General features: G+C 45.2%; 1 protein-coding gene across 1 annotated transcript; it reads left to right on the top strand.

The window, feature by feature from the left end:
* The first annotated feature begins 40141 nt into the window (after positions 1 to 40141).
* LOC138246435 (zonadhesin-like) lies at positions 40142 to 121062 on the top strand. Its single transcript, XM_069201046.1, has 3 exons — positions 40142 to 40196; positions 95967 to 96002; positions 117093 to 121062. Exons 1-3 carry the CDS (start codon positions 40157 to 40159, stop codon positions 118943 to 118945), a joined length of 1929 nt encoding a protein of 642 aa, XP_069057147.1. The 5' UTR covers positions 40142 to 40156; the 3' UTR covers positions 118946 to 121062.
* The last annotated feature ends 23117 nt before the right edge of the window (positions 121063 to 144179 follow it).

Raw genomic sequence — 144179 nt, 5'->3', positions numbered from 1 at the left:
ATGTCACACATCACAAGCCTTTCAAGGGTGCAAGCTGTTGACACGAAGGTTACCACATTACTGAAACTGAAATGGAAGGGGACAACTCAGTTACCAAATAGGGAGTGAAATGTAGGTACAGGATAGAGGTAGACGTGTGAAATGTAATATTATGTGAAACATGAAATTGTACTCACCTGTGTCTCACTGAAAATATTGCTGTATGACTGACTCCCTGTTGTCGTTTTCATCTTCATCAGCTTCCTCCTCATCACTGTCCACAGGCTCCACAGGCTCACCCGCTGCAACAACACCGTCATCTGGATCATCCTCCTGCAGAAAGGGCACCTGGCGTCGCAATGCCAAGTTATGGAGCAGGCGATGATGATGTTGCACACCTTCTTCAGTGAGTAGAATAGGGACCCACCTGTCGTATGGAGGCACCTGAACCTGGCCTTAAGGAGGCCAAAGGAGCGTTCGATCACCCACCTAGTCCGCCCATGGGCCTCATTGTAGCATTCCTCTGCCCTGGTCCTGGGATTCCTCACTGGGGTCAGTAGCCAGGACAGGTTGGGGTAACCAGAGTCCCCCAATAGCCATACATGGTGCCTCTGGAGTTCACCCATCATATCAGGGATGCTGCTATTCCACAGGATGTAGGCGTCATGCACTGAGCCAGGGAACATTGCATTTACCTGCGAGATGTACTGGTCTGCCAAACAGACCATCTGGACATTCATCGAATGATAACTCTTCCTGTTCCTGTACACATGTTCATTCCTGCGGGGGGGACCAGAGCTACATGGGTCCCATCAATGGCACCTATGACTTTGGGGATATGTACAAGGGCATAGAAGTCACCTTTCACTGTAGGCAAATCCGCCACCTCAGGGAAAATGATGTATCTCCTTACGTGTTTCAGCAGGGCAGACAACACTCTGGACAAGACGTTGGAAAACATAGGCTGGGACATCCCTGATGCCATGGCCACTGTTGTCTGAAATGACCCACTTGCAAGGAAATGGAGCACTGACAGCACCTGCACGTCAGGGGGGATTCCAGTTGGGTGGCGGATTGGTGACATCAGGTCTGGCTCCAACTGGGTACACAGTTCCTGGATTGTGGCACGGTCAAACCGGTAGGTCACGATGACATGTAGCTCTTCCATTGTCAACAGGTCCACCAGCGGTCGGTACACCGGCAGATTCCGCCATCTTCCACTATGTCCCAGCTGACGGTGCCTAAGAAGGACAACAGCGAAGAAACTGTCAGCATTCCTCCAGGTATGTACCCACAGTCACACACAAGACTACAACAGACAATTAACCCATCCGGAAAAGGTTTTGAGTGTAGGCCTCGGTATGTGTTACGCAGTAGTAATTGAAGCCATGTGGGCCCCTGAAATGGCGGCTGCCTGACCTCTAAAGTGGGACAATGGGATTGTGGGGTAACAGCCCTGGCGTTGGACACCGTCGCGGTAGGCGGTCGTAGAGTGCGGCGCAATGCTGCATTGGTTAACATTGGACCCTATGGGTCCCAGGAGCCAATGAACAGGTGCGCTGGCGGTGATGATGCGCACCGCCGCAGACGTCACCGCCGCGGACGTCACCACCATTTTCTATCTCTTCAATCACTAGATACCTGACCTTCGACAGGAGAGGACCTACACTGCTAGTGCTGCTGTGACCTCGGTCTGGAAGCGACAATGGCTGCTGCGTCTGGGGAAAGGGCCCCTGCCTTCAGTGCACAGGAGTTGGAGAAACTTGTGGATGGGGTCGTCCCCCAGTATACGCTACTCTACGGTCCTCCAGACCAACAGGTTAGTACACAGGGAGCACGTTGTATGGGCTAGGCCTGGGTGGAGAGGGCTGGGTGGATGAGGGAAGGGGGCAGAGTACATAGAACAGTCATGCATGGGGAGGAATGGGCCACAGGGATAGAGTTGGGAGGTGGCCAATTACAACGACGGTGCTGTAGGTAATGACTGTCCCTCTTTCCTTGTGCATGTCATGTAGGTCAGCGCCCACCAGAAGAGGGACATTTGGTGTGCCATCGCCAAGGAAGTCCGGACCCTGGGGGCCCACCAGAGACGGGGCACCCACTGCCAGAAGAGATGGGAGGACATTCGCCGCTGCAGCAAGAAGACGGCGGAGGCTCAGCTGGGGATGGCCTCCCAACGTGGGAGGGGTGCCCGTCGCACCATGACCCCCCTGATGTTCCAGATCCTGGCGGTGGCCTACCCGGAGTTGGATGGGCGCTTAAGGACATCACAGCAGACACAAGGGGGTGAGTACAACCTCATCCTATGGACTTTGCGTGCAATGGAGCTGTCTGGGTGGGGGTGGTGGGCTGTGGGTGTCCCTAGGCCAGGGCGAGTCAGGTAGACAAGGCCCCTCCGTTATGTAGGCCATGTGGCACTCCACCCCAGTTCAAAAAAATGCCAAATTGATGTATAGTTGCCCCTTTGCCATCCATGTGGTCAGATTTCTACCATTGCCATCTAAGCCATATCCCAGAAATTGCATGTCCAGAGGGCAGGAGCACGGCGTAATGCAGGGGGCTGCTGCGTTTGTCTTGTCCGCCAACGGTAGCGGTATGCCATGCACTAAAACTCTCTTTCTTCTGTCTCCCCCCTTTTTCTGCTCTCCCTGTCCTTCTGTACATCAGCATCAACAGGCGGAGGTACAGTGGCACCGGAGCACGAGGGAGCTGCATCCCACATGGCCATGGAGGGCCACACCACAGACTCTGAATTCACCAGTGGGACAGAGGGCGAGGGGAGCTTCACGTTGACCACAGGATCACCAAACAGTGACACGGACTCGTCCGCCGATGGGAGCTCCCCTGTGGTGGCGGCACCATCTGTGCGCCCCACTTCTACAGGTACAGCCGCCACCTCCCCTACCAGCACCGCCCTCCCAGTAGCCCCTCAGCATTCGCCCCGTGCCCGCTCACCCAGGAGGGTGGGCATCGCCTTCGCCCCAGGCACCTCAGGCCCTGCCCCAGTCACCCCTGCTGCCCTCAGTGAGGAGGCCATTGACCTCCTCAGGTCACTCACTGTTGGGCAGTCTACCATTGTGAATGCCATCCAGGGTGTAGAACGAGAGTTGAAACACGGTAATGCATTCCTGGAAGACATTCATTCTGGTCAGGCTGTCCTTCAGCGAACCCTGCAATCTCTGGCCTCAGCACTGATGGCAGCCATTGTCCCTGTGTCCAGCCTCCCCCCTCCAACTTCCTCCACCCAGACCCAATCCCCTGTACCCCAGTCCATCCCAAGCACACCTACAGACCAGCATGCACACAAGTCAACACACACAAGTAGCTCAAGCAAACATAGGCACCACACACACCACAGGCACTCACACAAGCATCCGACCCATACAGATACAGCAACATCCACTGTCTCCACTGTGTCCCCCTCCTCCTCTTCTCCCTCCTCCCTCACAGTCTCGTCTACACACACACCTGCATGCACCACATCTACAGGCACTAGGACTCGCACCAGGACACCCAGCACCCCAAGCCGCTCACCTGCACTCACCACCTCCACTGCCATATACACGTCCCCTGTGTCCTCTCCCAGTGTGTCTGTGACGCCCCCTCCCAAAGTACACAAACGCCGGCAATCACTCACCCAACATCCATCCACCTCACGACAGCCTCCAGTACCTGCACCTGCACCCAAAACAGCTACAGTGACACCTCCTACAACCACCTCCTCTTCCTCCACTCCCAGAGCCCCTCCAGCTACCCATCCCAGTGTCCGTCAGAAACTGTCCCTATATCAAATTGGCCTTTTTGCCCCCACCCCCCCTCCTATTCATCAGTCCCGTCGTAGCGCCTCAGCCAAAAAGCCTCCAGTACCAGTGGTGCTTGTTCCAGGTTTTTGGAGTGCCCCGTCCACCAGGGCAGGCAGTAGGACCCGGAGCCAAGGCACTGTCAGCCCACCCCCTGTAAAGGCTCCGAAATTGGAGAGTGGACGACGGGATTTTGTCAAGACTCCTGGTGGGACAAAAAGTGAAATGGGATCCAAGGCGATTGGTGAGACATCTGTAACTCCAAAGAAGGTGGGGAAGGTCCCGAGGAAGTCTCCCCAAGCTGTTGTGAGTGTCACGGCGGAGAAGTGTGCCATCATTTCCGGCGGTCCAGACACAACCGCCAGTACCGTCGTTACTGGTCCAGAAACCACCGCCAGAGTCATAGCCCAGGAGGGCCCAAGTATCGTCACTGGTCCAAAGACCACCGCCAGAGTCATAGCCCAGGAGGGCCCAAGTTTCGTCACTGGTCCAGAGACCACCGCCAGAGTCATATCCCAGGAGGGCCCAAGTTTCGTCACTGGTCCAGAGACCACCGCCAGAGTCATAGCCCAGGAGGGCCCAAGTTTCGTCACTGGTCCAGAGACCACCGCCAGAGTCATAGCCCAGGAGGGCCCAAGTTTCGTCACTGGTCCAGGGACCACCGCCAGAGTCATAGCCCAGGAGGGCTCAAGTATCGTTACTGGTCAGGAGACCACCGCCACCACCGGAGTCACAGTCCAGGAGGGCTCAAGTATCGTTACTGGTCAGGAGACCACCGCCACCACCGGAGTCACAGCCCAGGAGGGCTCAAGTATTGTTACTGGTCAGGAGACCACCGTCACCGCCGGAGTCACAGCCCAGGAGGGTCCAGAATCCCACAGCCCCGCTGGGCAATGATGGAACGTCAAGCCACACACCAACGTCCAGTGTGGACTTCGTCATGCCACACACCAATGTCCTTTGTGGAGATCATCATGCCACACACCAATGTCCAGTGTGGAGATCATCATGCCACACACCAATGTCCAGTGTGGAGATCTTCATGCCACACACCAATGTCCAGTGTGGAGTTCGTCATGCCACACACCATTGCCCATTGTGGAGATCGTCATGCCACACACCAATGTCCAGTGTGGAGTTCGTCATGCCACACACCAATGTCCATTGTGGAGATCGTCATGCCACACACCAATGTCCAGTGTGGAGTTCGTCATGCCACACACCAATGTCCATTGTGGAGATCGTCATGCCACACACCAATGTCCAGTGTGGAGATCGTCATGCCACACACCAATGTCCAGTGTGGAGTTCGTTATGCCACACACCAATGTCCATTGTGGAGATCGTCATGCCACACACCAATGTCAGTATCAGAACCGCCATGGCAAAGCACCGCTGAACAGGCCAAAGACTGCCATGGCAAAGCACCGCTGAACAGGGCAAAGACCGCCATGGTGAAGACCGCTGAACAGGGCAAAGACCGCCATGGTGAAGAACGCTGAACAGGGCAAAGACCGCCATGGTGAAGCCCGCTGAACGGGGCAAAGACCGCCATGGTGAAGATCGCTGAACAGGGCAAAGACCGCCATGACAAAGCACCGCTGAACAGGCCAAAGACTGCCATGGCAAAGCACAGCTGAACAGGGCAAAGACCGCCATGGCAAAGCACCGCTGAACAGGCCAAAGACTGCCATGGCAAAGCACCGCTGAACAGGGCAAAGACCGCCATGGTGAAGATCGCTGAACAGGGCAAAGACCGACATGGCAAAGCACCGCTGAACAGGCCAAAGACTGCCATGGCAAAGCACCGCTGAACAGGCCAAAGACTGCCATTGCAAAGCACCGCTGAACAGGCCAAAGACCGCCATGGTGAAGACCGCTGAACAGGGCAAAGATCGCCATGGTGAAGCCCGCTGAACAGGGCAAAGACCGCCATGGTGAAGATCGCTGAACAGGGCAAAGACCGCCATGGCAAAGCACCGCTGAACAGGCCAAAGACTGCCATGGCAAAGCACCGCTGAACAGGGCAAAGACCGCCATGGCAAAGCACCGCTGAACAGGCCAAAGACTGCCATGGCAAAGCACCGCTGAACAGGGCAAAGACCGCCATGGTGAAGATCGCTGAACAGGGCAAAGACCGCCATGGCAAAGCACCGCTGAACAGGCCAAAGACTGCCATGGCAAAGCACCGCTGAACAGGCCAAAGACCGCCATGGTGAAGACCGCTGAACAGGGCAAATACCGCCATGGTGAAGACCGCTGAACAGGGCAAAGACCGCCATGGTGAAGCCCGCTGAACAGGGCAAAGACCGCGATGGTGAAGATCGCTGAACAGGGCAAAGGCCGCCATGGCAAAGCACTGCTGAACAGGCCAAAGACTGCCATGGCAAAGCACCGCTGAACAGGCCAAAGACTGCCATGGCAAAGCACCACTGAACAGGCCAAAGACCGCCAATGGTGAAGACCGCTGAACAGGGCAAAGACTGTGTGGGTATGAATAGTCCGGCACATCAGGCATCGTTCTCCCATGTGCATCTGGGACTGTGACAGGACATGTACTTTCACTGGGAGACTCATCCAGTCTGGGCACCAGTCCCACCCAGTACCAGTAGAGAACTGCATCTACTTGCGAAGATGTGTGTTTGCACTCCCCAGGATGGCACAGTGGGCAACCCACCCACTGTAGAGACTTGAGAGACTGTGGCTTTGCACTCCCCAGGATGGCACAGTGGGCAAACCAACCACTTGTGAGACTTGAGAGATTGTGGCTTTGCACTCCCCAGGATGGCACAGTGGGCGACCCACCCACTGTAGAGACTTGAGAGACTGTGGCTTTGAACTCCCCAGGATAAAGCAGTGGGCAACCCACCCATTGTAGAGACTTGAGAGACTGTGGCTTTGCACTCCCCAGGACGTCACAGTGGGCAAACCACCCACTGTAGAGACTTGAGAGACTGTGGCTTTGCACTCCCCAGGATAAATCAAAGGGCATGGAGCCCCGTCGTGGATCTGGCTTCGCATTCATCTGGCTGAGGTGCCCTCTTTTCCCTTCCCCCTGAGGTGCCTGTATGGTTTCTATCTGATGCCCCGGCAGTGTTCTCTCGGATTTTGGTCAGGTATCTATTGTGGGCCTCGCCCATGCATTTTTGGACTGTTGGTGTACGGACATTGTTGTGTACATATCTGCACTACTTCTTGTATTGTACATTTATTTTTGACAGATTTCGTGATATGAATCAGTATATTTTTTTATGGGTAGTATATTGTCACAATACAAAGTTTGACCGCAATTCGCTTTGTCTTTGCATTCTTCCGGGGGGATTGTGGGTTGTTACTGTGATTTTTGTGACTGCATTGGTGTGTATGTTGTGATATGCGAGGGTGGGGGTGGGGGTGTTTGGTGGGTGTCCCCGTAACTTTTGCCTCCCCCGTGTCGTAGGTGCACTACTCACCGGTATCTTCTGCGCCTACGTCGCTGTTGGTCGTAGATGAGCAGGAATGCAAGGGCTGGGAGTATTTGTAGTTCCGGCTCCATGGTGTCCTCGTTCCTCGTGGGATGTGTTGAGGTGAGCGTTTTCCCATAGCAAAAGCTGTTTCCGCCGTGTTTTTATCCACGGGGAATCCGCCCTGGAAAAGGTGGCGGATTGGTGTGTTGTGATAGTGTGGGCGGTACATTGCCTTCCGCCTGTCTGTTGGCGGTGTCCGCCGCGCTGTTTGTCTGTACCGCCGTGGCGGACGGAGTGTTAAAGTGGCTGTCTTAGTTGGCGGTTTCCGCCAGGGTCGTAATTCCCTTTTTTTGTCCGCCGGCCTGTTTGCGGTGTTATCGCAGCTTTAACACCGTCCGCCAGGGTTGTAATGACCACCTAAGTGTCCGTGGTGCCCACTGGCATATACTACCAGAAAAATGATTTGCTGCAGATGACATTACCTGTGTAGTGAAAGGGTGTTGCAGCCTCCTAATATTTGTTCAGGAAGCACAGGAGTGAGTGGGGGTATGTATGTCCAGTATGTCCAAAGGCAGCTCAGTGTTAAAGTCATTGCTAGTGGGGGAAATCAACAGGAGGTGTTGGGATTCATGTGAGGCTGGACCCGGTGCTTGTTATTTGTTTATTCAAAGGCTTATCCGAGCTGCCGCCATGTGATTAATCTAGTGTCAAATGTGATAATGTGTCTTCCAGAGAGACAGGCAGCCTGATGTAAAGTGCCATGGTCGCACACATTATGGGCTGTGCATGGGCTGGTTCGATGATGGCAGACAGCCTCATAGATCTCCACAGTGTGGAAGAGCTCTTGCGTGACCAATATATTTTAGTGTGGTGATGCGGACATCAGTATTGAAATGCGTTAGTCTAACCCATGATGCTTGGTACTTGTCAGGGCTGACTGTGGGATAGTTTGAAGTGAGAGAAATAGGATGCGCTGAAAAGGGGGGAAGGTTTGTGTGACGCACTCGGTGTATAGTGAATACTCAGGAGTCGGTTGTCTGTGAGTTATGTGGTTTTATTTTCAGATAGCTTTTTAAGGTACAGTCTCTCTCTCTCTGTTCTCTTCTCCTGAGCTCTGATTCTGCTCCTGTCTTCTTTCTTCTAGTCTTTACGGAGTTATTCTTGGGTCTGCTCTTCTCAGTCTTCTCTTTGGCTTCCTTCGTTTCAAAGGTTCCCCGGGAAAACGCATGCAGAGAGACAGAAAGATACCACGGTAAGTGCTTTGAGGTACGTTCCTTTCATCTACCTCTTTCCCTGTCTTCTCTTGTCTTCCTGTCCTTTAGTTTTCCGCCCTCTGTTTTCTCACCATCGTTTCTCCTGAACTGTCTCCCCTTATCTTTTCTTCCTTTGCCTGTTATTTGGTTGGCTCTGCTCTATCTGTCTCTGTCTCCAGCTCTTCTTGTTTCTTTCTTTCTAGGACGCCTCTTCTTCCTATATTATTTATTTTATTTCTGTGCCGCAGTACCCACAAATCTCCTGTCTTGTCCCTTGTAGCTTTTTATAAAAAAAACGTTTCTCTCTGCTCTTTTTTTTTTTTTTTTGTGTGTGCTATCTCGTTTGTACGTGCTAAATAGTTGTTTATGCAGAGGTGCCCAGTCCAACCCCGCCCCCCTTCCCTTTCCCCACCCACTTTTCTTCCCCTCCCGCTTCCTCTATTCCACAGGTCCCACGCACCTGGTAGAGCCACGCTTCTCCTGAAGCGTGGCGGAACCGAGCGCTTCGCCTCCCCGGGGTTTCTCGCTGTTGAGGCTTCCAGTGTTGTTGTTGGGCACCCGTCTGGATGTTCGGTTCCTTCCTTTTTGACCTCTTGGCTTCATACAATACATTGATTTGTTATTGTAAGAATAATAAAGTATGATTTTAAATTATACCTGATGGGACAGTGCTGCATTTAATATCTCGAATCCAGGTCCTTTTTCAAATTATGGGTTGCTCCTTTGGCCTATGAAGTATCCAAGACAAACTACAGAACTCTTTTTGCAAAAAAAGGTGATGTTATGATAAATAGCAGACTGTTTTCCATTGGTAAATTCTGGCAGGTTTGAAAGTTGAGGTATGTAAAAACCTGGTAACAAATGAGTGTAATAAATACTACACATCTCAGAATTCTGAGCCCTGCACAACAGAGTCTTGATGGGGGTGGGAGTATGAAAACACAAAGCAATTGATCATCTGAGCCTTTGTGTATTACAATCTGTAGTTTAAATATTTCCCATTATAATAGTAAGCTAAAATGTGCCAAAAACCTAAGGGCAGGAGGTGGATCTGACATCGAGGTATCCAAAATGTATTTGTTATTTTGATCAAACTTATCTTCGTTGAAAATAAAATTTGGGTTTGTTGCCTAGAGCACCAAAATCTGCATGTACTGATACATATTGTTAGAAATAGGGTTTTTGGTTGGCAGTCAGGTTACCCCCTGTCCAAGCAAAAGCCCTCACTCTAGTCAGGGTAAGTCACACACAATCCAAGATTATCCTGTGCCCACCCTCTGGTAGCTTGGCACGAGCAGTCAGGCTTAACTTAGAAGGCAATGTGTAAAGTATTTGTGCAATAAATCATACAATACCACCATATAGCACCACAAAAATACACCACACAGTGTTTAGAAAAATATATAATATTTATCAGGATAATTGTAGGTCAAAAAGAATAAAGTTGCAATGGGAAATTGTAGAGATATCACTGAGAAGTGATATAAAGTGTCTTAAGTCTTTAGAATATAAACAAAGTCTCTTTCAAGCACAAGTACCTGGTTTAGAGTGGAAAAATCTCCTCAGAGGGCCACAAAGGAAGAGGTGCGTGGAAAAAGGATGTGTGCGTCGATTTCTCCCCAGCACACACGGACTTGCGTCGTTATTTTCCACGCGGGGAAGTCGTGCATCGTTTTCCGGCGCGCGGACAGTCTCTTTCTGTGGATCGCGGGGATTACCAGATGTCCCGGGTCTGTGCGTGGATTTTCCTGCTTGTTCTCCGGCTGCGCGTCGGTCTGCGGGGCTGCGAGTCGAAATTACGATCTCACGGCAGGCGTCGCGTCGATTTCTCCTCTCGAGGTCTGTCTGCGGGGCTGCGTGTCGAAATTACGATCTCACGGCAGGCGTCGCGTCGATTTCTCCTCTAGAGGTCGGGCGGCGTAGTCCTTGCGAAGCCGTGCGTCGGATTTTCGATCGTCCCAAGAGCGTCGCGTCGATCAGCGTCGGTGTGCGGCGTTTTTCTCGCCGCGGAACAAGCTGTGCGTCAAAATTTTCAGCGCACGGAGCGTCCAAGTGAAAAAGAGAAGTCTTTTTGGTCCTGAGACTTCAGGGAACAGGAGGCAAGCTCTATCCAAGCCCTTGGAGAGCACTTTCACAGCCAGACAAGAGTTCAGCAAGGCAGCAGGGCAACAGCAAGGCAGCAGTCCTTTGTAGAAAGCAGACAGGTGAGTCCTTTGAGCAGCCAGGCAGTTCTTCTTGGCAGGATGTAGTTTCTGGTTCAGGTTTCTTCTCCAGCAAGTGTCTGATGAGGTAGGGCAGAGGCCCTGTTTTATACCCAAATGTGCCTTTGAAGTGGGGGAGACTTCAAAGAGTGGCTTAGAAGTGCACCAGATCCCCTTTCAGTTCAATCCTGTCTGCCGGGGTCCCAGTAGGGGGTGTGGCAGTCCTTTGTATGAGAGCAGGCCCTCCACCCTCCCAGCCCAGGAAGACCCATTCAATATGCAGATGTATGCAAGTGAGGCTGAGTACCCTGTGTTTGGGGTGTGTCTGAGTGAATGCACAAGGAGCTGTCAACTAAGCCCAGCCAGACGTGGATTGTAAGGCACAGAAAGATGTAAGTGCAAAGAAATGCTCACTTTCTAAAAGTGGCATTTCTAGAATAGTAATATTAAATCCGACTTCACCAGTCAGCAGGATTTTGTATTACCATTCTGGCCATACTAAATATGACCTTCCTGCTCCTTTCAGATCAGCAGCTGTCACTTCAACAGTGTATGAGGGCAGCACCAATGTTAGCCTATGAAGGGAGCAGGCTTCACAGTAGTGTAAAAACGAATTTAGGAGTTTTACACTACCAGGACATATAACTATACAGGTACATGTCCTGCCTTTTACCTACACAGCACCCTGCTCTAGGGGTTACCTAGGGCACACATTAGAGGTGACTTATATATAGAAAAAGGGGAGTTCTTGGCTTGGCAAGTACTTTTAAATGCCAAGTCGAAGTGGCAGTGAAACTGCACACACAGGCCTTGCAATGGCAAGCCTGAGACAAGGTTAAGGTAGCTACTTAAGTGGGTGGCATAACCAGTGCTGCAGGTCCACTAGTAGCATTTAATCTACAGGCCCTAGGCACAGGTAGTGCACATTATCAGGGACTTTTAAGTAAATTAAATAGTCCAATCAGGTATGATCCAAAGTTACCATGTTTTAAGGGAGAGAGCATATGCACTTTAGCACTGGTTAACAGTGGTAAAGTACGCAGAATCTAAAAACCAGCAAAAATGAGGTCAGAAAAAGAGAAGGAGGAAGGCAAAAAGTTTGGAGATGACCCTGTCAAAAAGCCAGGTCCAACACATATCATACTATTTTCACCTGTTATATTCCGGCAAGTACCACTCACCTCAGAATTCCAGCCATTGTGTGTGCAAATAGTGCGTGCAAATAGTCGTTTTCAGAAAAATCTGACCAACTCAGAATCAGGGGTTTAGTGTTGTGGGGCTTAAATCTGGCACATCTGATATGGTGCCTCTCAGCTTGCAGTTTATTTGGTGTATGTATGAGCAGTCAAACAATTTCTAAACATTTTTGGATATTAGTTAAACAAGTAGTATAATGGTCATCCATTCAGATATTGCACAGACTTTAAATTGTCTGACACTTCAACTTCTAAGATCTGTGTCCCTAAGACTTTAACTCTCCTGTTTGATATTAATTCACATACAATCTGTATAAGTAATAACTGCTACATGATGTCTTTGATCATAAGTTCTATTTCTTTTTATGGTTAACTACTAACAAACCTCCAAGTCTTCAAAATATGAGTAATCGGAATTAAACCGTGGCTATCCAAAGAGTCAGCAGAAGACCGCTCTTTAACTCTGGAGTGTCCAAAGAGCTCTATCATACTTTTACAATAATCACAAAATATGTAAATTATTAACATTCACATTTCAATTTAACGCTTTCCTGGCAGAGTAAGTACCCATCCTCCATACTCTAAATCAAGTCCATAGTCTGTAGGCTCTCTAGACGTAGAACCCTGGAGTCGTCTCCAGGCAAAGTTTCTTCGGCAGAAGAAACCTCTGTAGTTCCATCTTCACCCTTTTCTCTTACAATTATAGTCCATCTTTGGATTTCATGCCTCTGCCTAGTCTTAAACTACCTCCTCATCCCTCTACCCTTGACAGGCATATCCTAGAAGCAGCCCACGGGTTTAAAAGGCAACCTAGTACAAATAAAAAAACAAGTTTGTCCCAACAAAATGAATAAGAATATTACAATAAATGTACACACACACACAAACACGTATATAAATACGCATTATAATATGATTGGATAAAATATGTAAAAAGATAAGAACTGTAACAAAGCAATTCTAGTGTATTCATTAGATACATTAAAAGTACTAATATATATAGAAATATAAATGAATATGATGATGCCAATGCTGAGAAAACAAATTTCACATTTCACTGTACAAATGCATATAGAAAGAAACAAATGTTTACGATGAAAAAAGAAACTATGTGAAACAATTGTATGAATAATGTGCAGAACAAAATGGCAAATGACCAAGAAATATATATATACATGTATACTGTCAGAGATTGGGCTACTGGTTGCTGGGATGTGAGCCCTGGTCAAGCAGCAACTTCAGTCCTAGTCAGGTAAGGTACAAGCAAACCCCAAATTACCATGTGCTCACCCCCTTGGTAGCTTGTCACACAGCAATCAGGCCTAACTTAGTGGCAATGTATAAAGTATTTGTGCAACACCCCAATCAAACAAACAGTGAAAACACTACTCAAAAAAGGTTAGAAAAGTAGAGCTTGAATTAAAAACTAAATAAAGCCCAAAATGCGAAAAATGTGATTAGTAGAACCAGAGATATTGAATTTTCAGATTTTAGACAAAATAGCACCAACATGCATAAAGTGCCAATTGTGGATACCTGGTCACGCCAGACAGGGACATAGGAGCAAGTTCAGGCTGACCATGAGGGAGTGCTGGAGGGCAACAGGGACTCAGTTAGGCCAGCTGAACAGAGTGTCTTAAATCCTGGTTTGCGGAGCGTTGCGTGGCTCTGCATCGAGCATGTTTTGCACAGCCGGGAGATGCATTGGTTCAGATATGCGGCACAGCTATAGTGTAAGGTCCTGTTGAATCGACTACGCATCGCAAGCCCTGTCAACAATAATGTGGCACGCAGTCAGTCAATGCATCGGTTACGAAGTGCTGTGAAGCTGAGATGCAGAGTCCAGCGTTGTCATTGAGGCTTCCATCTACAAGTCATGCAAGGGCATGTGCAAAGGATATGTTGGACCGGGTCAGTTCTGAAGGCGATGTGGCCTGCAGGGGTGATTTGAGTCTTTGCAATAGGTCCCATCCACACAGCACCAGATATATATCTGTTCTGCTCGGGTTTGCACCAAGCAGCAGAGGAGATCTATCAATTCCACTTGATCAACAGAGGCTGGCAAAGTACCTTAGGCCAACTTCCAAGGGTCCAGGTCTAGGGTGGGCACCACTTGGCAGCGTAGAGTCCAGGTGCAGATACAGGGCTGTGAAAGCATGTTGTGTCCCTGAGGCTTCAGATCAGGGGCCAACCAACTGTGTGTAGCCCTCAAAGTCACTCTGGGTTCTGTGTACATGAGATACAGGTCCAGTCCTTCTCACCCAGGCAAGAGGTGCAGCAGGCAGCTGATTAGCACAGAGAAGCAGTCCAGCACAGTGGCAGTCCTTGAAGTAGCACAGCATTCCTTCTTCCTGACAGAAAATCCAGACGTGTATTGAAGTGGTGGTGTCAGGGGTCCTTCTTTTATACACATTTGTGCCTTTCTAATAAGGAGAAGGTTCTTGAGACATTCCTTTGAAGTGCACAATTGCCAGGCTTTTCCTACCATAGCGCCAGACTAACTACAAGGGGTCCCTTTGTGTGTAGCCCTTTGTGTGGAGACAGAACACAGCTATTCAGGTGTGTGTGAGGCTGGGTCCAGCTCCTCCATCCCATCCTGCCAGTGATGGCCCGTCCAGTCACACCTAAGCTCTCATTAGGTGTGGCTGTCTAGAAGGGATACACAAACCCAACTGCCAACTCCACCCAGTCATTTGACCAGCGATAGGATGCAGGCATCAAATGGCTAAGGCAAGAAAATACCAGCCTTCTAAATTTGGATTTTTCAGAATTGCAATTTAAAATCTCACTTCAACATGTGTTAGGATTCTAAAAACACCATACCTAAACCAGTTATTTCTTACCATTTGAAAATTACAAAAGGCAAGTCTAGTGTTATCCTGTGGGAAAGACAGGTTACATGGGCCCTCATTACAACCCTGGTGGTCGGTGTAATACCGCCAACATGCCGGCGGAAAAAATGGAAACACGACCAGCCACTTTATCACTCCGACTGCCATGGTGGAAGAAACAAACACCGTGGCGGTAACCGCCAGCAGATAGGCGGAACACAATGTACCGCCCACTGTATTACAAGGCACCAAACCGCAACCTTTTCCGGGGCGGTACCACCGCCATCAAAAGCATGGCAGAAACAGTCTTTGGAACGGAAACCACTCACCTCTCGACACCCTCCGAGGAAACAGGACACCATGGAGCTCGAACGTCAGGTGCTACCAATGTTGGTTTACCTCCTCTTCTACCAGGAGCAGTAAAGACGGCGGTGACGACCACGGTGAGTACTGCACCTAGCACACAGGGAGGGGGGGAGGAAAAAGAGAGTGATACACACACGCAAAACGCAACACCCCCACCCTCACCCACAACACCAGACACACAAATACAGGCAGCAACATCACATGTACACCCCGTAACCCTCTGGAAGAACGCAAGGACAAAAGGAAATGATTGTAACGAGTGTTATCATCAAAAATTGAGATATGGAAACAGGTCTGTAACAGATCATTATATACAAATATGTACTGCATCTACACAAGTCCAGATAGTGTTCCAATCACTGTCCGTGGACCAGTGGTCCCAAAATGCATGGGTGAAGCCCACACATGATACCTGCCTCGAAATGGAGAGGGCACTGCTGGGGCATCAGTTTGAAAATAAAGAGGCACCTCAGGGGGAAGGGGAGTCGGGGCACCTCAGCCGGATGAAGGGACGACGCCACTGCTCCACGAGGGGGCTCCATGCCCACAGAATGGTCCTGGGGAGTGCAAAGCCACAGTCTCACAAGTCTCTCAAGTGGGTGGTTTGCCCACTGATTGCTCCTGGGGAGTGCAAAGCCACAGTCTCTCAAGTCTCTCAAGTGGGTGGTTTGCCCACTGATTGGTCCTGGGGAGTGCAAAGCCACAGTCTCACAAGTCTCTCAAGTGGGTGGGTTGCCCATTGATTGCTCCTGGGGAGTGCATAGCCACAGTCTCTCTAGTGGATGCTGTTCTCCACTGGTACTGGAGGGGACTTAGTGCCCAGAGTGCGTCATCCTGCCAAGGATAGGGTGAGTGGATGCTGTTCTCCACAGGTTCTGGAGGGGGCTTAGTGTCCAGAGTGCTTCATCCTGCCAAGGACTGGTGTAGTGGATGGTGTTCTCCACTGGTTCCTGGAGGGGGCTTAGTGCCCAGAGTGCTTCATCCTGCCAAGGAATGGGGTAGTGGATGCTGTTTGCCACTGGTTCTGGAGGGGGCTTAGTGCCCAGAGTGCTTCATCCTGCCAAGGAATGGGGTAGTGGATGCTGTTCTCCACTGGCTCTGGAGGGTCATGGTGCCCAGAGTGCTGCACATGCTGTGTGGCAGTTCCCATTCCCTCACCTGGGTGTGTGTGCCACAAGATTTTCTGGGAACAGGTAGCATGATATTCCATGGAGTCCGAGACACACTCCACCCTGCTGCGACTTTGCCTGCCAACTGCTGGTACTAACAGTGCTGGTTGTGGTGCCTTATGTAGTCTGTGCAGGGTCCAGGATGTCTCCTACAGCCTCAGACAGCTGCCCACTGGGAATGTTGTCCATGTCGGCTGTGGTGGCACTGTCTGTGCATGTCGCGGGGCAGGTGGCGGTGGTTGCGGCAGTGTCTGTGACGGAGATACTGCCGGTGGTGCATGTGTAAGCACCTGTGGAGGGAGACAGCAGGACGTCTTCTGCAGTTTCGGACGGCTGCTAACTGGGGATGATGCTGGGGACTGTTTCTGAGGCAGCAGACGTGCAGGTGGCAGTGCAGGTGGCAGTGGTTGCAGCGGTGTCCACCGCCGTACAGGTTGCTGTTCTGTTTGGCAGAAAGGGTGACACCAGTCCCTCAGCGGGAGGCTCCGTGCCCTGAGCTGACTTCCCTTTGCCTACCTTGGAAGTCGCTGCTGGGACCTTGGCACTGTCCCCTTTTGTCTTGGAGGAGGCCTTGCTGGGTGGGTGGTGCAGCTTTTCCCTACGGCATGTAGGTCCCTTCTTCACCTTGGCAGGTGGCGGAATAGGGTGATCCTTGGCCTCACTAGGTGGCACACTGGCAGCCCTGATGAGTGCCGCCCACAATGTTACTGGACTTGCAGAGACCACAGTGCTGGAGGTTTTGGTTGTTGAGGTGCTGGGCTGGGATCTGGACATCCTGGACCTAGGGGAAGGACGGAGGGGGAGGTGTAGGGAAGAGGTCAATGTTGGCCAGGAAAGATTTTTAGACACACTGGGACGGGAAGATGGAGGGGGTTTGGGAGTGGAGGAAGAGGTAGTGGTTGTAGGAGGTGTACGTCTGCTGAGTTTGGGTGAAGGTGCATGGGCTGGAGGCTGTTGTGAGGTGGATGGCTGTTGAGTGTGTGTGCCTGCCTTTGTGTAGTTTGGGAGGAGGGCTCACAGACACACTGGGAGAGGACACAGGGGACGTGTAAATGGTAGTGGGGGTGGTGATTGCACGTCAACGGTGTGTGGTGATGGGCATGCTGGTGATGGAGGTAGTGGCTGAGGATGTAGTGCATGCAGGTGTGAGTGGAGACAGGACAGGGAGGGAGGAGGAGGACATGGAGGAGGGGACACAGTGGAGGCAGTGGATGTTTGTGTGTGTGCATGGGGATGGTGCTTGTATGAGTGCCTGTGGGATGTGTGGTGCTTATGTTTGCCATGTCCACTCTTGTGTGTTGATGAGTGTGCATGCTGGTCTGATGGCGTGCTTGGGATAGGCTGAGGTACAGGGGATTAGGTCTAGGTAGTGGAAGTTGGAGGGGGAAGGCTGGACACAGGGACAATGGCTGCCATAAGTTCTGTGGCCAGAGCCTGAAATGCTCTCTGTTGGGCTGCCATGCCAGAATGAATGCCCTCCAGGTATGCATTTGTTTGCTGCAAATGCCTCTCGACACCCTGGATGGCATTCAAAATGGTTGAATGCCGAACAGTGAGGGAACTCAGGAAGTCAATAGGCACCTCACTGAGGGCAGCAGGACTGACTGGCGCAGGGCCTGAGGTGCCTGGGGCGAAGGAGATGCCCACCCTCCTGGGTGAGAGGGCACGGGAACCACGCTGAGGGGCTGCTGGAGAGGGCGGTGCTGGTGGGGGGGTGGCAGCTGTACCTGTTGATGTGGTGGACACCGAGATGCCCGCCCCCGCAAGGGAGCTCCCATCAGAGGAGGAGTCGATGTCACTGGTGTCTCCTCCTGTCCCCGTCGTAGAGCTCCCCACGCCCTCCGCCCCACTGGTGCCTTCAGACTCCATAAATTCACCCTCCAGGGTCATGTGGGTTGCAGCTCCCTCCTGCTTCGGTGCCAATGCTCCTCTGCCAGATGATGATAAGATGATAATGCACACAAGGACAGGGTGACGAAACAAAAAGGGAAGGAAAGACAGAAGAGACACATGGTCAATGCCTGCAACACCCCAACCGCTGGCGGACACAACACACAGGAAGCAGCCCTATGCACTAGCCCATGCATTAACAGTTCAGAGGAAAAGCACATGCCCATGGGGGACTCTGCCTAGACCCATCTGATGCACAGCTGGAACCCACAGGAGCCTGACTAGGTGTAGAGGGCCACTACCACTTTTGGGTTTGGAGTGCCACTGAGCCTGCCAAAAAATGGATCTACCTTGGCGCATTTGCCCTGGCCTAGGGGACCCACAGCCCACTTCCCCCAGCCAGAAACCTCATAAAGTGCGCAGAGTCAGCTGAATGAGACTGTACTCACCCCCATGTGGCTGCTGCAATGCCCTCAAGCGCCCATCCAACTCAGGATATGCCACCGCTAGGATCTGGTACATCAGGGGGATCATGGTGTGACAGGCACCCCTTCCACATTGGGAGGCCATCCCCAGCTGGGCCTCCACCATCTTCTTGCTCCAGCGGCGCAGGTCCTCCCATCTTTGCGGTAGTGGGTGCTCCATCTATGGTAGACCCCCAGGGTCCGCACTTCCTTAGCGATGGCACGCTAAATACCCTTCTTCTGGTGGGCGCTGACCTAGAGGAAAAGTGAAGTAAGAATGGATGTTACTCCCCCGTCCGGTTCTTCTTACTCACTGGCCACAAGCCTCCCACCCTGGCCCAGAAAAACATACACTCACCATCGTCACATGCTGGCCTCTGCCCCCCCTGTATCTTCCATCCACACCACTTCATACATTCATGTGCCATGCATCATGCTCACAGTGTACTCATCTGTTTGTTTGGAGGACTGTAGAGTAGTGTGTACTGGGGGAGGACCCCAGCCACCAGCTTGTCCAACTCCTCCGCAGTGAAGGCAGGGGCCCTTTCCCCAGACACTGTAGTGATTGTCGCTTCCAGACTCAGGTCACAGCAGCACTCGCAGTGTAGGTCCTCTCCTGTTGAAGGTCAGGTATCAAGTGAGTGAAGAGATAGAAAATGGCGGTCACATCCGCGCCAGTGTGTACCATCACCACCGGCGTACATCGTCATTGGCTCCTGGAACCCATAGGGCTCAATGATAACCAATACTGATTAGCGCTGCGGTTTTCGACCTCCTACCGCAACGCTGCACAACGCCAGTGCAGTTACCTCATTTCCCCTTGTCCCTCCTTACAGGCCAGGCAGCTGCCATTTCAGAGGGGCATATGGCAGGGCAACTAACTGCGTCACAACACTTATGTCCAGGAATACCGACAGACAGCGCCACACACCGATTACATCACGATTGTTCTAAACACCCTTGTGAAACCTATGTGGTGTCTGAACCTCTGCTCACCCTTCTCCTCCATAGGGCACTTCCGCTGGGGCAGGTGATGAGATGGCATCATCCTTCGGTATACAGACCAATGGTGGACCTGTTGACAATGGAAGACACATCATTATCACCTACAGACTTGATTGTGCCACAATTCCCACAGGAATCCCCCTTCTAGTGCAGGTCCTGTCAGTAGTCCATTTCCTGGACAGTGGGTCCTTTCAAACAACAGTGGGCGTGGCATCAGGGATGTCACAGCCAATGTTCTCTACTGTGTCGTCCAGAGTGTTGTCTGCCCTGCTGAAACACATGTGCAGCTACATTGTTTTCCCTCAGGTGGAGGATTTGCCCACAGTGAAAGGTGACTTCTATGCCCTGGGACATACCCTCAACATCATTGGTGCCATTGATGGTACACATGTGGCATTTGTCCCCCGCAGGAATGAACAGGTGTACAGAAACCGCAAAAGCTACCATCATTTGAATGTGCAGATGGTGTGTTTGGCAGACCAATACATCTCCCATGTGAATGCCAAGTATCCTGGCTCAGTGCATGACGCTTACATTTTGAGGAATAGCAGCATCCCTTATGTAATGGGGCAACTCCAGAGGCACCGTGTGTGGTTAATAGGTGAGCCCAAGGTCCCAACACAGTTGACATAGGTGTCTGGGTATGGGAGAGTCCTAAGGGTTGTAGTATGTCTAACAGTTGTCCCTCAATATTTGCAGGTGACTTTGGTTACCCCAACCTGTCATTGCTACTGACCCCTGGAAGGAAACCCAGGACAAGGGCAGAGGAATGCTACAATGAGGCACATGGGCGAACTAGGAGAATAATGGAGCGCACCTTCGGACTCCTGAAGGCCAAATTCCGGTACCTACATCTGACAGGTAGCTCCCTATACTACTCACCCAAGAAGGTGTGCCAGCTAATCATGGCATGCTGTATGTTGCACAACCTGGCCTTGCGACGCCAGGTGCCTTTTCTGCAAGAGGATGGGCCTGATGTTGGTCTTGTGGCAGCTGTGGAGCCTGTGGACAGTGAAGAAGAGGAGGCAGAAGAAGAAGAAGAAGATATAGACAACCGAAACAACATCATCATGCAATACTTCCAGTGAGACACAGGTAAGAGACTGGCACTGCTCCTCTCATATCATACTACTATTGGACATTGCCTGAATCTGCCTTTTTTCCTCTGTGTATGGACCATGACATGTCACTTTGGCTTTCCATTTCACAGATCTGGGTCACACTTTCTGCCTTCTGCTATGTTTACTGATGCCCAACAACTGTTGAACATTGGTATGTGAACATGAACATTGATATTGCTATATTTCTGAGAGGTTGCAATTACACATTTGTGAACGTACAGATTGACTCCAGATTGATTTTTGATTCAAGGTTGTTTATTTCTATGCTATTAAGTGGAGGGGGCTGTGCAATGGGCTGGGGTGATGGTGGAGGAATGTCCATGGTAGAGTCTAGTCTCTTGGTATCACAGGTGCATTGTCCAAGAGTGCATTGGAAGTGAAGTAATGACAGTTCAAAATTGTCAGGGTGACAAAGTGGGACAAAAGGGTGATAAACAGGAGAGTGTTATTTCCTGGTGGCGGTCTTGGCAATGTTCTCTGTCTTGTTCCTGGATCTCAGGGACAGTTTGTGGGCTGGTTCTCCTTCTGCAGGGGGTGGGGTGCTGGTGGCCTGTTGATCCTGTGGCGGGACCTCCTGTCCACTAGCGCTGGCAGAGGTGGAGGGCTGTTCATCGTTCAGGCTAGTGTCAGGGTCCCGTTTGTGTGCCACTGTGTCCCTCATGGTGTTGGCCATGTCTGCCAGCACCCCTCCAATCGTGACCAGGGTGGTGTTGAAGGACTTCAAGTCCTCCCTGATCCCCAGGTAGTGTTCCTCCTGCAGCCGCTGCGTCTCCTGAAACTTGGCCAGTACTGTGCCCATGGTCTCCTGGGAATGATGGTATGCTCCCATGATGTTGAAGAGTGCCTCGTGGAGAGTGGGTTCCCTGGGCCTGTCCTCCCCCTGTCGCACATCAGTCCTCCCAGTTTCCCTGTTATCCTGGGCCTCTGTCCCCTGAACCGTGTGCCCACTGCCACTGACCCCAGATACCTGATTGTCTTGGGTTGGTAGGTTTGCCTGGGGTCCCTGTAGTGGTGGACACACTGCTGATTGACATGTACTGGGGACATAGGGATGGGCCCGCTGGGTGGGTGCTGTGGTGGTGTTTCCTGAGGGGGGAGGTTCAGTGGTGGTTTGTGACTGTGGCAGGGAAACCGACGGTCCAGAGGTCCCTGATGGGCCAGGCTGGTCATCTTGATCCAGGCGTGCAGAGCTGCTGTCATCACTGTGGGCCTCATCTGTGGGGGGACTGGATATGTCTGGCACCTCCTGTCTAGTGACGTTGGGTCCTGTTGGGGTGTAAATGCATAGTTATTGTATCTGTGTGTGCCTTCTAGTGCAATGGGTGAGTTACCCTCTACTCCTGTGCTTGCATTATTGTGTTTGCCCTTGTGTGATTAGTAATTTTGGGGTCTGGGTGGGTATCTGTACTGGACATGCTTTGGTGATGGGGGTCCATGCATAGGTGTTGCATGCAGGGCTTGGTATTGGGATGGGTGGATTGTGATGGTGGGGCATATGTGAGGTGTTGGAGTGATGGGGTGAGGTTGAAGGTGGGGGTATGTGATTGCATGCAGCTGTGGTGGGGGATGTTGTATTAAAGATTTGATTTACCAGAGTCCAGTCCTCCTGCTACTCCTGCGAGGCTCTCAGGATGGATGATTGCCAAGACTTGCTCCTCCCATGTTGTTAGTTGTGGGGGAGAAGGTGGGGGACAACCGCCAGTCCTCTGTACTGCTACCTGGTGTCTGGATACCACGGAACGCACCTTCCCCCGTAGGTCGTTCCACCTCTTCCTGATGTAATCGCATGTTCTGGGGTGCTGTCCCACTGCGGTGACCCTGTCGACGATTCTCCGCCATAGCTCCATCTTCCTAGCAATGGAGGTCTGCTGCCCCTGTGATCTGAAAAGCTGGGGCTTGACCCGGATGATTTCCTCCACCATGACCCTGAGCTCCTCCTCAGAAAACCTGGGGTGTCTTTGAGGTGCCATAATGTGGTGTGGGTGATGTGTGAGTTGTTGCTTGTGGTGCTGTGTGATATGTTGTGTTGGTGTGTGTTCTTTGAGGTGCGTGGATGTTGTATGAGTGATTGTGTTGTGTGCCTGTGGATGCTGGTGCTGTGTTTGCTATTCTCTCTCTCTCTGCTTTTTTAAACAAATTTCATTGTAAGGAGTTGTGGGTAATGTGGGTGTGTGTTTTATAGTGGTGTGGGTGTGGTGTGTGCATGTGTATCAGGTGTGTGTATTTGGAATTGTCCAATGTGGTTGTGTTTTCTAAATGTGTGTGTATTTTAGTGTGGCGGTGTGTACCGCCAATGGATTACCGCCGTTGAAAGACTGCCACGTTGATGCGTGGGTCATGATAGTGTGGGCATATTCCCGTTGGTGTGACAGTGTAGATTTTGGTATTGCCAGTTTATCACTGACCTTTGGTGTGGCGGACTTGTGTGGGTGTCTGTATTGTGGCAGATTACGAGATGTGGGTCGTAATACCTGTAGTGGATTTCCGCCGCGGCCACGGTATGTTGGCGGCCTTCAGCATGGCGGTAAGTAAGGTTTTACCACCAGGGTTGTAATGAGGGCCATAGTAGGGAAAAAAATAATTTAAGAGTTTTTCACTACTAGGACATGTAAAACTTAAATGTACACATCCAACATTTTAAATACTCTGCACCCTGCCCTTGGGGCTGTCCATGGTCTACCTTGGGGGTGACATATATATTTTTTAAAAAGGTACCTTCGTTTTGCTACATATAACTTGCCCTAGGGTAGGCCCTAAAGGTTCATAGGGCAAGTTGCCTTGTATTTAAATGTAGGGCATGTAGGTTTAAGTTTTACATATCCAGGTAGCTGAAACCCCCAAAAGTTGTTTTTATTACTGTAAGGCCTATCTGTGCCATTGTATTATTTTTACTTTATTACATTTAGTAAGTGCTAACTTTGGGTTGGGAGCACATAGAGGTGTTAAGTTTAGACTCAAATGAATTGTAGTTAAAAATCCTCTTTAATACTAAACAGAGACTTTAAGTAACAAATCTGAAGGTTTTCTTCACTTTTATAAAGTTGGCATTTTCTTCTCCTAATCTTTTGTGCCTTTTGCCAATATCCTGGGTTACATGCCTCTAAATGGCTCTGCTGTTGGGTTTTGTGTATTCTTCCCAGGCAGTGACAAAAAGGGGACTCGTGAGAAGGAGAGGCCATCCTGTCAGGATGCCTGGGGGTGGAACTCTTTTGTGCCTCTGGCACACACATGACTCTGAAACCAACCTTTTGTTACCACAGACGTCTTGGCACTTTAACACAGGAAGGAAAGAACTTTTCAGAACCAGATGTGGAGTTTCTTTAGGGACTCCTCATACCTCAAAGTCTGGCACCAGGTATAAATATTAAACCTCCAGAGCTACTCTTCAGTACAATCCTGGACCTCTGAACATTTCAGAAGGCAGACTGCCCTCCTACCTGGTGATGGTCCTGCTACATTAGGACTGCTTTGCTGTCTGAGAAGGAAGACTAGACCTGCTTACCGTCATCCCAAAATAACCTGAGTGATTCTCAGGTTCAGTTATCTGACCTACTGTTTGAGCTACAGGGACAGAACAGGATTAAGAGGTCTCCCTGCAACTGCTTAGCAGACCTGCTTCACCTTGACCTGCCTGAGCCAAGCTTCTTGCCTCTGCCTTGATTGAATCTTGATCCCAAGAGGTGCCTAAAAGGTACTGGTCTCTAGGCTGGCATGGGAGTGTACTCCTTCCTGTCTGTGAGTTCCACCTGAGCCGATACTGTGTGACGCAACATGATGCAGTACTTCACACTGCAGCTCTTGCAGCTTCTCATGGGAATCTAAGCAGGGTGATGTAACTCCTTGTATTAAAGAGATAAAGAACAATTCTCTGCATGACTAACCTGGTCCCTGTATCTGACCTGTGAACCATTGTGGTCAGCTTAAACTTGTGATTCTGTCCAGTGTGACTAGATAACCGAAGATGGCACTTTGCTCTTCTAAGAACTATTTTTAACCAAAACCTGGAAATTACATATCTCTGGTTCTACTGATTATTGATGTTCCAGTACCTTTGTATTTATTAAAATGTTTTCTATTCTTCTAAATTGATTTAAGATTTTGCTGTGTTTTCACTTTAATCGTGTTTGAGTGCTGCACAAGTGCTTTATGTATTGCCTCTAAGTTGAGTCTGACTGTTTTGTGCCACACTACTGGATGGCTAATCATAGGTTAATTTAGTGATTTCTATGGTTCACCCTGACAGGAATTGCAGTTTTTGACTGAGGGTGGCTTCTTTCCCCTCAACCAATACCCCGTTTTCTTACAGTAAGTTTCACTAGTCCCACTTTAATCGAAACCATATGGTAGAAGGTGTTGGACACTACAGGCAGCGGCCGTGGCACTTTGAATCGGCTTGCTTATGTTAATTGTTTTACTTTTTATTTTCAATTTATGTGGCAAGAAAAGACCATTTAGAAATTTACAACGCTAATAGCTCGAACTCGAGCCCCATTGCATTGCAGATGCTTGTTTAGATTAGAAAGGGCACATCACTTCTCCCACAATGAACCAAAAAAGACAACCTTTGCGGCGCCGACGGGCCGACGGGCCGCCGACGCTTATTTACGCAGGAATGAGACGCAGGTGTTCCTAACACGCCACGTCTGTTGGGACCCTCCAACCAGGCTGCCTGAGGATGAATCTTTTACTTTCCAGGTGTGATTGATTGCTTGCAGACAGGCAGCTGCAGGACGCTCTGCTAATATAAACCTGCTTCGGTGCCAGGAAAGCTTGTTCCCTACAGACCTGCTGAAGGACGGGATCATCCTATTACATTAGACGCAGGTACGGTCACTTCTATAATGTATAATAACGTTTTTAAAGCATGGCATAGCAGTAGTGCATTGGTTACTTACTATCCGGCATTGGCTATGCTCATTTCATTGTTATAGTTCGATGGCTGAGCTTCACGTCAGCGTCTAGTGATTCTTCCTTCAGCAGTCTGCAGGACTTTATCTGACTGTTCAACTCTTTTCAGGCAGGCTTCTGTTTCCATCCGAATATTTATCGCTTTTTTCCCCTTCGTACCCTGTCTGTGCCTGTGTCTCGTGTTATAATATTGATTTCTTCTCTGTCTGAGGGTTGGTGACCTCTGCTCCCCGCTAATGGTATCTGTTCTGTTGTGTGGTATGTCTTGCGCTCTGGAGGCTTTTATCGCCTTGGCTTGACCCGAAAGTATTTTTAACTCTTTCTTCTGCCTCTCCTTGATCCTTCCTTTCAATGGCACATATTTGCTGTAGTTATCCCATGCCTCAAGCTTTAATGTTTCTCATCTCTCCTTGCATGTTTCATGCCCACGCTTTTCCTTTCTTTCCTCGCTTAATTTGTTCTCTTCCTACTTCTTGGATGCATTTCTACCTTTATATTTATAAATCTAAATTTATTTCCTTCAGCAATTGTGCCCTTGCCTCTTTCACTTACTCTGGCAGATTTGTTTAATCTAATTAGTACCACAGCGGTACTGGAATGTGGTAATAACCATCTAGGCCCTCCTTACAAGGGACCCTGGTCTCACCATGTGGTAATACCTGACTTGGAAAATCTGATACCATTGGGTGCGGTATTACCATGGGCGTCATTTAGGAGTCATAGCAGCAGTCCCTGGATTGCCGTTTGCTACCACGGGCTGCCTTTGCGACCCTTGCCCTTAGAGGTGACAAATTCAGCGCCAGGGACACAAGGGCAGCTCCTCCTAATGGACGTCAGTTGAGACTCCACACTCTGTTTTCTGTCAAATTTGTATTACACAAATAGCGAATAATAAAATATTATTTACTGTCAGTGTATTACAATGGAGTCAGCTGGAACATGCCCTTCCATGGCAGCTGAGGTAAGTAAAAACACGCTGTGTGCATGCTTGCAGGTGAGTGTTTATGTGAGGCAGTGTATGTAGTTGTGAATTTGTGTGTATGTATAATTATAGGTGAGTTAAAGTGGAGGTTAAAGGGCATGTGATGTCACTTCTGCTACCCTTAGCATTTCGGTGAATCGACGTCCATGGGTATTACCATGCCTTTTCTGACATCACCCATATGGACTGAAGAACAACTGCAGACGCTGGTATTCCCACTCTATTATCTGCATGCTTTTCCTGTTTTGGGGCATGTTTTTCTTGCACAGTTTCTGCAGGTTTTTCTTTCAGATGTTTTCGGTGGGAAAAATAGTGCGTTGTTCTCGCATTGTGTGTAATCCTGGAGTTACCGGGCAATTTCAGATTGACTTCTGACCCTGATTATTGTGGCAGTTTAAACGAGGAGCACATTGTCGTCTTCCGATCTTTCCCTACTTTTGCAATTGGTACTTTCTCATTATCACTGGAAAAATAATGTCATAAATCCTCCGGCCTCTTTGTCCCGCCAAGGTGGTGAAAGCGTGATGTGATCTACAAGCCTAGGTTTTTTTCTTTTGAATTATGGGACCTGCATTCCTGTTTTTTTTTTTTTTTTTTAAACAATAAACAAAACTACACATTTAACAGAATTAAAAGTACCAGGACTGGAGCAATTTATACGGCATGGACCGTGGCAGGACTGCCTTCAGCCCCACAAGGGTGACTCTTGCTAACGTTAGAATAGTTATGGGCTGTGATCATCTGCATCTCTGAGGGTGTTTCCTCCCTGCTAACCCAGGTAGCATTTCACCAGTTCCCTTTGTGCCTTCTGCCATCTGTGTGTTTTGTCTTTTTTCTGCTAGACAAATCTCTTTCTAAAATTGGACATACCCACTTCTTCCAGTGTACCTTTCTTACCCCACGCCCTTCCTGGCAGGATCTTAGTATTATGTTTTTTTTTTACTCAAGGCGGTGGTAAATGATTCCTTGCCGCTAACACCACCCTCCAGTCATGAACTTTTCTCTGCACATTCTCTCATTCTGTACATATGTTCTTTTAGCTTAAATTTAGTAAAAAAAAAAAATCCGAAATGGGGAATACTTTTGGGGTGACAAGGAGCCGTGAGGAAACCCTGCTCAAACATGCGCCTGAATAGCTCAGTAGACAGCAAAGAACACTCCGTGCAGAAACTGTGATGATGGAAACATTTTGTTGTCCGCTAGTTCATACATGGGCATGCTAGGGAAGGAATGGCCTGAGGTCTTAGTGATGCCAGAGAATTAGGAGTATGAGAAGTAGGTACTTGTTAGCTCGTTTTCTATGTCTTAAATACATATGCTAATTCAGGTGTGTGGTGATGATAATTATGGCATACATATGTTCTTATATATTTTCTGGAAGAAGGCAACAAAATATTCTTATTTAATAGGTCTCTTGCATGTTAAAACCAGTGATGCCCAATACAATCCTACCAACGCTACATTTAGTGCTGTGGGACAAGATATACAGCACTTTTCTTTGGCTACTGCATTTTCAGTGTGGCACTGCAATTGGCAGTAGTAATTGTTATGGGCGTTCATGCTGATTAACTTGTTGAACAGCTATCCAAGTCCACCTACGCCAAGCTGCTATCTATAACGACAGGCGTGGAATCACCAGGGATGATCTGTTCTCATGGCAAAATCAGCCTTATTTTTAGCCATTTAACATTTTTGATTCTAGTAGTACCAGATATCCAAAGACTATAATGGGAAAATACTCTCCCAACAACATTGTCATAATTACTGACAGCCCCAGTTGGGTAATGCCTAATGCTGAATATATTTGCAACGACGGTGGACAATTCTCGAGTACCCAAATCGAAATGCTAAAAATTCAAGGCAAGCTACCTTTCCAAACCTGTAAGAAATAGTATATCTCTTAAGTTGTATATTTGTTGGAATCTGGGATGGATTGTTGATTATGAACCTGTTGTTATTAACCTAACAGACTACAAAAATGCAGCCACTTTCCACATTCAAGCTGAAAAGTAACATTACATGGGTGGGTGTCTTCTGTCCTAATATCTTTACATGCCGCCCGCTATGTCCTGTAAAATTGTCTGTTACGGTGTCTGTTAGACTTTTCATCCTTGGCATAGTCTCCCTTAACATTTTGCCTCTGTTCCCCAGGTTGTTGTGTGCTGGACTCTGATTTTGTGTTTTTGTTACTCTGGGCACTTTACCAGTGCTAAAGTGCAAGAGTTCCTTTACAAAATATGTATGTAATTGGCTTATCCATGATTGGCATATTTGGTTCACTAGTAAGTCCCTAGTAAAGTGCACTAGAGGTTCCAGGGCCTGTAAATCAAATGCTACTAGTGGGCCTGCAGCACTGGTTGTGCCGCCCACATAAGCAGCTCTGTAATCATGTCTCAGACATCCACTGTAGTGTCTGTGTATGCACCTTTTTAACTGTAAATTCGACTTGACAAGTGTACCCACTTGCCAGGCCTAAACCTTCCCTTTTCTTGCATGTAAGGCACCCCTAAGGTAGGCACTAGGTAGCCCCAAGGGCAAGGTGCAGTTAATGGTTAAGGTAGGACATACAGTAATGTGTTCTATATGTCCTGACAGTGAAATACTGTTAAATTCGGTTTTCACTGTTGCAAGGCCTGTCCCTCTCAGAGGTAAACATGGGGGCTACCTTTAAATCTGATTAAAGTGTAGATTCCCTTTGGGAGGGGATGGACATGTGGAGTTTGGGGTCTCTGAGCTCACAATTTAAAAATACATCTTTTAGTAAAGTTGGTTTTAAGATTGTGTGTTTGAAAATGCCACTTTTAGAAAGTGAGCACTTTCTTGCTTATACCCTTTCTGTGACTCTGCCTGTTTGTGGATTCACTGTCGGGGTCAGTTTGACAGTTGGGCTGGTTGCACCTCACACTAGACAGTGACACAAAGGGTGCTAGGGTGTAGCCTGTATATCCTGATGAGCCATCTGTGCTAGGAGGGAGGGAAGGAGTGGTCACTCACAACTGAAAGGGCTGTGCTTGCCCTCACACAATGCAGTCTCCAACCCCCTGTTGAGTGTCTGGGGCCTGGCCTGAGCAAGGCAGGATTTCACATTCACAAGAGACTTTGCTTTGAAGTAGGCCTACTTCAAAGGACAAATTGGGTATAAGGACACCCAAACCCACAGACTTTAGAACACTTCTGGAAACAAGAAGAACCTCTGCCTGGAAAAGAGCTGAAGAGCTGAGGAAGAAGAGCTGCCCTGCCTGTGACTGTGCTTTGTGGAGCTATCCTGCATTTGCTGCTTCTGCCAGAGTAAGAGGGCAAAGACTGGACTTTGTGTGCCTTCCATCTTGTGAAGAAATCTCCAAGGACTTGATTTAGAGCTTGCCTCCTGTTTGAAGTCTCAGGGACAGCAATGACTTCTCTCTGCCAGCACCTGGAGTCTCTGGAGAGACTCCTGCTGTTACAAGTGGTGCCCTATCCAGTCCCTGGGGCCTTGGAAGGAAAGCTGGTGGAAATTCAAGAAAATCGACTTCGGACGACTTCGGACCGACGCAGCTGCTGAATCCAGTGACGCCGCCTGCACCCAACTCCGTGATCTTTGCTGGAACGCGACGACCTTTGCAGGCCCGACATCACTGCAGCCCCGACGAAGTCCGCAACTCCGTGGAAGTCGCCGCACCACGTTTTGACCAACGCTGCTCAAAGTGCGCGGATTCAACGTTTCGCACAGACGCAGCGATCCCCGACTTTGCGCATCGGCTCGATTTCATTTCTTCACCAAGGTACTGTACCTGGGGGTCTATGCGACTCTGTGTCCTGCGCCGCTGGTGTCGGATTGTTGGGAACGACTCCGTCATGACGCTGTGTTAACACCTCATCGAAGCATTTTGTGTTTCTAAGAGCTATTTTTGAATTTAATCTTTAAAAATTCATAACTTGACTTGTGTATGTTGGATGTTTATCATTTTGGTCTTGTTCTGTTTAAATAAATAATTTCTATTTTTCTAAACTGGTGTTGCATAATTTTGTAGTGTTTTCATTAAGGTACTGTGTGTGTTGGTACAAATACTTTACACCTAGCACTCTGAAGTTAAGCCTACTGCTCTGCCAAGCTACCAAGGGGGTAAGCAGGGGTTAGCTGAGGGTGATTCTCTTTCACCCTGACTAGAGTGAGGGTCCTTGCTTGAACAGGGGGTAACCTGACTGTCAACCAAAGACCCCATTTCTAACAGTGTCCAATGTATTGTTTTGGAGGATAGGGTAAAAGGCTTCTAGTTAATCTTGACAATGTTGAGGTTCTGCTTGACATGAGTTGGTAATTTAGGACTTTTACTGGCATCTGTCTAGATTGAGAAGACTCTCTGGAATTAGTATCATTTCTCAGTCCGCTTTTACAGACCATTTCTGGGTGGATGCTGGGCTCATCCTATATGGAGGTTTGTGGATTTTCTAGAGTGACAGACCCATGCCAAAAGTGCTTGGACTTTCTAGAACATTGTTTCTGCAGGTGAGCTTCAGAATTGTCTTTATTTCCCTTTCACATGAAAGGTCTTTGTTTGGGTGACCACCTCTATCCTGTACAGGTCTCTACGACCACTGTTTCTCATTCAGATATTTGCTTTTGACAGCCAAATGCTTTATGGGTGTTGGTGTCATGTTTTGGTTCCATTCAACTGCTTAAACTAACACATCTGAAATCATTGACTTGTAGGTGAAAGGGTCATGTTAGGCAGAGTGATTAACGGCCTGGAGCTAGTCTTTATTTCGAATTGGTAGTGAGTAGAAAATTGAATGTTAACCATGAGTCCTGAACTGAGAATTATATGCCGAATTTTGTAATTTGTATTTGATTATTATGTAACCCCTTCTGCTTGCTACCTTCCAGGATCAAATTTACATGTAAGAAAAACAATCTTCCACAGAGTTTAAATATGTCTGTTAGAAATGTGGTCTCTAGTTGGTAGAGGTGTGCATCCTTTTCAAGTAGGACCACCACCCTAGTCAGGATAAGTCCGTTACACAGCCTAAATTAACCTGTCCTCACCCTCTGGTAGCTTGGTACAGATCAGTCAGACTTAATTTAAGAGGCAATGTGTAAAGTGTTTGTGCAACACTTGTAACAGTGTCACAAAATGATTTCAGACCTCTTTAGAAAAATAGAGAATATTTATCTGGGGAAAACCAGAACAAAACTATAAAAATCCAGTAAATCAGATTAAGGTTGCATGGTAGATTCATCATCGTCGAGTTTCATTATCAGGTCTCACATCGGCGTCAAGCTGCGTTGTAATGTTTGCAATTTGTTCTTGTGTCATACAGAGGTATCTTCGGATCAGCGTGCTGGCATAGTTGAACCTTTCAGTCAGGTACCGTGTCATCGTTGAATCAGCAATGCATTGGATCCGATAGGCGCAACCACCTCAATGCGCCACTTTCCGGTGAAAACAGCTGCAAAAACCCACTTTTAAGGTCCAGGACTGAATTGGCAATTGAGGCAAGGGTAGGACTCGCAGATGACAAAGCCCATGAGCAGAATTGGAGGAAAAGCTTTGATGGCCCTGAGACTTCAAGAACAAGGGGCAAGCCTGCAAGCCCTCCGAGAAACTTTGGTGCAAAGAAATAGAGAGCAGGTCCAGTCCTTTCCACACCAAGGCAAGAAGCAGCAGGCCAGCACAGCAATGCAGGTAGCAAAGTGGCAGTCCCTTCTACAGCACAGCAATCAGCTGGCAACAGGCCATCACAGCAGAGCAGTTAGCAAAGAGGCAGTCCCTCCTGCAGCACCACAGTCGTCTTCCAGGCAGAATGTCCTTGGTTCCAGCAAAGTTCTGATTTGGTGGGATTTTGGGGTCCAGTACTTATAACTAGCTGAGCCTATGAAGTGCAAGACTTCAAGTGGGAGACTTCAAAGAGAGGCCATTGAAGTGCAAAAGGTTCCTGCCCTTCCATCCCTGGCTCCAGGCACTCTACAGGGGGTTTTGCAGCTCTTTGTGTGAGCAGAGACAGGTGTAATTGTCAGTTCCTCTCTCCCATCTAGCTCAGGAAGACCCATCAATGTTGTGATGACCATCAAAATGCTATGTCTGCTGATGTGTGACTGTCACACACCCAGATGCGTATTCAGACAGGCAGAGGCACAGAGTGATTAAAGTAAGAAAATGCCAACTTTCTAAAAGTGGCATTTTCAGACCTAAAATTCTAAATCCGACTTCTCCATGAGTTGTGCTTTTAAATTGCGAGTACAGAAACACATTTCCACCTTTAATCAACAAGAAGATACACTTAAAGGCTTCTTCAAGGTAACCCCCCAGTAGTGAAAAATGAATTTAATAGCTTGCCACTACCAGGACATGTTAAACTTAAAAGTATATGTGCACTTTTTTAAAACCACTCTGCCCTTGGGGCTAACCAGGGCCTAACTTTGGGGTTACTTAACTGTAGTTAAAAGGAAGGCTTTGGCCTGGGAAGTGGGATCACTTGCCAGGTTGAAACGGCAGTTTAGAACTGCACACACAGGCCAAGCAGTGGCAGGCCTGAGACCTGTTTGAAGGGCTACTTAGGTGGGTGGCACAATCGGTGTGACACGCCCACTAGTAGCATTTAATTTACAGGCCCTGGGCACATAGAGTGCACTTTACTAGGGACTTCTAAGTACATTAAATATGCTAGTTCTGGATAAGCCAATGTTATCATGTTTAGAGTACAGAGCACCTGCACTTTAGCACTGGTCAGGAGTGGTAGATTGCACAGAATCCTAAAGCCAGTAAAAATAAAGTAAGAAAACAGGAGGTTAGAAGTCAAACGTCAGGGGATACCATGTTAAGGATGCCAGGTCTGACAATGCCCTCTAGACAGCAATGGGTAAAGGGACAAGGACAGCTTAAACCTGTTGGACGAATTCTTCCTATGTTTGAATGAGGTAACACCATTACACCCCATCCAACACATGAAGGGGCAGCGGACAAATGTGCTTTTAGTTTTAAGTGGATCTAGTAGCATAAAGGAACATTTGACAAACTCATGGTTATGATCATAGAATGATTTTTAAAAACTGCCAACATCTGAAAAATGTAAGTGATTTATCAGTTTATTAGAAAGATTAAAATAAATATACACATAATCGGTTCTAAATAGATCTCATGACTGTTACAAAACTCTAAGTTCTTTTACCCACTCACAGCCACAGAACTAGTTATTTCTCCGGGCGAGCAGAGCCATTTAATTAATTTTTTAATGTAGGCCACCAACATCCAGGAGCTTCGACTTGCTCGCCCCTTGATGAATACTCGGCCTCCATTAGATCTGAGTAAGGAGTTGTGAAGTCCAATTTCCGCTCACCCAATTATTTAAATATATATTTTTATGAGCGACATAGAAAAGACTTTGCTGCAATCTATTTTACCGACTGAAAGAGCCACGTTAAAGCTACACAAGGAAAAGTCTCCTTAGAATACTACTGTAGTTTATTGAACAACAGCAGCCTCTAGTAAGATCAAACAAACGCAGTCTGCACATAGGCAATTGTGCTATAGTCAAAGCACACAATCGATGGCACACATATTAGTGACTGAAGTCTGATTGAATCCTTCGCTTGGCCATTTCTACTTTGCTATGAACCCACGCTGGGAAAACCACCCCTAAATATGGTGGTAAAATAGACAGCAACATTTACCGAGCCACATATCACACTCTGCGCAGACAACCTTGCTCCCCTCAAACGCACGCATCGACAGACCAACACCAAAAAACCTCTCTGGTTCTCTGACACAATCAAAGAAAACTTGTCGCGACCTTGACAAAGCCTGGCGCAAGGACCACACCGCTGTCAACATGAGCGCCCTCAAGAACGCTACCCGCGAACACCACCACCTGATCCGCGCTGCCAAAAGGAACTTTTTCACCGACAGACTGGACAAAAACAGCCACAACAGCAGAGAACTCTTCAGCATTGTCAAGGAGTTCTCCAACCCCAGCGCCAACGCCGTCACGCCCTCACAGGATCTGTGCGAATCCCTCGCCACTTTCTTCCATCGCAAGATCAGCGACCTCCACGACGGCTTCGGACACCAGACCCAACCAAACACCACCGAACCCGCATCCCCGGCCATCACCCTCAACAACTGGACCCACATCAACACGGAAGAAACCAAATCCATCATGAACTCTATCCACTCCGGTGCCCCTTCGGACCCTTGCCAGCACTTCATCTTTAACAAAGCCGACGACATCATCGGCCCGCACCTCCAGACCGTCATCAACTCTTCTTTTTCTTCTGCTACCTTCCCCGAATGCTGGAAACACGCCGAAGTAAACGCCCTACTAAAGAAACCTACGGCTGACCCGAGCGACCTGAAAAACTTCCGCCCCATCTCTCTTCTGCCTTTCCCAGCCAAAGTAATAGAGAAGACTGTCAACAAACAGCTGACCACCTTCCTGGAAGACAACAACCTGCTCGACCCCTCACAAACTGGATTCCGAACCAACCACAGCACTGAAACCGCCCTCATCTCAGTCACAGACGACATAAGAACCCTGATGGACAACGGTGAAACAGTCGCCCTCATTCTCCTCGACCTCTCGGCTGCCTTTGACACCGTCTGTCACCGCACCCTAATCACACGCCTCCGCTCCACCGGGATCCAAGGCCAGGCCCTGGACTGGATCGCCTCCTTCCTCGCAAACCATTCACAAAGAGTTTACCTCCCTCCGTTTCGCTCAGAACCCACCGAGATCATCTGCGGCGTACCTCAAGGCTCATCACTCAGCCCGACACTCTTCAATGTCTACATGAGCCCCCTCGCCAACATCGTACGCAAGCACGACAACATCACCTCCTACGCCGACGACACCCAACTTATACTCTCCCTCACCAAGGACCCCGCCAGCGCCAAGACCAACCTACAAGAGGGTATGAAGGACGTCGCAGATTGGATGAGGCTCAGCCGCCTCAAGCTGAACTCTGGAAAAAACTGAAGTCCTCATCCTCGGCAACACCCCGTCCGCCTGGGACGACTCCTGGTGGCCCACGGCCCTCAGCACCGCACCGACCCCCACAGACCACGCCCGCAACCTCTGCTTCATCTTGGACCCTCTTCTCACCATGACTAAGCAAGTCAACGCCGTACCCTCCGCATGCTCCGTAAGATCTTCCGCTGGATCCCCGCCGACACCAGAAAAACCGTGACCCACGCCCTCGTCACGAGCCGCCTGGACTACGGCAACACCCTCTACGCCGGGACCACAGCCAAACTCCAAAATCACCTGCAACACATTCAAAACGCCTCGGCCCGCCTCATCCTAGACTTACCCCGCAGCAGCCACATCTCCGCACACCTGAGACACCTGCATTGGCTCCCAGTCAGCAAAAGGATCACCTTCCGACTTCTCACCCACGCACACAAAGCCCTCCACGACAAGGGACCGGAATACCTCAATAGACGCCTCAGCTTCTACGTCCCCATCCGCCACCTGCGCTCCTCTGGCCTCGCACTTGCTGCTGTCCCTCGCATCCGCCGCTCCACGGCGGGTGGGAGATCTTTCTCCTTCCTGGCGGCCAAGACCTGGAACTCCCTCCCCACCAGCCTCAGGACCACTCTGCTTTCCGGAGACTCCTAAAGACCTGGCTGTTCGAGCAGCGATAAACCACCCCCCCCCTTCTTTCCCCTAGCACCTTGAGACCCGCACGGGTGAGTATCGCGCTTTATAAATGTTAATGATTTGATTTTAATACAAAAAGAAACAAGTGAAGCTCATCCTCCATAGCTGGTAACGAAACAGCTATCCATCAACAAACAAACATTGGCAATGCCAATGCGTCTCATTTTAAAGAAATGCTGTACGGCGATGTGAGGCATTATAAGAAAATAGCAAGGGAATCAATAAGTATTTGTGTTGAAGCACTATAGAAAAAATATTGATGTTGGTTAAAAGGTCAGATGAAAGCTGTGCTGTCAAACCAGACCTTAAAATCCAAATATTCAAAGCTGTGTATAGACCAATCACTTTTCTGTGGCAGCACACAACTTCTGCCCAATAAAAGCCTTTACTCCTGTGTTCCAACATGTGGAGATTTTCTAGTGACACTTACATAATTGTCTGGTGGCAGTGTCACTTTCAAGCACACTATTATATTGTTTTATGAGGTGACTCAAAGTAACCACCACCATGATGGGTTCAGACTGTTCCTGTTGCATCAGAAGGCTCTCTTTCTCACCAAAGCTGTTGGGCTCAAATCTGAGGATAACTGAACACAATGTCCTCAAAAACCCAACTTCTGACTTACATGATCACGGTCTCATGCCTGTTGCAATTAGTCCAGAACTGGTAGCGGAAATATTCAGGTTTGAATTAGTGTGGGCAACTATGCCTGGGTCGTGATTAAATGCTGAGGACCTGATTTAGGGGCATATTTATACTCCATTTGTGTCATTTTTTTTTTTTAACACAAATTTGGTTCAAAACAAACTCCATATTTATATTTTGACGCTAGACACGTCTAACGTCAAAATATTGGAGTTTGCACCATTTTTTTTAGATGTGCGAACCTACCTTGCGTCAATGAGATGCAAGTCAGGCATTTCCATCTAAAAAAATGGTGCTAACCCCATAGCCCCATATTTATCCCCCCTGCTAAAATGATGCACGGGTGGGAGGAGGGGCTAAATAATGGTGCAAAGCTTGCTTTGCACCATTATTTAATGCCTGGGTCAGACCAGGCGTTAGAGGACCTGTGGACCCATTTCCATGGTTAAATACAATTGAATAGGTCCACAGGTGCCCTCCCCAACCTCCAAGAACACCCCCACCCACACCAGAGGGAAGCAGGAGGATGAGGTACCCCATCCCAGGTAAGTGGGGTAATTATAGGTAATATATATTTTTTTTAATTAAAATGCCGTCGGGGGGCCAACTTGGGGCCCCCTGCATGGCACAGGGTGCAGTGGCAATGCCCGGGGACACTGGTCCCCTGTTCTCACCACTGGGGTGGTGGGCATGACTCCTGTCTTTTCTAAGATGGGAGTCATGTAGTATGGATGGTTTTGCGGGAGAAAATGACGCTTGGCTGGTTAGAGTCATTTATTTTTTACTCTAACCAGCCTAATGTCATTTTTGGGTGCAAAACCCCCTTCTCCCATACCACCACCCCCACCCGGCTAAAATAATTGTTTATGACGCTATTCAACCCTTTGCGCCGGCTAGCACCATTCCATAAATACGGCGCCCAGCTGGAGTTCAGGAATGGTGCAAGCTGGTGCTAAACTTTTTGATGCAAAACTGCGTTAGTGCAGTTTTGCACCAAAAAGTATAAATATGTCCCTTAGTGTTTTCCTGTAGTTCATGCACAGCAGCCACTGGTGAGGTGAATTTTACATTGTCCATGGGCCTGTCCTACTTGTGTCCTCTCAAGACTTGGGCCATGGCATTTGAGAGAAATTATTCCTGCATTCATGTTTTCCTCCTGTTGGCCATTGTTCACATTCACACCAGACAAACATTGCTGTCAATTCACATAGTGTTGGAAAAGGAGTCATTGGTGAGGGCAGGTAAGTATTTACACTTAGCAATAGGCCACTAACCCCCACTAGGTCCAGACAAGTCTCAATAAATTAATCCCAACTCAACCCTTGGTAGCTTGGCAATGAGCAACCAGGCTTAACATAGGAGACAAGTGTATAAAGCATTTAAAAATCACAAAACTGCAAATAAGAAAAACACAAAACAGAATAAAAATCCAACACCAATTTATAAAAAATAGATTATAGTTTTATCTTTAAAATGACACCAAAACAATTAAAATCGGATAAGGGGAACCATAGATATGAATGAAAAAATAATGCATCTTATCTAGGACATAAAAACTAAAAGCGCCAATCTGGTCATCTGTTCGCACTCGACCAGGGCAAAGTCATAATTTGAGGCCGAGGGTGATGGAGCCCTGCTTGGCTACAGCAAGTGGGAGGCCTCAGTCAAAAGTTTACCTTCGTACTTAGTCTTTTTCCTGAAGATTTTTCTCACCGGGACTAAGTCAAGAATCTGATCCGACCTCCCTGGAGGCCTCTTCGGATGTGCGTCAAAGGAGACCTCGGTGAAGAATTCAACCTTCGGACTTAGACGTTTTTCAGGACAGAAATCTTGGTCCAGGCTGAAGTTGAATTTGGAGCCAACGTCCCTGAAGCCCTCCTCAGATACGCTGTGTGGGAAGTCATGGTCAACTTTTTACTTCTGGACTTTGTCACTTTTCTGGAGCTTTATTCCTCTGACGTAGGACAACCTTCCTCAGCAAGTCGGTTTTTGAGTCCATGTCGTCGGATTGCCTTTATAGGAGCTCACGGTGAAATCCTGGAAGTCTGGGGTGCCGGAGCTTTTCAGCGGGATGAACCTGCAAGTCTTGCCGGGTCGCAGTTGAGGTAAGCCGGCTTTACTCACGACGTTGGGTCGGTCCCTTTATGGAGCTGTTTTTCCAAAAGTACTCCAAACATCTGAATCTTCTTCCAGAAGGTCTTTGAAGGTCCTTTAGTAGTCCATAACTCACCCCAAGGTTCCAGAACCTCCGAGTTGCTCCTTGAGGGTTAGGACTCCAACTCCCAGAATGCACCTGGTTCAAATCCAAAAATGACCACTAGCCACTGGTCAGCTGCAAAAAGTGAAACATGGGGGCAAAAAGTTAGGAGGCGTCTGCAATGAACCCAGTTTTCTCACACATAGCCTTAATGCAGTAAGGCAGATTGGGTTTCATGCAGTCCGAATGGGTCTCTTAACAAGGCTTCTGCTCCCTCCCACTGCCACAAATCATGTGGTGTGAGACCACCAATGACAAGTGATCACAATAATGCCCGTGTCACTATTCAGCTATAGCCCCCTGGATGCCGAAAATGGATCCTTCTGCCCCATGGCAGCAGTTACAGCACAAGATAGTCTTTCAATACCACAACATTAGGTATCATGTTTTTTTAGTGTCCCCTCACAAAATATATTCATGTTTTTTTTTCTTCTTTTTTTCCTTCATTATAATCTTGTCTTCACAATGATCTGTTTCACGACTGTCTGTGTTGGTTTTCTGTACATAATAATAACCTTAATGAGAAACAATTTCCTCAGGTCAAATGCTTAATAAATGAAACGGCTCTTAGGATAAAAGTAGGTTACATTAGAAAGAAGCTGGCTGGTTTAAATGAGAGCGCAGTGGGACAGCTGTGTGTATGATTCTTGAACCCATTGATAACCATTACTGCCTTGTAGTCTCTCTTACACTCAGTCATGTTAAGGGTCCATTTACTCACTGGTAGCGTGTCATGTGAATAATGGGCACAGTTATTGTTGATATATGCAGGACTGCCACAGAGTGCTAACCTTTAGACCAAATCAAAGCGATTTCAGTATTCAACAAGATTGAAGAACAATTTCCAGTGCTTTAAAACAGTGGTTCCTATTTTCACAAGCTGGGTATGTGAGTGACTAATAATGATAATTATAAGGTTATCATGTAGCAGGTGGTGTGTTATTTTAAGATTTCCTGATTCAAAATAAAAGTAATTGTCATTGTAATTATTTAATTGCAGGGGTTTCAACATGGACAGGAGAGGATTCGTCATCCTTGGACTGACTGCAGGTGAGTGAATGCCATTGAATCGTGGAAACATTCAAACCAATTTGAAATATAAACAGGGAGATAATCCTTACAAGACAGTTTTGCTCAAAAACTAAGGCACTCATTTGCTCAGCTATGACGTGCCAATCCCTAGAATTCTCTATATGTTCAAAAGCCCTCCAGACAACCTCATCACAACTTTTCTCTGAGAGAAACAGGATGAACCTCTTCTGCCTTCATTGTTGACCATCAGTGTCACAGGGATATGTAATTGTCAAATATTTTTCAACATCCACTTCAATCAATTAACTTAAGGATTTGAATCCTGCATGCTATAGTAGTACAGACAATGTCATGTTACTGCTGAAACATGAACCTTATGCAGCTATCACTTGCTCTGCATTCTGTTCCTGCTTCTCTGCCATCTTTAGATGGATGTCCATAAACCAGCTGAACCTGTAAAACAAACATTTATTCCCATGCAGATCAATGATGATTATGCAACTTGTGGCCCATGGCTCTTCGTACTCAAGTACCATCAGCATACACTGTGATATGTTTTGTAATAACCTAGAATTTTAACTTTTAGCCTTGAGGTTAACAGATTTGTAAAAACATGCTTCCACTGACCATGAATCAAGAGTTTTTTTTTTTTTTTTTTTTTTTTTTTAAATCCCCAACCCTTCTGTGTTTTCATCACTTGATCCAAGTGATCATCAAACTCACAATCTCAGTATTTTAAATTGTTGCACTCAAATATAGGACTGCTCCTGCGTCTGCAAATAATGGACTAAAGCAGCCACAGTGCAGCTCTACGTAACACTGCATTAACACCTCATTTAAAGAAAAGCATCTACAATGCATAACTGGATTATGCTTAATGTGGAATAGAACTTTCCTACATCAGGGATAAAACAATTGCAGATTTCGCTTTAGACAATACACTCAAAAATGCACCTGTAATCAAAATCACAAATTGCATGTTAGACTTGACACTCTTGGGTGGTAGTCCCCAAAACATTTTGTCTTACTCCTCCTGTTTTGCTGAAATCATTTTGTTGGCTATAGGACTCTTTTCACTTCATCACTGTCAACCAGTACTAAAGTGCTTGTTGTCTCCCCTAAGACATGATCAAATTGGCTTACACCTTATTGCCATATTTATTTACATATTAGTCCCTAAGTAAAGTGGTATCATATACCCAGAACTGGAAAATCAAATGTTACTAGTAGGCTATCCACTTAAGTAGCCTTCTAAACATGTTTCAGGTGTTCCATTGTAGCCTGTTTTCTAGTTTTAAACTGCAATTTGGACCTGGAAAAATACACATTTGCCAGGCATAAGCCTTCCTTTTTAATACTTATACGGGATGTCAAGGCAGAGCTGCGGGATACCAGGAACATGGGTTCTTCGTTCCGGGCATGTTCTGTCAGTGTCTCAGGCTACCAAGCCCAATTTCGCAGGCCTGGGGGGTCTTGCTCCTTGGGTGGGGCATACATCTCTAATTTGGTACTTAGTCAGAGCTCTGGCAGGCCCACATCGTGGGCCCTTTGGCTTGATTCACCAGCTTGCGGTGTTATATGGTGCAAAGGATGGCCTTCTCTAGGCCTGAGGAGTCTTGTCAGTGGGATAAACTTGACTGGCTCCCCAATCAGAATACTCAGTAGTCCGTGTGCATTTTTAGGCCTCTGCCTAGTCCTAGGCTCCAGTCATTGATCTGAGATGCCCTTCTCCACCTACCCGATTCTACGCCCCCCCCCCCCCCAACCCACTGCAGGCAAGTAGAAAATCCCCATGGAAGGCAGTGTATGACATGATTGCTGTTTTCAGAACCAATCATCTGGTATTTCTATGCTATAGAAATACATGGGGGCATCAAAATGACCAATGTGCCCTGGATGTCTTGACAAAGGCTCTTTTGAAGCTTCTGGTCCTAGCTGTACTCCAAGAGATTAGATTAATTTGCTCAAAATCCATCTCTTTTAATGCAAATGCATGGATTACAAGCTCAAAAGAAAAGCCTTCCTTGATACATTCAATGTAGTACATCATGTCACATAACCCACACATTGAAAATATCACAATCTTGGTCTTGTCTTTAAAACATCTCCAAAAATCCAAGGTTAGTCACCTATACACCTAGAACTGACTGCTCACTTTGCTATCTCTAGTTTAGTTTTCTACCAACAAACCAAGTTCAACATGAAAGAGAAAATCAAACCTTCAAATCATTCAAAAACATCTCGATAGACAACCTAATGACTGAACTCCACTCTTACCCTATAAGCTCCACATCTGATGCCAACACCCTACTAAATGACTAACACTTTTATTAATAAGTATGTGAAGATCTACTTCCAAACTAAAAAAAACAAGTCCAAGCCAAATCCTTCAGCACCCTCATCTTGTTGACATTAAATTATCCATCAGCAGAGACAGAAGAAAATAGAAGACAAATACAATCAAACTCCTGATGACCTTGTCATACTGAAGTCTTTTTGTGTACATAGACAGCTCATCATATCAGCCAAAGGAAAGGACTACTAACACAGTGAAGTGACACCAGCAACAAAATTGGCATGCTTTTCAAGTCATTGAAGCATTGCCTTACCCTCCTAATGGACAGGTCTACTCCTTACTCCACATATTCTTGCAATTCCATCAACTTTTTCAGTGGACCGAAACGGAAAATCTGACAACCCTGACCCTGCTTCATCTTCTACTCCCACCTTTTTCAGTAGAATGGTCTTCTTTCAACACTCACTTTTGCAGATCTCATCATTTTCAGCTGCCTCAGGGTCACTTCTTACTGTTGTCCTTCCCCAAAACTCTGAGGGTACTTCCTCAACCAAGCATATCTCACGCAAGCATCTTACCACAAGCTTCTAAGATCCTACTACACCTAAAAAAACACTTTATCCTGACGAATTTGCCAACTACGGTCCATCACTAACCTACTATTCATTGCCAACATAATTTAAAAAGCAGTATATTATCAAATTCAAGATTACATTGATGCTAACCAACTTCTGGATGTGTATCATTCTGCTACACTGATACTTGAAAACTTACACATTATAGTCTATGCCCTCTTGATTACAGAAGCTGACCTCTCTTGATCTTCCTGGACCTCTAAGCTGCCTTATACATAGCCGAACATCCGACCCTCATATGCACCTAATAGCCTTGAATCTGATTCACCCGCAATGTCTTTTGCTGGCACCTTTCTTAGCTTCCCAAATGCTACCAGTTTGTTCACATGGGCACCTCTAGGGTCCCAAAAGATTCCTTTCACTTCTGGAGTGCGTTGGGGTTCCATAGTCCCCACATCACCCTGTAATCTTCCGCCTCTATCTGGAACTGCTTGGTGGCCCACTTACAGGTAACAGTATCACGATTCACTATTATGCAGATGATGCACAACTGTACTTAAAAGGCTCCTTAGCTTCAGATGTCCAGTGCCTCAAACACTGCTTGCAGAACGTCCAGACCAAAAGGTCCAGTACTCAACCAACACAGAATTTCAGATATTTGTTAGGACAGTTATTTGATAGGGAACAAGAAACAATAACATCTTGTTCAGGGACTTTAACTTTGGCTTCAAACCCCAACTTTCACTTCATGGCAAGCCTCCTACCTGAGACACATACCTCACCCTCTAGGAAGAACCTGCCAAAAAATATCAAAGAAATACACCATTGGAATGCAGATTAAGAAATATAACAAAGCAAGGCAGCAGGCCTTTTCCATGTATGCATCAGAATCTAGAACACCCCCTATCCAACAGAACTGGCCTAATCCTGCTCCTTTTTACGAAATAGTTAAATACGCACCTCTTTAAAGAATACTACATCAAAATGCATGAACCTCCCACAAACCAGCTACCTCCTCTATCACTCATTGGTTGTATACTTTTCTTTGGCACTGTACATCACTCTGCTGTCTTTTGGCTAGGTTCAGTTTATATAAATAGCACATAAATAGTCATTTAAAAAAATGAACTATGGGACTCTTTCAAGGCATTGTATTTGAAGTGAGTATACATCAAAACCTTAACAGCGATTAATTAGGGAGCAGGAATGGAGCCAGCACCCACAGTAATTCAAGTTCCAATAGCCTATGTTAAGTTTTCTGTAGCTAAAGCTTGCTGGTCCATCTTGTGATTGAGCCAGAGGCCTGATATGTGGCAGGCAACTGCCTCTCCCAGCCCATGCCTCTTGGTTACCCTTTGATGCTTTTGAGTGAGCGTTCTGAGTTAGTGTCATGTGGGTCCAAAGAGTTTACACTAAAACATGAAATGAATACTTCAGTTAGGAATAAGTTAACACATCTCCAATTCTGTTTTGTTGGTTTCTTGAAATAAAGCTTGATTATGGATGACGGTGGGGGCATTCAAACTGTGCCACTAGAGGAGAAATGCTTTAACCAGGGCAAGAAGAACTGGAAGAACTAGAGCGAAAGCATTGTCACAGAATGTTTTCATTAAACAGTAATAAATGTTGGAGATTCAAAGATGATCAGATACCATGATAGTTCTGATCATAAATGATACCGACTAGTAATCTGGTGGTGTTATTCCAATGACATGCCTAGCATCTTCTGTTAGCTAAAAGTCTTTAAGTTCCAGGGACAGTCTGGTTGCAACCAAAAAGAAATTGATAAATAAAGCACCAGCAGGAGTGGAGACTGTGCCATAATAATATCCACAGCGGAACCCTAACCGTCCTGGACACGGAAAGGACTGACAGGCTGACTATTTCTCGACTGTCTGGTGCATGGTAGTTCTTTGTTGAAGTCACTTTGCTAGCTAAATTCGAGAAGGAACAATACTCCTTCATGATGTGTTGGTATGGCCTTCCCAGTACTCTGCGTTCAGCTTCTTAGAGTGGCGAATGGGAGTGAGCAATAACTGTTCTGTGGTGTCGAATGGTGCACACCCCTTCACTGAACAGGCCAATCTGTTGACACCTCACCTGTAGGACCGGACTGACACCCATTGGCCTTGGCACGTGCATTTGTCCTCGGAGCACTACAAGGGTGAGGTTGGCAGAGGAGCTACAGTCACTATCCTTTGATGTCAGGTATCCATTTTAATCAGTCCTGAATGCTGGGCTCGGGTCTGAAGATTGAATTGTTTCGGCTTTTCTTATTATGCGAGTATTATTGGTCCAGTGAAATAATGGCAGATCGTTTCTTCTAACTTGTTGTGGACGTTTTATATTTCTTCTGAATAATCTTTTAAAATACGAATTTACGTATCCAATGCCATGTTACTTTGCAACTTTTTCTATTCATAGAAAAACATCTTGCTGTGACGTCTAACAGCATGTCTACCCGAGTGATTAAGCCACAGTGGAGACAGCTGCTTCATTCCTTTTATCTTAAATGTTTTTCCAGTGAAAGGCATAGCACAAGAGGGTACGAGTCTCAACAGGCAGACATAGTTAGATGACACTTATATCACTCTTCAATGCCTCCGGCCTCATAACGCTGAGTTCGACTTTGTGTAACAGTATATGTCCACGTGGACCACATTTTGAAAACCGTGGGTATGGGGGCGATTTGAAGGACAGACTTCTGTGCCCATCCTCTGCACCCTCTATTAACCCCACAATTTCTCTCCCAGATGCAAAACTATCTGCACCTGCATCGTCTCGAGACCAGATGCAATGAACTGGGGCGCAGCCTCGGATGTGTGTATGTTGTATTACACCCCCCCTAACAAATGTATCTTTTGATAAATATTTGTGTACAGGAGCTTTTAGTCGGGCGCGGTGCGATTCCTGTAGGATTTCACCAGGTCTTTTACACACAAACAAAAATGTACACACACTCTCTCCCTCACTCTGTTTGGGAATACATAAAAATGCTGGTTATTTCTCAAAATAATGTGCTTTCTCTCACTGATGGGCATATTTATGAAAAGTGGCGCTGCACCTAGTGCAGCACCACTTTTTTTGCACCCCTTAGCACACCCTTAACGCCACCATGGTAGCTCCCTAGTTATAATACTGTGCACCACGGCGGTAGTTGGGTGATCTTTTATTCTAGTCTGGTGCTTTGCAGGACTAGCGTCAACAATTATGACGATCATTCTGTAAAGCATCAAGAGGCCCATTGTATTCAATGGGAGCCTCTATTTAACGCCTGCACTTAGCAGGCGTTAAAAAATGGCAATAAAAACAGCACAAAGGAATCTCAGAGGTTCCTTTGCACCATTTCTACACCCCCCCCCCCCAGTGCAGAATGCCCCCCTTGCATACATTATGCCTGGTGCAAGCATAAATTGGTGCAAGGGGTTACAAAGTGGCGCAATGCACCACTTTGTAAACATGGCAAGTGAGAAATGCCACCTTAACGCCACATTTACATCAAAATAATTGCCGCAAATGTGGAGCAAGGTGAGCTGGGGGCTCATAAATTTGCCCCTTAGTGCTCCTACCAATAACAGCATTCCTCTCCATTTATGCTGCCCCTAAGCCCTTCTTGTGCACCCTGCTTGTTGTATAATGTATTTCAACATTATATGCCAGGATCATTGTTGGGAAATCTGAAGTTCACACTCCCCAGTCTTACTGACCAAGATACGCCCTGACAATGAAATAAATTCAGAAAGCTTTGGTCCGCTCATTCTATTCTCCTTTCACTGCAACAGACCCTCCTATGTTCTGTCCCTGGACAGTGTCCTAACTTGATGCAACCTCCATTCCATCCTGCCAAGTTGCATATTCATGGCTATGCATATCTGCATATTTATGTCTAAAGGGAAATTACTCTAGGAAAGTATTTTTGTGAGGAATAGGCGCATCTTCATGACACAAATCATGTCTGCACATGACACAAATCATGTCTGCATAAGAGATTTCCAGAATTATCACCTGGAACCAAATTGGATGTATGTGAAGAATTATCTACGGCTGGGGTTTCTGGCAGGTACTCTTTGAAAGACTGGTTCAAACCCACAACAGCATTTCCAAATGGGGTCGCTTTACCTATAAGGTGATATTTGAAGGACTTCGGTAAGGTCCTACTCCTGAGAGCCACACAGCATGAACTAATTTAATTTGAAGATCTAGCTTGCTTAAGTGGCATCAAAAAACGAAATGGCTTGCAGCACAAGGCTGGACATGGTGCTTATGGAATGTCCATCTAGATTTAGAGTTAATGCCGCCTCTTTTAATGAATCCTTTACATCTTCACCTGCATTCACTAAGTGATGAGGTTTGGGGCTACAGTACTGTGGAAGTCTGAACATTTTGGCAGTGTCGGAACAAGGCTCACTTTGAGCCTTCAGGTACCTCCTTTGCATAATGGTACAACAAGGGAGTCCCCTTTGTCTCAGATATTTCACTGACCTCACAGGGCTTCAACCACTGTGCAATGTTGAATTTATGCAACATGTATAAGTGAAACATGGGACCTCTTCACGCTAATGAAGCAAATCAAAGAAGAAAACACAATAATTAAAAATAAGTGTTTGTGGAACAGATTATGCTTTGAGAAGGTGAATGATGTGGAAAGAAGATTCAGTGGAACTTCACTCAATTCAGGGAATTATTTCCCCCCGTCCCCAACCAAATCATCCAAAATGTGGAACTCCTGAAATAACTAGGGATGATAGTCAAAGGGAACATGTCCGGGTTTACCTCAAGATGCAGCCCTTTATCGTAGAAGTGCACGAAACATGCAACTACCGATTAAGCAAGCACAATTATTTAAACCACAATCCTTGTTCCACTGGTAGCTACTGTAATCTACATCAGGCTCCCTGCCAGCTTGGATATAACTCTCAGCTGGCATCCAAGTTTCCTGCATGGCTGTCCTCTTTGGTTTTAAAAAACAACCAATTTCTAGTAAGTAATTGGTGATTTTAATATGCACTTTGAAGTTCCAGAGAATGTGTAAAATGTTGGAGGATGAGATGCAGAGTCTACATTTAAAGCAGGGCAGGCTTTAACTCTGCTATTTTCCAATATTGGCACTATTAGGATTGTTGATATTGACCTGTTACATTGGTCGGAACGTGTTTTGCTTAATTTTTCATTTAAGCTGCCAAAGGGTATGCGAAAACCTCTGGTCCTACCCCAATCCCGACGAGAGCTTGGAGGGAAGTGAAGCTCGAGGTTTCTAAAAGCTATTTCGATCCTCCTGATTTGGAGATGGTATGTCTGTAAAAGCATATTTAGAAGATTTGTATCTAGCCTTCACCAGGGCTCTTGATGGCTGTGCCCCTTGGAAGCTAAACAAGTCACCTAGACCCTCCTCATTGGAGAGTCATTTTACCAATGGACTTAGGGTAAAAAGGAGGAACTGTTAAGCACTAGAGAATATTTGGAAACGTCGAAGCTTGCTGAATTTCACCTGGTATAAAAGTGCACTGAAAAGCTGTCACAAACTGCTCAGGAAAGTAGAAACCCATGACTTTGTGAACAGACTGGAAGAAAACAGTGGTTCCTCCAAAGAATTATTTAAAATTCTCAAAAGAACTAGCACAACCCACAAGTGCAAATTTGACAGTGACGGTTTAGGCTGAGCAGTGCTTAATTTGTAAATAAAAAGGTACCAGTGGCCAAAGCTCTCCTCTGAAACACGTGGCTGCTGCAATTAAATGTGTGAGCACTGAATACTGAGGCAGCCTAATCCTACAGCCATTTAATCCATTTACTGCTACTCCCTGACCCATCAGCTCACTCTTGCAGCTTTCGTTTTTCTCTTCCTCTATCTTTCCCATGTGTGTCTTTTGCTCACAGTAAATGCTTAAAAATAAGTACCAGCCCTCAAAAATAAGTCCCAGAGTCCCGCAAACCACCGTCTCAAATTAAGCACTGCGGCTGAGCAATGTGAAGAGTTGGCATGGTTGTTTGATGATAAAATACAAAAAATTTATTTGACCTTTGAGACTCTAACCTTTTTAGAACAAATCTCATGGGAGCATTTCGGTCCTCGTGAAATAGAGGAACATAGGTTATTTTAGGACCTTCACCTCCGAACAAGTGGAAAAGGTCATGTAGAGCTAAAATCTGGCTCTCCATTTAATTTGTCTCTTCATTTTATTTATTCCCCCTTGACCTCTAAGTCATATGTATATTTGACTAAGATTTTCAAATTATCTTTAGACAAAATGGAATATCCAGCTAAATGGAAGCAGGCCTTGATTATCCCTTTGGTGGGATATATTTTTATAACTATCAGCCAATATCTCTGCTGCTATATATATCTAAGGTATTTGAAAGGTTAGTCAATGGTCAGCTGACATTTTTCTTGGAAAGAAACAATCTGCTGGACATGTCACACACACGGGCTTCAGGGATGGAAATGGTGGATTCCATACTGTTGCTGGCAAAACTGCAGTCCATCCAGATTTTGCAGCCATATTTGTTTGCAACAGTGCTCGAAACAGCTCCGCTTTCTTTTGTTCAAATTCACTGACTGCCAGTCCATAAGAGAGCTAAATTTGAGATGGTGTGCCATTTCTACAAAGCATTATATGACATTGGACCGGCCATTTTACATTGAGTGGATTTTTTTAAAACTAGCATGAGCTTTGCGCTCAGCTAATATTAGGTTGGTTAACACCAAACACATTAAAAAAACCCAGAAAGGTTGGTGGTTCTTCTGTGCACCTGGAAGCCATCCACTGGAGCATTTTACCTTCTGATCGTTGGCTGACTTCAGACCATTGCAGGCTTTGAAAGAAACTGAAGACCTGGCTATTCCCCCTATAATATGGTGTGAAACTGGCTGTAATGTAGCAGGCGTTGCAATGCTGCTCTGAAGGGGTGAGTGTTGTACTCTATAATTAAATAAAATAAATAGGCTCCCTGATAAATACAACAATCATAAGGGCAATGCAGATGCAAAGTTTCTGTTTTTTTGTTTGCTAAGCACATCCAACAAATCACAGTATTTGTTAGACCTGGCATCCTTGGCGTAGTCTCCCCTGTCTTTTTTGCCTCTGCTTCCTATGTTTTGACTGTGTGCTGGAATTTGTTTTGCTGGTTTTTGGTACTCTGGGCACTTTACCACTGCTGTTCAGTGCTAAAGTGCAAGTGCTCCCTGTGTACATTTTATGTGTAATTGGCTTTTCCATTATTGACATATTTGATTTAATAGTAAGTCCCTAGTAAAGTGCACTAGAGGTTCCCAGGGCCTGTAAATAAATGTTGCTAGTGGGCAGCACTGATTGCGTCACTCACATGGGTACTCATGTAAACATGTCTCAGACCTGCCAATGAAGTGTCTGTGTTTGCAGTTTTAAACTGACAGTTTGACCTGACAAGTGTGTCCACTGGCCAGGCCCAAACCTTCCCTTTTTATACATGTAGGGTACCCCTAAGGTAGGCCCCGGTAGCCGTATGGGGAGGGTGAAGTGTATAATAAAGGTAGGACATGTACTGATGTGTTTTACATGTCCTGAAAGTGAATTACTGCCAAATTTGTTTTTCACTGTTGCAAGGCCTATCTCTCTCATAGGTTAACATGGGGACTGCCTCTAAATATTTTTTAAGTTCAGTTTGGGGGCAGACAAAGCTGTGGGGTTTGGGGTCCCTGAACTCACAATATAAAATTACATCTTTTTGAAAAGTTGGTTTTTGGATTGGCAGTTTGAGAATGCCACTTTTAGAAAGTGGGACATTTGTTGCTTAAACCATTCTGTGACTCTGCCTGTTTGTGTATTCCTTGTCTGGGTCAGACTGACAGTTGGGCTGGTTTTGAATCTGCACTAGACAGTGACCTAAAGGGTGCTGGGCCCCAACCTGCATATCCTGATATGCTAAGCTGGAGGGAGGAATCGTCACTTACACCTGAAAGGGCAGTGCCTGCCCTCACACAATACAGTCTCCAACCCCCTTAAATGAGTCTGGAGCCAGGCCTGGGCAAGGCAGAATCTTGTCAACCACAGAGACATTACTTTGAAGTTTGCCAACTTCAAAGGCAGAAAGGGGTATATGTACTGGAACCAAAACTCCAGACTTTTTGATTGCTTCAAGATTCAAGAGGATCCTCTGTGAAGGAGAAGAGCTGGAGGAGGGGTACTGCCCCTTTGCCTGTGACTGTGCTTTGCTCGGATGACCTGCAGTTGCTGCTTCTGCTTGAAAAAGGACGAAGACTGGACTTTGTGGTATATTCCTGCTTGAGAGGTGTCTCCAAGGGTTTTAACCGAGCTTGCCTCATGTTTGAAGTCTCAGGGATAGCAAAGACTTCACCAACCAGTCTCTGAGTTCACTTGCTGTGGACTGTAGCTTGCCTGGTGGTGCCATTCCAGTTCCTGGACCCCTGGGAGTGAAATCTGATTAAATTTGTCGTGAAATGACTTCAGATGACTCCGTGCGACTTCACAAGGACACTGCTGCACAATATCTGCAACGCCACCTGCACCGGAAGTCGTGGACTTCGCTGAAGTGTGATGACCCCAGCGACATTGCAGGCCCAACACCACCGGTGACGTCCCGAAAACCTGTGAGGTCGAAGTGTCGTAGCACTGCTGTTCTTGACACCCATGTCCATTGCAATGCTTTTGACCCTGTGGCATGATCACAACCCCATAAGGTTGCCCCACAGTGTCTTGACTCTGCCGGACATCGACCCTGCTGTAGGTGTAAGGGATCGACACCTCGCACCAATGCCACCTCACTTCAACTGCTCCACAGCAAGGACCCGACGTCTCTTACCAACGGCTCCTTGGCCCTGCAGCACCTGAATCAATGCTGCATCGGATCCAAAGACCTGACTCTGTGCACCAGCTTGTTTCTTCACTTTTTCCAAGGTACTGTACCTTGGGGCAAAATATAGCAACATTTGGAGTTTGTTGAGAAAAATAGTGAAAAAGGGCTCCAGATAAGTGTCTAGATGTTTTTTTTCTATGGTATACACAGACGGTTTTCTCTACTAAAGTCACCATCTTCCCAGCTTTCTGGAACATGCAGAGCTGAGTCAAAAAGCCTAATTTTGTACCACAGTATGGGCTTTTTTGTAAGAGGTATGCTATTTTCCCTATTTCATTGTGCTCTCAAAGTACTTCCAGTTTGTGGTGGATAGTGTGAAACCTATGAGTAATCAAGATAAGCTATAGATATCCAAAAGGTAGACAATCTTCAGAACTCAGGAAGGGATCATATGTGTAGATACTTAAAAGTTTTCTCAAGGAAAATAACAATTGAAATAAAGAAATGTTGAAAAGGAGTAGGAAAAAATGGGCATTTGTGACATTTTTATCTGTAACTTTTTATCATGATAGCCGATTTACAAAATACCATTACATACGCTAGGCCCTTCTGAATGCGGGGGATATGTAGAGGTTGCAGGCTGTCTAGGAACCTAAGGTACCCAGAGCCAACAACTGAGTTGCACAGTGCAGTGGTTTTTCACTGAGTACAGAGCATAGACCAATTCAAATATAGCAAAATAGGGAGAGTGAAAAATGTTGTCAAGGAAATCTATGCCTTTCTGAAATGAGCACATGATATGAGGTTTAGACGCAGTGGTTATTTATACATCAGTAAATTATTGATTACCTTTACAAGCACATTATTTAGAAGGTAGTTTTCAAAATGTCATCTTTCTTATACACTGGCTTAAATTTGAAAGGCACAAATGCAGCGAAATCCAACTGATGATGATAAACCTTCTATTTGTCTGTACTCCCACAAGTCTTCTGATAACAATGGTACCTCGTTTGTTTGGGTAGGCTTGGTGCCTGCAACAGGAAACGGCCCAAAAAGCAGCATGGATGCATCACATTTTCCCATCAAAACTGACCGTTGTTTTCTAACGTGGGTAGATCTAGGTTTATTACCCTAGCTGAGCCAGCAGGTAAGGAAACCTAAACAACCCATACATTTTTTTTTTTTTAAACTAGACACATTGGGGCATCCAGGGTGGGCTGACTTACTTTCGTTTCACCACATTTTTTCCCAGAATCCATTGCAAACCTCAAACTTTGACTATGAAACACATTTTCCTCACATTTCTGTGATGGAAATTTTTTGAATCTGCCAGGAGCCACAAACATCCTTCACCCGGCATTCCACCAAATTTCTCAATAAAAAAGGTACCTCGCTTGTGTGGGTCGGCCTAGTCCCCATGACTGAAACAGATCAAACTAAGGTCCATGGGCATCCCCTTGCGAAGGCTCCCATTGACCTTAGTTTGAGCCGTTCCTGTATAGCTGGACCTAGTGCCAGCAAGTGTTTTATTGGCACAAGTGGGGTAGTGCAGAGTGAGTAGGAACTGTGATTTTCTTTGGATTCCAGAACTTTTCATCACAGAAATTGAAGGCAAATGTGTAATTTCAGTCAGAGTATGAGGTTTGTAGATCATTGGGGGGGTAAGAAAACTCATGGGACCCATATAAGGCACAAGTCCTCGGACTCCCTTTGTTGTTTAGTTTGCATAGGTGGCCCTACAGCACAGCCCCAAATAACGCACCTACCCCTATTTCTTATCTGTCAACATAGCAATATAGGGCCTTTGGTGTCCTTTTCTCCTGGGCCATCCGCACAAGTGGGGTACTGTTTTTATCGGGAGACATGTGAGACCTCAAGGTGGAAGGGAACCTGTGGCCCCACGCAGATTCCATGTCTTCCCATCACAGAAATGTGAAGAAAATGTATGTTTCTTACCAAAGTTTTACATTTGTGACACTTCTGAGTAAAGTTACCTGGTGAGAGCATGCAAGTCATGCACCTCTGGACTCCCCTGTATGTCTAGTTTCAAACATTTATGCAGGTTTACCTGTGTGCTGGCAGAGCTAGGGCCAAAAATCCACAGCTAGCCATAATGAGGAAAGAAAAGTAGCTAGTACGAGTCATCTTACCGCCACACATGTTGATCCACCGAATATGTGACAGAACAACTAGGTCCTAAACAACTATAGCCTAAACCACTACTGCTAAACAACTAAAAAGTCTCTACAACTAAGTACTGAACAACTACTGTCTAAACAACAATTGTGCCTGAACAACAATTGCCTGAACAACTAATTTTAATATATATTCTAAACAATTAATAAACCATAAAAACCAAAAAGAAAACCTTACCTTAACATTAGTTGTTCAGACAATTGTTATTCAGGCACAATTGTTGTTTAGACAGTAGTTGTTCAGTACTTAGTTGTAGAGACTTTTTAGTTGTTTAGCAGTAGTGGTTCAGGCAAGTAGTGGTTTAGACCTAGTTGTTCAGGATGTTTCCCGATCCACCACTTACCCTGGTTGGTTTTAGCATCTCCAGAAATGATGGCTTTAAAGCACAAATACTTATCAAAGTATATGAATATTGAAATCCGGACTTCTGAAGGTGAGCCATAAAGCCACGTCAAGGCACCAACTGCTTTATGGTCCATTCACCCACCATTCTGACACCACACACGACTTTCATATCACATGCCCTAGCAAAACGAAAAGTCTTTATTAATGGATGCCATGAAAGCCACATGAGGCTCAGCAAGACATGTCTTACATGCCTCTGTAGCACACTCCTTCTAGTATGTGGATGCAAATTGGGGGTGTCAGAGTATGCAACTGAGGTGTCACTACTTGAAATGATTGAGCATATCTACCCTTGAAACTAAGACAAGCATGCTGGGGAATACTGCCAAAGTTCCCTAGAGAGCATCATAAACTGTGAAGAATGGTAGTTTTTGACACACAGGGTAGTCCATGAGAATGTAGCATATTTCCCATCCACAGTTATGTGCAGTGCTGTGACTGTAATGCACTTAGCATACAGCAAATGGAACCTCTACTAAGTTTGGACAGAGGATGAACATGGCAAGCAGGTCAAGCATTTACCCATATGTGGCATAGTAGTTCAGTATCTGGGTGAGTATGGCGCCAATAGGATTGAATCCGTGAAGATGAAGCCGTGGCATGTGTACCTGTATTACCTTTACTATCTGCCTTCTACCTATACAATATCCATGTGAAACCATGCCTACAGTAAGCTTCTTTTTACACGTTTATGTCCATCTTCATCAGAGTTGTGACTAATCCTGTATAATTGCCAAGCGAACTTGTACAAATGCCTTCCATCCCTAGCTACTTGAAGTTCAAGAAAATCTTTCATGCCCCATCAAAGTGCTTACTTTTCTAAATCCAAGTCCTTCCAGTTTGTGGATGCAATTTGGGGGTGTCCGAGTATGCTTTCTGAGGCGTCATTACTCAAACTGAGTGAGCACATCCACAGTTGACTCTATAAAGGCAAACATGTTGGAGAATGCTGCCTAAGATCCCTAAAGAAATAAGCCAAACAAATGTCCTGTGGGACTCATTCACCGACACTTCCACTTTTGCTTTGAAAGTGTGGAAACTCCGTTATTAACTTGTATCTTACCCATTGCTATTGAAAAATTGTACAGGACACTATGGTGTATGACGATTATTTTCAAATCTTTTACTAAATGTGTGAAAACAATCATCAAAGATATATTACGTTCTGCACCCCTCTTCAATAACATTGGTTACTAATTGATTTTGCACATATTTCAAAGCAAGTAGAAATGTTTGTGAATAGTCTCACTGAACATTTGTTTGACTTACTGCACTTACACTAGTTCTCATGGGCAATCACAGTGGTCATTGTGTACTATACAAATGTTCCCTAACAAGCAGTACACAATCTAGTCCAGACAGAGTACTCTGACAATGTGCCATATGTTCTGTCCTCCATTATGTGCAGTGTGGGTACTATAATGTGCTTGTCAATCGGCGAATAGAAAGCCTGCCACCTTCTGATGTTGGATAAAGGTGTAGAGGAGGCCATAAGGAAGTCCACGATTTCCTCAAGTAGACGAACTAAAATTCTGCATGTGCTTGCTTAGCAAAGTAGTGGATTATGGAGGGTAGGTATCCATGCACAACCATTGAAAGTTTACTTAAAGGCAGCTCCACCTCAGTCTATTTCCCAGGACTTCAATTGTGTATGATAAAACATAAAGCAAGTAGGAAAACACAGGGCGGACTCAGGTGGGCACTGGGGACAGTAAACATTACTTTTGTCTCTTTCCCTGTTTAAATTAGACTTTACAATGATGACATGGTCAAGCCTTTTTAGGTGTTCCAGGAATGCGATCAGCAACCTGTGGCTCCTGCAGCTTTGCCAAATCCTCTGGAACATGGATGAAATAGAGGCTGTTGCTTCTGTAGCAGTAATCATTTTGATGATGAACAACTGAAAATCAAGGAAAGACATGAGTCCTCCTGTGGTTGTCCGACGATAAACAACATAAGCATTGTGTGTTACCATCTGGATCAAGTTGGTAAACGCTTTCTAGTTCCAAGTGTGAGTTTTACGCACTGTATGGCTGAAGAACCTGGTCACTCTTATCCACTTCGTCCATGTACTTATTGTAATCAAGTAAACAGGTGGGCTTGTGAACTTATGCCATTTGACTCCAAACCATGACGGAAGAAGTGCTATCAACATGAATTGTAGTGAGCACATACACATCACCCCTATCCGAGAACTTGACTGCGAGCAGTTCTTTTGAGCACAACACGGTGCTCTGGGATTTTTGAAGCTTCTTGCAAACAAGCTCCTGCGGAAATCCGTTGCGGCAACATTGAACTGTACTGCAGTCCACAGTGTCGGCTTTGTACAGCTCACTATACATCTCAATCAGTCAATCAATCATGGATTTGGAAAGCGGAGCTAATCACCCATAGGGTCTCAAGGCACTGTTTGTGGGTGTGCTACTCAGTCGAAGAGCCAGGTCTTGAGGTCCTCCCTGGACTGCATCAGTGATGCGGTCTGCCTGAGCTTGACGGGTAGCGTGTTCCATGTCCAGGCTGCTAGTTAGGAGATGGATCTTCCTCCTGCTGTGCTTTTCTGGATCTTGGGGACAGCTGTAAGGGTGAGCTGGGAGGAACAGAGACGCCTGTTGGGTACATAGAAGAGAGGCGGTGGTTGAGGTATGCTGGTCCTACGTTGTGCAGTGCCTTGTAGGTGTGGATCAGGAGTTTGCATGAGATGCACTTGTTGACTGGGAGTCAGTGTAGGTCTCTGAGGTGGGAGATGTGCCTGTGTCAGGGGATATCCAGGATGAGTCGGACTGCTCTACTCCTGTATAGAAATTGTCTACTTAAAGGTTATAACCTTTGTGAAGGAGTGGCTAGACAAGCTCTTATAAATCTTTCCAGTGACTTCTAGCATGGGAGGGCAACCTACAGAGTTTAGAGTGGAGTCCTTCTCTGTATACACTCTCAACATGTACACACAGTATATACAGCTTGATGCTATAGCGAGCTCTTTTGCTCACAATATACTGCTGAAACAACAGCCGCCCATTGTACAGGATCAACGATTCATCAATGGCTATATTCTTTCCGGAAGTATAAGTCTCTGGAAACATGGCAAACATATGTTTCACAACAGGTCGAATTTTTAACAACCTTTCATGGTCTGGATGGTCCCAAGGCAATGCAGCAGAACTTTCCTGGAAAGGCAACTTGCGCTGCAATAGCAAAAAACGATCTCTGACCATGTACGGTGCGAAGATAGGGGTTACCCAAACTGTGTGAGTAAGACTGCAAGGTTGGTTCCTGCACTAACCCCATTTTGAGCTAAGTCACAAAAATATCTTCAAGTCAATTGGTGTGCCCTAGAATGAGGCTTTAGGGTGCCTTTATGCTTCCTCAAATTGTTTGGCATGTAAATGTTTGCTGCACAATTTGCTCAAGGAAGTCCACATCCAACAAGAGATGGACGCAGTCAATTGGCAAAAAGGTGGCTGTATCAACTTTACATTCAGTGTCGCCGGTGAAAGGCAGAATTCAGGCATGAATTAAATTGGGGGACTGTCAGGAGAACACTCAGTCTGTGCTTGACACCACATGTGCCTGTTCTCTGAGTTGGCCTAACCTTCTACAATGCTCTGCTGCACAGACAGTGCTTGCGAAGGGACAACATGACCAACATCATGTCCCTCAAGCACTGGAAGATGTGTCATTGGATGGAACTACGCCAACTGAAAAGTCACTTCCAGCTATGCTCCATTTTCCCCTCCCTCAGATCCTGTGTCAGTATGTGATGTCTCAGTCTCTGATCCTGCCTCAGAGCTGTCCTCCATAACCAGAATTAAGGCTTGGGCAGCAGTCATCCACTGAGACGCTCTTTGCTACTGGCTAAAACCATCCTTCTAAAGCACTATCCTACGTAAAAGGCAAATTTGTTGTTATAAAACAGTAGGTGTGTATGTAAATGAGATGCATGCAACATTAAATAAAGATGAAGTCACCTTAATCTTCTTTCCTAAATCTGCAGGGTCTCTAAAGACACTAACTTCACCTTGCCAAATACCCATCATCCCAGCCTTTAGCCCTGGTGATGCCCAGGGCGACAATCATTAAAGAGCTCCTCTGACTCCCTCAGTACTACCCATCAAAAGTGCTCCCATTCTCTATAGAGTCTCACTCACACACATTCCATTTGTTTTAAAGCACTGGTAAAGGCTGGCTTAACTAAGCCACTCAGCTATCTACATAAGATACAGATTTGTTATTTGCAACAGGCCTATTAATCCTCTATGCTACTTTAGGGCGAATCAAAACTGCCACTAGATGTACATATATTGAACTCTGCAGCAGTTGTTTTTTAGTCATAGATTGTGTCATACATTATTGTGCTAAACACAGTTGCCCACCCCTGAGGTCAGCACCCCCCTCCCTAGGTCAGTACCCTGTGTGACCACTCCAGTTGCATTGCTTCAAAGCCAGACGTGTGTGTGTGTATATATTACCTACTGGCGGTCACCAGCAGGTAGAATTAGGACAGTGTCTCCATAGAAAAAGTGTTTCTGAGTTGCCTATATCTTTGGTGTTGTTTGATGGCTCTTCAAGAACTTTTCCCCAAAAGGTGTGCCGGTAATTCTTATTGCACCTAGAAAGTTTTGAGGTGATCCATCAATGGGTGGCTGAGAAAAATGAGGGGGGTCAAAAAAGGTGTTCCTCATGTTAATTCCAGAAGGAGTTTTGAACACGACTACAGCCCGAACCGCTGGATGGAATTACACCAAATTTGACAAAATAGTAGATTTTGTGCCGCAGACTGTGCTTTTTGTTATCCGGTATAAATCTGTTCAGTAGTTGTTAAATAATTTAAGGGAATCCTTGATCTAGAGGAACCCGGGCAAAAACATTTTTTTTTTAAATTTAATTTTCCTGTGCTTGTTTTAATCAAGCCCCCAAATTGGGCAGGTCCCAGGGGAATGCAGTGCTTTAAAAAAAAAAAGACAGGGGCACACAGGACACCCTCCAAGGGATTATTTATGCCCAGAGGCCGCCACCTCCCCAGGGCTTGAAGTAAATATTATGTGGTAGAGTACAGAGCCCCCCATTCCTCTGGGACCACCACCTTCCCGGGACAGAAAATGTTAATTGTAACAGGGGAGTCCTGTGACCCCCCTCTATGCCCAGGGGACCACCACCTCCCTGGGGGGGGGGGGGGATACTATAATTATAAAAGGGGGTCCTGTGGATCCCTCCCCACCCCAATGTTCACCACTTCCCTGGGCCTAGTAAAAAAAATAATGAAGGGGTTCTGTCACAGAACTCTGGCCCCAGCGGCCAACACCTTCCCGGAGCTGAGGTAAACATTGGTGGGGTAACATGCAACCCTCCTCATGGAGCCAATAATGCCCCTGGGGACCACCCCCTCCCCCATGGCAGGCTCCTGTGATGTCCCATGGTGCGGGGAAATGGCTGTTTGCTCTGACTTGGTTGGACCTTTGACAGCTCTGCCAAGCCACAGAAAACCCTCCGGTTCCAGTGGGTGGGAGCTGGAAGCAGAGGTTTCATCTTTCCCTGCCACCAGAGAGGTGGGCAGGGAAAGAGAAGAAACTATTGCCCATGCACACGGGGGGCTGCAAGTTTAGCAGCTCCTTGTGTGCGAGATCAATGCCAGCTCCCTCAGGAGGTGGGGAGTTGGCTGGGGCTGCAGGGGCCTTGAGGCTCACCTCCGGTCTCATTGCACACTGGGTGCCCTACGGGGCACCCAGGAGACCTGGGCAGGCCCCAGGGGATTGGGTCCCAGGGCTGAAATTGGCCAGGAGGGGGGGGGGGGATGCACGCCTTCCCTCCCCCATTGAATTGCAGTAGGCCACAGGGAATAGGGTCCCCGGGACCAAAAATGGCCAAGAGAGTGGGGCCATGCACCCCACTCCTCCATTAAATTGGCCCCGCCCCATCCATCTTAGTAGTATGCAGAGACTTTCCTACCTTTTGCCAGGATGATGGACAGCTCACCAAAGGGCCCGCAGTGCATTTTCCACTGATTTTGGTGGCACATTCTTGATGCTGAGGAATGAGGACATCCCCCACCAGAAAAAAAACCACTTACATTACATAGCTAAGAGGAAGGACCCTGGTTTGGTGGAGATTCACGTCTTTGTAGTCTTGCTGGCCCCTCTATAGGAGGATTCATGTTCTCATGGAATTCTAGAGAAAGATGCACAAAGAACACTCAGATTGCCAAATGCACACAATGTCGCTAGAGACATTTCCTTGTGGCCTATAAAGCAGCTATAGTGTAGAATGCAGACTGGATAATTACCCAGTGAGATCGCACTTACTAAGTAACCGGTAGAAAAGTGCCCCAGTTGGATAGACATTTTGTGCAAAACTGTGGACTCTTGTTTGAGCAGGCGAGCTACCCTTCTGGCAATGATGCTCATTTCACCTCAATAGGAAGCACTTACAGATACAAACATACCAGGTGCCCCAGTTGAAGCTCCACTTCCAGAAAGGAAAAATTATCCTAACTCCTGGGCTAGGCAAAGCAAATGTGTTTACTTGGCAATTCCATATCGAAAAATGATCTTAAATCGTTTGGGGAGCTGAATGTATCTTTGATATATTGGAGCACAATCTGTATGTGACTGTGAGGACTGCGTTCTTTCTTGTCCTCTTAAGGTGAGAGCAGAGTCCATGGTTCTCCCTTTAAATTGCTACGAGTATGCAAATGTGCAAATCACCTGGAAGCGCCACCCACTTGGTCCTACCCCATCTACATTAGTATTATGCAAAGGTCTTCCTGCCTTTTGACAGGATGAAAGAGTCCCCCAGTGTTTTTGGCATCATATTTTGTGGTGCGTTCTTAATGCAGAGGAATATGAGGACATTTCCACCTAATAAAGAAGCACTCATGTCATATAGCTAAGAGGACTGTCCCTGGTTCAGTGGTGATTTAGATCTTTGTAGTCGTGTTGGATCCCTATAGGAGGATTCATGTTATCACAGTACTCTTGAGAATGACGCATGAGGAGCAATCACATTGCCAACACGCGCACAAGGTCACTGGTGACCTTTCCATGTGCTCCATTATGTAGTGGTTATGTAGAATAAACACTAGACATTTACCCAAGGAGGCTGAAAGAACTTCAGTTGTGTAGATATTTTGTTCAGAGCTATGGACCCTTGATGGCTAAAAGGGCAGGTGAGGTTCCTTTGTGGCTGTCACTCATGCAGCTACTAACACACCCACACAGATACACACAGTCACTCAGATGCATGCGGAGACTCATGCACCCACTCATAGATCCACTTCAACATTCTTGCACCCACTCACAGACGCATTCAGAGGCTGATGCACTCACAGAACTTAGACTCATGCACACACTCACAGACCTACTCAGACACTCATCCACTCAGACTCGCGCACCCTCACAAACCTACTCAGACACTCGCACACCAACTGACAGACCTACTGCGACACTTATGCATTCACTCACACACACTGTCAAAAGTTAGTGGTTACAGATAGGAAATAAAATTGAAAAAAACCTTAGAATCCACTTACAAAAACAAAGGTTACAGGGACACTATAGGTAGAAAATAGAATGAAAAAAACATTAGAAATTCACAGAAAAAATCCAAAGTTACAGGGACGTTATAGTTAGGCTCACATTTCAGTCATGCAAAAATCAGTGAAATTCAGCAGTTATTGTTACCTCCGCTAACTATAATTTACACCCTCGCAATGAACTGCTTATGATCGCACATATTGCAACACTCATGACATGCTCAGTGACACCACTGATGACATCATTCAGTGAGTATGAGCGTTTTCTAAAAGTATTTGAGTATTAAGCATGTATACCAAAGTACTAGAAAAGTAAAAATAGTATTGTTTCTGTACTACTGAGTGATACTATTTCTAACATATATTATTATGTGAGTGGTTAATTGCCTCATCTATCCCCCCTGGCAGGTAGAAAGACTCTAACCTTTTGGGGGGGGGGGGGGGAGGGCATGACAATCCCCATGGTGGACAGCCCCCACCCCATGCAGGTTTTTTTTTTTTTTTTTTTTTACAAACCTTTCCTGGTGTCTGGTAGGCTTCCTGTACTCCCAGGTAGGGGGGGTCAGATTTGGTGCCATTCACCCCATCTACCCCTGAGGAGTAGACAGACTGGCTGTGCCCTTTTGGGGTGGGGTCTTGAACATGCCAATGGTGGGCAGTGGCCACTATGTTTTTTTTTTTTTTTTTTTTATTTTTTACGTTTCCATTGTCTAGTGGGAATTTCTTCCCCGGGGCTGGGAGGGAGTTACTTACCCAAGTTGCTCTCCAGGGGGACAAATATACTGATGCCTATTTTTCGATGGTGTAGGCAATGCCATGGCCATGTTGGGCTGTCCCCACCTATATAAATTTGTTTCTACAAAATCTTCCTGGTGTCTAGTGGGCTTTCTGGCCCCCATAGGGGGCACAATGGGGCTATCCAATCTATCCCCTCAGAAAGACTCCTGATGCATTACTTAGTGGTAGGGGCATTGCAACGCCATGGTGGTTAGCCCCAACCTCTGACTCCTATTTTTCCTTGGGTCTAGTGGACTTTCCTCCAGGAGGGAGGAGATTGGGGCTAATCACCACCATCTGCCCTCTGGGGGGAAGAAATACAATGTTTCATTGTGGTGCAGGTCATAAGCCCTTGTCTAAGGGTCCATTCGCCCAAGTCCCTGGGGTCTGGTGGGTGGATCCCTGCTTGGGGATCACTCTTCTGTGGCGATCTCGAAGCAGTGATACACTGAGTAGAGGTACCATCGGAAAGGGGAGATTTTACCCCTTTTTCACAATACCTCTCACAAAGCAATCCAGCTCAGAGAGGGTGGCTGAGATATTCCCACGAGCACTTATAAAGTGAAGGTAAAACCAGTTCATCGGTTCAATTTACTTTCACTTTACTGTAAAGACATCAGCGTGCATTGATCGTCATAATAATGAAAAAAGTAAAGACTTTGGGCCTCATTTAGTGTTCGGCAGATGGGTTACTCTATAACAAATGTGACGGATATCCTGTCCAAATATTAAGATCCCCATAGGCTATAAACATGTTTTAATATGGCAGTGTTATCCGTCACGTTTGTGACAAAGTAACCCCCTCCACCAAATTCTAAATCCGGACCTTAGGCTCCTCAGGAAGCTCTTCATGAGTAGCCTGAGTTTAAAAAATAATATAGCAACCCCTATGGTGCTCTGCACCAGAGGGACCTTTATTTACCTCCCCAGTGTCAGCCAATATGGACAGATGCACAGGGTAGATAGTGCAGGTGTGTAGGAAAGTACTCTCTTTTTGCCATGGTTACCCCCATTTTCTGCCTGATGTCAGTGTGTTTGACTGCGTTCACTGGGATCCTGCTAACCAGGACCCCAGTGATTATGCCCTCTCTCCTCTAAATGTTCTCACTGCATACTGGTAACCCAGTATTTCAACCAAATTTGGCATACTGCTGCCCCCTTATAAGTCCCTAGTATATGGTACCCAGGGTATTGGGATTCCAGGGGATCCCTATGGGCTGCAGCATTTCTTTTGCCACCCAAAGGGAGCCCATGCAAAGGCTTCTGCAGGACTGCCATTGTAGCATGCGTGAAAAGGTGCATGCACCCTTTCACTGCCATTTACACTGCACCAGGTCACTTATAAGTCACCCCTATAGCATGCCCTTCATCCCTGAGGGCAAGGTGCAGAGTACCTGTGTGTGAGGGCACCCGTGCACTAGCAGAGGTGACCCCACGACCTCCAGGTCCATTTTCCCTGACTTCGTAAGTGCGGGGACCCCATTTTACGTGTGTACTGAACATAGGTCACTACCTATGTCCAGCTCCATAATGGTAACTCTGAATATGGCCATGTTTGGTATCAAATATGCTGTAATCATACCCCAAGGCTTTTGCAAGCATTGGTTGTATGATCCCAGGCACTCTGGGGGCTCCCTAGAGGATCCCCAGTACTGCCAATGTAGCCTTCTGGGGGGGGTCTCCAGGCAGCCCCTGCTGCTGCCACCTCTCAGACTGGTTTCTGCCCTCCGTTGCTCAAGCAGTTCAAGCACAGGAAGGCAGAACAAAGCATCTCCTGTCTTCAGTCTGCACCAGAAGAATGAAGCAGTCTCCCTTGGAGTGAAGGAGTCACTCCCCTGCTTCAGCAGGCACCCCTCTGCAGCGACGACCTGTGGCGTGGGTTCCCTCTCCTCATGAAGTGCATGGATCCAGCATCACGGGTAGTGGACTGAAGTGGTCCAACTTTGGTAGAGGTAAGAGCTTGCCTCCCCACACAGTACCCCGTGCACTGCCTTTTTTGCAGTTGTCAAGGCTTGCACAATTCTTCCACAAAGTTCTTCATGAACCGTGCAGCTCCAGACCCCAGCACACCTTCCTGCAATGGCTCATGGGCAGCGTGGGATCCCATTGTGTAGCGCTCTGTGGGCCTCCTTTTGAGCCTTCTTTGTCCCCGTGCTGTGGGACTCCTGTGCACACTGCCTGGTCTTCTGAGGGCTCTCTGAGTTGCTGAGCCCCCCCTTCTGATTCCTTCTCCTGGGTAGACTGTCAGGTCCCTCCTGGTCCCGGGCAATGCCATTTTCTCCTAACCACGAGCTTTGCATGTGCCAAGGCTTGTTGGCGTAATCCAGTGACACAAACCAGACTGAAATCATCAATCCAGCATTGGAAATCATCTGTACCAATCAGGATCCTGCGTCCGTCTTCCTGGGTAGAGTACTGACTGCTGTTCTTCACCGGTGGTTCTTCTTTTGCACCTTCATCGGGGTTAGCAGGGGCTCCTGTTCTCCTTGAATTCTCCTGTGCTTCTTGGACTTGGTCCCCTTCTTCCACAGGTCTTCAGGTCCAGGAATCCATTGCTGGTGTTTTGCAGTCTCTTCTGGTTCTTGAAATATCTTCTTTCTCATAATCTTGTGTGTTCTAGGAAAGTTACTGTGATTTACTCCTGCTTTCCTGGGCTCTGAGGTGGGTTCTATTACTTATCTTTGGTGTTTTCTAATCCTCCCAGCACCCCTCTACACACTACACTTGCCTAGGTAGAAAACCGACTTTGGCATTCCACTTTCTTAGTATATGTTTTGTGTTCCCCCACGCCCATTTCTAACCATTCTGATTTTCACTATCTGCACTAGTTTCTAACTGTTCTTACAGCTATCTCTGCATACTAGTGTATATAATTGGTGTATTACTTACCTCCCAAGGGAGTATAGTCTCTATGGTATTTTTGGCATTTGTGTCACCAAAATAAAGTACCTTTATTTTTGTAACAGTGTGTATTTTCTTTCATGTCTGTGAGTACCGTGTAACTACAGTTGTATTGCATAGGCTTTGAATTTCTCCTAGTTAGGCCTTGTCTGCTCATCCACACTAACCCTAGAGAGCCTGGCTTCTAGACACTGACTACATTTCACTAATAATGGATAACTGGACCTGGTGTAAGGTGTAAGTACCTTAGGTACCCATTACAAACCAGTGCAGCCTCCTACAAGGTGCCGGGTTAATGTTCCTGCTGGAGTGAGATCATAGTTTTGTCTATTGGTAGTTTAGACTCCGCATAAAGTAGCACAAAGGGTTATTTTCCTGATGCAAAGGCTGTGTACCATGCAGATCACATAACTGAGAGTGAGTGACCTATGAGTAGCCATAAAAATTATGAAATGTATGTCAGAGAGGGGCTACGAAGTGATGAGGGCACTGTTGGAGGGTGGTATTGAGTGAACACGAGGAAGAAGTAATTGGGGGGGGGGGGCAAATAAGATTGTCGCATCTGGCACCACCAGAGCTAAAGCCGGCACATGTGTACATGAAGACATACCACTTCTCATACTCCTAAATTATTTTTTGCCTTGGACTCAAAGACTTAGCTTGTTTACCATTGGCTGCCTTGCATAATGGTCCTGAATTTGTAATCTTGTGGTAATAGCAATGCTACTCATTATGAACAATGAATGGCAGATCATCTCCGACTACCATTGAGCTACTAAAGGAATCCGATTATTCATCCTACTCATAGGAAGCTTCATGTTTGACACTTGCCTTTTGACCACTTTATCAAGACGCACTTCATTCTCCTTCACTGAACCTTTTGTGCAACTAATTTTTGATTCTCCAAATGCAGTGTTAGATTTAACTGTCAGTGTTCAAAGTTAACCTCCACTGGAATTAGCCAATAAATGACATAAAGACTTCGTCTATGCAACATTTACCTCTTCAGGCATCGGCCAATATTCTTCTTTTCCTACTCCTACTACTTGCAACCTGATTTACATGCACGAAGGTAAAGATGATTTAATAAATCCTATTTTTGTTAAACTGGAGTGCTCCACAAGTAATTTCATTTAAACATTCTGCATCTCAGCAACAACAACCTGATAAAACAGAACTCTCAAGGTTTTCTCTTTGCAGTCTGGGGTTTGTAGCCCTGATTTAATGGTGTGGAAAACATAAATACATATCTCAAATGCTAACAAAAAAAACAACTTCATGCCCTTGCTATCATGCTACTCTGGAACCCAAAGAGGATTATTGGTGGATTAGTATAGGGAAATCTATGTTGTAGACATGTGAGTCTGTTAGTTGGATTGAATAGGGTAAAGAAGGGATAGAGAAAGGAAAAGTCTCTAAGGAGGGTTCCAGTCCACTAGAGCCAGAACTGATATTTGTGGCCAGGAGAGGTAACTTGGAAAAGGGTCAAACTTCCTCCTTTACCCAAGTGCAATACAGTTGTTCTGCCTAACCCCCCTTAGGGGTCATATTGGTTTTTGCCCCGAAAAAGCCCACTAGACGCCAGGGAACTAGTCCTGGTAAGAAAATAAAAAGATAGGACCTAGGCCACACTCCCATACCAGCAAAGGGCCATGATTCTGCACTGTCATAAGACCTTGCTTCCACCCCAAAAGGGTCAAAAGAGTCTTTCTTCCACTCTTTTCCCCTGGGAAGCAGGTTTGCATGTTTGCCCACCATAGATTTATAGGTAATATTTTTGGAAGTGGTAGGGTTGGTCCACCTTGGCAGAAGATAAAAGGGTGCCCCAAAATGGACAATAGTCTTTCTTCCCCAAATGTTCCTCCAAAGAGGCAAAGCCCACCAGTGATTTTTGAAATGGTGCCAGAAAGGGGGTGACTGAGTTATTCCTCCAACCCAGAAGGCTTTTAGTAATCTTTCTGCTCAGTGGAGACATATAGGATATTTGCCTCAATTGAGGGTTAAACCATAATATTCCCTTGCAGGGGTGTAGAAACCTATCTAAAGGCATACAGTGAGGCACATGAGGGGTGGGGTGTCCAAACCTTAAATTGGGCCATACTATCACACTAAGAGGGGCTTCTGTATTTCTGCCCTCCTGGAGCTTTGCCTGAATTTGATCCCATCAAGCATGAAGGACACTAGACACCAGGGAATACTTAATTGTGCGAAAAACAGGAGCAGCCCACCCTGGCTTTGGGCCATGTATCAACCTCAGAAGAGACTATAGCTTTTCTGCTCTCCCAGAGGATAGATGGTAGGTTATCCTTGATTGAATATGCCCCTAATCTGCCCTCATGGTTACATAGCCCACTAGACATTGGGGAGAAACTGATCCGAAATAGAAGGGAGCATCAGGATGTACTTCCAGGCATAGAGCTGTACTCCCACCCAATACCAACACTCTTTCTGCACTCTCTCCACCCCAATGTTAATAAGTGGTTTACCATAATTCTGCCATAGTGGGAGTGGGGGTCAAAAAGCCCACTGTACACCAGAGATAGTTGTTGAATTTTCAAGAAAAAAAGGGCTGCAGGTTAGGTTCCCTGGCTTTGGGCCATTCGCCTACACCTAAAGCTGCTCTGCACCACAGTCTTTCTGTGCAATTGTGGTGCAGAGCATCTGCATACCAATGTCGACAAGAGGAAATTTGGATTCTTTTAGGTGCAGTTTTGACCTATGGATTGACTGAGTGGGAATTACATTTATATTTCCTCTTACTTTCAATGCTGAATTGCTGCACTATTTGGGCCTGGGCATGGCTGTCATCCAAGGAAACCTACGAATTTTAAAAGAAGCATCTTCTGCTCTAGTAATTCATTTTGAGATAGAGTCAACATATAGGTGGTCTATCACAGAGGTTCTAGAAGGATAAAAGCTACATTGTGTATTTTAAATTGACACAATTACTATTGTTTTTACTTGTGTGCCATGCTATTTTATTTTTTATTATAGCATTTTAAATCAATGCCATAATAACACAGGAGTATGGATCAACATAACTCTTGTACAATGAACGGTAAGGTTCATTGGCATTGTACAAAGATGCCTAATTTACTCACTATAAACATTTGTTGCAGTTATTTAAGTATCTCTGATAATTCCTTTGAGTTTTCTTCACTTTGAAGAGTCTATGGAGTTAAGATCCTTGCTTCACGAAAATAAAACCACAGGAATGTGAAGTGCTAGATTATACTGACTTAGAATATTTACAGGCACAACTACAAACTTGACTTTTACGGTATTTAAATGCTTTCGTACTTTTTTAGCCCCTGGAGTTGCAAAAAAAAAAAATCAAAACCTCTGAGTAGAAAATATCTGAGCCGTTAATGAATTGCTGGCTTGCCAGCTCTGGGGTTTTCCAGCAAAGTTTGAGGTTACCATTAAAACGCTGAACTCTATCTGAACATGTGGAAATCTTGAAGACTCAAACATCCTGCCTTCTTATGCTGGACTGAATGTATTATTTGTCAACTAAAGCCGTCTCCAAGCTACAAATCCCCACTTTGTCCCAGTAGGAGCTTTTGTTTTCAAAACTGAATTCTTCAGCATTTAAGAACCAAAATTTCACACATACACTTTGATGGACACTTGGAAGATACAGAATTCTCACTTTCCGTATTGGAAAAGTTTGACTTTAAAAACAAAGTCCTTATTTATGAAGTATTTGCGCCGCTTCTGCACCCCGCAATGAGGTCAAGCAGGATGCAACTACTCGTTGCAACACATCAATCCATGCAAGGCCACCTTTAATGGCTGTGAGTGGCTTGATAGATCCAGAGTAACATCACTGAGTGCAAATCGCTACATTACGTTCTTCTGCCATACGGAGTGTTCCCATGTGGAACTCATGGCTTTTTATGCAATCCCAAATTTACATAAGTGATAGACCAGAAAATGTAGCAATACTGCACAACTGAGGCATAATGAGAAGAAATATGTCTGTCTTCTCATGTTTTGCCTAATTTTTTCTTCTTTCTTTGTTTGCTGAATTCTGAAGCAGACAGAGAAAGACGAAAATGCCTTAGGGGATTATTTTGTGCAGGAAGGCTTACAGTGCAGGCACCCTTGTGCCACGGTGAAAGGGTGCCTGTGTTCAGCGCTAGGCAGCACATTGTGTTGCCCCACTTTAATCCCATCCCCCAGAAGTGCCCAGAGATGGAAAAAAAAAATGGTAAGGAAGGCAATTCATTACCTATTTTATTTTTCATCAACCCGTCCTGAACCGTGTCAGGACAAGGTGGGGCCTGGTGAGTGATGGCAGTGGATAGCTGCCTGCCTGAGCACTAAATAGTGCGCATGTCCCTTTGGCCGGCCGTCTTGTGACGGCCAGCCTGACATGCGCACTATAAACCTCTCAACCCAGCTGTGATAGACAGCTGGGTTGAGGGCCTGCACAGGCTTCCAGGGTCCTTGGCAGCGCCAAAAGTAACTGATCCCTCCTATTCTGGCGCTGCTCTCATGATGGTTAACACCATGAGAACAGCACCAGGATTGGTTAAGTAAATTATCTAGGGCCCTGGATGTCCCGTCAGGAGAAGAGGATCGCAGTGAAGAGGACGTGTTGGCAGAAAGCATGGTGATTACCCTTTTATTTATTTTGTTTATGTAATTAATTTAATGTATGCATTTTGTTTTATATATTCACCAATTTGCCCACCCATCCCATATCCGTACTTGCCAGCTTCTACTATTAACCCCTCATTCCACTCCACTGCAGTAAGTGTAAAAATGCTTCGAAGTCTTTTCTACTTTGAACATTGACTTAGGTGCTTTGGTAGCTTGGCACATCTTTTATGTTTAAAAAAAAAAAAAAAAACATATGCAGTTTCCTTAATACTATTTATTGTATTATTTCCTTAACTCATTGTTTGGTAGTGCTTGTAACTGATTTCTTTGGAGGTTGTGCAGTCATGCTGTAGCTACCAGAAGTTGAGGAAGTTCATTAATTCTACTAAAATACTGTCTTTAACATGGGGATTCCATGTCCCACACCCAATGTGTGTTTACTATTGGTCCGTGCATGTGCAGTGAGCAATCACTAAACACTGAATTCTTAACAGATATGAACATTCATTTATGTTTTGTAAGATAGTACTTTCTCCAGGGAACCATTAGATGGCACTGTGGTGCTTTCGGGCTAGCTGAGGGTTTTGTTGGCTGGTTCCTGCATGCATGCAGTGGTAGGCATGACAAACAGATTTTGCTATAAGTCATGCTAACAAGGAACTTATGGGAAAGTGACGATATGGAAAAGTCTGACAACCTCACATCAGATCTCGGTTCCTACCTTATGAAATTCCCAGAAATTAGCATGGGTTACACTTTTCAGAATATGTTTAAACCCACTCCACACAGAATTTGGAAAGTTAACTTCTCCAAGTGGTTTGGGAAGATCTGACAAGCTCGAATACCAGTTCACCATTATTTCTCCTTGGGTTCATAAACCCACACCTTTAACCCTTTCGCTGTCAGGCCTTTTCCCCTTAAGGTTCGAGGCCTTTTTTTTGGCTATTTGGGGCAGTTCTCGCTTAGGCCGTCATAACATTTTGTCCACATAAGCTACCCACACTAAATTTGCGTCCTTTTTTTCCAACATCCTAGGAATTCTAGCGGTACCCAGAGTTTGTCAGTTCCCCCAAAGGAGAACAAGAAATTAGCCAAAATACAGCGAAAATTTCATTTTAAAAAACAAAAATGGGAAAATAGGGCTGCAGAAGAAGACTTGTGGTTGTTTTCCTTGAAAACAGCATCAACAAAGGGTTTGTGGTGCTAAAATCACCATTTTCGCAGCTTTCAGGAACAGGCAGACTAGAATCATAAAACCACATTTTTCAACACAATTTTTGGCGTTTTACTAGGACATACTCCATTTTTACTATTTGTTTGTGCTTTTAGCCTCCTTCCACTTAGTGACAGAAATCGGTGTGAAACCAGTGCTGGATCCCGGAAAGCTACACATTTCTGAAAAGTAGACAAAATTCTGAATTCACCAAGGGGTCATTTGTGTAGATCCTACAAGGTTTTCATACAGAAAATAACAGCTAAAATAAACATATTAAAATTGAGGTGAAAAAACAGCAATTTCTCTCCACTTTTTACTCTGCAACTTTTTTCTGCCATGTCAGATTTGTGAAAGCAATATACCATTACATCTGCTGGTCTCTTCTGGTTGCAGGGATATATAGGGCTTGTGGGTTCATCAAGAACCCTAAGTTTCCAGTGCCAATAAATGAGCTGCACCTTGCAATGGGTTTTGATTCTATACCGGGTTCACAACAATTCATTTACTGAAATACAAAGAGTGAAAAATCAAGGAAACATTTGTATTTCCAAAATGGACATAAGATAAGGTGTTGAGAAGCAGTGGTTGTTTGCTGAATACAGGTGTCCCCATTTTAGCATGTGAATTACAGTGCATTTCTCAAATAGATGTCTTTTTTTTTTACACACTGTCTTACGTTTGGAAGGAAAAAATGTAGAGCAAGACAAGGGGCAATAACACTTGTTCTTATGTTCTGTGTTCCCCCAAGTCTCTTGATTAAAATGGTACCTCACTTGTGTGGGTAGGCCTAGTACCCGTGACAGGAAATGCCCCAAACACATCACATTTTCCTAAAGAAAACAGAGCTGTTTTTTGCAAAGTGCCTAGCTGTGGATTTTGGCATCTAACCTACCAAACCTGTACACTTTTTTTAAACTAGACACCTAGGGGAATCCAGGATAGGGTGACTTGTGGGGCTCTCACCAGGTTCTGTTACCCATAATCCTTGGCAAACCTCAAACTTTGGCCCAAAAAACACTTTTTCCTCACATTTTGGTGATAGAAAATTCTGGAATCTGAGAGGAGCCACAAACTTCCTTCCACCCATGTTCCTGCAGGTCTCACGATACAAATAGTACCTCACTTGTGCCCGCAAATGCCCCAAAACACTATGTGGACACATCAAAATGATCAAATACAAAACTACCTGTTTTTGCAGGGGTGGGAACCTGCGTTTTTGGTCCTGGGCTCAGCAGCCATATAGGGAAACCTACCAAACCCAAACATTTCTGAAATCTAGACACCTGAGGGAATCCAGAGAGGTGTGACTTGCGTCGATTTCCCCCAGTGTTTTCTAACCCAGAATCCTCAGCAAACCTCAAATTTAGCTACAAAATCAATTTTTTCCCACAAGTTTGTGTGGGATCACTGCCACAGGACAAATTTCCTATCACCCAATGTTTCCCTCAGTCTCCCGGTAAATTATACATCACTTGTGTAGGTGGGCCTGACAGGGAAGAGCCAAAAACATGTTCAAATTGAGGGGGAGCAAAAGGGCAGTTTGAAAAAAAAATATATATTTTAGGCTGACAAGTGGGGCATGATTTTTATCGTTACTGAAACAATGCTGTATAGCAGGAATTTTGTGGCATCCTGCAGAGTCTGGATGGTTCCATCACAAAAATGTGGGAACATGTGTGATTTCTAGCAAAGTTGGAGGTTTGAGGGCATTTTGGGTAAGAATGGTGCAGGTGCACGTGAAGCACACCACCCTGGACTCACCCAGATGTTTAGTTTTTAGATGTGTCTAAGTCTTGTTGATTTTTCTACATGGCAGCGTCCCAAAGTCCAAAAAGTACAGCAGAACAACTGTGGGCAGAACAACTTGGGCCCCCTTTATTTGGGGTGGGGCTATGGCCATACACCCACCCTCTTTTTTTGAAAAAATAAAATCTTCCCTGGTCTCAGATGGGCCTTCCAAAAATAGGCCAGATACGGCCAACCGTAATGTGCCCCCATAGGAAGCGGCCCTTGCCCAAGGGGCTTCCCCCCCCAAAACAAAGCGCACACATACACACACACACCAATCCCTGGTGCCTAAGTGGTTTCTGCCCCCCCAAGGGGGCAAAAATGGCTTAAAATAAATGTGCTCCCCTTGCATGAAGAGAAATTCCTGGTGCCTGGTGGTTTCTGCCCCCCGGGGGCAGATTGGTCTAATAAAAATAGGCTTCTTTGCCCCCAGGGGTGCAGTAATGGCCTAAATATTTTCCCCCTAAGGGAGCGACCCTTGCCTAAGGGGCTGCTCCCCATGTCTAAAAAAAAAAAGAACCTTGGATCCTAGAGGGTTCTGGGGGCAGAAATGGCCTAAAACAGATTTGCTCCTTCAGGGAAGTGACCCTTGCCTAAGGGGTTGCTCCCCTTGTGTGAAACTGACGAAAAAAACCAATCCCTGTTGTCTGGTGGTTTCTGCCCCCCTAGGGGGCAGATTGGCCTAATAAAAATAGGCCAATCTGCCCCCAAGGGCGGCAGAAATAGCCTAAAGTTCATTTTGCCCCCAGGGGAGCGACCCTTGCCTAAGGGGTCGCTCCCCACATATAAAAAAATAAAAGAACAAAAGAAAAAATTCCCTGGTGTCTAGCAGTTTCTGCCCCCTTTGGGGGCAGATCGACCTAATTAGAATAGGCCAATCTGCCCCCTGGGGGCAGAGAAGGCCTACGAATAATTTACCCCCCTGGGGAGCGACCCTTGCCCAGGGGGTCGCTTCCCTCATATGTGTAAACAAAAGAAATAACCCTGGTGATGCGATCGGGCAGCAGAAATGCAGAGAGAGACATCAAAGGAAAGGAAAGGCCTTTCCTTTGATGCCTCTGTCGCCCCCTCCACATGATCAGAAGAAAGATACTTTTGCATTTCTCTTCCGATCCGGAGGGGGCAGCCTCTGATGAAGTCAGCATGCGATCGCACGCTGACGTCATCAAATGCCACGGCCATCGGGGATGAAAGGAAAAGCGATTCCCCTTCCATCCCTGCCCATGGGAGGAGGTGCGAGGCCCTCGGGGGAGCGCTAGCACTACCCCGAGGGCCCGTACCAGGACATAAGTCATGTCCTCAGCACCCGAGCGGTGCAAACGAGGACGTAACTGTTACGTCCCGGGCACCTGAGGGGTTAAACATGTACTTGACCTCAGAGTTCTGTACAGCTTAGGGTAAAGTGCTGAAATAAAGATGTACCCCGTCACAGGCATTATATAAAACACTGACATCTTATTTTATGAGAAAAGTGTAAGCGCTATATGATAGCCAAAAAAATGATCTTGCCTGGCAGCAAGTTTTACTCACTGTGCACTAACTCCTTCTAAGGGCCCTGTACTAGACACTGTCCCTAGTATTAAAGGAGGTCTGACTCACAAGCTCTTGCTGTCCATCAGATCCAGTTCTCTGGAATAAATCTGTGGCATGCCAGTTCTGCACTGGAATGGCTTCTCCCTCCATGATGGTTATATTAAACCTGCCGTTTGGATCCTGCGTTCTTCCAGCGGCTTGGGAAAAAAAGCTGCCTTGTCCTTATGGAAAAACTACCAACCTATTTCTCTTTTATCAACTATGACTGAAATAGAGGATTGTACTGAGCCGTGACTGCCAGCACCTCAACAGTAACAATGTGAACCAATTAGACTTTAGACCTGTGATGGGCAGCCAGACTGCATTGGTCCCAGTTTTTAACAAGCATTGGTAAATGCCTTAGGTTTCGCCTATGTGTTTAATAAGTTATTGTTTTAAGTTGTGGTTTGGTGAGTAGTTGTGTAATTTGTTGTAAGTTTTTTGAAAAACAAACGGATATTGGATCCCACCTGTGCATGGAAAAGAATGTGAAAATGGGACTGTTTGCAACCAACCACTTTACTACTGAAGCTGAGCTGTCAGTTTTCTGTCTATTAAAGCCTTTTTCTGAAAATATGACAGGGTCTGAAAACAGTTTTAAGAAATGCCTGAGTTTTTTTTTCTGTCACACACACCGAGATATGACACGTGACATTAACTTTAGCTTAATGTTTAGTACCCCTGGAGTAGGAGACTTTTGTGGAGCAATGGTGGAAAAAGTTATCTAGTAGGAAGGCAGCATTATACTTTATGAAAGTCTATTTGTTAAAGTGCTGCAAAGGTTTGTGTTTGCAAGCATAGAGCCAGGAGTTAAATGTAGATTTAAACAGTGGAGTCTATTTAGGTGGGTCACAAAGGCATCTGAAGGCCCTTCTGCGCTAGGGCCCGTGTTACGTCTGTTTGAAAAGCACACATTTCACATCTCAGTTAGAAACTCTTTTCTAATACAAATCCAAAAAATTAAATGTCGGTTTTCAGGAAGCTTCAAGTGATTGTATTAATTAAAGACAAAATGACCTTCTGAGCTCCTTTTATATAGATTAACCTCTCCTGCACATTTACACTTCTTTTAGGCAAGCAGTCAATGTGGGAAGAAACAATATTTGCCAGTGTTACAATGTGGTTGTCCCTTCCCTGTGAAGGGATGTTGTCATGTTTTATGAAAGCAAACATCTCCACAGTGAATGGCTTGTGAACAGTCTGAAATACTGTATATAAACATATGGTAAAGTGGTGCCAACAGGAATTTTCTGTCTGAAACTTACATAAGATTGAAGTAGTACATATTCGAAGAAGAGTTTGTGTTAAATCCAATTAGCAGTTTTATATACCAATTCTTATGAGTTAAGAAACATTACATTGGAAGAATGTGAAAATGGCTTCGACTCAGTCATTATTAGTCGCTGTACTAATTTACAATTATTACAAATATTTTTTTACTGTGCATAAACAGTGGTTGCCTCTAAAATGTCCCCCACTTATATGCACTATTCGGGTGCATAGCCAGAATCGTCTGCAAACAGAGCTCCAAACTGATCCAGACACACCTGGTCTAAGTGGCGACTAAGCCCTTCAGTAATTGCAAATCCGCTGTTACACCTGATAATAGCTCTTCACACGGACACATGAGTCCAAATAAAATTGGGAACAGGCACTCATCTCTCAAGAAAAATCCCTACTACCAAAGTTCTAAAACAGGGCTGTGTTCTGGCGCCCACACTTATTAATTTATACTTAGCAGACCTGGCAGACTCACTTGCTCTTACAAACTTGCACGCCCCAAAAATCTGAGACCTGGATCTACTGTGCCTTATATATGCGGACAACCTCATGCTGATTGGTCACACAAAAATAGGGCTTAAAAGGCTTATAAATGCCACTGAACACTACTCGGCTGCCAACACCCTACACACAATGTCAATTTGAACCAAGGCACCCCAAAGCGCGTGGTACTGGGGTACGACACAAACGTGTTCAATAAGAAAGGTACAAATGGTGGTTACCTTTGACAAATCAGGGAACTTTGTCCGTCAAAGAGGCTTTATAATGGGAAAAGGCCTAGCGATAGCACTATCCTTAAAAAGGCTAAAAGTAGACTTGAACGGTCCCTCATACACCCCCATCCTATCAGTACTAAAAGCCAATCTCTTGCCCACAAAGACATCCGGAAGTGAAGTGCAAAGAGGCAGAGACTCAGACAGTTTAAATCACACAGTAAGCAAAGTATACCGGATGATCTTCAATCTTCCTAAATTTACTTACCCTGCCCAACTGAGACTGGAGTTCGGCCTACTGGATCAATCTTCGACAAGTCGTGGTGCATATATCAACTTCTGGAATAAAGTCCAAGACACCACTTCAGACTCCTTCAACCTCCATCGGTGGCAGGAGCTCAAACGCAAGAACCCCCCCTTCATGGTCTATTTGGATGACTCACTCAGGGTGACGGGGCTCACCGACCTCTGGAGGACCTCAATCCCACACAGCGCCTTTAAAAAAAACAGCTTCAATCCTTGCTGGAGGACAAAGCAGCCTTCTAACGGAGATCTCACGAATGGATGACTCTGTACACCTACACATCTCTGGCAACAGCGCCATATCTAGGCCTCAGTTTCTCAAGACAAACAAAGGACCAATTCTTAAAGTATTGGCTAGGGCTTCTACCATGCACTGTAAATTAAGCCAGGCTAAGAGAAGTGACAGACACTACCTGACGCTTGAGCGTTGAGGGTACAGAAGACCTCCTACATGTCCTCTGCTCATATGATCATCTTGTACCAGAAAGAAAAGCCTCATTGAAAAACAAATTTTAATGGAAGATGCCTATGGACAATGAGGCAAGCAGTGATGGCGTGTTTTGGATCTGGAGACCTACAATAGAACTGCGCCGGAGTGAAATTTCTCTCCATGGTAATAAAAAAGCAGCACTCAATACTGCAGTACCATCCTTTTTTCAACCTCTTATACAGTCCCCCACATATAAGTACCCCCCCACTGTGACTAACTGCGTCAGTATAGGTCTTCAAATTAACCAACTAGAAGGAAATATCAACCTAATGACTGCTATAAATATCTTAGACAGCTTAGAGAAAATTGTTTTATGCAAGGCTGTGCAAACTGTTCATGCAATAGTCCCATGGAAACAATGCAAACATAAAAATAACAATTACACATCAGGAAAGGGTTGGGACACTGGGAAGACTGGGTGATACCATAAGATGACTTTTTTTTTTTTCTCCAACGCCTGATATTAGCATTCAGTGGTATTAAGAGGTGTTTTAACTACAAATAAAATGAGCTACGTTTTGAGAAGCAAATGAACTCGTATGAGGATGGGCCACCCCAATTGAGCTATCACAACGTGTTTTATATGCATCCGGAGGAGTTTTACTTACAAGCAATATGGCTGTGTGCAAACTAACAAAACTTCTAACGATGGCATCTTAACAAATGAGAATTCACAATGTGTTTTATAGGCATCAGGAAGAAGTTTACAAATAAGCATTAAGCCTACATGCAAATTAACAAGACTGCTAATGATGGCTTATTGAATGTATCTTAAAACTTTGTTTTTATTGTTTACATTGTTATGGTTTTAAGTGACTAAACAATAAATCTATCTATCTGTCTAATTGGGCAGTGCTGCAGAGGGGCACTGCATAAATGTATGTTTGTAACCAGGAGAGTTAGGAATTAAATAATAATTCAAGCAGTGAAGTGTGCACTCGGTTTAACCAGAGATCCAAGCATTGTACTTTATAAACATGTATTAATGAAAGCACTTCACAAAATGTATGTTTGTAACCAGAGAGCCAGGAAATAAATTGATTCAAGCAGTGGAGTGCACGCTCAATCGGAGCGTAAAACTGACCTTGGAACATCTGGTGTAAGCAGCGACTGAGTCCTTTGGTAATTGGGCAGTGCTGCAAAGGAGCACTGCAAAAATGTATGTTTGTAACCAGAGAGCCAGGACCTAAATCCTAATTCCAGCAGTGGCAAGCGAGCTCAAGAGCTAAGTATTGTACTTTATAAACATGTATTAATAAAAGCACTACAAAAATGTTTGTTTGCAACCAGTGAGTCAAGAATAAAACTGTGATTTAAGCAATGGAGTGCGAGCTTGATCGGAGGGTAAAACTGATCCAGGCACACCCAATCTAAGCAGTGACTGAGTCCTTCTGTAATAGGGCAGCGCTGCAGAGGGGCAATGCAAAAATATATATTTGTAACCAAAGAGCGACAAATTAAATGCTGTTTCAAGCAGTGGAGTGCATGCTCGGTCGGAGCAGAAAACTGACACCTGAGCTCCCCGCCTAAGCAGCCAATGAGCCCTTCGGTAATTGGGCAGCGCTGCAGAGGGGCACTGCAAAAATATATGTTTATAACCAGAGAGCCAGGAATTAAATCAAGCAGTGGAGTGTGTGCTCGATTTAATCAGAGAGCTAAGCAACGTACTTTATAAACATGTATTAATGGAAGCACTGCAAAAATGTATGTTTGCATCCACAGCTGCTTAGACTAAACCTAAAAGTCCAACAAAGCGGATGAAACATTACTTCGGCACTGGGAAACTGATAATGGAAGCACACTTAGAAAAAGGGTTGGTAAGTGTAAGAAAATAGTGTTCCAGCCAGTAGAAATTGAGAAAAAGTAAGTGGAAAGCATAGGCACAAATGAAAGCAAGGGGGACGGGATGTAAGCCCTTTTTAAGATTTATATTAAATAGAATAGATTTCACAAGAACAATGCAAGCTCTGTGCAGGCGAAACCTAATAATATTAGGATAAGTTTGGGTGAGGTTCTGCCTCCTCTTTCTCAATTTATTTGCTGCTTTTGACACAGTTGATCACTCTGTTATGATAATGCAATCGGCATCTGATGCACAAGGCTTGCTTGGTTTACCTCCTTCTTGACAGGCCACAATTAATCCTTGCCTGGCACTTTTAAATTGCAGTCACTTGTATCGCATCTTTGTCCCTGATACTATGTCATATTTACATTTCAACCCTTCGAAGGTTTATTGCCTCCTTTGAACTAAACTGTATGTCCTACACAGATAGCAGGTAGCTTCTCTTCAGATCAGATCATTCTGTCCAAACCTCAATGATCTCTGCCCCTGCTTGTCAGTATCTCAAACCTTGAAGAGCACGAATAAGTTAAATTTAAATGCATACAAGAGGAATCTAATGGTTTTTAGAGTCAACTTTCTGGAAGCCAGCTTATGACCTTTTGATCTAGGAACCCTGATACCTGTGAAGCTGAACTCTGATAACACTGAGGTCCTCGTCCTCTGCGCCAACCCCTCAGCCTGGGACGACTCCTGGTGGCTGACCCCACTGGGAGCAGCCCTGACACCCACCGACCACGCAGGCAACCTGGGCCTAATCCTCGACTCAACATTCTCCATGACCAAGCAAGTTAACGCCGTCTACCTCCTGCTTCAACATCCTCCGCATGCTCAGCCAGATCTACAGGTGGAGCCCCACAAAAACAAGAACAGTCACCCAATCCCTCGTCAGCAGCAGACTTGACTATGGAAACGCCCTCTATGCAGGTGACCCGGCCAAACTCCTCAATCGACTGCAACGTATACAAAATGCCTCTGCACGCCTGATCCTCGATGTACCCTGCCACAGCCACATCACTCCCCACCTGGGGGACCTACACTTGCTCCTCGTCAACAAAAGGATAACCTTCAGGCTCCTCACCCATGCATACAAGGCACTCCACAACACTGGTCCAGCCTACCTCAATTTATGATTCGCCTTCTACACCCCAAACCGCCAGCTCTGCTCAGCCGACCTCGCCCTCACCTCCCTCCCTCTCATCCGAAGAGCGACCATCGGAGGCAGATCCTTCTCCCACCTCGCCGCCAAGACCTGAAACACCCTCTCATTGCTCCTACAACAGACCAAAGACCTGCTGACATTCAGGAGGCTTCTCAAAACCTGGCTGTTCGAGCAGTAGCAGCACCCCCTCTACCCCCTCAGCGCCTGGAGACCCTCATAGGTGTGTAGTGCCCTCTACAAGTGTACTGGTTTATCAATTGATTATAAGTATTGTGAAAAGCTCGGAGTGTAAGGTTGACAAAAAACTCTCCTTGGAACTCCAAATCAGGGCATTATTACTCCAAGTTCTCCAAGAACTTCATTCCTCAGTAGTGGCTACATGTACTACCTTGAAACTGGCAAAGTTACTGCAATAGGTCTAGGTTGACTAGGTGCCTGAACAAGTTCTGACATACAATAAAAGTAAATTATGTTTCATTCCGCAGAGCTGGATGCCACACATGACCTGGTTTGCTTATACACTAAAGCATTTCTTTACGAACAGAGCTCACACACCATGCATGTCTGTGTGCTCATACTAAATCCCCACAGACCTCAGATAAGCAATGGCTCGGCCAATAGGTTTTCCTTATAACTGAAAGTATTGTTTCCATTGATTGGTGAATTTCGGTCCTCTATAAATTGTCATGTATTTTCTCTTACATTCATGTGGCCATTCACCCATCACTTAATCCATTCTTGATATTCACCCAACCCAATACCATACACAACATGCATTTACAATGCAATAGGTTTCACAATTACTTCAGTTGGAGATATTGGCATTGCAAATGCACAACTGTACTCTTTCTTTTTTTTTTTCTTTTTTTTTTTTTCTCACATTAATTGGTCAACCCTGCCACATATTTTGGTCCTTTCTGCCACATAATTCCAGTGTCACTGCAAATAACTGAAGGGCTAGGAGGCCTATAGGCATATTTTTTAAACGGGGCCCTTAAAACACAAACTACTCCATGGTGCAATACATATTTACTTGGCAGTTGGTATAGGTGACTTTGCCTGTGGGGCAATGAATAAATAATTGTACTGCAAGAATACATGCTTATTGGATCACTGTCCCTTTACTGCAGTCTGGGGAGTCAAACAAAACACCCATGATTTTTCACATACTTGAGGATAGCCACCTCATATGATATTAATGATCCTCAGTCAGTCTTGAACTGAATAATAATTATAAACTATTTACTACTGTACAGCATAATCAACTGTAAGATCTCTTCAAGTTTAGTTTTGTAAATACACGCACACATACCTAAATTTTCAGACTCAAATGTGTGTAGTTCATCTAGTCAGGTTTCTGCTTTGTATTCACAGCTTATATCGCATAATAAAAATAAAACTACAAGTCTCCGAATGCAAAACTAAATGAGTAAATCACGCATTAAATTAGAGAGCTGGACAGCTCTACATATAGTACTCCAAGGGCTGGTTTCCAGCTTGTATTCCGTTATAAAAATAAAACTACAAGTCCCAGAATGAATGTGTGCTACAAAGAACATGTACTAAGCAGATCAGAATGCATATAATGTATAAATGTCAAAATAACTCTGGTGATTTATTTTCTTTCTGGAGAGAGAAGGTAATTTTGTCTAAAGGAAGGTTGGAGTGATCATAAGGTAGCACAGAGGGTTAATATGCCTGATCCAAGGAACATGTACTAAGCATATCAGAGTGCATCTAATGTAAAAGGATACCGCCGATCAAGTTCACGTTCTGAGCATTGTGAGGGCCATGGCAGCCAAAAGAATGTTCTTTTGTCTAGTGGAAGCTTGAAGTCATCTTACAGTAGCCAAAAGTGGTAATGTGCCTGCTGAAAAGAATGTGTACTAGGCAAATCACAAAGTGCATGTACTGAAAAAATGTCAAAATAACTCTGGCAATTTATGTTCTTTCTGGAGAGACAACATACTTTTCCACCACTTTTACCAGATTCATGATAAAAAAAAATCCAGGTTGAGAGAAAATAGTTTTTTTTTTTTATTTTTTTTTTTTTACAATTGACAGAATGCCACTGCGTTTGGTTGGCTAAAACACAAATCTTGCTTAATTTTAAAACTTGTGGCCATAGACAAAGCTGAAGACCTTCCTGCATCTAATAAACAAAAAGTGAAACGTGCACTGAAGGTAACCACTTGACTCAACCAGTGAGGGGTGCAGAAAGTCTACTGTGCACACCTCAAACAAAAGCATGGTTAGGGGTTGCAGGTGGGTTAAAAAAGGCTACATGTTAATAAAGGTGTGTTAATTCAAACAAGGTGCAGAGACCATTATCAAAATGGTAGTAGCAAATTTTAATAGGTGGGATTGCCACCACTGGGTAGTCCAAGGACAACCTGTTTTTCTCACTCACAGCTAGGACTTGACACAATGAGTCAGAGGGAAGGAGATCTGCAATAATAGTACAAAATACCAGGTAATGAGGTAGCAGTGGCAGTGCCTGTAAGACCACATTAAAATGACAAAAAACATACACCACAAAAGGTGTGTGCCAGGAAGCTGGTGAGGGCAAAGTGCAACCATAAAAATAACTGCAGAGTTACAATAAAATGTTATGAATGGGCACAGAAGTGAACCAATAAAGTTATACATCACCTCAGCCAATGACTAGGTTTTCATCGATACCACATATAAAAAATAAGCATTGCTACAATCCAGGGCATTCACTGCAGTTTCTTAAAGCTACCCCTGATTCAGAGAGGGATATGCACCTTTATGGGGGTTTGTTGGACCTGGCTCTTTTTGCAGGGTCATCCCCAAAATGTTTGCCTCCTTCCTCCTATTTTTTTCTGACCAGTTTTTCTTGGCTTTAGGACTCTGGGCACCTTACCACTGCTAAACATTGATAACGTGCATATGCTCTCTGTGTAAACTGTATGTGTAATTAGCTTTTCTATGATTGGCATGTTTGATTTACTAGTAAGTCTCTAGTAAAGTGTATTAGAGGTGCTCAGGGCCTGTAAATGAGATGCTACTAGTGGGCCTGCTGCACTGGTTGTGCCACCCACATGAGTAGATTTCGAACATGGCTCGGATCTGCCACTGCGGTGTATGTGTGTGCAGTTTTAAACTGTTAATTCAACCTGGCAAGTATACCCACTTGCCAGGCCACACCGTCCCTTTTATTTGCATGTAAGGCACCCCTAAAGTAGGCCCTAAGTAGGATAGTGGTAGGACATGTGCTGGTGTGTTTTTACATGTTTTAACAGTGAAATACAGCCAAATTTGTTTTTCGCTGTTGCAAGGCATCTCTCTCTCATAGGTTAGGATGGAGGCTGCCTTCAAATAACTTTTAAGTGTAGTTTCCCTTTGAGAGGTGATAGAGACCATGAGTTTGGGGTCTCTGAATTCACAACTTAAAAATACATCTTTTGGTAAAGTTGTTTTTTAAATTGTCAGTTTGAAAATGCCAGTTGTAGAAAATTGGCATTTTCTCACTTAAACCATTCTGTGACTCTGCCTGCTTGTGTATTTCCTGTCTGGGTCAGACTGACAGTTGGGCTGTTTGTGAATCTCTACTAGACAGTGAAGCAAAGGGAGCTGGGGTGTAGCCTGCCTATCCTAATGGGTCATCTGGGCTAGAGTGGAGGGTGGAGTGGACACTTACACCTGAAAGGGCTGTGCCTGCCCTCACACAATGCAGTCTTCAAACCCCTGGTGTGTGTCTGGAGCCAGGTCTGGGCAACGCAGGATCTTGTGAACAACAGACATTCCCTTGAAGTTTGCCAACTTCAAAGGCAGAAAGGAGTACAAGTAGTGAACCCAAAACCCCAGATGTTTAGAACACTTCTGGATCAAAAGAAACCTCTGCCAAGGAGCTGGGGGAGAAGTACTGCCCCTTTGCTATGTGTGCTTTGCTGAGATGGCCTGCAGTTGCTGCTTCTGCCTTTGAGAGGTCAAAGACTGGACTTTGCTGTATATCCTGCTTGAAAAGATTCTCCAAGGGCTTAAACTGAGCTCTCCTCCTGTTAAGAAGACTCAGGGACAGCAAAGACTTCCCCTACTAGCCTCTGAGTTCACCTGCTGCGGAGTCTAACTTGACAGGTGGTGCCTATTCCAGTTCATTGGCCGCTGGAAGTGAAAGCTGGTGAAAAACCAAGTGCACCGACATTGGATGACATCAAACAACATTGTACAGACACAGCTGCCTTACTCATGCAATGCAGCCTGCACATGAAGCTGTGGTCCTCGCTGAGGTGCAATGACCACACTGACATCGCGGGTCCAATGTCGGAACAGCCGCTGACGTCCTTTGATCTCGTGAGATTGGAGTGTCAGATCACGATGTTCATGACACCTGACTCCTGTGGCACTTGCAGCCCTGTGGCGTGATCGCAACCCCATGAGGTCGAACCACATCGTCTTGACCCGTCGGACATACACTTCGCTGGAAGTGTAAGGGATCGACACCTTGCACCAACACAGCCTCACCTCCACTGCTCCGCAGGAAGGACTCAATGCCTCTCACCGACTCCAATGCTGCCTCAGATTCAGCAACTCCTCGCTCCCCAACTTTGTGCACCGGCTTGTTTCCTCACTCTTCACAAGTTACTGGCCATGAGGATCTGTGTGACTCAGTGACCGGCACCATTGGCGTTGCATTGTTAAGAACGACACTGTGATAACACCAAATTGCAGCATTTGTGCTTCTAAGCGCTATTTTTGAGTTTAATCTTTGACAATTCATACCTTTACTTGTGTATGTTGGATTTTTGTTGTTTCAGTCTTATTTGATTTAGATAAATATTGGTTATTCTTCTAAACTGTCCATTTGGTAGTGTTTTCACTGTGTGTGTTCGTACAGATATTTAACATATTGCCTTTGAGATAAGCCTGACTGCTTGTGCCAAGCTACCAAGAGGATGAGCAGGGGTTATCAGAGCTGTGTACCTCCCTTACCCTAACTAGAGTGAGAGTCCCTGCTTGGACAGAGTGCAAACTGACTGCCAACCGGAGACCATATTTCTAACAGGGTGCGCCAGTGTGCAATCCAAAAAGGGGCTCAAGCTGGTAACACTCGGTAGGGCCCACATGCTGCTGAGTTTCTTAGCTGCTAAAGCTACAAACTTAACCAACAAAATATTCAGAGCAATGCTATTAGGGTTAAGGGTGTCAATAACAGCCTGCTGGCATGAGCAAATGTCCAGTGTGTTCCAATTCCGCTTTAGGAGAGATTTTCGTTTCTCAGGTAAAGCTGAGCAGATGCAGACAATGTATTCAAAGATTCATCATACAGACCATACCCCCGTTGTAGATTTTGAAGGCCTACACCACCTAGCTACATGTTGTAGGAACAGCCATTCCCTGTGTCTGAGGGCCATGAACCTTATTTGATTCCATTTGATTTGTTTTGATTCCGTGGAGAACAGATGAAGGTGAGGGAAGCGCTTGATGATAGGAACCGATGACAGCCCATGCTTGCTTATGCTTTGCTAAAGCAACCATGTCAGTCTGATGAGAAAAGAAGCACACACACTTTTTAATACATTTCTTAAAGTCATGTTGATTCATGTGTGAAAGCTTTCTAATTTGTAAGGTACTAAGTCAATCTTCAAAGTACCGTTAGAGGGGTTGTCTTGAGCCACCAGTTTAATTTTCATGCCTCTAGACAACCAGTCTTGGTGAGTCTGAGTTTTTGGCAGAGGTTTAAGAAAGCTCCTGCTCTAACCACCTGCTGATTAATGAGGTCCAATTTTGGCCAGATCTGAGCAGCTGAGGAAAATCTCGGCTGTTGAATGACACACTTGCATATTTTGGTGACATGTTTATTCAGGAGTTTGCCGCCTGTCCCCAGTAAAATGATGCTACTGTAGGAAAAATATGGAATTCATTTTGCCCTCATGACATTCAGGGGAGGTAGGAGACTCTTTTACATCCCACATCAGCAAACTTGATTCTTTTGAAAGGGACATCTGGAGAGCCAAAGCTTTGATTTCACCCATCTTCATTTGCCTGACAAAGGTGCACCTTGCATCAGTGATAACCCCCAAGTATTTGCATGACTGTTAATTCATGATCTTCATGTAATTACAACACCAGCAGCCCCTTGCTAGATTTCCAGCCCTGTGGTATAATTTTAGTTTTCCTTAAATTGGCCTCCAGACACTATTGTATATGAGTGCAGTGTTTAGCAAAAGCTGCAGCCCAACTCTTGTATAGCTAAGCAGCGCTAGATCATCTGCATATACCAAATTGCTAATGTGTTCAACTACTATCTTAGGGGAATGGCTGTTGATATTGAGGGCGCTGGACAAGTCAGATATGAACCAGCTAAAGAGAAGGAGGGGTAACACATCCTACTGCTTTATCCCCCACAGAGTTGCAATTTTCCTGGATACACAGATTCGTGACCCTGTTTGAAGCAAACCCATGTGTTAGTGGTGTTCAACTGAATGATAGCCTCCAGGAATTTTGGAGGGATGCCCCCATTCTTTGACTTCGTCTGAAGAGCCCCCCTTGGGACACAGTCAAAATCTGCCTTGAAATCAACAAATCTGTAGTGCAGCAAGGTTTGCAAACGTATTGCCTTTTCAGATAGCATGGATATGGCTAACAAGTTTGTCAGGGTGCCATATTTTAAAGTAAACCCCATTTGGTTCTTTGGAATCAGCCCTCTTTACTCCTCCCATGGCTGTTTATCTTTTCAGTGGTAAACTGGCAAAAAAGGCTGCTTCATTTTCAAGACGTGTTATCAATCTGTAATGCTGGGATCAGATTGGAGGCTCTTCTGTAAATAGGTTGAAAAATGTCCCCACGCCAGGACTCTGGCATTACCAAGCTCCTCGGGCAATAGTTAAAAAGCAGGAGATGCTTGTTGGCCAAAATTGAAAATCTTGCCTAAAGGGACCTTGGGGAGACCATTGGGTACAGGAGCCCTGTCTGTTCTGCCCTTTACCACAACTTGTTGCGGCCAGCTAGGCAGAAATGTTAAGTCTACAATGGAGTAGCCCGAGCATTCATGATCTCAAGGTGGCAGTGACAATAACCTCATTTGGGCTGGAGTGGCAAGGCCTTACCCCCTAGCTGTGTGACTTACCAGTTCTGGCAGTCAGAATCACCAGACGTGAGATGTCTAGAGAGGTATATTGACTATTCTAATTCAGAGATGATTGCACTGTCAGATCTGCTAGGCCTATTCACTTGCCAATTTACCATTGCCCAAAATGTCCTTGGGTTTAGTTTATTACTTTAATATAAGATAATAGCCAAAAATGTGTATGCTCTTCTTCCCTTCTCTAACCTGACACCCTTTAGTAACTAATCACAGATTGGGGGTGAGGGGCAACAGACCTCACTGATCCCACCCTACCCTGTGACACATTATGAATGACTGTAGTTAGTAGCATCAGGCAGGAAAGTGCCTAGTTTGCACTGTTTTATCATAACAGGTTTTGCTGTCCCACTCTACAGGTGTCAGTACCCTGGTCCTGAATTGCACTTAGAGCCAGATGCAGTAACATTGGGGATAGAGATTTCCAAGTTGTAATTTTCTGCAAATTGCAATTAGAAAATTGCTGTTCCAAATGTTAGAAACTTTTTTTTTAAAAGTAATTAGCATTTCTTAGTGGGTTGCAAATCGCCCTACCTTATGAATCATATTGAGGTAGGTCTCAGTTTGCAACCCCTTAGAAATGATAGGGTCCGCAGACCACCATGTCTAATAAAACAATCTTTTTTTCACTGCAATCCATTTTCCATAAAGAAATACAGGCTGTGTTTAAAAAACAAAAAAGCTAACTTTTATGTTTTAGAGTACAAAGTAGTCTGTGGGACAACTGCCTGCTCTTTTGTTTTGTTTAAGCATTCTCAAATGGGAAGGGGTCCTGGGAACAATGTGTGCAGTGCAATGGTATTTCACAAATCAACATAGCCTACTATGTGAAGTAACATTAAAAATGCAACCATCAGCGCTGTAGGTGAAACGCTCCACGTGTATAAGCCAGAATGAATGATCTAACACTGGTGTACAGGTTGCCTGTCCTCTGAATGAAAAGAGACAATGGCAACTACATTGGTTTCAATTAGTGGAATAAAGAGTTTCTCTGCATAGAGCCTGTACCAGGGACGGCTGGTATTAACTGGTGCAGTGGGCGTCTCCCCTCCACCTCTGGGGTAGAAACCAAAGGATTAGCAGAAAAACCAAGTATCTAGCAGGAAATTGTGCTTGCTGCTCAATGAGAAAGCTGTCTACATCTGTGTTCTTTTGGGGGGAAGTGGAGCCGGTTGGACCCTGGGCCTTGCACATGCATTGGCTGGGCAAGGAAACCCACGACCTGCAGGCATGAGGCAGAGCAGTGATGACACACTGGTGGGTGTGGTATGTGTGTCAATGCTAGGAATAGATGTTTATTTTGGGTGCTATTTAGATTGCTTAGGGTGGGGCTGAAAGAAATCTGTTAATCTAAATGACCAGGGGTAGGGCAGGCCATTTGGGGCAATGTAGGAGTGGGCGTGACAGTGAACTCTGCCTCCTTCACTTCCTCCCAGCAACTCCTATTGATGGTCTTCGGATGAGTGTTTGGGCTTGAGGGGGAGAACTCCAGTAGTTTTCTTCCAGTTTAAGCTACTGTGTCCCATTACTGTGGCAGTCCCATCACCAGGTCTCAAGAAGAATAATTCAGGGAAGTCTGAAAATAGCCCAAGCATGTCTTGACTTAGTGTGGGATACACTGAAGAGGCGCCTGTCTCCCCTGTGTGGTCTCTTGATATGAAGCACAGCGGTTTGCAGTGTAGCATCCATGGACGTCCATTCACCAAAATGCCAGGGGTAGCGGAAGTGACCCAACGCACCCTTTGACCACCTCTTTCACACACACACACACACACACATACACACAAATTCAGGCTTAAACACACTCACATAAACACACTCTTTCCCGCATGCACACACCATACATTTAAAAGCTTTTTTACTTAACTCAGTTGCCATGGAAGAGCATATACCAGCTAACCGTGCCCCATTTGAATTACACTACTAGTGAATATTTTATTATTTGATATTAGTGTAATAAAAATGGACAGAAAACAGAGATAGTGAAGCCCCAACTGACATCGCCGAACGGACGAGATGCCACTGTGTTCCTCGCACTGAATTTACCCCCTCTGAAGCTGTTACAAAGACAGCGCACAGGTCGCAAAGGGCAAGCCAGGGGTCGCAAATACAGCCCCTGTGGACCGCAAAATAACCTCCAAGGCAGCATCTACACAGCCTTTCTGCCGTGTATGTCTCAAACATGGATGTTAAGTAAATTAGAAACTTATTTAATCACTCCTCATCATCTACGCAGCCAAAATCACCTCCAACTTACCTAATTTCCTAATTGTAGAGAAACAACATCCAAAAATAACATTGCAAATCTTTTGCACATTTGCTGTTCAGGGCCTCCTTCGTAGGGTAGAGGTATTGCACAAGAATGCTTTATGTTGAAAAAAGTAAAGTAATCTTGTGAACTAACTAAAAACGTATGAGTGTGCAGTATACAGCAGGGGAATTTCTCCTTGACCCCACTTGATTTGGCCAAACACTTGTAGGTCCTGCAACGTATGCGGATACATGAACAGCATGCTCAGAAATGGGTTGAGTATGTTCATTCAAGAGCCTGTACCCACATAAAATTGACAAGGGTGCATTTTTGAAGACCCTACGCTATTTTTTGTGGTTAAAAATTATACTCGATCACACAGATGCACGGCTGCCTCTGTTATTTTATAAAAACTCAAGTTAGTTACACTACTTTACGGACATTATAGCTGCAAGCTTTTAATCTATATATCCCCACACCAGTTATTTTCATGTAGCTGCTGCGTTAGCTTTGCTGATGCCTGACTTCTTACTCCAGTGATGCCCTCATTCCACATTCCAGCCTCCTAGCAGGACACTGGAATTTCATGTTTCATAAGAGAACTGAGGGCCATATTTATACTTTTTGATGCAAACCTGAGTTAGCGCAGGTTTGCGTCAAAAGTATAGTGCCGGCTAGCGCCATTCCAGGATGCCAGCCAGGCGCCATATTTAAGGAATGGTGCAAGCCGGCGCTAAGGCCCGGTTAGCGTCAAAATACATGACGCTATGCGGATAGAGTAGGCGTAGTGAGGACTGGAGGTTGTGCGAGAAAGAATGGCACTAGTCAGGTTAGAGTCAAAAACATGACCCTAACCTGACTAGTCATTTGACATGACTCCAGTGTTAATAAAGACAGGAGTCCTGTCCCCAAGCCCAATGGCCATGCCCAGGGGACTTCTGTCCCCTGGGCATGGCCATTGGGCACAGTCTGATGTAGGGCGGCCCAAGCTAGCCTCCCCATGGCACTTTAAAATAAAAATACCTATCTTTAGGTATCCTTAGGTGCCCTCCAGGTGTGGGTGGGAGTGTCCCTGGGGCAGGGAAGGGCACCTGTGGGCTGTTTCCATGGTCTCTGAAATTAGCCCACAGGTCCCCTAACGCCTGTCCTGACCTAGGCGTTAAGTTAAATAATGGTGCTAAGCAGGCTTAGCGGCATTATTTAAGGCCGTCCTCCTATGCATGATTTCTTGCCCGGGAACGCCTACCTTGGATCTCATTGACGCAAGGTAGGATTTCACAGGTTAAAAAAATGACGCTAACTCCATAACTTTGGCGCTAGATGGGTCTAGTGCGAAATTATAAATATGAAGTTAGGTTTGCGTAGAATTAGCATTAAAAATTAGCATTAAAAAATGACACTAATTCAACGCAAACCGAGTATAAATATGGGTACAAATTACTCGGGGAGTAAAGCACTCAACCTATGCCCTTTGCCCTGCATCCTTCCTGTGTCTGATTCAATGGGCCCAGCTGGCTGTGCCCTGGAAGAAGGCCTTCGTTCCTGAATAGGAGGAGGAGGGTGTATCAATTACAAAGAGGGATGTGAAGGCCTATGAATCAGCACTTGGCAGAGAAGTCTGGTTGGGCTATGCAATAAAGGATGTCAAAGGAAGATGGCCAATGTTTGCAGGAGCAGCTCGCAGTGGTAACGGAGCGGTGTGCGTGGGGAGGTTGAATTGAGGGGGTAAAATTAATGAAGAAAAAAAAAAACTTACCTTAATCATCGCTGCCACTGCCGTCATGACCACGCTGCTCCTTTCCTCGTCCATCCAGGGCACTTCCAGGCAGACTGGGAGTCTACGCGGGCTCTCTCCAGCTTGGAAACTGTGTTGCTGGGCTGGAAAGAGCCTACTGCGCATGCATGTTTGGCCGGCCTGAGACAGCTGGTCAAACATACATGCGCAGTGAGTGGGAGTGCTGTGCACCCCCCTTCAGTGCTCATAACAGCCTGTGACCCCTACCCTTTTACTAAAAATGATAATAAACATAGTTTATTATCGTTTTTACAAAAAAAAGGTTTTTGCAACAGCTGTTGCTGGTGGGGGGGTGTTGACACTCCTCGCCCTAGTGGAGGAGTCACGCCTGGATGTTGGTCAGGTTTAGTTTAGTTTAGTTAAAATAATTTTAGAGGGCACAGCTATCCGGAGGCTTTCCAGCGCTAGAGGGAGACCACCAAACTCAGAGATGCCTATGCTGTGAATAGAAATGTCTTCAGTTTCTTACGAAAGGAAGATTCCATCTGTTCTTGTCGGAGTTCCAAAGATATGTGGCTTTAACTGAAAAATAACTACCTCCCCATGTTGCTTTCCTGAAACAGGGTGTGTTGACCAACAAGGTGGTAGTGGATCTAAGTGCCCTCTTAGGGGTATAGGGTGTTATACATTGCCTGAGAAACAGCAGACCCTTATTATGGAGGGATTTATGTGTCATGCAGATGGCCATAAAATTGATATGTTGTTCTATGGGAAGCCAATGAAGTGAAGCCAGAGAGGGTTTGGCAGACAAATGTCTGGGTGTGTTCATAAACAGACAGTCAGCGGCATTTTGCACAACCTGTAATCTCTTTCTTACATAGCCAGGAGAGCTAAGGAAAAGAGAGTTACCATAGTCTAAATGAGACAGTATCCGGGCCTAAATTATGAGTCTTCTGGCCGAAAGAGGGAGGACTTTGAGAATTTTCCTAATAGTTCTTAATAAGCCGAAACAAGTTGCGGCCAGCTTTTTAGATTGGCAGTCCATTGTAAGATGGGAATCTAGCCAAAAGCCTAAGCTCTTTATGTTTTATTTGGGCGGAGGGAGATCTTTAAGAACTTCCAATACCAGGGCTGGAAACTTAAGAAGAGCATGATTTCCAACTATCATTACATCCAATTTTTCATCATTAAATTTCATTTTAGGATTAGTCATCCATCTAGCTACATCTGCGAGACAAGAAGATAAATTGTTTGGAACAATATTTCTGGTACTGGAAAGAGAAACTACCAGCTGGGTTTCATCCGCATATGATACCAAGGAGGAACCGTGAGGTTCAGCAATTTTAGCTAAGGGTGACGTATAGATATTAAAAAGAGTTAGGCTCAGCAAAGAGCCTTGAGGGACCCCGCATGTGAGGAAGAATGTGTTAGAAAAGAAGGAGTGATCAAAGACTTGGAAAGTTCTATCTTTCAGGAAGGAGGAAAACCACTTTAATGTGGTGCCTTCAATTCCTTTTGCCAAAAGTCTTTGTAGTAGTATATTAGTCTACAGTGTCAAATGCGGCACTGAGACCTAATAGAATGACGGCTGCGTGTCCGTCTAAATCCAATCTTTGGCAAGTAAGCTGATTATGTGCTATGTTGTGGTCTGAATCCCATTTGTGAAAAATGAAGGAGATTATGATCTTCAAGAAAGCACGTTAGTTGATTGAAATTTTTTTCAAGTATTTTAGATGCAATAGGGAGGAGAGAGATGGGTCTATAGTTACTAAAAAGGGTTGCATCAAGTTAAGGTTTTTTAATAGAGTCTTGACAACTGCATGTTTCCAATATTGGGATCACAAGACCAGATGTTAGGGAATGGTTCAATATATATTTTAGTCTGGGCGAGATTATGTTCGAACCCTGTGTCAAATTTAATGAGGCCAAGCCGCAAAGTAAAGATTTGATAGAAAGGCTGTGTTCATCATCTGCATGGATGTTAAAGTCACTAAGGATGGTAAAATTGGGAGTTTTACAGGACATGTCTGCCACTAAGTCAGGTAAAGCTTGTAGGAATCTCCCATAAGGTCCTGGTGGGCGATAGATAAGTAGTCCAGAGATGGTGAATGTAGCATTTAAGGCTAGAGAAAAGGACAAGCTTTTGTAGTCAGGGATATCAAAAGGTGTGGTGAGGCATTTCATTGAGTTCTTATAAATGATGGCAATACCCCCACCTTTAGCGTTAGGTCTATCTAGGCGGTGAATTGAATAGTCCTGGGGTAGTGCCATCACTACCTCCGGAGAGGAGTCTTCACGAGGCCAGGTTTAGGTTCTAAACAAGGCATCTCAGGTATGTTCTTCTAGCAGTGACAGTATCTGTAGATTGTGGGCTGGCAGAGAGCGACAGTTGTCCAAAACAAATTGCCAGATTGCTCTTCAGTTTTAAAAAGGAGGGACGATAGGGCGAGTTGAGGGGGTCCAAGTACAGATGTTACAAGCCGTGTTGGGGGAGTCGGGGATCAGAGTGCTTAATGAAAGTATAGCTAAGAGTATCTAAAACGGTATGCAAAGTTGAAACCTGCCGTCACCCTCTAAACACGGGTGTCAGGCAGGGTCAGTTAGTATTACAGCATTATAATTTAAACAGTATGATAAAAACAGCAGTAAAATGGTCCAGAGTTAGGGAATACCTTTGATCTATACTGTATAGCTATACTGCCCCCGAAGAGCCTGTCATGTTTTGTGGCTCTCTGCAACCCCTGATATAATAAAAAGGACAGTCTGAACCGTCACCCATGCTCCCACAGTAGACAGTGATGTAACGCAAAAATAATGTAATGACGGACCCCTGACTCTCGCATATATCATAGATATTCATTGGCCTTTGGATGAATGAGGATCCTTGAAAGGTTGCAAAGCCCTATTGTGGGGACTGCAGGGGCCAGCATTATACTCCTAACAGGGAGGTGAATCATTTGCTTTGATGTACACTGGTAGCCAGAATCTGTTTTGTATGCTGGGCGCCCTTAGCATTCCCAGAAGTCAGGCAAGAGGCTAGCCTGAACCTGGAACTTTACCTCAGAAAACAGGTTGGTTCAAGTCTAACCAAAACTGCATCCTCTCAGAATCCACCCCTTCTTTCACGCTCCTCTAACCAGCCTTCTGTGGGAGACTCTGGGATGGCCTATGAGCCCAGTGGGATTGTCTGTGGACTCCTTATGCATTACATATCATGATAGCCTGTTTGTCATCAATCCTTACCCACCCATATTTCAATGAGAAGTGGTTGAGTCTCACATGAAAGACCCATGATGGCACAACCTGGTTATAATCTCAGCCCTCTGACAAAGGAAACAGGCAGCACCCCACTTGCTCTCCAGATTTGACACAAAGGGGGCAACACACAAGTGCGTGCAGTAAGGAGGCAAACTAAAAACTCACCCTGTCAGAAAACATACAACTGGTACAAGGATCAACTCCCCCCCCCCCCCCCCCTACAAAGTATACACCCATTACTTACGTTCTCAAGTTACACACTAATACCAAAAAGTCCCCCATTCTTAATAAAGAAACCAATGGTAGGGTGGAGGAGAAACACAAGAAGGTGACCAAAATCTCACAAATGGGCAAAAACAACAAAAAATACAAACTGAGGACAAAAATCCACCTACGAGGAACTGCAGAAAAGATAGGCAACACTTTATTAGATAGCACAGAAGTAGTACGGGCTGCACTTAAATGTAAGCGCTAGGCCTCAGCGACATCAAACAGCACTACACAAAAAAATCTAAAATACAGACTCCGGGTCCACAAATAAGAGCAGGGACCTACTTTCTAATGTTTTCTTCACCCTTGTGCTTTGAAATGCCATATTTGGGAGCACTTTTTTCAACAAATTGTAGTAAATGTGTGCTAGAAAATCCACCATTTAAATACATTTTTTTCAAAAGTTTCTTGCAGCGTGGAATCCCCTGCACCCTCCTTTTGCACTTTGGGCTCACTCGCTCATTATACTTGGGTATAACACTCCATCCCACCACTTCCAAACTCCACTAGCCTGTACTAGAACATGCTGCAGCTAGAACTAGGCAATACACAGCCCTTTGTTCTGAATCATCAGGATAAATTCAATTTTCACACCCTGTACGCAACAGAATTTCCGCTGTATGATGAGCCACATAACTGCACTTGCCTTAAAACTGCCTCACATGCAACTGAAACACAAGATAAATGCTTCTGAATAGTAATTTGCATCTGTTTTATATTTCCAGTATTCACCTTGGTCATTGGAGATGAATCGACAAAAGGCAAGTACAAATACATTGCAGTATACCTTTTTTCTAAATCTAAAATGTTTGAACCCTTGCTTTGAATGTCTTTAATGAGTATTATGTGCTACATACTACTCATACTGTAAATGTTTGTGTATGTCTAGAGCCTTGCACCGATGCGTACGAGTACAGGCATTCTACACTGCAAGGGGATTTAAAATGAATTGTAAGCTCATTACTGCGATTGTGAACACTGCCCATTCGTAAGATGGGCAAATAGTCTCTCTGCGTATATTCACAATGTTCCTTTTTCCAACATGTGACTCACGAACTAGACTATAAACCCTTTGTCAGTAATCCCAAGATTTATGTAAGGAGGTATATCCAAAGTTTAAGTAAAACCAATGTTGGATATGCCTTCTTATATAAATCATGCCATGTTGCCTAATTGAGCTTTGGTTTTGGTAAAAATCCTATGCAGGAGCATGGGAGCAGCACTGGCTAAGAAAACACTAGCAGCTGCTTAATGTCATGCGCAATTTTGCGCTATGTTTAGTGCAAAATGTGTCCTCTCATCCAAAATATGCTGGGTTGATATTAACTACATGGAATAGAAATTAGGCACATATCACCCAGGCCTACTTAAAGAGGATTGGTAGCAAGATCGTACACATGTTAATATTGCTCACAAACTTTACCAAAATGAGTATTTTAACATATGACAATTCCATTTTCTGTGTGCATGACTTATTATTTGTTCGTATTTTAACTTTAAGAAATTGGGTTATTAGTTGTGGAGTATGTGAGACCTGCACAACTAATGGGTCGACAGTTTCCCCCTACTGGGAACCAGGCATCCTGTTGTAGAATTTGAATCTCTCAGGGTAGCGAAGCAGACCAGTCCAAGGCCTACTCGGTGGAGGTTGTGTGGGATAGTAATCACCATATGCATAAATGTGTGTGAGTGTGTGTGTGTCTCTATCTCTATCTCTATCTCTATCTCTATCTCTATCTCTATCTCTATCTCTATCTCTATCTCTATCTCTATCTCTATCTCTATCTCTATCTCTATCTCTATCTCTATCTCTATCTCTATCTCTATCTCTATCTCTATCTCTATCTCTATCTCTATCTCTATCTCTATCTCTATCTCTATCTCTATCTCTATCTCTATCTCTATCTCTATCTCTATCTCTATCTCTATCTCTATCTCTATCTCTATCTCTATCTCTATCTCTATCTCTATCTCTATCTCTATCTCTATCTCTATCTCTATCTCTATCTCTATCTCTATCTCTATCTCTATCTCTATCTCTATCTCTATCTCTATCTCTATCTCTATCTCTATCTCTATCTCTATCTCTATCTCTATCTCTATCTCTATCTCTATCTCTATCTCTATCTCTATCTCTATCTCTATCTCTATCTCTATCTCTATCTCTATCTCTATCTCTATCTCTATCTCTATCTCTATCTCTATCTCTATCTCTATCTCTATCTCTATCTCTATCTCTATCTCTATCTCTATCTCTATCTCTATCTCTATCTCTATCTCTATCTCTATCTCTATCTCTATCTCTATCTCTATCTCTATCTCTATCTCTATCTCTATCTCTATCTCTATCTCTATCTCTATCTCTATCTCTATCTCTATCTCTATCTCTATCTCTATCTCTATCTCTATCTCTATCTCTATCTCTATCTCTATCTCTATCTCTATCTCTATCTCTATCTCTATCTCTATAGTACCCTCCTCCACCTACCCTAGATAGAATGTCATATTACAATGTGTGTCAGTCTACAGGCCTACTGGTATTCTTGAGGGGTCACCACAAAAACAAATCTGGCAAGCCTATTGGCTTTGTCAAAGGTTCACCATATTAAAGGACTAATGCACATGTTAAAAATCATCATGCCATCACTTCAATCAATAACAATGTGTAAAAGCAATCATTAATGTCAATAAAGCATTTACGCATTGTCCAAAAATCACTGTCAGCATTAGATTATCAATACAACATTTGGAATGAATATCACATGACTGCTATTTGGTATTTTTAGCACATTCGGTCCACAAAAATTGCAGCCATGAACCAACCTCTAGAGGTGGTGCACTGCCATCTGAAGACCGAAAGCTCAAATCTTACTAATGTGAAAATCCTGGACATCCTAGTTCCCAACACCCAGGAACTAAGGCCCATAATTATACTTTTTGATGCAAATCAGGGCTTGGGCAGAGTAGTTTACCGCCGACTAACGCCATTCCAATGCGCCAGCCGGGCGCCTTATTTAAGGAATGACGTTAGCCGGCACTGCAGCCTGGTTAACGTCAAAATAAATTACTCTAACCGGGGAGCGGAGGCGAAAGGAGGACTGAGGGGTGTGCGCCAAAGAATGGTGCAAGTGAGGTTAGAGTCCAAAATATTGGGTCTAACCTGACGTGCGCCATTTTTTGATGCACAACCCCCCTGGAAATTACTCCGGTCTTAGCATAGACAGGAGTCATGCCCCCCTGCCCAATGGCCATGCCCAGGGGACTTCTGTCCCACAGGCATGGCCACAGTGGCATGTAAGGGGGCCCAAGTTAGGCCCCCCCCCTATGCCACTTTAAAAAAAAAAAAAATTATACCTACCTGCACTCACCATGGTTGGGTCCCCCCATCCATGGGTGTCCTCCAGGGGTGGGCGAGGGTGGCAGGGGGTGTTCCTGGGTGCAGTGAACGGCACCTGTGGACTGCTTCCATGGTCTCCCACCATGGAAATAAGCCCACAGGTCCCTTAATGCCTGCCCTGACCCAGGCGTTAAAAAAACGTCGCAAATCCGGCTGTGCGCCATGTTTTAAGGCCTGCCTCCTCCTGTGCGTCATTTTGATGCCGGAGGATAAATAAGGCGCACATGCCTTAGAGTAATTTTTTGCACAGAAACTCCTGCCTTGCATGTCATTAGCGCAAGGTAGGTATTCACGCACAAAAAATGACTCAAACTCCATACATTTGGAACTAGACGGGTCTAGCGCCAAAGTATAAATATTGAGTTAAGTTTGCGCCAAGTTTGCGTTAAAAAAAAAATATGCAAATCCGGGCCAAACAGAGTATAAATATGGGCCTTAGTGTTACTTTTAATTACTTCTGCGGGGCACAGGGAACAGAGGCAAGTGTGCACCATTGCAGGTGAATGATGGCATTCTCCCTGCCTGTTTAGGTGCATTGGGCCTGGAGTTGGTGTCCCAGGCCCCTTTCTTGCATTGTGCCAAGGGAAGATGAGGGGGTCTACCAGAGGTATTGGACCACAGGAGAGGTAGACTCTGCATGCACACTACCCCAAGTGTATTAAATCTTGCTTGCGCCAACCCAGGGCATCTCTCCGAAATTGCCGCAGAGCCAAACACACTTCACTGCATGGGGAGGAGGGGCGGCGGCTAAGGTTAAATCTTTTGAATTTGAATATCTCGGGCTCCAATAGGCTGATTTTGACTATCTTGTGCTCATTTTTCTCCTGTTAAATAGCCCTAGCAATGGGGCCCTCTGCAGCAGACCTCCTGGCCTAAAAAGGATTTACAATTCAGGGGGCTGGCCCTGGGGGCAGAGTCCTTAGTCCATTAAGGGGCTTTTCTGTCCAGCTTTCCATGGTGTTGTCCCAGTCAAGGTCCAGAGTACAACTCGAACAACTTACCTCCCTTGTGCAAGAGCTTTCAAATAAGGATGGAAATTTCTAGAAGCCAGAAACTCCTTGCCATTTCTAGGTGCCACATCACTCTTCCATCCTTATCCCAGACCTCCTGCCCATCACGCTGGGACAGTTCAAGATCACACTGTCAAGAAGTCCTTGTTTAGTCTGATCCATCCCTAGCTGCTCACTGACAGGGACTTTCCACCAAAACTTCAAACTTCAAAAGAGAGCCCCTTCCTGTGTTAGCTCCTGTTGTCTGGGCTTCCCTTTTTGTTCAGGGGGTCTGGGCTCTCACAACCCTCAAACAGTGTGAGAGTGATTTAACAGATGCAGATTTCTCCCCCCCTTTCCACAGGAGCTGAATGAAGCTCTGTTAATTACGGAATTAAGGAAACGCTGATCCTAACCATAGACCTGTGGATTCATTCCATACATGACTTGGCAGGCATAAGGAAAGAAACCTTGCACTTTAATGCTGATTCCCCATATGTGTACAAAAGTGTTCCTACAGATAAAACTGTAAACCTTAATAACCGTGCTCACTAATATTAAGGCAAAAAGAACAGATGATGGATGAGATACTGAACAATGCAAACATTCACCCCCAGTCAGAAAGATCTGGGTTTAATACATAATTTTTTTGCCCACCCCGCCAACCCAGTTTGGATCCAGCCATATGCAAATCAGGCTTGGCACTGTTACCAATGGGAACAGTTCAACCCAAACTGCCAGGCCAGGCCCTGCCTGGACCGGAAAGAAGCATCCTGGGACCAGTTTCATGGTATTACCCCTCATCAGCCAGGCTAGCTTGAATGCAGTGGTGCAGTGAGCATGGGGCCCACCTCAGGGCATACCCTGGCCTCTTAGGGAACCTTTAGCAACACAAAAGGATGGTTGACTGGGTGGCCCTTAGGGCACTCTTTAATGCTTTGAAAACTGTCTTCTTTTCAACCCTTTTGTTATTTTGTTATTCAAAATCCAATCAGGAAGTGACTTTTACGCCCCAAGATTCCTTTCACCTACGTTCTCAACCAATTGCCTCTTGCGGAAGGCTGCCAATCTGTGCGCGACCCTTCTCACTAACCAACCTATCCCAGCGCAGCTCCAATGACGTCACACGCACAAGTACTGCAACTGACAAAGTCCTGCAGATTGCTTTCCTTCACTCCAATTCACAATAAACTAATGTAAAATGGCAAGCACTAATCAAAAACCAAAAGCAAATCTGCTGGTTTACTAGGTAACACAATTGCCTCAGAAACCTTACGGATTTTTCACTGATGGCTCTTCCCACACTTACAGCTACTCCTTCTTTCTCGGTCTCCCAGATTCACAAGCAAAATTGGACCCGCAAATTTTACCCTCAACTGATCAATGGGTCTGTCCTGGTGCACATAGGACTTGCCAAATCTGAGTCTAAAAATTATTTCACTCACTTTAATTCACACTCTGACTTGTTGACCATGCCCGATTAACCTACTTAACCCAACAGATTAAAACATAAAAACCAAGTGTCTCATACACTTCAATATACTCAAGAGTCTTAGACCACACAGGGTCCGTACATCAACAGCCATGTGGACAATTTTTTAGCACAAGGTGCCACACACATATGAAGTTCAATGACTTCCCAACTCGCACATTGCGGAGTACGCACACTCCTTCTACAACTTCATTTGGAGTACGCAAACTCCCTAAGACCCTCACAAACATCACAATTCACCTGCAATTTGCATAAGCTGTTCAAGCACAACCTACTTCAGTGACACTGTCACTAGAACGCCAAGAACACCCTCAAACAACCATTAACGGGAGTCAGGATCTGGGAAAGTAATTTCTTGGCTTAAGGGAACATTTTATCTCCAATTAACATTACTGAAAAACAAAATCCAAATCTCAATAATAATGAACTCTATAAAAGGACCAACTCATCAAGCTACTACCATCACTGGAAACACCGGTTACTGTGTACCGCACGTCTGTAATGAGCTCTTAAGGAGACTAACCATTAGCCTCTCTTACCGTCTCTTTTAATAACCGTCACTTTGCACTGGACGTCTATGGCAAGCTCTTAAGGAGACGAACCATCCGTCTGCTACCATCTCTGTTAGCGCGTATGACCTTAATAAGTAAACTTACAAGGAGACGCGAATAGGTTGATGAACCTTTTGACTCACAATTAAGATGTTCTTACCATAACTCCAGAACATAATCAATCAATACACAATAATCCATAATAATTAGTAATCCATAACATCAATAATCAATAGAGTCAGTAATTGTCACGCAGCATGACCTTTCAGTCATGAATAACCACACCTTTTTAGTAAAAGTTAGAATATTTATTTCCCTATATTAACAATAGTAAAATCATGTAGATTATTCTCAAAATCAAATGAAACGCATACAAAACCACACTGGCTGTCCAAAGGAGCAGAAGAAGTGTAATCTAATCAAAGCTTGAACAACAACACATTCTAAGGTTATGGTGCAAATCAATAACAAAGTTAACTGTGCCAGTGTGATAATTTATCTGAGGTTTAGCAGAGAAGTTTATCAAGCATTAGTCCCTGTTATAATTTCATTAGTGAGGATCCTTAACTAACCTCAGATTAGCATCAGCATGTTGGGCTTCATGCAAAACAATTTAGCAACACAAATCTGGAAAAACATCTAACTATGGCTCTATCAAAAGACCACAGTTGGTACTTAGAAGGAAAAAACAAATATGCATAACAATAGTGTTAGAAATGGGGTTTTTGGTTGGCAGTCAGGTTGCCCTCTGTCCAAGCAAGAACCCTCACTCTAGTCAGGGTAAGTCACACACAATCCAAAATCAGCCTGTGCTCACCCTCCGGTAGCTTGGCACGAGCAGTCAGGCTTAACTTAGAAGGCAATGTGTAAAGCATTTGTGCAATAAATCATACAACACCATAGTATAACACCACAAAAATACACCACACAGTGTTTAGAAAAATATAGAATATTTATCTGGGTAATTGCAGGTCAAAACGATCAAAGTTGCAATAAGAATTTGTAAGGATATCACTGAAAAGTGATATTAAGTGTCTTAAGTCTTTAAAAAGCAATAAAGTGTCTTTCGAGCACAAATCTCCTCAGAGGGCCACAGGAGAAGAGATGCGTGGAAAAAGGGTGTGTGCGTCGATTTCTCCTCAGCACACAAAGACTTGCGTCGTTCTTTTCCACGCGGGGAAGTCGGGCGTCGTTTTCCGGCGCGCAGACAGTCTCTTTTTGTGGATCGCAGGGATTACCAGATGTCCCGGGTCTGTGTGTGGATTCTCCTACTTGTTTTCCGGCTGCGCGTCGTTCTGCGGGGCTGCGCGTCGAAGTTTCGATCTCACGGTAGGCGTCGCGTCGATTTCTCCTTGGAAGTCGGGCGGCGTTGTCCTTGCGAGGCCGTGCGTCGAAATTTTGGTCTCACGGCAGGCGTCGCGTCGATTTCTCCTCGGAAGTCGGGCGGCGTTGTCCTTGCGAGGTTGTGCGTCGAAGTCTCGATCGTCCCGAGGGCGTCGCGTTGATCAGCGTCGGTGTGTGGCGTTTTTCTCGCCGCGAAACAAGCTGTGCATCGAAATTTTCGGCGCACGGAGCGTCCAAGTGAAAGGAAGAAGTCTTTTTGGTCCTGAGACTTCAAGGAACAGGAGGCAAGCTCTATCCAAGCCCTTGGAGAGCACTTTCACAGCCAGACAAGAGTTCAGCAAGGCAGCAGGGCAACAGCAAGGCAGCAGTCCTTTGTAGAAAGCAGACAGGTGAGTCCTTTGAGCAGCCAGGCAGTTCTTCTTGGCAGGATGTAGTTTCTGGTTCAGGTTTCTTCTCCAGCAAGTGTCTGAGGTAGGGCAGAGGCCCTGTTTTTATACTAAGTTGTGCCTTTGAAGTGGGGGTGACTTCAAAGAGTGTCTAAGAAATGCACCAAGCCCCCTTTCAGCTCAATCCTGTCTGCCAGAGTCCCAGTAGGGGGTGTGGCAGTCCTTTGTGTGAGGGCAGGCCCTCCACCCTCCCAGCCCAGGAAGACCCATTCAAAATGCAGATGTATGCAAGTGAGGCTGAGTACCCTGTGTTTGGGGTGTGTCTGAGTGAATGCACAAGGAGCTGTCAACTAAACCTAGCCAGACGTGGATTGAAGGGCACAACAAGATTTTAGTGCGAAGAAATGCTCACTTTCTAAAAGTGGCATTTCTAGAACAGTAATATTAAATCCGACTTCACCAGTCAGCAGGATTTTATATTACCATTCTGGCCATACTAAATATGACCGCCCTGCTCCTTTCAGATCAGCAGCTGCCACTTCAACAGTGTATGAGGGCTGCCCCAATGTTAGCCTATGAAGGGATCAGGCCTCACAGTAGTGTGAAAACGAATTTAGGAGTTTTACACTACCAGGACATATAACTACACAGGTACATGTCCTGCCTTTTATCCACACAGCACCCTGCTCTAGGGGTTACCTATGGCACACATTAGGGATGACTTGTATGTAGAAAAAGGGGAGTTCTAGGCTTGGCAAGTACTTTTAAATGCCAAGTCGAAGTGGCAGTGAAACTGCACACACAGGCCTTGCAATGGCAGGCTACTGAGGTGGGTGGCACAACCAGTGCTGCAGGCCCACTAGTAGCATTTAATCTACATGCCCTAGGCACATGTAGTGCACTCTACTAGGGACTTACAGGTAAATTAAATAGTCAATCATGGATAAACCAATCAATAGTACAATTTACACAGAGAGCATATCCACTTTAGCACTGGTTAGCAGTGGTAAAGTGCTCAGAGGTCAAAAGCCAACAACAACAGGTCAGAAAAAAATAGGAGGAAGGAGGCAAAAAGTTTGGGGATGTCCCCGTCAAAAAGCCAGGTCCAACAAATGGTCTATAATATTATACCTATCCTCAATATGGATCATTAATCGGAGTCAGTCTTTGTCCTCAGAACATCAGTCGATCAGCAAGGCATCAGGATTCAACATCCAAGATCAGAGAATGCAAAGTCTCTAAGCATTAAGGTTAAGCATGTTTCTTGCCAAGACGTAATATGGACAAAATGTAAAGGCAGAATATCTGGCGAAAAATGCCTCCTCCCTTCCCAGTGTAAACCCGTTAAGTCAATATTGCTAAAACTACCCCCTAAATCCCTATTGGTCTGTTAATCGTATGTTCACACTTTGTCCAATAAAACTAAAATCCCAAATCTATGAATTCTGCTATTACTCCGTTCACATGTCATTGATTGGTTTGTTTTGCAATGTCCATCATCCAGCTTGTCAGGTAACAATATTTTTGCAGCTTCTACTCTAGTCAGTATCTTCATTGTTCTTGTCCTGGGAAAGTCAGTCTAACACACAACAGATATAAAATGTTGCATTCACAGGAACATCATCTTCTAGCAGTTGGTTCTCATGGAAAGCTTCCATTATGAGCACATTTAAACAATACAATAGAAATCACAGTTTAACTCTCTAGGACAGCCATTTAATGAAATGCTGAGGAATACAGCTTTTACAGGAGGCCTGGCAAACTAGGTCAAGACACTCGCTAAGTTAAGCCCTACAAGTAATACAGCCAAAGCATACTGCATAACCCTTAATATGACATATTACTACATTAGTCTAATATATAGTCAACATTTCATCAGTATTAAGTCATTGATTAGTACATTTCGTTAACATTGGTGGCCATTCTTCGTAATCACAATTTCAAATGCGTGCATTATTTTTCTGTGATATTTGATTTTCTACATAAACTTATTATTCAGAATACATAAACACTCATTAATATTTTTTTTATTAAAACACACGCTGTAGCAACCCTGCTCCCTTTGTCTGAGCTCTGGGAGTCACTAAAAATACAGATCCAAAAATCTGAGTTGAACAATAGGTTGCATTTTAGGTTACTTAAATGAATGTTCTTGCTACTCCGAAACTGAAATGAAGCATAATAAGTTGTTCTAATATAACACAGAGTTTTCCCATGGGAGACCAAGCCTTGCCACTGTTTTTCACTGTCAGGACATGTAAACTATAAAATATACATGCCCTACTTATTAAATACTATGCACCCTACCATATAGGCATTTAGGTCCTACCTTATGGGTGATTTAGAAGTATTAAAAAGGAAGATTTAGGTCTGGTTATTTTGCCGGGTCAAATTGGCAGGTTTAAAACTGCTATGGGTGTAGGCCTGGGAAGACGCTTTACATTATTATTGTAGTAGGTGCACAATAGGTGCTGCATCCTACTAGGGACATTTAACTTACAGGCTTTGGGTACACGTTACTATACTAGTGACTTATAGGTAAGTTAAATATGCCAATTAGGAGCATAGCCAGCTGTTCTTTTCAAACAGGAAATGAGTGGATTATGTTCATTGTCTACCAAGGAGAGTACATTATTTTTACAGAATAGGTTACCCTAAGTCCACACAGAAGTATATGTGATTAAAGGTATGTCCAGCTAGATCAAATAATGTACAGAACTGTAACATTTCTGAAGCTAACATATGTGATTTGCCATTCCCATGAAGATTACAATTCAATGAAAAGGGTAATGAATTTAATTGAAAGAAAGAACTTTGATTCTCCTTGTGCTGAACAGTTTGTTGTTTTGCTGTGGGGATCCAAAGAAGGTACAGGCCAGCTGTTATCAAAGACCAACAAGGTCATAACCAAATGAAACAGAGGGTCAGAGGCTTGTGCCTTAGAATATTATGAGATTGGTACACACAATACAAAGATATTTGTAAAGCACTGAAACAAGTAAAGATTAAACAGAAGAGAAGGTGCAATGCCTGAGGAACCTGACAGGGAAGTCTAGAAAAAATAAAAATAATTTAATGCTAAGTCTTTGACACTGAAATGACCAAGTTTAGATATAAGGACCTGGTGGTCTGAGGTGTTGAGGGAACCAATGGTTCAAACATTTGTTTGTGAAGGTATGTCATCATAGAAACCAGGCATAATTCATCCGAAGCAGCCACCTGTACAGCGTTGAGGCTCCAATTAATTCCTGCCTGCGTGGGATGCACAGATTTCTGACTGAACTTTGCTTACTTCAACAATTGGGCCAACTAAGGAAGTTGAGAAATTAGTGGGTCTTTGGACAAGCCATCGGGATTTAAAGAATGTTTTAAAGTGGAATTAAGGGCACAGATTTCAATTACAGTAGAATATTAGAGGTTGGAGTTGCACCTTTGTCAAAGGACTGTCCCAGCACCCATCCCCCCAGTGCATTATGGTAAATCACTTCAAGATAGTCTGTAATGGTTCGTTTCTTTTGGTGTTGATGCACAGCCAGTGGGCTATGCTTGACACAGGTGTCATTCTTTCTAACTTTTAAGAAAGGCATACAGTCTATTGGAGGGAACCTGACATGCTGCTTAAAGTCTCTGGATGAGTGCCAAACAGCTCTCAGGTTCTCAGGTATGTTTTGAATCCCCTCCTCTCCTCAGGTTCTTCTCTAGTGAAGACTGAAGGCCAGTAATCTTCTACTAAAATCATGTTATAAGCTTCAGATAAATGTGGCCAGAAGACTGCTTCAATTCTGTGTGGTATATTCCCCTCAATGTGTATGTCCAAATTATAAATCCTAGCTGAAGGATTTAGATGTTTATTTTGAGTCTCTACCTGTATGGGTTTGCCAGTTGGGCTCCCCACCAGAAACTCCTAGACAGTCTGATGCACTCATTATTTCTGCTGTAGGGTCTAGAACAGGTCTTGCCTAAGTCCTGTTCCCCCAGAAGTATCTGTACTGGTATGGGATGCTTCTTAGAACGATCTGCCACCTTTTGAAATTGGGTTTTAGGGTCTAGACCTTTCTTCTCTCTTTACATTAACCTCTGTCTTTCATCCTGAGTCACTGTTCTGCTTGCTATATTTTTCTCTTCCTTGGTCCGACTTCTTTCTTTTTGTTTATTTCTATTTGTTTAGCCCTAAATGAATGGGCAGTGTGGGTAGCAGAATAGTGATACCGTCCTTCCTTTTGAATTTTATTGCACGCCCTCAAATTATGCCCACTAGGACTCTTGGGCTACTGGAAATCCCGTCCGTTTCTTTTTACCTTCAGTGACTGTTTTTTTTTTCCCTAATTGAACTCTAACTCTCATTGTTCGGTGTGAGATGTGGTTTAACGATTTGTGTATCAAGTGTCACCACCAACAGAGGTGCAAACCTCAGTTATTTTTGCTAATTACTGTTCATTATTAACATAAACTGCTGTAAAGAATAACCAAAGCTGACACCTACCCACAAATGTTGCTTAGGAAGATTTATTAAACTGTGGGAAAATCTCCCATTCATTTCAGGCCTAAATCCAGAGCAGGAGCTTGATTTCTGTTTTGCATTTGTGGTTTTATGAGCGTATTCACATAGTTACGAACACAATTTTAAATAACCCAACTTTATCAGCACTAGTTGACTTACCTTTTCACGAACTGGGTCACAGAATACGAATTTGTATTCTGGCAAAGTAATAGACCAACCTAAATCATTACATGAAAGGAGACCGGATGTCTGAAATCTATTTGAAATTACTGATGCCTCAAACGTCCCTGTAAATCTCACCAGGGCAACTTCTGCTTTCCGCCGTCAACCTCTGCCCCCGTAGCCTGCATCTCTTCCTCTCATTAAGTGCACTATAGCACATATTTATTTAGTAAGAGATCAGATAGCAGGAATTACATTTACTAGCCGTTATCTCTCACCACTACGAGTATTTTCCCTTGAAGTAAGTGGGGAAAACTGTTAATATCCTGAATTACTGGTTGTTTTACTGTGCCATTTTTACTAATTTAATTGAAAAAAAAAAAAAAAAAACTACATGCGTTTTTTCAACTTATCTGAACAGATGTAAGGTCTATGCAAGACTGCTGGTGATGCTGGGGTGCTCTGGGGGTTCAGATCACTATTGTGCTTGTCTGGGGGATAGAACTGTATGCCCTCCCTCTCCCAGACTCCTTCATTGGGCGGGTGGAGGCTGTGAGATACTGCAGCACTCAGTCCCTGCCCGGCAGCAATTTTCCAGACCCTGTGTTTCGAGGCACAGCATTATTGAGTCCGGGATTTTCATACCCAATAAGCCTACACCCCTTACAACTGTTTTCTTTCTAACAACCTAAACACTGTCCACACCATTGGTTGTGTTTTCCACACTTTATGCTTCAGCTCTAGCAGCCATCAGATTTTGCACGAAGGATGCAGACCCAACTTATCAAGAGGAAAATAACTTTCAGTGGGGAAGAGATAGCCCTCCCTTTGTCTTCCTTCCCAGCAACACTGTCCTCTTCACAATGCACCCCAACATGCTATAGGTGCCACCTATTCTCACCACACGTTTTTCTTTGATTGTATTTGTACAGGGCAACACATCACTCTAAATTACTTTGCCGTATTGTTTCAGTGTACTAGTTTTACACGTTTTAATATAAGTTGAGTGAATTTACATATTATAATAACTACGGTATTTTGAAAGAAAGCTTTTTCCAAATTTTGAAGTAATGTTTTAACTGTTATGTTGACTCGGAATATGAATTTAGTTATAGGTGCACTTCTAGGAAGCCACTTTTGAGTGATGTATCTCTGGAAAAGCATGACTCTAGGAAGGCTTTTCTTAATGCGAGATTTGAGTCTTCTCTATAATAATACTTCTTGAAGTTGGGCTATCAATCACAAGCATCAAGCCGAGACTCTACTGGGATGCTCGGACATGTGGAAGAAACTAGGAGACAATCAGTTGAAAAACAGAAAAGGATAAGTCTCTCTTCTGTCAAAAATGCAAATCTCATTCCGGTGTGATGTCTTTTGCCATTCTGACTTCAGAACAGAGTAACAAAATAAATTGATAATCATCCAGTCTTGAGCTACATAAAAAATAAAGTGATTTAGAGAGAACACCTCTTAAGCTGTATCACAGAAAGGGCCTGATAACAACCAGTCTGTTAAATTGTGATCCCTGTACAAAACAACTATTTGCACAAGGACTGTGCTGACATGTAAGCTTTGGGACCAGAAATCGCAAGCACTCTAGTGCGACACCATACCTTATCTCACTAACAGAAGTTGAATGGATCTTGGGCCCTAGTGAGAGTGTGGTAGTTGGCTTTATTTATTTATCACAAATCAATAACATAGAGAACATAACACCTCAACATCATGACCAATTTGAACATTAAAAAAAACTCCGAACTGAGTAAAGTTTCAAATTTGTATTACAACCACACAGCTAGAGTTACATAAATGGTGTGCAAAAATAAGTTATAAACATACATAGGTTGACAAAAACGTTGAAATAGATTAAGCCTGACAAATATCAATACTGTTAGACACTCCAAAAGAATAACAAAGATGAGCAAAACTATAATATGCACATTAAAGTCAGACTTCAAAACAGATGATGGTGACATCAGTAAGTCATCAAATTCAGTTAATAACATTTAATTTCAGAGCTGGGCCATTGTTAACTCGAACATGAAATTGCACTTGCATGTGTGGGAACGGGCTAACACATGCTGACAAAACAAAAAGGAAGGCAAACAAATTTTGGAAAAATCATCTAACTAGGGTAACTCACTATAGAAATACACTTTTGTAATTATCTAAGCTGAAAAGAAAACAAGAAACCATGTTGAATTTAGATCTCTCCTCATGGAACAGCAGACCAAAAAGCAGCAGTGGCTCCTTTGCTATGGCAGAAGAGTGTCGCCCCAGGCCCCCTGAGCAGCAGCAGCTGCAAAGCTTTAACGACAAAAGGATAACAAACTGTGTTAACTCCCTACAGTGCGCATGTTTGCTTGGCTGGCCATCTCAGGCCAGTCAAACACACTTGCGCAATGTGCTCTCTCTGGCCCAGCACTGTGTTGCCAGGCTGGCGAGGGCAGGCACTGGCTTCCAGTCTGCCTGGGTACTCCGTGGATGGGCGCTCTAGCCAGTCCTAAGGCTGCACTGAGCCGTGTTAGGAATGGCCACAGGGCAGGCTGGAAGCCTGTACCTGCTGAGGGGACAGGAGTGGAGGGCGCAGGTATGTTTTACCTGTTTCCCCCTGGGTGCTGTCTGCCCCTTTAAAGCACAGCAAGCTGCGACTGCAGAACATTTTCATTGTGTCTAAACATCCTGCCCCTCTGTGTAGGATCTGTAGACAGCAGCATCAAGACAGTGTTGAATATGGGCTGCAAGCAGGATAGGTCAGCAGTTCAGAATTGATTGGGCATAGTACTGAACAGCTGAAGCAAGTGGGGCAACTAGGAAAGATAACTTTAATTCTTCAGAAGACATCTAAGGATCATAGGGACAGTTGTATGAAGCATGGCCTCTGGCCATGTACCATCCCTATTTCGCAAGTCGATAACTTGTTACTGACTCACAAAATAGGGATTGCAAGTTGCTACTAGGAAGAGGCATGCAAAGGGCGTCACTTCCTAATAGCGAATCGCAGGGCCATGTAAGAATGTTTTGCAACTGGGGATGCAGTTGTTAACATTCTCAGTTAACATCAACTCCAAGGGATCCCTTCCCCTGTGAGAATGGGGGTGCAAACATTTTTGAAGAGCAGGCAGTGGTTCCAGGGACCACTGCCTATTCTTCAAAAACTAAAAGAAAACGTTTCAGTTTTCTTGCTGCAATGCATCCTGTTTTCCGTTAAGGAAAAAGGGCTGCATTACAAAAAAAGTAAAGACTGCTTTATTTAAATGCAATCACAGATATGGTGGTCTGTTGCCCCCAGCAGGCCACCATCCTAGTGATTGTGGCCATGAACAAGAGGGTAGCAAATTGCGACTTGCCTCATGAAAATTAATGAGTCAGGCTCTTTTAACCCATTTTAGAATCACAAACCGTGTCAAACACACTGTACTGCATCCCAGTTTGAGTTTTCCTAATAGGGAATCACAAAGATTTGCTAATAGGGACTCACAGACCACTTCTTACATACATCTGGCCCATAGGGATTAAGGAGAAGAGAGAGAGAGCAGCAGCACATCAAGGATCACTACTATGTCAAGACTGACTCTCCCAGACAATAGAAAAACTAACACTGACTAAAACTTCCAAAAGTCTCTCCCTAACAAGAAATGACTAGGGGTTTCCGATTGTTTCTCCAGGTGGGCTCATCGCATGCACAAGGATCAGCATCCAATGTGTTGGAAAGTGGATTATTGGTAAGGGCAGGTGTTAGAAATGGGGTCTTTGGTTGACAGTCAGGTTACCCCCTGTTCAAGCAAGGACCCTCACTCTAGTCAGGGTAAAAGAGAATCACCCTCAGCTAACCCCTCCTTACCCCCTTGGTAGCTTGGCAGAGCAGTAGGCTTAACTTCAGAGCGCTAGGTGTAAAGTATTTGTACCAACACACACAGTAACTTCATGAAAACACTACAAAATGACACAACACTGGTTTAGAATAATAGGAAATATTTATCTAAACAAAACAAGACCAAAACGACAAAAATCCGACATACACAAGTCAAGTTATGAATTTTTAAAGATTAAACCCAAAAATAGCGCTTAGAAACAAAAATGCTTCAATGAGATGTTATCACGGCGTCGTGACGGAGTCGTTCCAAACAAGTCGACACCAGCGGCGCCGGACACGGAGTCGTGTAGACCCCCAAGTACAGTACCTTTGGTGAAGAGTGAAAACAAGCCGAGGCGCGAAGTCTGGAATCGCGGCGTCTGTGCGAAACGTTGAATCCGTGCACTTCAAGCGGCGTCGGTCACGACGTGGTGCGGCGACTTCCACGGAGTCGCAAACTTCAGCGGGGCTGCTGCGGCATCAGGCCTGCAAAGAGCGTCACGTTCCAGCGAAGGTTGTGGCGTCCGGTGCAGGCGGCGTTACCGGATTCAGCAGCGGCGTCGGTCCGAAGTCGATTTCCTTGGATTCCACCAGCTTTACTTTCAAGGGCCCAGGGACTGGATAGGGCACCACTTGTCGGGGCAGGAGTCTCTCCAGAGACCCCAGGTGCTGGCAGAGAGAAGTCTTTGCTGTCCCTGAGACTTCAAACAACAGGAGGCAAGCTCTAACTCAAGCCCTTGGAGATTTCTTCACAAGATGGAAGGCACACAAAGTCCCGTCTTTGCCCTCTTACTCTGGCAGAAGCAGCACTGCAGGAAAGCTCCACAAAGCACAGTCACAGGCAGGGCAGCACTTCTTCCTCAGCTATCAGCTCTTCTCCAGGCAGAGGTTCCTCTTGGTTCCAGAAGTGTTTCTAAAGTCTGTAGATTTGGGTGCCCTTCTTATACCCATTTTAGTCTTTGAAGTCACCTTTCTTCAAAGGGGACTCACACCTACTTGAGAAATCCTGCCTTGCCCAGGCAAGGCATCAGACGCACAGCAGGGGGTTGGAGCCGGCATTGTCAGAGGCAGGCACAGTCCTTTCAGATGAGTGACCACTCCACCCCTCCCTCCAAGCAGAGATGGCTAATCAGGAAATGCAGGTTACACCCCAGCCCCCTTTGTGTCACTGTCTAGTGCAAGGTGAAAAACAACCCAACTGTCAAACTGACCCAGACAGGGAATCCACAAACAAGGCAGAGTCACAGAATGGTTTAAGCAAGAAAATGCTCACTTTCTAAAAGTGGCATTTTCAAAAGCACAATTTTAAAATCAACTTTACTAAAAGATGTATTTTTTAATTGTGAGTTCAGGGACCCCAAACTCCACATGTCCATCTACTCTCTAGGGGAATCTACACTTTAATCATATTTAAAGGTAGCCCCCAAATTATCCTATGAGAGAGACCGGCCTTGCAACAGTGAAAAACGAAGTTGGCAGTATTTCACTGTCAGGACATATAAATCACATTACTATATGTCCTACCTTATCCATACTCTGCACCCTGCCCTTGGGGCTACCTAGGGCCTACCTTAGGGGTGCCTTACATGTAAGAAAAGGGAAGGTTTAGGCCTGGCAAGTGGGTACACTTGCCAAGTCAAATTTACAGTGTAAAAATACACACACAGACACTGCAGTGGCAGGTCTGAGACATGATTACAGAGCTACTTATGTGGGTGGCACAACCAGTGCTGCAGGCCCACTAGTAGCATTTGATTTACAGGCCCTGGCACCTCTAGTGCACCTTACTAGGGACTTACTAGTAAATCAAATAGGCCAATCGTGGATAAACCAATTACATACAATTTACACGGAGAGCATATGCACTTTAGCACTGGTTAGCAGTGGGAAAGTGCTCAGAGTTCAAAAGCCAACAGCAACCGGTCAGAAAAAAATAGGAGGCAGGAGGCAAAAAGATTCAGGATGACCCTGCATAAGCAAAAGTCCAACAGCAGGTAAGTTCCTACACTTAGCGACAGGCTACTAACCTCAACTAGGTCTCAATAAATTAATACCAGCTCAATCCTTGGTAGCTTGGCATTGAGCAACAAGGCTTTACTTAGGAGACCAAGGACCTCATTTCGACCCTGGCAGTCCTAGGGCAGCAGTGATGGTCAGACCACCACGCAAGTGGTGGTCTGACTGCCACATCACAACCGTGGCAGAGCTGCCACGGTTGGACCACTGACACCGCCAGGTTTCCGCCTACTGATGGCCTGGTGGAGCCAGGGGTCTCAATCCACCATGGCAGCGCTGCCTGGGGATTACGAGTTCCCTTTCCACCAGCCGTTGGGGAAGGGGGGAGTTGGGCATGCACTTGGCAAGGGAAGTGCAGAGGCCCCAATGGACAGCCCTGTTGTGCTTTTCAGTGGCTGAATTATGGGCAGGGAAAAGCGCGACAATGCCGCCGGCTCGATTACGAGCCAGACACAATGTTGTAGTTTGTGTCCCGCTGGGCCAGCGGGCGGAAATTCTGTTTCCGCCCGCCGACCCAGCAGGAGACATGTAAGAGGACCAGTGGGTGGAAAACCGGAGTGGTGGTTTTCCCGCCAAATGAATAGTGTGTAAAGCATTCAAGTATCTCAAAACAGTAATAAAATTCAGGAATCAGTTTAAAAATCCAAACCCAATTTATAAAAATAGGAAGTATTTTTTTGTTTACTTTGACACCAAAACAAATCAAATCAGATAAGGGGAAACAGAGATATTAATTTTTAAAGAATTAATGTTTTCTGACGCATAGAAACTAAAAGCGCCACTCAGGATATCTGGCTGCACCTCAACCGGGACAAATTCAAACTTTAAGGCTGACTGCAATGGAGCCCGGCTCAGCTACAGCAAGGAGAAGGACTCAGTCAAAAGTTTACCTTTGGACTCCGTCTTTTTCATAAAGATTTTCTTCAGCGGGACGTAGTCACCAATCCGATCCGACCTCTCTGGATACGCGTCGCAGGAGACCTCAGAGAAGAATTCTATGATCGGACTCTAACGATTTTTTGGGAGAAAAATCTTCATCCCGGCCAAAGCTGAATCTTGATCTGACGTCCCAGGAGCCGTCCTTATATACTCTGTCCTGGAAGTCCCGGTCAACTTTTTACCTTCAGACTAATCACTTTTTGGAGCTTTTTCTCTCCGACATCAGAAGACCTTCCACAGCAAGCCGATTTTGAGACAATGTCTTCGGATTGCCTTTCCAAGACCCCCTGTGAAATCCTGGAAGTCTGGGACTCTGGAGCTTTTCAGCTGGACGAACCTGTGAGTCAGGCTGGGTCGTGGTCGACGTAAGCCGACTTGACTCTTGACCGCGGGTCGGTCCCTCTATGCAGCTTTTTACCAAAAGTTCTCCAAACTTCTCCATACTTCTGGATCTTCTTCCAGAAGGTCTTTGAAGGTCCTTTAGGAGTCCACAGCTCACCCCAAGGTTCCAGAAGCTTTGAGTTGCTCCTTGAGGGCTAGGACTCCAACTCCCAGAATGCACCTGGCTCAAACTCCAAAATGACAGTTTCTTCAGGAATGTTGCAGGGGACTCTGGTTAGCTATTTTTCACCTTTAGCAAGCAGGGAGTCCCTACTTGAACCAGTTGAAACCAGGCAAAGTCCATTTAGTGGGGAAGCCCAAATAAGCAGGTGGTGCAGTCCTTCAAAGTGCAGTGTCCAGGTGCAAGTCAGGGATAAACAGGACAGCCCTTCTTCTTCTGATGTTTTTCCTTGTAGGATCTGAAGTGTGGCTGCAGCACTGCCATATTTATCCATGCTCCTGGGGTGAAAAGCAGGAGGGGGCTACTGTCCAATCACAGGCAGGCCACTTCCCCCTTGGATGACTACTTCCTGGGAAGTGTTGCAAATATCAATCACAGGGAGAAACATTCTTCAAAAATCCAACATGGCTGAAACTGATTTTTGGAGGTTATATCTGGCTGAGCCCACCACTGCTGTGGCTAAAAGTTCTAAACCTACCTCTTGCCTGCTCTCCTACTCTAATCAAGAGGTCACCTAATTGTCTGGGGTTGCAGGAAATTGAGGTGGTCCTGAGCTGCTCCAAATGTCCTTCCCTGTCTTTGAAGACCAGTTTGGCAACTCTCCCCCATCGTGTTTCACCATCTGCTTAGACAAATCTCCACCCCCAGGCACCTTTGTAGCCTTTCAGCTTACACAGTTTTTAAAGACCTTTCACAAAACAAAATCTTTGCAACTCTGTAACCTCATACTGAGTGTGTAGTGCTGTGTGCACCCCTTCACAGTTTGTTTTCGAGGCTACAAAATCCTGCTTCTTTTCTCTGCGGTCACCAAGATAGAGTATAGTTTATAGGGTCGAGCCTGCACTGCATGCGCTCGCGCATGCGTAGCGCAGCGAGACACTTTAGTTATTAGAAAAGGGCTCGGAGCCCTGTTGACATCACATCAGTGTTTTTTATTGGTTTGTGGGCTTGCCTATTAAAATCCGCGTACTTTCATTAGTCGAAGGCATGCACACGTCATGCCTTTTCCGGTGGCTAGCCCTCCTCGAGCGCATTGACCAAGTACAGAAAACATGTGAGGCTCGCTGTTTTCTGTCCGACTCGTGGACTACTTTTTTCTCTATTTTATTAGCGCGATTTTGCTTGGCAGAAGTCGAGCTCTTTACACAGTTAATTGCACTTTTTTCGGTTACGTACATAAATACGCTTTATTCCGATAGCATTGTAAACTCCTACCCCGACTTTTCTCCTATCAGCTCTAACATGAGCAAACGCGAGACCCGTTGCATTGCAAATGCTTGTTTGATAATGTATCTGCAAACTGAAATATTTTACGAGACGTGTTCTAGGTTGTTTTGCCACACTTTAGTTCATTTTTACGGAGCTTCAGGTTAAAAAACACACACATGTATGATTGTAATTGAAAATAATGACAATTGAATGAAATATGTGTTCATAAACAATTTGCCATTTTATAAACTGGGTGTGGTGTATGCTTCCGGTTTTAGAGAAACTAACCTTTTGAACTTCTAAGGACAGTTCTATCAAATCGAACTTCTTTTTTTAGACCTATGTTAACATTTTCAAGACAGTTCAGATCAAAATATGATTTCAATGTAATGATTGACGATAACATCATTTATAATTTCCCTTATCTCCCTATTCTTTCCTACTCAGGTACATGCCCAGCTAACATGCATTACATGGAGTGTGGAACTAGTTGCCCAGAGACTTGCACGGAAGTGACTGGCCAGCATCACTCTCCACGTGCCTGCGCACTGCCTTGTGTGAGCGGCTGCTTCTGTAATGATGGATATATCTACGAAAACACGACTTCCAAACACTGCATCCCTTACAGTGACTGCAAGCAAACGTGCCAAGCTAATTCAGAACATGTGAAATGTGGCACAGCCTGTCCTCTCACCTGTGAAAATTACAGGAACCCCCCTATTATGTGCACATTTCAGTGTGTGCCGGGGTGTGCTTGTAAACCTGGGTATATTTTAGAAAGTGCAACTTCCAAAAACTGTATTCGTCCGAGTGATTGTAAAATGGCATGCCAGGACCACGCCAGCTACTCCGAGTGTGGTACTGCCTGTCCTCTCACATGCGACAATTATGACAGCCCCACTGTGTGCACAAGAGAGTGTGCGGTCGGATGCTTCTGCAATAAAGGATATGTGCTTGAAAATGCAACTTCCAACCGCTGTATTCCTCGGAGTGACTGTAAGAAGAGCTGTGGAAGCAATTCAAGCTACCAGGCCTGTGGTACTGACTGTCCCCTCACCTGTGACAATTATGACAACCCCCTTCAAATGTGTACTGAACAGTGCGTTGTAGGGTGCTTTTGTGATGAAGGGTATGTGTTTGAAAGTGCAACTTGCAAGCGCTGCATGCCACAGAGTGACTGTAAAAATACCTGCAAAGGCAATTCAAATTACACCGACTGTGGTACAGCCTGTCCTCTCACCTGTGATAATTACGACAACCCTCCCTTAGTGTGCTCCAAGCAATGTGTCCCGGGGTGCTCGTGTAATAAAGGCTTTGTGCTTGAAAGTGCAGCTTCCAAGTGCTGTATTCCACTGAGTGAGTGTAAAAAAGCATGTCCAGAAAATGCACAATACACTGACTGTGGTACAGCCTGTCCTCTCACCTGTGATAATTACGACAACCCTCCTCTAGTGTGCTCAAAGGAGTGTGTCCAGGGGTGCTTCTGTAAGGAAGGCTTTGTGTTTGAAAATGCAGTCTCCAAACGTTGCATTCCTCAGAGTGAGTGCAAAAAGGCCTGTGGGCTTCATTCAAGATACACAAACTGTGGCACTGCCTGTCCTCTTACGTGTGATAATTATGACAACCCTCCTCAAGTGTGCACATACCAGTGTGTGGCAGGATGCTTCTGCGAGGAAGGATACGTGTTTAAAAGTGCTACTTCCAAACGCTGCATTCCGCCGACAGTCTGTAAACGAGCGTGCCCAGATCATTCAAAATACACCGAGTGTGGCAGCGCCTGCCCCCTGTCCTGTGACAATTATGAAAACCCTCTCCGAGCATGCACAGACCAGTGTGTTCCTGGATGCTTCTGTGAAGAAGGGTATGTGCTTGAAAAGGATGGTTCCAGCCGGTGTGTCAAGCAAAGCTCCTGTAAAACGCGTTGCAGTGCCAATTCCCACTACCAGCAGTGTGGGACAGCCTGTCCCAAAACCTGTGCTGATGTTACAAACCCAGTCCCGCGTCCATGCACACTTCAGTGCTCGGCCGGGTGCTTCTGCGATGTGGGCTACGTCCTGGAAAATGCCGCATCTACCTTCTGTGTGAAAGAAAGCCTCTGCAAGAGCTGTGAGGCCAACAGCCACTACAGCACGTGCGCCACTGCATGCCCCCTCAACTGCCGGAACTACAGACACCCCCCTCAGATATGCCCACTCATCTGCCTCGAAGGATGCATCTGCAACAAAGGCCACGTTTTCAAATCTGGCCAGTCCGGCCCGTGTGTACCCGTGAGCGACTGTTCGGACATTACCGAGGATTAATGCTCAAACGCAGACCGCTATACAGGCGCTTACGGCTGTCAGTGACTCCAAACGCTTACCGCCGAAGGCACTTGCAGAACAGTTTAATTAGTGGGATCGTGGGCTCATGTCCAAAGAGGCGCGCACCCTGGATTCTATCATACGGTGGCCCTTTAATACGACTAGGGTTTCACTGATGGTTTGTTTGTTGGGCAAATTAATACATTGTGTTCGTTTCCATTCAAGCACTGTCTCGAATCTGGAAAATGAGCATTAAATAATATGAAGAGCGCAGTTTCTTCAGTTTTATCAACACTACTTTTCTAACGCTCATTGTTTTTTTTATTATTAAACTAACTGCATGTTCTCTAATAGTAATAAGCACATAGTATACGGGGATCCTCGTTTTATCACTGTTGAATTACAATGCCTATCTTGTACATCAGCTGTTTGTGTCAAGAATGCCTTATAGGCGATCACAGACTTTTGTTTCCAACATTTTATTAGAACCTGAATTCTCTTCACCACGCTCCTAAATTTTGGAGAATTTCTCGGACAGCCCTTTCCATCACATTGCATTTTTTAATGAGTTTATGAAGCCAGCCACTCATCTGAGCCAGTTCCGTCCCTTTTGACCATCCTTAATCCCCCCACAGTCTTGTTGTGACCCTTAGAGTAATTATACCCTGCGATCACCATAACATCGTTGTGTTTGTTCTTTTTTCTCAAAAATCCCCTTGATAAGTAGTTTGATTTGCAAGGTTAGTTTCCATTGTTTGCAACTTTTACTCATTACCCCTCGGGAATACCTCCTCAATTCCACCCTATCACAATCTTCCACACTGAATGCAAAAGCTTCTCTGCTTCCCTGCATCGTTAATGTTTTCACTGCACAACCGTTCTATTGTATAGCCTGTTTTATTGTATGATATAGAGGTGAGGTAGCATTCTCAAACACATAATAAATATTTACTTTCTTAATACCCAACTAGAATAGAGTTGTGGGCTAAGGGCTGTCCTGTGAACCTTCCTCTCTTCAGTGCTGGATACAGAGGGTGCAATCCCGAGTGCCACCTTCCAATATTAGCGACTCTTCATCTCCTGCATCTTTCAATGTTATTCCAGGGCCATCATTTCCCAATCATTCGACTTGTTCTTGGTTGATAACATCTGTAGTAATTTACATTGATTTCCAACATACATGGAGTAAGTACTACACTCAATAAAAAACAAGAATCAGAAAATTACTAATAGTTATCAGCAAACAATGATTATTAGAAACCAAGTGAAGTGATGGACCAAATAAATATGCATATAGAGGACGTCAATGTAGAAATTACGCACACGTTGGCATTGATAAAAGAGGAGAAACTTAACAACTCTCACCCTGGAGTCATTTGCGATTGAAGCTGGGAGGCTCGCACAATGGTGATCCTGACACAGCTGCATGGCCACGGATGGCAAGGCAAGATGCACGATGCGTTGGATCCATGCGTGTGTGCCATGGATTGCCAAGACTGTCTGCTCGGCACAGTATGGGTGGAGGCAGCAGCCTTAGAAGTAGGATTCAGTATTCTTAAGAAATGCAGCGGTCTGGATCCATCAGCACAGCAGTTACCTCCTCACTCACGGTTGATTCTCCAGAGCTTTTCTCGGTGCGTTTTTCCTTTATTCATCTCAGTTCTTGTTTTTATACTTGTCCAGTCCATTTGGGGGTAGGGTACACTCTTCTGTGACACCCCTGAATAATGAACATTTATGGGGGAAAAAGAACGAGTTAAATGCTGCCCTGGTAGGTACCCCTAAAAGTGAACATGGTGCAGAGAAATGGTCTGCTTCATAGATCATCAGTATACCTAACCGTGAACGTTCTCATCTCGAACAAGGCCCTCCGTATTTCCACGTGAAGTGCCTAAATATCTCTTGTGGGTATGGGTATATTTTTGTTCTACTTTCCATCTTGCCTGGAAGCTGTTACGTCTCGATAAAGGGTCACGCCATGCAGCTGGGTTGCGTTTTTTCAATTTCAATGTTGTATTGAAATACATGTAATACACATAAGTGAAAGATATGAAAGTTTGTAAATATGCATTTTATTTCAACGTATACCTGTAATTTGAATAAAAATCACAATCCAATACTGCTCTTCCATGTTTGTATATTCTTCTAGTTGCTATGAAGTTGCTGCCTAATGTCTACAATGTTCCCTTCCAGGACACCCTAAACTGAGACTCTGTTCTAGTTCAGTGTTCCAATCTTATATATATATATATATATATATATTCAGTGAAAAAAAAACAAAGGTTACAGGGATATTATAGTTAGGTTCTGAATTTACTTGTACAAAACCATAGAAATTCAGCAGTTATAGAGTTCTTTTAAGTAACTATTACTCGCACCTTCCCCATGCACAGCTAATTACTCCACAAATGATATCATTGATGAGATCTTGGCCCTCATTACGAGTCTGGCGGTCCTTGGTCCTTGGCCAGACTTGCAGTGGCAGTTTTACTGCCACCAGACTAGCAGTAAAGACCGCCATATTAAGACTTTGGCGGTTTGCACGAAGCCAAACCGATGAAACGCTGCGCGTACCGACAGGCCGGAGGGGAGGACCTCCAGCCCGGCGGTAGCTGGAATACCACCATCGGACTTAAGACTCTGCAGACCGCCAGCATTTTCGTGGCAGTCGCACCACCACGAAAATGGTGGCCGTCATGCACCCAGCGACACAAATCTCCATTCATATTGCCAGCAGACACACCCCCGAACGACCCCACACCTACATTTACACACACCCACCCACTCATCCACGCATTCACTTACGTGCACCCTCACACACACGCACCCAAACACGCACTCACATACACCCATGCACTCGCGCACACGTACTCAGACACATACACATGCATGCATGCCCTCAAACTGACACCGCCCTCTGCAGTCACACAAACATACATGCACTTACACACACAACACCCCCCTCAGCATACACGCACTCACAAATGCATATACAGTCACCCCTCCCCCGCATTCTTACACACATGCAGACACCACACATATTCACACACCAACCTCCTCCCCTCCCACCCCCATTCCCGGAAGTGGCCGCCAGGGAGGGGATGGGTCCTGAGGCTTTCCACCGCTGGCACCACACTGCCATTCAGAAATCTGTTGCACCGTATTATGGATCGTAATATGATGGGTGGCATCCTGTTGGCATGGCAGTGCCGGCGGTGGAAAGTGCCTCTATTACGACATCAGCCAGGCCGACGCTGTCTGATTTCCACCTGAAATCAGGCAGAAATCGGCATGACGTCGTAAATCAGGCGGTCTTTGGACCGCCAGCACTGACAGTCTTTTGGCGCCCGCGGCTTCAGCCGTCTTTCTAAAAGAGTGCCAAAGTCGAAATGAGCACGCTTGTATGGCATCCTAGATATTATCACTGCGAAGTATTCATGAATTATTTGCGGCCAGGGATAAAAAATGTATTTTCCCTTTAATAGCTCAACAACTACCGGACAGATTCACACCAAACAAGCAAAAGCATAATCTGCATACCAACAGCTAGCTTTCTGCCAAATTTGGTGTAATTCCGTCAAGTGGTTCATCCTGTAGTCATGTCTAAAGAATCCTACAGAAATTAAGATGGGGAAACACAATGTTTTTTGAACCCCCCCTTTTTCCCAGCCCCAGCTTGACTGGCACAACAAGAATCACCGCAGCACTTTTTTGGGGGAAAAGTTCATGAAGATTCGTCAAACGGTGCCAAAGGTATAGGCAAGTCAAAAAACGCTTTTCCAATGGAAATATGGTCCTGTCTATAACTATCACCAATAGGTAATAAATATACTTATATCATTCACTTGATGTTTAAGTGGTTTTTAATTGCTCTTTTATGAGCCATACCGAGATGTTCAAATATGAAACTTTCAATGCTAAGTCATGTGATATACCCTTCAAATGATCTCTTTAACGTCTATTAGGAAATTACCTACCAGATCCTTAAACTCTTGGACCTGAACAGCTCAAGCTCATTTACAGTTGGCTTTGGTATTACTCAGAAAACATTAACACAACGGAATAAAAGAAACAAATGCACTCAAGTAACACCTAACACTTATTGTGATTTTATTTTTATAGCACTTACTACCCCTGACATCCTACTCTGGAACCCAAAAGGATTAGTGATGGATTCCTATAGGGAAATATGAGTTAAAGTGAGGGGGGGGGGTCATGTGAGTCTATTAGTTGGATTACATAGGATAACAAAGGGATAGAAGAAGGAAGAGTTTAGAAAGTGTTATTTGGTGTCTTAATTTGATGCCCTTTCTTAGTTGGTTCAGTTAACTTAGAGCTCAACCGTGGCTGAGCCATTCCCTTTCACTTTCCTTTGCTGACCAGATGGATGCCCAACTGCCGAAGAAATCACAGCTTGCTGATCCATTCAGGAGAGGTATAACAAAATGCAAATGTTTCTGTTATAGGTTTTTGTTCTTTTCTTTTAGGTACCAACCGCTATTTTGATAGTCCTAGTTAGATGTTTTCCAAAATAACTTTTGACTAAATTACTTTTGCATGAAGCCCAAACATGCCATTCGATTTGGAGGGTTAGAGAGAGTGCCATGCGATAACAAATGTTATTAACTTAAAATGTATTTTGTTCCTCTGTCGAATCTAGATGTATGCTATCTCTATTGTTCAGTTATTGTTGCTATTAATTTGTACTGTAATTCTTGAATGTATAATGATAAATCCTTTGGTTGGATTAATATTCTTTCGCCACTTTGGTCAGCCTGTGTTCTTTGTATATGTATATCATTTGGTCTTGAAATTAATTTACGTGATATGAGCATTGTTAATGTAGGGTAATCACTTTCTAATTTTACTAAAAGGTGTGGTTATTCATGGGTTATGGTGTGTGAAGAATACTGTCTCAAAATGTCTGATAAATGATTTGTTGAACGTGTTATATTGTCGCTGGTTAGGTTATGAATAAAGATTGGGTACATGGTGGAATCACTCTAAGCACAGTCAAAAGGTCCATTGAACCTCTAACGCGTCCCTTTATAAATAAATTACTAAAGACCAAATAATGCCAGACGGCCTCACACCCTCAAAGAATTTTGAGTTTGTTGGTAGAAATAAAAAAAATAGTGAAATGAAACGTGCTACCAAAAGTAAGCGATGAGAATAAATACAAATGTAGCGTCATATGCAGGAGTGAATTTTCAAAAATCCTTTGTCTCTATTTTACAATTAACAGGAACACACAAAAAGCATTTAAAATGTAAGTTGTTTTGAGATAACAACAAGCTTGCAATGTATAGCCTAATAATCCCTAATACAATTAAAGCATTAAAAAATAAGCAGATCACTGGAACCTGTGTGACTACGTCAGTCATTGTGAATTGGGTGCTTTCAGAAATACAGGTAGGAGTTCAGGGGAGCGTTTCTTCTTTCAACACACACCACAAAGATTCTCCCATAGTGTGTGTGGATCTGTGCTGCTGTCTCTCTCTAGTGTTCAACCACACAACACGTCCCTAGGAGGCCGCTGAATAAGGTGCTGTGCCGAGGAAAAAGAGCTGCACAGTACAGTCTGTCTAGAGTTGCCCGCGCTCGTAAAAAAGAAAAAAAAAATAACACAAATTGGCGACACAAACGAAAAACCAGAGAGAAGAACAGATTAATAATAAAAAAAACAATTAGTGAACAAATCACTGGTGTTGATATAAACCTTTCTTGGAGGATGTGCAAAGCAAAATGACATCATTCAGGGTGAGGGAATCAAAGGCAGAAGTGTGCTGGTGCATTGCCCAAGCTGAATACTCTGGTGGGCGAACGACAACTGAACTTACCAAAGGGTGAATAAGGTTGATTTTAAAAAACATGTATGCATTACAATATGTAATGTCTTTTGTCTAAATATAGTCTGGCAATACAGCTAAAGCTGCTTCACAGGCCGGACCTAAAATATCGCATTATCTACACAGTGCAAACTATATGTGTAATTATTCACTATAGAGCCATGTTTTCCATTAGTAATGAACACGTCATAATGTATACATTAAGCACCCAGTCCTTTCGACTACAGCATCTACTTGGAAATGAGCTAACGTGTATGAAAGTAGGCTTTTCTACATTTCCGAGCACTTGCCTCTCACATTTTTAACTAAGGATTATTAAATTGCAGCCACTCGGGCAACAATTGGGAACGGTGTGTAACGTCTGTCATGTTACTCCTCTGGTTGGTACAAATGTACACTACAGTCCACGTGGGACATTTTCATTTCACTCCACCATTGGAACTGACTGTGACCTTACTTAAAAAAAATAAGCCGATTGGACCTTGTCAATTTTGTCTCATGCTGAAGGAAAAGATCACACAGGCTGTAAAACTCAAGGACAGATTCCCAGAGTCAAACCGTTGGATAAGCCAATCCAAAAAAGTTGGGCACTAATCACCGCCAAAAAAATCAGAGTAACAGTAAGTATTTGCATTTTCCGCTGATGATCTGCTCCACTGAAATTGTGATTAGCTTTTCCAAGATCACACATTAACCTCCTGAGCACAGGGGACATGCTGAATTAATCCTTTGGACTACCTCCCAGGTGCTAAAGACATGTCCAACATGTCCTACCATTGGCGGATGGAAATCCCGAGGGATTCCCTGTTTTAAAAGACTCATTGAGCTAAAGAAGAAGAGCCTCCTCTTTAGTCTTGGGCTTTTTTTTTTCATTTTGGTACTGACCAGTACTTGTTTCCTCGTGGACAGAAAGCCCACTAAACCCCAGGGACTTTTTTTTTTAATACAGGGTGCCAATCCAAGCATAGGGACCTACTCCCCACACATAGAACTTAAATGGCCCAACAGTCTTTCTGTTCCCCCAGGTGGCTGTTATACAAGTTTTACCCTACCCTCTGCTGGGGGTGCAGAAAGCCCACTAGACACCAGGGATTGTTTTCTTTTACAAATACAAAAATGGGGTTGGGGCAGACCTTTCAGATGTAGGGCCTGATTCCCCCCACCTTTAAAGGACCAACAAGGCTTTTGTCCCATCCCTCCCCACCACAACCACAAATAGGTGGCTGATTGGGCAGTTTGCTCCCAATCTATCCCCCAGAAAAAAATCTATATCTGGTGGTGGTTGCCTGCTAAGCTATCAAGGTTCACCCACAACCCGAAAGTACCTAGAAGTCATTCTGCATTGCCGGGTCTGATTTACGCTTTTACAACCAATCCACCCATCAAGGCTCCAGAGAGTCCTCTAGACACCAGGGATTGACCTTTTCTTATGTTTTTGTAGCAAAAAATATAGAGTGGGGGTGGACCACCCATGCATTTTGTCAATACCTCTACCATTAAAGGGGCCAGCAGTTGTGTTGTCCCCATCAGCCTAGCATACATCCCTTCCCATGGCAAGTAAAAGAAAGTTTGATTTATTTGGGTGTAGTGTGGGCATATAGGCCAGCCCAATTGCCTCTTCCCCCATTGAAAATATCTGCATTATCCGGGCTCTGGGAGGCTAACAACAAGGGAAACCTATCAAAGCTGGGCATGTCTGAAAACTAAACACCACTGGGAGTCAGCGTTGTGTGGCTTGTGTTGATCACATTTTCTTAACCAGAACATCCAAAGTATGGATCAAAAACAGCTACTTTCCGTACTTACATTTGAAACAATTGTGGTAATTCCAGCCAATTGCCAAAATCCGACTCCCCTAAGTTGCTACACCTAACCCAATTGAAAGAATGTCTCCTAATTGTAAGGGTGCATAAGGCACATCATTGAAATGGACCAAAACTGTAACTATGTTATGATGTCATTGATACCCTGTTGATGTTAAATTTTTATTGAGAGACGTGGGGAGCCCTAGTTGATAGGAATAATGAGGTACCCTGCAGATTCTGGACCTTTCCTTCAAAGAAATTTGAAGAAATTGCATTATATAACCCAAAGTTTGAACTTTGAAGAGCATTCTAAGTAAGACATCATAGTTAGATGCAAGCAGGTCTCCCACCTTGGACTCTCCTTGCTGTATAATATTTGGAAATGTCTGGTTTTAGTAGGTTTCCCTGAGTGGTGGCTGACCATGGCTCCAAATAAAAAATACCACAGCTACCTCCATTGCCATAAAGGCTCAATTTTCATAGGAAAAATGTAATGTCTCCACATTTAGTGTTGAGGCCTACCACACAAGTGTGGTACAATTTTTCTATCAAGAAAAGTGTGGAATATAGAGTAGTAGAACATTTTCTTTTAATAATAATTGAATTTCTCTCCATTTCTGCTTCCAAATTCAAGCAGGTGTACAAGAAATAACATATTTTGCAAACTGCCCTCTGAATCACAAGATAGTATGAGTAATCCTAAATTCAGAGCTGATCAAATAACCACTTTTCCTAAATTCTGCAACTAGGGTATATTTAAAAAAACATAGATTTCCTTTATACCAATTTTTCATTTAGCAAATTCCCCCCAATGAATAGATACATGGTTGGTACACAATAAAATATTTTACATTGCTGCTCAGTTGTTGGCTTTGAGTATTGAGAGGTTTTGGATAACCATCAAACACTATTTATTCCTGAAAGCAACTTCCTACATTATTTTTGATGTCAACAATCACTTTCTTTGTGAAAAATACCTACCACATAGGAAAACACACAATCTGTGGTTATAAAATAGATCTTTGTACATCTTTGCGTGTTGGGTGTATGATGAGTTTACCAAAAAAGCATTTTGTAGATGCCATCGTCTGAGAAAAACATACTTTCTTGAACAGCATTTTCTCCTTTTTAAAAAAAAAAAAAACCAAAATGTTGTTTTCGCAATTTCCTTCAAGAGAATCCACAAATCCTGGATAAATTAACAATCCCTAACCCATAAAGGGAAAATAAGGAAGCAATTTAGTATGGATACCCTGGGCCAGATTTACAAGGTCTTAGGGCCTCCTTGCACCACACATTAGCATCACTTTTTTTACACTAATGTGGCTCCCGGAGACGATTTTTCCAGCACCACATTTGCTTTGCGACCACTTGCCTTGCTCCACACTATGCCTGCGTCAGACATAATGTGTGGAAGGGGGGCATTCCCATGTTAGGAGACCTGCACAAATGGTGCAGTGAAATCTGCAAGATGTTGCTGCACTATTTTGGAGTCCTTTTTAATGCCTGCTCAAAGTAGGCCTCAAAGTGACACACCCATTTCAACCAATGGGCCGCCTTGTACTTTGGTGCGCTAGAGTCAAAATTGTTGATGCTAGAGCAGCAAAGCACCACTATTGGCCTAATATGTGCCATGGTGCTCCGTATTGTAAATACTGTACACATGGTGTTGTTAGGTGGGCAGGGGGGACGCAAAAAAACTGGTGCATCAACACTGATGCGCCAGTTTCTTGAAATATGCCTCATTGTGTAGAAAAAAGCTGTTGAGGCTCAATTGTCAAAAACTGGCACTAGGCTTAGCACTGTAAGTGAAAAAGGTATAGCAGTCACATGGTTAGGTGTAAATATGGAGCAGACAACCTCACATGTGCCTGGACTGTTACCTGACAGCACTTATCCTGACCTCACTCTGTAGACTTCCTTAGGCGCTAAGGAAGGACAGTTCTATCAACTTATTTATGCCCCAAAAAAACGTACACTCTGGAAGTTTGCGTTCACACATGTGAGAGACTAAGGGGCCAAATTTATCAATACTGCACTCTTTTGCAGTATTTCCCTGTGCCATAGTTGAGTCATATTTATGGGATGGCACACCACGGCGCAAGGACCAAAAGATGCATCAAACACTTTGATGCAACAGTGGTATGAATAGTGCACTCACAAGACAAGTACCACCTATATGACACACAGTTGATTTGTGTCTCCTACAGAACCTAGACATGCTGCAAAGCAGCATTGCGTCATGTAGGAATGCTTTGCTATGCAGATGTGCTTGAAATAGCTATGAAAACCACACAACAATACTCCTCAAGACAGAGAAGCATGGAAGGAGTGCCACGGAGTCAGACTATCAACCCCAACCCAGAAGACTTGCAACCTGCCTTGGGGAAGAGGAAGACCAACTTCAGTGAGGAAGAAAATCAGATATTAATCAGTGAGGTGTCAAAAATGCACACCTCTTTATTGTCACCTAAAAACTGCCATTATTAAGGAAAGATGAACTACAGAAACCCATACTGGACAAGCTGAACTGCGTAGCACAAAAAAGAGGACAATTCTGGAGTGTAAGAAGATGTGGCATGACTACAAGTGTAGGGCAAAAGAAAGATTGGCCAGGAATCTTAAGGAAGCCATGTGGACCGGAGGAGGATCTGATGACCCATTGGATGAGCAGGTGGCATGTCTCCTCCCAACAGAGTTGGAAGCTGGAGTGGAATATCTGTAGAGTGTTGAAGTAGAGGACCAGGAAGATCTACCTGGTAAGTGAAAAAAGGACCATAATGTTAAAACTGTCTTGCAGTGCAACACAGCTAGGTACGTTCATGCACTGTGCTGTGTGAAAGGGAAAGGGTGGGAATGTTCCACATGATATATTTTTTTTAAACTCTTTTTTTTTTATTAAATCTCTTACAGCATACAGTGGATACAGTGCTAAGATTGCAGCCATCATCTTGTGTACAGCCTTCTATCCCATTTACATTTTGGCATGGCACCACGTAGGCAGTTAGCAGCGGCAGACCCAAAACAACAGCACATTGATAATACAGTTCCCTCTTCACCCATCTCTATCCCATCCACTTTGCTCAGTACCCTCAATAAGTACAGTAGTGCCAGTGTCACCATACCTTATCCCACTTCCTTGGACAGCCTCTATTTTTATAGACTGCCTGCTCTGCTTTTTGGCACCAGTCTAAATCTAATTCACAGTCTTCAACGTGTGGGGGAAGTGCTGCTCCCCATATCCATGCATTAATGTGTTTATCCACTCCCATAGCTACCAACAACTCGTTTTTTTGTTATTTTGGTGAGGCAGTCTCACCAGTTACAGACAATAGAAGCTATTTTGCATCTAAGGGGATAGTCTGATCTAGCATCTGGGTCATTATCTGCTCCACTTCCTCCCAATACCGTTGTATCACTGGGTATACCCATATGGTGTGGACGAAGGTTCCATCCAGTCCACATAACCGCAAGCAGAGTGTAGCTCACCCCCTACCTATCATCTGGAGAAGCACCCTAGAGTAGTTTGATCTGTGTAGAATTCTCAGTTGCAATAATCTAAAAGGCATATGGATTGCTATTTCTCAAGGGATCCAAAGTGCTTCAGCCCTATCGCCACCCCCTAGTGTACCCAAATCTCTCCCCAGGCCTCTCTCAAGGCCACAATAGGATCAGGTGCGTTGTTAACTGTTTTTTATATATTACCGAGATGGCCTCTTCTACAAAATGCTCAGTGAGCAGGCGGTCCTCTAGAGGTGTTGCCTCTGGTAGCTGTTCCTCCTTGACTATGTGAGTGTAAACTGCATGCCCTATTTGTAGGTATTTGAATCTTTCCTTCTCTGCCATGCTCTTGGTGCAAGACATCAAATGTAGCTAGTGCGTGACCTCTCCAAATATCTCCCAGGTGTTTTATGCCAATCATGCCCCACTTTGTAAAGCTCTTCAGAGTGCCTACCTCCCAAGGAAGATCACTATCATATAGTGAGGTTAGATTTGTGAGCTTGCCTCCCCATCCTAGATAGCAGATAGCTTCTCTCCATGCACTTACTACTGTCTGGGTATGTACTGGTTGGTCTCATTCTTGGTTTCTCCTGTACAATACCACTTCATGTCCTTTAATGTCCATCACCTCTCTAAAAACTCTGTAGGTAGGTTCCCAGTGGTCAACATACATCCAGGCATTAACCACTACTAATTGTGGTGTCAATAGGACTTCATTATATCTGGGATTGCCAGTCTCCCATCATATACTCCTCTTTCGAGCCTTCGCAAAGCGATACTATGATTCCACAGTAATACTGATTACCTCATGTTCTATTTTCCAATAGAACTCTGAGGGAACCTTGAAAGGCATATTTTGGAGCACATAGAGAAGGCAGGGGAGAGTCATCATTTTATACAGGGCAGCCTGCCCATCAGCATCATTTCCAGTCTTCTAAATCTTTATGAAGTCTGTTAAGCTGTGGGAACAAATTTCTGACCAGGAACTAGGTTGAATCTCAGGTGATATAGATTGCAAGGTATTAACGGCCCTCAGTGGGACTGTAGTTCAGAGGGTAAGTATTAGAGCATTCCCTGCCAGGTGATAAACTAGGGTCTTGGCCCAGTTAATAGGATAGCCCGAGTGGTCTCAAAAAATCTCAAATATTTGCAATATTCTGTCTATGGACAGTGTTGGTTTAGTGATGTAGAGCAGCACATCATCTGCACAGGGAGATGCATTCATCCCATTCCCCATCATTCCATGTCCCCTCCATGAGTAGAACTTGGTGCACCCATGCTGCAAGTGGCTTGAGTGCCAGTGCAAATATTATTGGGGAGAAGGCTAGCTCCCTTCTGTAGGGTGAATAATCAGGAGACCTCATTATTGATCTTCACCTGCGCTAGTTGGCCCTGCTATAAGAGTTGAACCCAACCACAAACTTTTGGACAGAATCCCATCCTGAGCAGTGTTGCAAAAATGTAGTTCCACTCAATACAGAGGAGGTAACCCTCTGAAACCTGACCGGCAGGGCCTTAATCAATACTTTGACCTCCAGGCTCAATAGGGATATGAGTCTGTGTGATCCTCATTCTGTTTCGGGTTTCCATTTTTTATCAACTACCACAATGGTAGCTGTTCATTGGTCCTTTGGAAGACGGTTTAATTTACGTGCCTCCAGGAACATAACCAACATATGATCTGCATACATATGCCCTTGAACAGTTCCACTGGCAGCTTATTCGACCCTGTTGCCTTTCTCGATTGTAGGCCTCTAATCACCTTCACTATCTAAACTGCTATAAAGCCCTCTTCCAAAGCCTCCCAGTCATCCACTGTCAACATCAAGAGGTCTATGTTGAAGTATCAAGAGGTCTGTGTTTATTAGAAAATCCATACAGTCCACCTTTGTCATAGCAGTCGTCGAGGTGTATATGGGATCATTATATGTGGCAAAGGTGTTTGCTATTGCAGTACTGTTTCTTTGAGGTATTCCGTCCCTATCGGAGACCTCTCACACCCAGCTTCATTCTGCATCCGTTTTGTCAAGCAGTTTGTTGGCCTTGTCCCACATATCATACAAACGATGTTGGGTAGCCAGCAAATATCTGCAGGCTCTGTCTTCTGTCAGTTTGCGCAATTCCTGCTGCTTAAGTTGTAGTTGAGGAGGAGGTCAGCATTGTCAGCTATCAGGGTTTAGGACTCTAGAGATTTGGGGCCAGATGTAGCAAAGGTTTTTACCCATTCTGTGTCTATGGGAAAAAGTGTTCGTACATATGGCCCTTGATCTTTAGTTCAATTGTTTCATACTTAAGTGTAGCCTCTTTCCTCCTATTAGAGCCTGGGCCTGTCCACAGGTGACTGCTTTGATGCTTCCCACAATACACACTCAGAGTCCACTGTTCCTTTATTGTCTCTACATTATTAGTAAGTCACTTCCCTGAGTTTCTCCTTGATGTCCTTATCTCACAGGTGCAACTTGTCCAGCTTCGAGGCAATGTATTATCCCATGCTGGACCCCCACAGTAGAGCTTCTACAGGCGAGTGATCTGAAATCCTTCACAACTTACATGTAGCGTCTCTAAATGTGCCTGCATGTATTTGCTGAGTGTATATCTGATCAATGCAACTGTTGTGAGGGGCCAAGAAGTATGTGTACTGTCATTGCTGTGGATTACATACCTGTCAAGAGGGGTCGGCCGTGTTTGGACAGGAGTGAAGGACACCAATTCCCTAATGAGAATCCCCACTGCATTGGCATCCATTGTATACACAGCATGGGTCACCAAAACATCACTAAATCTATCCAGTGCTTTGTAGTGGTTTCCCTAGGTTAGGGGCATGACAGCAAAGCTATTGGAGGACTAATGTATGCTTACTCTTACTGCCCAGGCCATTTACATTCCATGTAAGTATTCTTAAGGTTCACTGGGCCTGTACTTCTGTAGCCGCATCACTGATTTGTGGTTCTGCCCCTCAATCCTGGAGAAGCTAAGCTTTGTTACTCACCCCCTTGGTGACATGTGTTGAAGGCCAAATTCCTTCGCTCCACTGCTTGCTGGCAACAAACCATAAAGTCTAAACAGTTGCCCTAACTCCTTAACTTCCCTCCTCCCTTCTATCCTGCATTTTGGGCCCACAACTACCCACCACCCCCAACCAGCAGAGTGCCTGTTGCCTCAGAGTGGTCATTAAAACAGAAGGTAGGCTAGTACCACCTCACCAAGTTGCCATTATTAAACATACACAAATTGTTACATCCTATTAGAGCAGACAGCCTTAGGGTGGTGATCGCCCAACTTTGTGCCTGCCTCTCTCTGCTTTTCTGACACTGTTTTTGCTGGCTTTAGGAGTCTGCGCACTTTACCACTGCTAACCACTGCTAAAGTGCATATGTTCTCTCTCTTAAACATGGTATCATTGGCTAATACACAATTGGCAAATTTAATTTACTTATAAGTCCCTAGTAAAGTTCACTACTGGTGCCCAGGGCCTGTAAATTAAATGCTACAAGTAGGCCTGCAGCACTGATTGTGCCACCCACATAAGTATCCCCTTAACCATGTCCCAGGTCTGCCATTGCAAAGGCTGTATGTGGAGTTTCACTGCCACTTTGACTTGGCATTTAAAAGTACTTGCCAAGCCTTAAACTCCCCTTTTTCTACATATAGGTTACCCCTAAGATCGGCCCTAGGTAACCCATAGGGCAGGGTGCTATGTAGGCAAAAGACAGGACATGTACCTGTGTGTTTTATGTGTCCTGGTAGTGGAAAACTCCTAAATGTGTTTACAACTACTGTGAGGCTTGCTCCTTTCATAGGCTAGCATTAGGGTTACCCTCATATACTGTTTGGGTGCTAGATTCTGATCAGAAAGTGTTAAACACATCATATTTAGTATGGCCAGAATGGTAATAGAAAATCCTGCTTATTGGTAAAGTTGGATTGTATATTACTATTCTAGAAATGCCAGTTTTAGAAAGTGAGCATGTCTCTGCACGTAAATCATCTGTGCCTTGCAGCCTACGTCCAATCCATGTATTTGGTGGGCTGGTTGACAGCTCCCATGTGAATTTCACCCAGAAAACCACAAACACAGGATACTCGGTCACACCTGCACTCTGCATACTGAATGGGTCCTCCTGGGCTGGAAGGGCGGAGGGGCCTGACACTTACATTTCAAAGGCAATGGACTGCCAAACCTGCTAGTGGGACCCTGGCAGACAGGATTGTACTGAAAGGGGAATTTGTGCACTTCAAAACGACTCTTTAAAGTCTCCCCACTTCAAAGGCATCTTTGGGTATATAAACTGGGTCTCTGACCCCACCAAATCAGGCACTTCTGGACCTGAACCTGCTACCTGTCAAGAGAAACTTCCTGGCTGCTCAAAGGACTCATCTGGACTGCTTTGCTGTGAAGGACTGCTGCCCTGCTGTTACCCTGCTTCCCTGCTGCCCTCTGACTTTGCTGAGGCGTGCTCTCCAAGGGCTTGGATTGAGCTTGTCTCCTGTTTACTGAAGTCTCAGGGCCACAAAGACTTCATCTCTTCAAAACAATCCGTGTGCGCCAAAAATTGATGCACAGCCTGACGGAAATGACAAACAGCCCATCTTGTGACGAGAAAATCGCTGCACAACCGAACTGAAACGATGCAGCCTGACCTCCTAGTGAAGAATCGATGCAGGGCCTGCTGTGCAACTGAAAATTCGACACATCACCATACCAGTTTGATGTGACGCCTGTGACTTTGTCCCATATGCCCAAGATTTCGAACCAAGCCTTCGTGCCAGAAATTGACGCAAAGCCCCTTGCAGCGTGGAAAGAAATGACGCATCATCTCTGCCGTGCCGGAAAATCCAATGCACACCCTATTTTTCAATACATCTCCTCCTCTGCTGTCTTTGTGCGTGTTATTTTTGCCACAAACCAGGTACTTTGTGTTAACAAGAGACAACTGTTGATTTCTAAGATTTAAGATTCCTTTTGATCTTAATTTAACCAGATAAATATCTTATTTTTTTCTACACCTGTGTGGTGTATTTATGTGGTGTTTTCAATGTGTTAGTGTATGATTTATTGCACAAATACTTTACACATTGCCTTCTAAGTTAAGCCTGACTGCTCAGTGCCAAGCTACCAGAGGATGGGCACAGGATAATTTGGATTGTGTGTGACTTACCTTGGACAAGGGTGTATACCTCTTTGGAGTGCCAGCAGCTGTCCCCACCTGGTGCATCTCTAAATGTCTCCCAAAATATGGTGTGTAACACCCATGTCTCAGAGTCAGTGGCAAGCACCTGTTCCAAGGATGTTTATGTTCATATGTTCACAGGGGCGTCCTGACCTATTTGGGCCTCCTGAGCTGTGAGATTCCGGGCTCCTTGCTCGCCATAATTCTGCTGTCTCTTTTGCTCCCTATCTCCTTTCTGGCCAAAAACATACCACCTTTCAAGTCAGTCCCATGACATTTTCTGGAGAGGTGAAGTGCCAGAACTTGCCCGCTGCCACTAGTTGTAGTCTGGCCAGAAAGAACATCATACATCACAGTTCCTTGGCTCTAAGCACTTTCTGCACCTCCTCAAAGTTTTGTCACTGTTGCTGGACTTGTAGTGTAAAGTCAGGAAAGAAACAGACAGTGGCATTTTCATACTGGAGATCTCCAGTGGTTTGGCCCACTTGAAGGATTAAGTCCCGCTCTTGGTAATTGAACACCCTTGCAAAAATTGTTTGATGTCGGGCACCTGGCCACAGAGGTGGAGGCAGTACCCTATGCACCCTTTCAATGGAAAAATAGTCCGATAATTATTTTGGTTGAAGAGTGTTCAGGAAGAGTTCCACGCTTGGCCCCTCCAATCCCTCCAAAACCTAGTCACTCATATGTTGTTGCATCTCGCCCTTCCTTCCTAGTCTTCCAGTTTAGCTACAATGATAAAAAAAAATGTCTGTAGGCTTTGTATCTGCTCTTTGAGTCTTCTCTTAGTTGACTGCAGCCCAGTTATTTGTGAGTCTGCCCCTCTGACTTTGTCTCTAATCTTTCTGACATCTGCATAGAGAAATTGACATAAATTGTGACCGCATCCAATTTCCAATTTGAGCCCATTGTACTGGCAAGTGACTGTAAGGCATTCATAATTTCATGTTGTGAGGGATCATGCGCCAGCTTCTTCTCCGGTCCACCCTTTGCTGTTAGTACCTCTAATCGCTTTGGCACTGGGGGACACCATTACTACTTTATATTTAGCTAGGCTGTTGGTCTGGGTAGATATGGGGCCCTGGTTTCTAACAATTACTACTGGTCTGGTCCCTCAGATCTGCAGTTGCTGTGACCAACCTATGATCACCTCTGACCCGCTGCAGGCCAAGTCACTATCACCACCCTGGAACACTAGGGGACAAAATTGGCAGCGCCACGCTGCGTCCCTTTAGAAATGCAGTTAAGTGAATACGGTGCACTGTGTTGCCAACGCAGGCATCCTTGCACCATCGTGCGAGGATGTCTGCGTTGAGGAGTGTGATTGTTTATGTGCGAGAAGGTGTCCTTTCCTGCACATAAACAATCACTAACAATAACTGGCGCTTTGGCACTTCTGTGTGTGCTGCCCATTGCAGCACACACAGAAGTGCCAAAGCATAATTTTCAAATGTTTGTTTATGTGCAGGAAGGGACACCTTCCCGCACATAAACAATCATTTCTGGCATGTTGCTCTTTCTATGCGTGCTGTAGAATGCATTGAAAAGGCAAAAAACGAACGAGGAGGAATAAAAGTATTCCTCCTCGTTGCGCCCTGCTAATGCCACCCCTGGGGGGGGGAAATGTCATGAATCTGAGGCAGCGTCAAAATGCAATGGGTGTTGCTGTAGGCGTGCCACAGCAACACCCATTGCACGCCCCTTCCAGGCACAGTGCTGCATGGGAAGGGGCCGTATTTACTAGGTGACGTTAAGCCATAAAAAGTGGCTTAACACCACCTTGGAAATACAGCGCAGTGCTTAGCACCACAGGAGCATCATGAAGAGTGATGCTCCTGTGGCACTAGGGACCTAGAAGTACACCGCTGGGTGTCCACAGTAGGTTTTCGGGCCCAGGCCCCGGGGCCAGAATGCTGACCTCCCTTCTCAATGTGTGTATTGCTAGACTCCTCACCAGCACTCAGTCAACAGTCTCTACGGGGCAGATGTCACACAGGCCGCAGGCCCTCAGCCCCATATGACCACGGCGCTCCAAGGTATGGAAATGGGAGACTCAGAGAGCCCAGAATGCCCCCAAAGTCCTAATGGCATTACTCCTCCTCCAGCAAGCAGTTATGCCCATCTTTCATGCACACCTCTCACGGCCCACCTCTGTGACCCCAGTCACCAATTGGGCTGCCATTCCGGTAGATCCTGGGGGAGGCTGTTCCCAGGTGCTAACCAACCAATCAATCAATCAATGAATTTGTAAAGCGCGCTACATACCCGTGAGGGTTTCAAGGCGCGGTGGGGGGAGGTGCTGCTACTGTTTGAATAGCCATGTCTTGAGGAGTTTTCTGAAGGAAAGAAGGTCCTGGGTCTGTCGTAGATCCGGTTGGAGGGTGTTCCAGGTCTTGGCGGCGAGGTACGAGAATGATCTGCCGTTGGAAGATTTAGGTCGGATGCGGGGGATGTCGGGTGGGGGTGTCGAAGTTGAGTCTGTTGTTCAGGTATGATGGTCCGGTGTTGTGGAGTGCCTTGTGTGCGTGGGTGAGAAGCTTGAAGGTGATCCTCTTGTTGACCGGGAGCCAGTGAAGGTGGGGGGTGATGTGGCAGCAGCGAGGGATGTTGAGGATGAGTCGGGCGGAGGCGTTTTGGATGCGTTGGAGGCGTTGGAGGAGTTTGGATGAGATACTGGTGTAGAGGGCGTTGCCATAGTCGAGTCTGCTGCTGACGAGGGCCTGGGTTACTGTTTTTCTTGTTTCTGTTGGGATCCATTTGTAAACTCTGCAAAGCATGCGGAGGGTGTTGTAGCAGGAGGAGGAGATGGCACTGACCTGTTTTGACATGGAGAGTGAGGAGTCGAGGGTGAAGCCGAGGTTTTGTGCACTGTCGGTGGGTGTCGGTGGGGGACCCAGCGTGGACGGCCACCATGAGTTGTCTCAGGTGGAGGGAGTGCGCCCAAGGATGAGGACCTCTGTTTTGTCCGAGTTCAGTTTTAGCCAGCTGTCTCTCATCCAATCGGCGATGGCTTTTAGTCCCTTGTAGAGGTTGGTTTTCGCGGTGGGCAGGTCCTTGGTGAGGGAGAGGATGAGTTGGGTGTCGTCAGCGTATGAGATGATGTTGAGGTTGTGCTGGCGAGCCACTTGTGCGAGGGGGGCCAACACATTCTCCTTGCTCATTCAAATCTATTCTCCAGAGTGAAGCCTTTTCCTCTGTGTACAGAACAGTTCTGGATGGGTGCCTGTGTTCCAGAAGAGTTGCAGCCCCCTCCATGTGCTCCTTTCACCTGCTGCATGCACAGTCGGAAGCTGGGGAGGTTACCGCCCACCTCAGGTCGCTTGGCTCCAGCAACACCAGGGATCAGCAGCTCATAGTAGCAGTCTCTGGCCCATCTTAAGGCCTGCTCAGATTGTGGTCCTCAGCCTGGCCAAAGTACCTCCCCTTCACATGGTCTGTCCCTTTCAAGCCACTCAGGAGCCCTTGCCTGGGAGCCCTGGCAAGAGGTATTGGATTTCAGTCACAGGCTCACTTCTGGCCCACCTCCGCTATTCCCAGCAGTCTGTCCACATCTGTTGGGCAGCCTCAGCTCACATCGCTACACCTCCTCCTGGGCTCCACCACACTGGCTGCCATATTGCCAGGCCCATATCTCTATCACCCTCCTCCGAGTTCATGCCCATCTGGTTTTGGCAGCACCCAGCACACCACCAGTCGGCTGCCAGTTGATTTTGGGCCCCCCTGAAATCAGGATATATATGGAGTTTCAGAGTCATGGATGGATGTTAGGGGCTATTCAGGTGGCGGTTACAGAGCCAACTTAGGTGGCCATTATGACATTGGCAGTGAGTGATAAAGTGGCAGTAACACCGCCAACAGGCTGGCGGTAATTATCGCCAAATTATGACCATGGCAGTGGTAACTCCCATAGACAGCCAATGTACCACACCAACCGCCAGGGCATTAACACCTCAGTGGTAGCCATCAACAGCCAGGAGGAAGACAAGGGAATGCCCACCATAGTATAACACAACACAACACAACGCCACAATTTTCGGGGCGGTACCAACGCCATCAAAAGCCTGGTGGAAACACAACATAGAAGACCAAAGACTTACCATTAGAGACACAAAGAAGAACAACCCCACCATGGAACCAGAATTGCAGGTCTTCCCAATGCTTTTCTACACCATGCTCCACCTGGAACACTAACACCGACGAAGACGACGAAGATAGGTACAGCCACATAGCACACAAGGGAGGGAGGGAAAGGAGAGTGACACACACATGCCCAACACACAGCATACACAGAACCAGCTGCAGATGAAAACCAATCTCAAAAGACACATGCCATAATAATGCAAGGTTAACAGTAAGGCAGAATTGAAAATGTATTTGCATGCTAACAACCACCATTAGTACCAAAGTGACAAATATTATACAAGAACTATTGTCCAGAAAGGGCCAATGCCCAGTCCAAAGTACAAAAGACCCACATGGCCACAGAGCAGCATCCAAACCCCAACTTGATCCTAATATTTTCTGCACCAAACTGTGCAGGGGCAACATGTTGGAAGTGGGCAGGCAACCTCAGGGGAAAGAGGGGTGGGGGCACCTCAGCTGAAGTGGGGAACTTGCCCACTGGTTCTGGAGGGGGCTCCATGCCCAATTGTTTTTGGTGGGGAGTGCAAGGCCACAGTCAATTGTTTGTGTGTGGGATGGAGTGGAATGATGTGAGTGAGGGGGTGTGATGGCATGCAGGTATGGGGGGAGATAAGTAGTAAATATTGACTCACCAGTGTCCAATCGTCTGGCAACTCCAGTGAGTCCCTCAGGATGCAGTTTTGGCAAGACTTGCTCCTCCCATAATGTGAGCTATGGGGGAGGGGGTGGGGTATCACCGCGAGTCCTCCTTATGGTGAGCTGGTGCCTTGCTGCCACAGAACGTACCTTCCCGCGTTGGTCATTCCACCTCTTCTTTGATGTCTTCCCTTTTTCTTGGATGCTGTCCCACAGCGTTCACCCTGTCCACGAATCTCCGCCATAGCTCCATCTTCCAGGCAATGGATATTTGCTGTACCTGTGCTCTGAACAGCTGTCTCTACCCTGACTATTTCCTCCATCATAACCTGCAACTCCTCATCAGTGAAACGGGGGTGCCTTAGTGGGGACATGGGTGTTGTGTGTTGGTGAGAGGGTGTTGAGTAATGTTGTGGGGTGTGGTATGTGGGGTGTGTGACGGATGTGTGGGCATTTGTGGTGTGTGTGTGTAGTTGTCTCAGTGATCTTGGTCTCAGTCTCGTGGCAATACTTTGTGTTCGTAAAGGGTTGTGGGTAATGTGGGTGTGTGTTTTGTAGTGCTGTGGGTGGGTGTGTGTGCTGTGTGTATCAGTGTCAGATGTGTGTTTCTGGTATTGGCCAATGTTGTGTTGTTTTGTATTTGGGTGTCCATTCTGAGCGTGCCGGTGTGTACCGCCAATGGTTTACCCCCTTGAATGTCCGCCATGGTGATTCGTGGGTCATAATGTGGTGGGCATTGTTTTGTTGGCGTAACGGTATGGGTGTTGGTACCGACACTTTACTACTGACCTTTGGGCTGGTGGATCTGTGTAAGTGGCAGTTTTCTGTTGGATTGGTATGTGTGTCATAATATGGTGAATGGATATCCGCCACTGCAGCAGTATGTTGGGGGCCCTCACCACGGCGGTAAGCGGAATTTGCCGCCAATGTCATAATGAGGGCCTTAGTCTGCAGCCATCTTGACTGTCATCATAACTCTTTTCCTTGGGCTGTAACAATTTTTCCAGCCTAGTCCAGCCCTGCCAAGCTTTAAAGGTCCATGCGTGATGTGCTGCCTCAGTCCAGGTTTTTCATTTGAACACTGGGACTTGTAGTTTAAAGTATCTTAAAGCAGGACTATAAGTCCCAGACTACAAAGCTAAAAACCTTGACAAGGGCGGTTATCATGCTAGTGCAAATGCAGGGCCCCTGGCACTATGACCAAGTGTGCTTATGTTGGGGCTAGACAGGCAAAGTGAACTGTAATGGAAAACCACTCAATGTGGCCTTGTAGAAGGTCAACCTGTCACCTAAGAGGGTATCCAGGTGATGAGTAGGAGCATGCTCTGCAAGTAAGATTACTTGGGGTTCAGTAACTATCACAAATACACATTTGATGCAGCTGTTCTGATGTGCTGGCTGACATTGTTCTAGGTGTTTCCTGCCCTTACAGAGAACACCATATCGACTGCCTTGCTGATAGGAAGACAATGTTGTTGCATCTCCAGATGAACCAAAACAAACTTCACATGGACCATCAATTGGTCACATAGCTGAGGAGTCTGAAGACCCCCTAGTTACTTTTCAACGGCATGTGGTAGGAGTCCAGCAGAGAATGACTGAGGTGGTCCTGTTGTGGATGGAGACCATAGTGGGCACTCTTGAGGGAGTCCACAGTTGCCTTATCCCTAATAAGGAGTCCACGAAGGCACTCACAAACACCTACTCTTGGTTCCATGGGATTTATTAATCTCTAGCTGACATCACTGGTGTCATGACACAGGAGGAAAAACAATGACGGCCTTCTTCATCTGACGCCAGAGAAGTCATCAGACAGCTGGGAGCCATCAATAAATCCATCCAGTCACTGGAGGCCAAGAGTGCCTCCTTCATTGCTTCAACGAGTACCTTCAATAGCAATGTCATTGCTTTGTAGGCTAACCAGCAAACTCTTTCCAGGGACCACCATGCTGCCTTTCTGGAAATCACAAATGTTGACAGAACATGAGATTTACATCTTCTGCCTCTGAGGTGTGTGTCAGAGAATAGTTACATCTCTCAGCTGACTCCCATTCCAACATCACAACTTTCAGGGAGGCGGAGCATGCATCAAAGGAGGAAAGTGCAGTTTCCGATGAACAAAACCTGATAAACATTTGTGAATGACCCCCGGACAGTTTTCCTATATGTCCTGTGTAGAACATCGTGCTACCGTCCTTGCAACTCACTACGGTACTCTGTTTGTGCAGTAGTTTATTGTGCCTACTTGCGCTCCAAAATAATCTGTTACATTTGATAATGGCAATTTGCTCCTCCTCACTGATCGCACGACACACATGTAAATGTGAAATCACATGTGTAATCAAATATATGTTCACACACAAAACATACAATTTGACATATGTGTTGTTTTGGAAAAAATACCTACTTGTGGTGTAATATGAGGATATGAACCTCATTGATAATACAAAATATTATTATTAGATACCATTGTGCAATGTGTTTGGCTATTCGTCGAAAGGCTACATACATAATGTAACTAAACACCAAAGTCACTTTTCTGAAGCTGAAGAAGTTCGCTCAACTTAAATGCACATGCTGTATTTGTATGTGCACCTAAAGCATTTGCAATGTGATGATGAGCAATGTAATGACAAAGTGTTAGACTTGGCATCCTTGGCGTGGTCTCCCCTATCTCTCTGCTTCTGTTTCCTAGGTTGTCGATGTATGCTGGACTCTGTTTTTGCCATTTTTGTTACTCTTGGCACTTTACCACTGCTATCCAGTGCTAAAGTGCAAATGCTCCTATGTAAAATGTATGTGTAATTGACTTTCCATGATTGGCATATTTTCTTTACTAGTAACTCACTAGTACAGTGCACTATAGGTGCCCAGGCCCTGTAAATCAAATGCTACTAGTGGGCCTGCAGCACTGGTTGTGCCACCTACATTAGTAGCCCTGTACGCATGGCTCAGACCTGCCAGTGCCGTGTCTGCGAGTGCAGTTGTAAACTGCCAATTCTACTTGGCAAGTGTACCCACTTACCAGGTCTAATCCTTCTCTCTTTATACATGTAAGGCACCCCAAGGTAGGCCCTAAGCAGCCCCATGGGCAGGGTGCAGTGTATGTTAAAGATGGGACATGTACTTATGTGTTTTACATGTCCTAACAGTGAAATACTGCCAAATGTGGTTTTCACTGTTGCAAGGCCTATCTCTCTCATATGTTAACATGGGGGCTGCCTTTCAATATTTTAAAAGTGAGAATTCCCTTTGTGAGCAGATAAAAATATGGAGTTTAGGGTCTCTGAGCTCACAATTTAAAAATGCATATTTTAGTCACGTTGGTTTTTAGATTGTGTGTTTGAAAATTCCACTTTTAAAAAGTAGGTATTTTCATGCTTCAACCATTCTGTGACTCTGCCTGTTGGTGGATTTCATGTCTGGGTCGGTTTGACAGTTGGGCTGTTTGCACCTCTCTCTAGACAGTGACACAAAGGGAGTTGGGGTGTAGCCTGCATATCCTGATGAGCCATCTGTGCTAGAAGGGAGGGGAGGAGTGGTCGCTTACTCCTGAGAGGGCTGTGCCTTCCATCACACAATGGAGTCTCCAACCTTCTGATGTGTGTCTGGGGACTGGCCTGGGCAAGTCAGGATCTCACAAACAAGAGAGACTTTCATTTAAAGTAGGCCTACTTCAAAGGCAGAAAGGGATATTGTTAGAAATGGGGTTTTTGGTTGGCAGTCAGGTTACCCTCTGTCCAAGCAAAAGCCCTCACTCCAGTCAGGGTAAGTCACACACTATCCAAGATTATCCTGTGCCCACCCTCTGGTAGCTTGGCACGAGCAGTCAGGCTAACTTAGAAGGCAATGTGTAAAGTATTTGTGCAATAAATCATACAATACCACCATATAGCACCACAAAAATACACCACACAGTGTTTAGAAAAATATATAATATTTATCAGGATAATTGTAGGTCAAAAAGAATAAAGTTGCAATGGAAAATTGTAGAAATATCACAGGGAAGTGATATAAAGTGTCTTAAGTCTTTAGAATGTAACAAAAGTCTCTTTCAAGCACAAGTACATGGTTAGGAGTGGAAAAAACTCCTCAGAGGGCCACAAGAGAAGAGGTGCGTGGAAAAAGG

Source organism: Pleurodeles waltl, chromosome 7 (assembly GCF_031143425.1).
Source record: "Pleurodeles waltl isolate 20211129_DDA chromosome 7, aPleWal1.hap1.20221129, whole genome shotgun sequence".
NCBI lineage: Eukaryota > Metazoa > Chordata > Amphibia > Caudata > Salamandridae > Pleurodeles > Pleurodeles waltl.
Note: the sequence above shows the minus strand (reverse complement) of the source record. Positions and strands in the feature narration are given on the sequence as shown.

Excerpts from the sequence above, each read along its gene's own strand:
- LOC138246435 (XM_069201046.1), top strand. The coding sequence starts at position 40,157 with ATGGACAGGAGAGGATTCGTCATCCTTGGACTGACTGCAG. Across the intron at positions 40,197-95,966 it reads CATCCTTGGACTGACTGCAG|TATTCACCTTGGTCATTGGA; the intron begins GTGAGTGAATGC and ends TTATATTTCCAG. Across the intron at positions 96,003-117,092 it reads TGGAGATGAATCGACAAAAG|GTACATGCCCAGCTAACATG; the intron begins GCAAGTACAAAT and ends TTTCCTACTCAG.